A 123,561-nucleotide genomic window follows, 5' to 3' on the forward strand; every position below is an offset into this window, starting at 1 on the left:
TTAAATACAATTTAATAATATCATCTGGTAATGATTGTAAGGGGAAAGGGTGACATTTCTGTGTTTCAGAAGGACAAAAATGGACTTTTCTTTCTTTAGCTATATTGAGTCAAGGGTTTAATTTATATTTTGCAACAAATGCAATCAAAATTTATTCTTGCATTGAGGAAAATATTGAGGAAGTTTTTCAGAACCATTCTGCAATGATGTCAGCCCTAAATGCTACCGTGCTCTTATAAAGAAAGAATCTTATAACATTCCCATTACACACAGGAAATACAGCTGTATTGGTAACCAGAGGTTACTAATGGGTTTATTTTGCTTGTTGGGAATTTCTCTTGCTGCAGTCATCTGCTACAACATGACTCATTTCCTCTAGTCAGGACTTTTTTAAGCATCAGTTAATGTCTGGCAGATTATCCAAAGAAGCCCTTTTGGGTATTTAATAATAACTAAGTCATTAATCAGGAATAAATATTTTACGATCATTTTATTACCAACCTAACAGAAACATGAAAGACGTACAATTACATAGCAGTTCTGATGAATACCAAGCTCCTCAAAGTACTTTACAGATAATTAGGTATTTTTGAAGAGTGGCCACATTTTTTTAATCTTTCATGGGCTGTGAGCAAATTTAGCAAACTAGCATTTGTGGTTCAGCTCCACATGTCCTTGACAAAGTGGTAGTTGACTGCCTTTTGAGCTGTTGCAATCCATCGGTCCAGGTAAATGTCCAGTCCTGTTAGAAAGAATCAGGCAATGAGAATCAGATAATAAGCACTCTTAGATAAGATAAATATAGAGATGCAGCAGACTTAGAGTAGGGCCAGTGTAGCTATGCAGACCAGTCTCCAGAACAAAAGTATAAACACCCAACACTGAGTGCATGAAGGCATAACAACGCAAGCTGGAGTCAATGGGAACAGTGTAACCCACTGACAGAGCTGTGACAGATCAAACACAACTTGACAAAGTTTGTTGCAAGATCTGAAGATTTGCACAGTTTTCAATATGATTTGCAATCATCAGTAATTATCCCTACTTCTGAAAAATGATGGAGGAAAGGTCATTGATGAAGTGGCTGCAGATGATGGGGCCAGATGAAGATGGTGTGGTATTGTTATAATGTAGAACTGGGTTGAAATACTGGAACTTCCTCCCTAATTTACATTGTGCGTCTATCTACACCACATGGGCTGCAGCTCTTCAAGAAGGCAGCTCATTACCACCTACCCACAGGCAACTAGGCTTGGGCAATAAATGTTAGCCAGGCAGCAATGCCCACATCCCATAAGCGAATATAAAAAAAGCTACTTGCTGATATAAGCAACAATAAGAAATGGTGAAATGCTGGGCTTTGGATTGTTCACTCGCCAAATAAATTAGCTATAATCCAATTTCCAGTAATTGAACAAGCAAATAAACAAGTCATACTTTTTGCACCCAAAGTTAGCTGACTATTATTAAATCAAAGAAAAAGAAATCCCATGAAGTTATTGCAATTCAGTTTTATTAGCTGCGGATTATGAAAATTGGAAAATTGGAGATTTGGATGCTTCTTGGGTTGTTTAGGACTTATTAAGTGACTGTTGGAACACCAACGTCAAAAGGTCAAAAAAGCTTGGAATTATCTGCTGCTGTTTACATGAAACCCAGTGACTGTAGGAGAAAAGCATTTGAAAGAGAGATATGAGGATGCTTAATGGTCTATAAATGCTGGGCAAACAGACTTGGAAAGACACAACTCAATTTGTGTTGTTTGGTGCCTATTAACAGCCTCTGAACATTTGGTTTCTGTTTGCCACAGCCTACTGAGCTGTCCAGTTACTATCTGTCTTTCTCTCTGTCTTTTTCTTAAACAGATACCTCAGTGAAGTATTTTCTGAGTATTTCAGAATGTTCCAGAAATAAATATCCCTGATCCTCTCATAGACTCTTAGACTCTATATGTTGAACTGTTAACTTGATCCTAAGATTGATGTTTAACTGAACATTTACTTGAACTGAAGGTCTTCCATCTGCTGCAGTCAGCAGCAATGGGATTTTGTTAACACTAAACCAAAGGAGCTACGAGGAAACTTATTCCACTCTTTTGATTTAGACTCTTTATCAACAGGCTTTCCCCACTTTTCCACTCAAATTTCTCTGGAGAGCTGTGTCACCTTGTCCTCGGTATGAATGTGTGTGCATCAGTATTAAAGAGGATATAGTTTATGTCTGCATTGTATGTTAATTAACAGCCCATTTTACACTTGTTTAAATAATAAGTTTGTTCTTAATAATCAAGTAATTTTTGAGTTTACTGGAGGAACCTACTGAAAGTCTCTTTTGTTCTGGATATCAGTAATACTATGAAACAATTTGATTATTTTGGTCATAAAGTTTTGATAAGACTCATGGAATAGTGGGGCTTGATTTCCAGCACATTTTTCCTGTCAGAGCCATAACAGCAATCAGAATGAAAGTTGTGTTCAGGCTAGCGAAATTGGAAAAGAAATCATAAAACTGTTTCTGGAAGAGAAATGGAAGACTTCAGTAAGAAATTAAACAGGTCAGAAAAGAAAGATATTACTCTAGGATTGAGTGTCTGCAAAATAACATTACTGAAAGAGGCTGAAACTTTTGTTTTGTAAAATTCGATCTGTCTAAGATATCTTATAGGGTTACGTTTTTTATCTTACATGTAATAAACTTGGTTTTTTTTAATGACTATTTGCAGTTTGGTGTGAAGATCTTCAATAACTGACCACTACAGTGACCAACTGCAAAAATTAAACTTTCGACCTATCAAGGCAGAGTTCACTCTGAGACCTGAGATCTAACTTGTCCTGTATCATCTTCAGTTGGCCTCATAATAATATCAGTAGACCAGACATCATCACAATATCCAATTCATTCTTGATCTCCAAGTTAAAAGAACAGAATAGTGGCATATTAACAGATATATTAAAAAAACAAAAAAAAAGCTGCATGTGTAATATAAACAAAAGAAATGGATCCACTATTTTCAATTCACAACACATTTACTCTTAAAGGGTAGATATCCAATCAAAGCATCAGACATATTCCCAACTAAAGTAGTCCTAACCCAAACCTGGCCCCAATGGAGACAAAGGATTGAGCATGACCCTATCCCTAAGTATGCAGTATGCCTAAACTGCATCACATTAATCTGACACCTGACCATAGACAAAGATCAGAACTGGCATTGAAAGCTGCCTTTGACTAACCATGATAATGAAATGTGAGGCTGGATGAACACACAGGCCCAGCAGCATCTCAGGAGCACAAAAGCTGACGTTTCGGGCCTAGACCCTTCATCAGAGAGGGGGATGGGGTGAGGGTTCTGGAATAAATAGGGAGAGAGGGGGAGGCGGACCAAAGATGGAGAGAAAAGAAGATAGGTGGAGAAGACAGTATAGGTGGGGAGGTAGGGAGGGGATAGGTCAGTCCAAGGAAGACGGACAGGTCAAGGAGGTGGGATGAGGTTAGTAGGTAGGAAATGGAGGTGCGGCTTGGGGTGGGAGGAAGGGATGGGTGAGAGGAAGAACAGGTTAGGGAGGCAGAGACAGGTTGAACTAGTTTTGGGATGCGGTGGGTGGAGGGGAAGAGCTGGGCTGGTTGTGTGGTGCAGTGGGGGGAGGGGACGAACTGGGCTGGTTTTGGGATGCGGTGGGGGAAGGGGAGATTTTGAAGCTGGTGAAGTCCACATTGATACCATTGGGCTGCAGGGTTCCCAAGCGGAATATGAGTTACTGTTCCTGCAACCTTCGGGTGGCATCACTGTGGCACTGCAGGAGGCCCATGATGGACATGTCATCTAAAGAATGGGAGAGGGAGTGGAAATGGTTTGCGACTGGGAGGTGCAGTTGTTTATTGCGAACCGAGCGGAGGTGTTCTGCAAAGCGGTCCCCAAGCCTCCGCTTTGACTAACCATGCTAGAACGCCCTGACTGAGATATTTGTATCATCAATAACCACAAGTGAGGTGCCAGAATAGTGGAGGTTGGCTAACATGGTGACACTATTTAAGAAAAGTGGTAAGGAAAACCCAGAGAACTATAGATCTGTGACCCTGACATTGGTGGTAGGCAAGTTGTTGGAGGGAATCCTGAAGGACAAGATGTACATGCATTTGGAAAGGCAGGGGCTGATTAGGAGTAGCCAACATTGCTTTGTGCATGGGAAATTGTGTCTTATTAACTTGATTAAGTTTTTTGAAGAAGTAACAAAGAGAACTGATGAGGAAAGAGTGGTGGACATGATCTATTTGGATTTCAGTAAGGTGTTCGACAATTTCCTCATGGTAGACTGGTTAGCAAGGTTAGGCCACACAGGATAGAGGGCAAACCAGCTACTGGACACAGAACTGGATCGAAGGTTGAAGACAGAGGTATTATTGTGGAGGATCGTTTGTTCTGACTGGAGGCCTGTGACCAGCATTGTGCATCAAGGATCGGTGCTGTGTTCATTATTTGTCATTTATATAAATGATTTGAATATAAATATACGAGGTATGGTCAGTAAGTTTTCAGAAGACACCAAAATTGGAGGTGTAGTGGGCAGCCAAGAAGATTACCTCAGAGTACAACTTGATCAAATGGGCCTGTGATCCGAGGAGTGGTAGATGGAGTTTAATTTAGATAAATGTGAGGTGCTAAATTTTGGAAAGGCAAATCAGAGCAGGACTTATACAATTAATGGTAAGGCCCTGGGGAGTGTTGCTGTACAAAGAGACCTTGGGATGCAGGTTCATAGTTCATCAAAAGTGGAGTTCCAAGTAGATAGGATACTGAAGAAGGTCTTTGGTATGCTTGCCCTGATTGATCAGTACATTGAGAATAGGAGGTGGAAGGTCATGTTGTGTCTGTACAGGTCAATGGTTAGGCCACTTTTGGAATGCTGCATGCAGTTCTGCTATAGGAGGGATGTGGAGGGTTTGAGCTTTAGGGAGAGGCTGGATAGGCTGGGGTTACTCTCCCTGGAGCATCGGAGGCTGAGGGGTGACCTTATAGAAGTTTATAAAATCCTGAGGAACATGGTTAGGATAAATAGGCAGAGTCTTCTTCCCGGTGTGAGGGAGTCCAAACCTAGAGGGGCATCGATTTAGGGTGAGAGGGGAAAGATTTAAAAGGGACCTAAGGGGCAACCTTTTCATGTAGAGGGTGGTGCGTGTATGGAATGAGTTGCCAGAGGAAGTGGTGGAGACTGATACGATTACAATGTTTAAAAGGCATCTGGATGGGTATATAAATAGTAAAGGTTAAGAAGGATGGGCCAAATGCTGGCAAATGAGACAAGATTAATTTAGGACATCTGGCCGGCATGGATGAGTTGGATTTAAGGGTGTTTCCGTGCAGTACGGCTTTATGACTGTATGACTCTAAGTACCCCCAGGGCTTCACTGAGGAAAACTCCCCCAAGGCTTTCAGACTTTGTGTGCTTGCTCCAGATATCATGTGTTTACTGTGAAGATAGAGGCCACCTGTTGAAGCTTATTATATTGATATATGCCAAAATACACTCCCCTTGATCAGCACAGTCGCCTGCCTGGTTGTACAAGGTTACAAATTGCCAATGCAAGTCAAGGCACTTCAGGTCAGGATGCATGCAATAGAACACCAGGTGAATGCATGCTGTGGAGTAAGGGAGCAGCCCTGACAAACAGCCGGGTAAAAGCTGTGTAATGGATTCCTGTCCCTGTGCAGTACCTGTACCCAATGCAGATCTACACTGTCGGTTGCCCTAAATCATTCTGCCCTGCAGGGCACAGTGCCAGTTTGTTGGAGGATGCCAGAATGGTGGTGATACCTCCCAAAATTCTGGTAGCAAATGTCCTGGTGCAAATGTACATGCAGCTGATGCTGATAGATCCTGCCCTGCTCTCCAATTTGACTGTGGCCTTCATGGATTTTCTGCTGTAAATGCTGAGTTGAACCTGCCAAGTACCCACTCTGGTTTCTATGTTGAGTTTTCCCAATGGCTACTACGTATGGCAAGTTTGATGAGATTGCAATTTGTAGTGAGACGGACTGTTATTATGTTGTTTAACCAGTAACAGTGAGTGTCAATTGGGAATTCATCGATGGCTTGTGAGAATCTAGATACAGCACTTAAGAAAAGTGAATAAGATGCAACAAGATGTGCTGGTACCTCTACTCACCTATCACCATCCCACCTACATTCCGCAGCCTGAAACCCCCTCTCTCTATTCATTTCAGAGCCCTCTTCCCCTCTCCCATTTCTGCAGAAGGGTCCCGACCCGAAACGTCAGCTTTCCTGCTCCTCTGATGTTGCCTGGCCTGCTGTGTTCCTCCCGCTCCACACTGTGTTATCTTGGACTCCAACATCAGCAGTTCTCACTATCTCCAAGATGTCCTGGTAGGCTTGACTATTCACCAATCTCATGCTGGAGCCCTAGGTCCTCCTGCTGTGCATTTGATACCTTTGCGGTATCAAGCAATGCACACTGCAGGAGTCCAGCAACTACAGAAATTTTAGATTGGCATAGAGAAACACAACCTAAGGACCTCACACTTCCCTTAATTAACTTCCCACTCGGTGCGTAGTCGTCAGTGTGTCATTCACCCCAAGTATAAAATTGCATGGAGGCAGGAACATGTCAAGGAGATGATCCAAAGTTTTTTGTTCTCACTGCAAACACCACCATTCATCTTCTGAGTCAAACACCAAATTGTGAGGAAATTTTTGTTTCAAAATCAATATCACTTCACATTATTTCATATGAACCATAATTAACATTGTTTAGAATAATTATAACAGAAAAATGCTACAGTGCCCCTGGCACTTAGCTGAAGGCTTGTGTTTACAAAATACCCACTAATTGTGGATTAGCATTCTGTATTTTCACATTTCAGCCAGAATACAGATCCAATTCAGACTGAAGGCATTTAAGTATTCCTTACTGCCAACATGCCATGAGATTAAGGAGATATCCTATTTCTTTCCCATGAGCAATGATTGTACCTAGAGGCATTGTGCACCAAGGCAACAGAGTAATATTGACCAACAACTGCATTACTGTACCTAAAACAGTTAATCCTTATTAAATAAATAATGTGGCAAAAGAAAAGGATTGCATGAGAGAAATTTTGAATTACTCAGTGAACTAAAGAAGGCATGTGAACATTTTCCTGATCCAATCTTTTATTACAGTTCTCTTTCTTTAGCTGATTGTTCTTTTTAATATGTTTTATTCAGATTGTGTAATGGCATTTATTTACTCTTAAAAGCTTCACCAAAAGCTCAGTGGTCAAATCATAATGCTCTGTTTTACTTATTCAGGGAAAGCAAGTGTCACTGGCAAGGCCAACGTTTGTTGCCCATCCCCAATTGCTTTTGAGAAGAAGCCACCCTCTTTCACAGGCAACAGAAAAGTTTACTTGATCTTTTCAGAATTCATTAAATCTCCGAGGGTCTTACAGGCCAGACCAGGTAAGAATATCAGATTACCTTCCTTAAAAGCCATTCCTGAAGTTGATGAGTTTTAGATACAAATTAGTTTAATGGTGACCATTTTTGAAACTGGCTTTTCATTCCAGATTTATTAATTAATTGAATTTAAATTCTACCATTGCCATGATAGAATTTGAATCTGATTCTGGAGCATTGTTCTGAGCTTCTGGATTATTAATGCAGTAATAGTGCCACTAATATACCATTCCTTCACAATGTCCCCCATCTTCACCACACCCCTCAATTCCCATCCTCCTCCCCTCTACCACTGTGCAATTCTGAGCAACATAAATAAGAACCAGGTTTTATCTTCAATGTTTAATTAACTGGGCTGAACCTGAAAGACTCTGACCATGATATTATAAGCTTCAAATTCTCTTAGCCAGCAAGAGTCATAAAGTCAGACAGCATGGAAACCGATCCTTTGGTCCAACAAGACTCAGGAACAGGCAGCTGGGATCAAGGGAATTCCTAGAGGTACATAGGGGATACAGGAGTTTACTGAAGAAGGAAATCAGGAGGGTGAAAAGGCGGCACAAGATAGCCTTGGCTGAGAAGATTAGGGTGAATCCAAAAAGATTCTTTGAGTATGTTAAAAGAAAAAGAATAACTAGAGAGAGAATAGGACCCCTCAAAGATCAAAATGGAACTGCAGGAGATGAGTGAAGTCCTCAATGAATATTTCTCCAGTGTTTATCATGCAGAAAGACATGAAGACTTAGGAACTTGGGGAAGTTAGTGGCAATATTTTGGGAACAATGCATATCACTATAGAGGAGGCATTGGAAGTATTAGAAGGCATGAAGGTAGATAAATCTCCTGGTCCCAATCAGATATATCCAAGAATCCTGCAAGAGGCTAGAGAAGAAATTGTAAGGACCCTGGCTGATACATTTGCGTCATCATTAGCCACGGGTGGGGTCCTGGAAGTGTGGAGAGTAGTGAATGTTGTTCCCTTATTCAAGAAGTGCTGCAAAGAAAATGTTGGGACTTATAGAGCAGTAAGTTTAACATCTATGGTAGATAAGTTACCTAAGAAGATTCTGAGGGATAATATATACATGCATTTACAAAAACAAAGTTTGTTTAGGAGTAGCCGCATGGCTTCATGCGTAGGAGATCATGCCTCACAAATTTGTTAGAGTTCTTTCATGAAGTGACCAGGAAAGTTGATGAGGGCAGAGCAGTAGATGTAGCCTATAAGGATTTCAGAAAGGCTTTTGATAAGGTTCCACATGATAGGCTGCTCTGGAAGGTTAGATTGCATGGAATCCAGGAAGGCTTAACAAATTGTCTATATATTTGGCTTGGTAGGAAACAGAGAGTAATTGTGGAAGGATGCTTGCCGGACTGGAGGCCTGTGACTAGTGGTGTGCCTCGGGGGTCAGTGCTGGGCCCCTTGCTGTTTGTTATCAATGTCAATTATTTGGATGAGAATGTACAAGGCATGATTAATAAGTTTACAGATGACACAAAGATCGGCGGTATTGTGGACAGTGATGAAGGCTATCACAAACTGCAGCAGGATTTGATCAGCTGGGGAAGTGGGCCAAGAAATGGCAAATGGAGTTTAATACAGATAAGTGTGAGGTGTTGCATTTTGGAAAGTCAAATCAAGGTAGGAATTACATGGTGAATGGTAGGGCCTTAAGAAGTATAGCGGAACAGAGGGACTTGGAGTTCAGGTGCACGGTTCTTTGAAAGTGGAAGCCACAGGTAGATAGGGCAGTGAAGGAAGCTTTTGGCACGTTGGCCTTCATCAATCAGGGCACTGAGTACAGAATTTGAGAAGTTATGTTGCAGTTGTACAGGACATTATTGAAGCCACACTTGAAGTATTGTGTGCAGTTTTGGTCACCTTGCTATAGGAATGATGTTACTAAACTGGAAAGAGTGCAGAAAAAATTTAGAAAGATGTTGCCAGGACTCAAGGGACTGAGTTACAGAGAGGGGTTAGACAAGCTAGGGCTTTTTTCTTTTGAGCATAAGAGACTGAGGTTGGTGGGGGGCTGGTGGTGGGCGGTGGTGTCATCTTATAGAAGAATAAAAAATCATAAGAGGCATGGATAGGGTGAAAGTACTCAGTCTTTTTCCCAGACTTGGGGAATTGGGGACTAGAGAACATCAGTTTAAGGTAAGAGGGCAAAGAATACATGGGAACCTGAGAGGCAATTTTTCTTACAAAGAGGGTGGTACGTATATGGCATGAGCTGCCAGCAGAACAACATTTAAAAGGCATTAGGAAAGGATTAGAAGGATATGAGCCAAGTGGAGGGAAATGGGATTAGAGCGAATGGGTACTTTGGTCGGCATGGATCAGATAGGGCCGAAGGGCCTGTCTCTGTGCTCTAGGACTCTAAGTTCATGCTGACCATGTTCCCAAATTAAACTGGTCCCACTTGCCTACACTTGGCCAACTTCCCTCCAAACCTTCCCTATTCATGATCTTATCCAAAAGAGGAATAAAGACAGGTTTTGTTTCCATGACCACTGCAGACGCTGAGTTGAGGTCGGGATTAGATAACACATAGAAGCTGATTAAACAACTTTTAAAAAGATCAGAAGCAGCAGGAACAGGAGGTTGTTGCATTACATCTAATGGTCAGTATGATAGTATACTTTCAAAAATCTTAACAATTGTGCTGAACATATTAATGCATAGGCTAGTGGTGTTCCAGATTTTATTTTTATGCTTAACAAGCCTTTGCCTTACTGAAATAGAATTCAACTGTTGCCCAGAATGTTCATTGAACAAAAATGCACTTTGACAAAGCTGAGGGGATAAAATCAGCTGTTTGCATACAGTTACCAACCAAAATGGCAACATCATAACAAATTATTTCCATTTCCATATTCTCCCAACCATATTTTTCACTGGTGTAATTCATATGGTAATTATTTGCTTTGTTTGGTTTGTTCAGAACAAAAATCATCATCACAATTGCAAGGTCCTGTAAGCCTGTAATCATCCACAGTTACCCTGCTGAATGTCCTTTTCGAGTGAATACACCAGTAAATTTCCAGATCCATTCCTACTTCAGTTGTTAACTTTATCTGATTAAATATCATCCCCGGGATTTACTGATTTATTAAAAATCTTCTGCTTCTATCTCTCTTGTTTTATTGTGTATAGTCCCTTATTTACTTTGTACTCGAATTGTATTTTTACTAATTTGCATTACATTAGATTTATTCAAGTCCAGAAGTGAATTTGTAGTTGTGTGATTTAATGAAAGGAATGTGAATTCTGGGACAACTGTAATATCTCTAAAGACCAACAGTAAAGACGTTACTGTCCATGCAGATACTGGGCTGTTATCAAGCAACCATGACAAATAAAGTTCTCTGAGGGATTAAGATTAAATTGTAAAATTGTGTAAAAAGAAATAATCAGTTTCCGGAAATCTATAGTAGTCAGCTGGAGTTTGCAAGGGATAAATGAAAGAAAAAGCAAAAATTAAATTTAAAACATCATTTTCAGCAGCTAGAATGAAATTTTGTAATGAATAATTCTCAGTAAACAAGATGGGTTTGTGAAATGAATTTAATGTGACTATCTAACAGGGCATTCTCAGAAATCTCGACAAAACCTATCCAAGCATAAGTCTTTCCTTCAGAGACACTCGGTCAGCACTTTCCAGCTTGGTTTTTCCCAATTTCTGCTCACATCTCATCACAAAGAGCAGGCCATGCTGTCCTCTGTTCCAATAGGCACCATACAAAGTGATGCCGCATTGATTGAAAACCCAAAAGGGTTCTTTGCCCATGGTCAGTACCTCTTTTAATTTGCCAGTATTCAATAAAAGCCATCTGTTTGTTACTTGTTAAGATAGTGAATGATGATCTCATGTCACACTTCACAGCTGTGCAGCCAAATCAAAAAGTAAATACTTTACTCCAGGGTAGGTCGAACTTTGCCAGGCAGGAAAAGGAGAGCATTCGCAACACAGTGAGACTTTCCAGGGCTTTGCTTTTCAGTGACAAAATTAACCCAGCTGCTCTAAACTATATATCATCTTTACCACATCTGCAAAGGCACTCCATCAACAAAAGCCGTACATGGAGTACAGCAAGGCTTACCCTTCTAGGCTGGCTGACTATTTATTTAAAGTAGGTAATATTGGAGACCAGGGAACAGCAGACAAAAGTGGGTATTTAAAGGACAAAATATCCAAACAAATGATAATATGTCTTGTTTTCATGGAAGAATAACTAAGAGAAATGCAGTTGATTCTGCAGATATCTTACCTTATATACAGTTACAGGGGTGACCTCCTCAGTAAAAGACAGAAAGAAATAGTTATTTAAATTTATATGTTGACTTTTGTGATTTTAGAACATCTCAAAGCCATTTGAGCCAATTAAATATTTTTGAAGAGTAGTGGCTGCTGTAATATGGGGAAATGTGCCACTCTATTAGTGCTCGGGAAGGTCCTGCAAATAGCAGTGTAATAATAACCAAACAAGCTATTTATTGATTGTTTGAGGACTAAATATTAGCCAGGTATCTTTTTAAATTGACACGCTTAATAACATTTTTAATCCTTCCATTAGTATGCAAAAGGCTTCACACAACTATGATCATGTAAGTATAAAATGGTGAGGAGCTACCATTGGAACTTTATTAGAGCCACTGACCAGATTCATTTCTAGACTAAAGGTTTCACCAAACATGTTCGCATCAGATAACGAAGGACCTGTGTAACTGATAAGCAGATTCAAGAAACTGTACTGTCTAGAATTTCCTCACCATTCGCAGTAGCTTCATTAGGCAGAGAATGATGTAGAGTGTGTCTGTGTGTGTGCGGATGCGTGTGTGTTCGTGTGAGAGAGAGAGAGAGAAATACGGAGAAAGGTAAAGCATACTATAGCAATTTGTTTTAACTATTAAAGAGATCAAGTGAAGGGCTAGTGTCTATGGCTAGTATAGCACTAAAGCTGAAAAAAAAGATGCAACATTAATGATAATAAATTGATGTTACAAGGATTGGCTGATTTGATGTTGGTACCGTAAAATATCTTGAATCCAGAGTCTTTAAGTATATGCAATTTCAGGACTGGAAGCGAAACCAAGCCCAATCTGAATTTTATGCATTTACCACAAAGTTTTGTTGTTATAATTAGCCTTCAATTTCTGTTTGTTAATTTAGCCCAATGAACAAATAAAAGGAAAAGTTATATAGACACAAGAAACAACGAGTAAACACAAATCAGTGTAGCATGAGAAAAGTTCAGGCTGAATATCTCTGACACAGTTAGCAGTGTCTGATTTGAAACACATGCCCCTTCTTTTCTGGCTGTCCACATTGTGTCAAAGTAGATACTGGTGGAGTTCTCTGACCAGCTACAAAGCTGAATAAGCATCTCTAATACAAACAAAAATTTTTTTGAGAAGAATATGTGCAGATATGAAATTCTGACTTGTAAACTACCAGGATATCAAATATTACTAATACATGCTGACTGGATTGAACGTGATCCAAAATATTTCAATGAAAATTGTGCATTCACTGTTCCTTTTTGAAATAAATTAAGCAAAATAAGAAAAGCTTTGTACAACAAAAATGCGTACATTTTAGCAAGATCAAAAGTGGTTTAGGAACATGTTACCCTCTGATAATATACTTTGTGCCAAATAATTCCCAATACTTTTAATACCTCTTTCATTGGATGCCAGCTATGTTAAAATATTCTTACAAAGATAAGCCTCCATATTCTAAACTAAAAGCCACTATTAAAATTATAAAAAGAAATGCATTGTACTATGAATGTTTCAAGGAAAAGGTTCATATTGTTTATTAGTTTTTCAAAAAGCCTGCATTTGAATTTCTTCAAAAGATAAATCAAAAGAAAGAATAGAAGAATTTGTATCAATATATGAATAAAAAACTACTAACAAAAAAAATCTAAGTTTAAATTTAAAAATGAGAGTTATCTCAGAGCCTTGTGGCCTCATTCATGAAGAATAGTAAAGTATGACTTTCAACTTGAATTACTGTTGCTGGTAGTTCTCAGAAGGATGTGAATATATCTGTAATTCTACTGAAATCATTCAGAACTTACATTTTGTGACAAATTTTTCGACTTTAAATACAGAAGGACAGGTTAGAGAATGGTTAAAAAAGCAGACAGAATACTTGTGTTTATTAACAGGGCAGAGAGTACAAGTGCAAGATGGTTACGTTGAGCTTATGTAAGACACTAGTTTGTCCTCAGCTAGAGTACTGCATTCACTTCTAGTGCCACTCTTTAATAAGGATGTGAAAGCATTGGAGAGAGTGCAGAAAAGATCATGAGAACAGTTCCCGCGATGAGGAACTTCAGGTGTGAAGACAGATTGGAGAATTTAGTTCTGGTTTCCTCTGAGAAGAGAAAGCTGATAGGCAACCTGATACAGACTGTCAGGATCATTAGGAGTCTGGACAGAGTAAGCTGGAAGAAACTGTTCCCAGTTACAAAAGGATTGAGAATGAGAAGACACACATTTAAAATTAGCAAAAGAAGCAAAAGCAATGATGAAAAATTCTTATTCTACAAAACTGTTAAAGATTTTAAATAAGGCCTGAGATTGTGGTAGAAATAGGTTCAATTGGGGTACTTCAAAAATGAATTAGATTTGAAAAGAAATAATATTGAGAGTTACAGGAAGAAGCATTAAATGCAATGTTCTTATGGAATGTAGCTAAAGACAGAATTGCACACTCTTGCTGCAAACCAATTGCACACCTAAAGGCTCTAAGTGATATGCCTGAAACATCTGAGCTTTGAACTGCAATTTAATCACCATCAAAATACCTTAATAATATATTTTGGGACACAATCCTACGTTCCAGCTTGTGTAGAAAGTCACTAGCATTATGACCAGACTTTAGGTTCTCTAAGTCACTACGGTTTCAGACAGAATATCCCAAATTGTCAAGATCCAGAGTGAGGATGGTTAAATTAGCTTCTCTTCATTATTTACTGGCTCCCCTGAGTTGATCGCAACAAGGTTAATTTACAAACAATCTGCTCCTTTTTGGATGTCTTCATCCCAGATTAAATAAATTTTAAAAAAGAAAGTCAGGGTATAATGCATTCACAAAGAATGAGCTTAGCTACTCATCACAGAAGAAATAATAACATAATATGTAATGAGTAAAAAGAAGTGAGTCTAGAAAAATGTTAATGAATGTATGGTTCAGTCTTTAGATTGTCAATGAAGGGTGGATAATAGAACATTGACAATTAAATTTGGGGCGGCACGGTGGCTCAGTGGTTAGCACTGCAGCCTCACAGCACCAGGGGCCCAGGTTCAATTCCAGCCTTGGGCGACTGTCTGTGTGGAGTTTGCACATTCTCCCCATGTCTGTGTGGATCTCCTCCAGGTGCTCCAATTTCCTCTCACAGTCCAGAGATGTGTAGGATTGGCCATGCTAAATTGTCAATCGTTTCAGGGAGGTGAGGGTTATAGGGGAATGGGTTTAGGGTGGGATGCTTCAAAGGGCAGTGTGGACTTGTTGGGCCGAAGGGCCTGTTTCCACACTGTAGGGAATCTAATCTATATAGTCTATATCAGGGTTTTTGGCTTTGCAGGTTAGTTAAAATCTTCTTGTCCTGTTTCCTTTTGACAGTGGATGACTGATAGTGCTCAGAGTGAAAGTCCTATTGTCCTTTTCCAACTGAATGCCTTTCCTATTGGCTTCTAACATTCAGAATGAAAGAGTCGTTTATCTGCAATACAGGGTGACTAGAAAACTTTCTTCCACTCAGGCTGCTACATATGAGTGCCCCTGCTCACCAGCACACCTTCTTCCCACATTACCACCCACAGACCATGGTTGAACTGACTTTTAAACACTGTTCTTCTATATTCTTATTGGGAAACACATAATTTATGTTTCTTGCCCAGGCCACGGTCACTTCTCCCATCATGATCACAGTCTCAAATAACTTAGATAATCAGATGAGCAGGAAAGCTGACATTTTGGGTTTGGACCTTTCCTCAGAAATGGGGGAGGGGAAGGGGGATATGAAATAAATAGAGATATGGGGAGATGATGATAGAAGGTGGATAGAGGAGCAGATACGTGGAGAGAAGTCAGACAGGTCACGGAGGTGGGGATGAAGCCAGTAAAGGTGAGTGTAGGCAGGGAGTTGGGATGGGGGTTTGTCAATGAGGAGGGAGGTGAGGGTAGATGGGAGGGAAGACAGAGAGGCCAAGGATACAAGGATGGGGCTACGAGGTAAGAAGTGGGTGTGGGGGTTGTTCATTGAGGTGGGAGGAGTGGATCAGTGGGAGAAAAGTCGGACAGGTCAAGGAAGCAGGGACAAGATGAGCTGGTCTTGGGATGAGGTTAGGGGTGGGGACATCTTGAAGCATGTAAAGTCCACATTGAGAGCATTGGGTTGCAGGGTTCCCAGGCAGAATATGAGGTGCTCATATTCCCCCTCCCAACTCCCCGTCCCACTCCTTGGGTGACATGTCTATCCTGGGCCTCCTCCATTGCCACAACAACACCACCCGAAGTTTGGAGGAACAGCACCCCCACTTCCTACCTACTTGCCCCATCCCCGCCTCCTTGATCTGCCCATCTTCCCTCCCACTTGCCTGCTCCTCCCTCTTCACTGACCAACCCCCATCCCATCTCCCTACCTACACTCACCTTTACTGGCTTCATCCCTGCCCCCTTGACCTGTCCGTCTTCTCTCCACCTATCTGCTCCTCTATTCACCTTCTATCATTTGCCATGCCTTCTCTCTATTTATCTCAGAGTCCCCTTCCCCTTCCCCATTTCTGAAGAATTGTCCAGACCCGAAACGTCAGCTTTCCTGCTCCTCCGATGCTGCTTGGCCTGCTGTGTTCATCCAGCTCTACACCTTGTTATCTCAGACTCCAGCATCAGCAGTTCCTACTATCTCTAACTTAGATTTGTAGCCAGGTTTTAGCTGTGTGTCCTTTTTTGAAAAGAAAATGTGTTACAATTTAAGTTTGATATGCCCATGCGTGATCTGGAATCCATGTTCAGGACTCTGGTGAAGATTAAACGCTATTGGATAAATATTGATAATAAGTTGGTGGGAACAGGGAGTGCCACAATAAAGAGGCTGGTAGTTGATCATGATCAACAAAAACAATTTGAGGGATGAGTATTTCACTCTCTAGATACTGGCCATTTCCAAGTACAGTCTATTTTCATTTAAGTGTATTTTCTACAATGACCACGTTTCTCTTGTGACTTGTGACTCTTTTTAAAGTTTCCAATAATTTTCTTTAAATTATGGTTTTCAGTTGAACAGTGAACATTGTGCACAGTCTGTGTCAGAAGAAGATAGCCAGATTAATGATTAACAGAGGACAATGGACATATGGACCATGTACACGGGGGTTGCTTGACAATCCAATCCAGTTTATAAATATCACATCCTTTACCATCAAAACAAGCAGTTAACCATAATACCAAGCATGTTAAGTCTTGCTGATGTGACATAATGATGCCCAAATATGGGGATGTTAGTTCCTGATGACAGCTGGAAAGATTTACCATTGGCATTTATCACAGTGCTGTTTTTCAATAAATATCTCTCTTACTGGCACAGAGCCTCCGTGGTCCCTTTATTACTGCCTGATCTGAAGCCTTCAGCCTTTGTCTATATAAACGCATCAGTTAGAATTGCTGCCTTTGTCCTACTGTCGGCCATCACTGTGAAGGAGGCGGCATCTCTGTGGCAGCAATATCACCGAATAATGAGTAGATGACAGAACACTGATCCCATTCACAGTTTCATGAGGACTAGTATGATGCATGAGACAAATCTCTCCCCAGCAGTCTGCACTACAAGCCTGACAAACAACACACTCCATTGAGCACAATAACCAGGGCCACTGCCCCCAGTCAGCCTTATGGCCTTTCACCAGCAGCATCAGCAGTGACATTTATCCCTTAACCCCTCAAGCAACAGTGACAAGATAAAGGATGTTTTGTGAATAGATAGATTTCCCCTTCTGAATACAAGCAAGGCACCACTTCAATATTTAAAATGGAAAATATGCACCAGACACAAATGTTATGGGGACTAATGTCTTTCATACAACAGTAATGCTGAGTGTGCAGCTGTTTCTTGAGTGACATAGTTCTATGAGTAATCTGACAACAGTGGGAGAGAAACAGGAGACAATCAAACAGCAACCAGTTCAAGTACATGACAGAGTGATTGATTCATCGTAGCATCGGGCCTCTCTGTCTCTGGCTTGTCTGTGTTCAAATATTCAAAGTGAAGGAAGACTGCCTTTAGCCATTGTACAATCGCTTTCTAGTGTCATGACGAGTGTATATCTTTTTAAAAATGTAAAGTTTGTTCCAATGCCCACCCCTCAGTCACAATAGCTTTCAATTATTTTTATCCCTCTTTAAAATCTTCAACTAAGGGCAGGAAATGGTCATGAAGGAATCATTGATGTAAAACTGCATCTTGTCACTTGCGTATTGACACGTGACACACACCACCTCTCGCACATGTCTTGGCCTGTCTCTTGTAACCCTGTAAACTTTTAGTTGTAGGAATTTCACAGATTTCTATTAAAACGCGTAAACCTTGTGAATGAATAGATTTAAGCTGTTTTTGCTCTATATCAAACTCTCACTGTTATGCTGCATGGCTTGGCTGGCCCTTTGTTTGAAGACAAGATAGAATTGGCTCAAAATGTCCTGCACGTGTCTTTGTTGCAACAGATGTAAATAACGGGCAGAAGGGTCTTCTGCTGTCGTGACCCCAGATCATCTTTTGCTTCTGGAAGGTGAAATAGAGTAAACAATGTTGCTGCAAATATTGGTACTAGTTTTCAAAACACTGTGTGACTATTCTTCTGTAGGAATTCTGGAATAATTCAACACACAGTGTTATGCAACAGAGCATCAAGAAGTTTAAAGGATTTGTCCATTTTGCTATGTATTTCCACACTGAAGGAATTATCTCTAGGAGATGAGTGGCTCAGTGAGTTGAAGTGAAAACTTCAATGTGCCTCCCTTGATATTTGCCAGAACATCATTTCGCAATGATACACTTCCAAGATTTAACTTGTGGTGAGACCAATTTATTACAGTCTTTTTGGAAACTAATAACTTTTAAAATAGAATTTCAAACTTCCAATTAATAGCTGAAAGAATAACTCAACAAGATTTCACATTTTAAAACATTTCTTATAACAAAAGGCTGAAAGTACTATTGAAAAAACACTATCTTTCTACGGACTTGTACTTTGAACTAGCGAATGGAGCCTTTGGCACAATCAAAACTTTCTACTATTAAAGTATATATTTTACCGCCCTTTTAAGTAGGCCTCAAATTCTCCCTAAACCAGTCCAATATGATTCGTAGCTCCAGAGAATCTACTTCTGATCTTTTCCTTTCCCAGACTGGAAACAGTAACTCTAGGGCAATCTTTCTCTTTGTGAGTTCCTTTCTGGCTAAAGCTCAGTAAATCATTCAGCCTCATTTTAATTCCCTACAAAATTGGTCTTTCCAACCTGACTAGGAATTCCGAGTTGTATTCCGACATGATGGACCACAGAAATGTTTAACTTCCAGCTGCACATTCCCCCTCCCAGACTCTAAGAGACTGTGTATGAGAGTTTTATAGAGTGTCATATAAGCTCTTCCACACTCAAAACTCATTTCCCTGGCAATGTGAATCGTAGGCATTAAGGAAAAGCCAGTGAACCTGACGCCATTGGTGGGCAAACTGAGATAACACGGAGTAGAGCGGGATGAACACAGCAGGCCAAGCAGCATCAGAGGAGCAGGAATGCTGACGTTTTGGGTTGAGACCCTTCCTCAGAAATGGGGGACGGGAAGTGGATTCTGAAATAAATAGGGAGAGAGTGGGAGGCGGATAGAAGATGGATAAAGGAGAAGATAAGTGGAGAAGATAAGAGGCAGGGTTGGAGCCAGTGAAGGTGAACGTAGGTGGGGAGTTAGAGAGGGGAATAGGTTGGTCCAGGGAGGATAGACAGGTCAAGGAGGCGAGATGAGGTTAGTGGGTAGGAGATGGGGGTGGGAGTTGAGGTGGGTGGAATGGTTAGGGAGGCGGGGACTAGCTGGGCTGATTTTGGGATGCAGTTGAGGGAGGGGTGATTTTGAAGCTTGTGAAGTCCACATTGATACCCTTGGGCTGCAGTGTTCCCAAGCGAAACATGAGATGCTGTTCCTGTAGCTTTCGGGTGCCATCATTGTGGCACTGCAGGATGCCCAGGATGTCCAAGGATTGGGAGGGGGAGTTGAAATGGTTCGCAACTGGGAGGTGTAGTTGTTTGTTGCAAACTCAGTATAGGTGTCGGTGGGTAATTTGTTGGGGGAGATCCTGCGGGACAGGATTTACATGTATTTGGAAAGGCAAAAACTAATTAGAGATGGTCAACATGGCTTTGTGCGTGAGAAATCTTGTCCTACTTAATTGAATTTTTGAAAGCAGTAATGAAGGGGATTGATGAAAGCAGAGCAGTGGACATGATCTATATAGGCTTCAGTAAAGTTGAGCATGGCGGATTGGTTATGAAGGTTAGACCACATGGAAACAGGGGGAACTAGCCTTTGGATACAGAACTAACTCGAAGGCAGGAGACAGAGGGTGGTGGCGGAGGGTTGTTTTTCTGACTGCAGGCCTGTGACAGCGGTGTGCCACAAGGACTGGTGCTGGGTCCACTGCTTTTTGTTATTTATAGAAATGATTTGAATGTGAACATGGGACGTACGGTTAGTAAGTTTGCACATGACACCAAAACTGGAGATGTAGTTGACAGTGAAGAAGGCTACCTTAGAATACAACAAGATCTTGATCAGATGGGCCAATGGGCCAAGGCGTGGCAGATGAACTTTAATTTAGATAAAGGCAAGGTGCTGCATTTTGGAAAAGCAAATCAGGGCAGTACTTATACACTTAATGAAAAGGTCCTGGAGAGTGTTGCTGAAAAAAAAAACCTTGGAGTACAGGTTCATAGTTCCTTGGAAGTAAAGTCACAGGTAGACAGGATAGTGAAGAAGGTGTTCAGTTTGCTTTTCTTTTTTGGTCAGTGCATTGAGTACAGGAGCTGGGATGTCATGTTGCAGCTGTACAGGACATTGGTTAGGCCACTTTTGGAATACTACATGCAACTCTGGTCCCCTTGCTATAGGAAGAATGTTGTGAAAGTTAAAAGGGTTCAGAAAAGATTTCCAAAGATGTTTCCAGGGTTGGAGTGTTTGAGCTGTGGTGTGAGGGTGAATATGTTGGGCCTGTTTTCCCTGGAGCATCAAGGGCTGAGGGGTGACCTTATTGAAGTTTATAAATCATGAGGGACATAGATAGGGTGAATAGCCAAGATCTTTTCCCCTGGATTGAGGAGCCCAAAACTAAAACGGTAGGGTTTAGAGGAGAGAAAGATATAAAAGGGATCTAAGGGGCAATTTTTTCACACAGAGGGTGGTGCATGTGTGGAATGAACTGCTTGAGGAAGTGGTGGAGCTGATACAATTACAACGTTTAAAAGGCATCTGGATGGGTAGATGAATAGGGAGTGTTTAAAAGGATGGGCCAAATGCTGGCAAAAGGGGCAAGATTAATTTCGAATCTATCCAGACAGAAATACTGATAAGCTATTCTTGATAGCCCAATTCCCTATTATCTTGGAAGTCAATTAACAGTTTAATCACCGTTTACGACTCAATATTTTTACTTCTTTCTAGTATTTTGGAAGCTCTTTGTCTATCTACTGTCAGCACACAACTATTACCAATTTCTACAAGTGTAAACAATTTGCACCTCTTCCCAATAAAACTACCTGGCCAAATTTCAATCTCTAAGTAGGCTTGATTGGTCAATTAGACTTCAGAATAGGGCCATATGGCCCTTGACATTTACCTTAAACCAAAGATATGTTTCTGAAACAAAGTAACTTTATAAACCTCATAACTGTCACAAAGCCAGTTTTCAATTTATGCTCTGAGTTGGATCTAAAGAAGCATTTATCCATACATTAGCTCTTTCGCTTCTGGGATTTGGATCCAAATGCACTCCGGATAATTAAAAAAATGGAAATTTGTCTCAGTAGCAAGGAGATGATCTAAAACATGTGAGATGCCTTAATTAGTTATAAGAATGTAAGAACCCCACAACATCAAGTTGCCAACAGCTTGGCAATAGTTTATAAACTCATGGGATTGCAGGCACCAGACACAGAAAATGTTGGATTGGTAGAGTTAGTTAGAGTTTGGAGAATGTGTGGAATTGGCTGCACCCACCCTAATGCAGAATGTTATAAAGTTTTGCTATTTAGTCCTCAGAAATTTTCAGCTTGTTTTGTGAAACAGAATTCATTAGTATGCCATGAATACTCATTAATACTCCAAGCCACTGCAACTGTTAAGAAAAACAGAAAACACATCTGTTAAACTGAACTATATATTTACAAGATATAGACCTGATGAGGCAGACTTCTTCCTCCAAGCTCCAGTGATTACAAACTTCTCCAGTATCTTGGATCAATCGTACTCAAGCCATTTCTTTGTACAAATACTTACAATGGAAAAGATGAAGTTTGAGCAGTCAACAAGCCACAGATCATGACAGCAGATCATTCATCCTATTGTAGCACTGGACCCAGGCTTTCTTGATCCCTGACCTCCACAGCAAGCTCAGTTAAGGCTGCTTTTGTCAGTTGGCATGATGTTCTGTTGCCACTCCTAGGAAAAATCTGTGGACAACTTTCCGGAGAACATTGAGGGAAGTATCACCAAGGCACGCTCTATGATATATCCAAAAGTGGGCAGATCTGATGAACAGAGTTTGAGTGACGCTCCTGGGTTCCAGGGAGTGTCACCCAGAACTTGGCCTCCAGAAGAGCAGAGCCTCCTGCCTGCCTGCCTGCCCATAAAATTTGGCATTGGATATGAGTACATATGTAACAATGTGAGAATACATTTGAGAGCAGTGACCCTCCCCTGAACAAAAGGATCTTGCTTTTAAGCTCTGCCTCCGCTTTTAGTCTGAAAAAACAAGATTCTGCCCAATGTTGCAGTTGTGGAAAGAGAGTACTTTATTGAATTTCTGCAACTGACCTGGTGTTGGACTGAGAAGTGAACAGGGAGAAACATCTCCCCAGTCTAGACAATTTTGATCTGTACACAACAGTCTTTCAATCCTTTGAGGTGATCATTTTTTGATGGCTATTCTAGTGTACACAGTGAAGAGTCTGACTGACAGAACCCAATTTCTCTATAAACAAGGACAAAGGTTAGGTTCATGCTCTGCCTACAGCTCAGATTGATGGCATCCAGCTGCACATTTTTGTATATAATAGCTTAAGATGCAGAATATTTAATAATTTTCGGAATGTTAGAATCTCACAGCTCAGAAAAAGTGGTTTCAAAGCCATCATCGCTGTGCCAGTTCTCAAGAACTTTCCTATTTGTCTTGATCGCTTGCTTCTTTCCCACAACCCTGCCAATGCATTATTTTCAAGTATATTTGCAAGTCTCTTTTGAAATTTACCATTAATGATGCTTTCCAAAACCCTTTCAGGCAGTGCCAGATGGTAGCAACTCTTTATGTGAGAAAGGCTCTTTTTTCTCAATATAGGAAAAGCAAAAGGGTGAATTTTCATTTTTAACCTAAAACTAGCTCATGACCCAATAACTCCTCTGGGTATTATATACAATATAATTGCCGTCACAGTTCATTTATTGTGGATTAATTGTGTGACCAGTATAAGGGTAATCTGAAGACAACCAATCTTACCAAACATCCCTCACACCTCTTTCAGATGCAAATGCTGAACCAAACTAAGGGCAAATGAAATTTTAGGGACTCTTTTCGGAGCAGATGGAGATGATCATTAAAGTAAAGAGTACAGGATTGTTGCATTTTCCCAGTTTCTGCCATCTCAGCTGTGAGGACTTCAGTCCTTCTATTTATCTTCAGCCTGTAGAAAAAGCTTCCAGTTATTTACAGCTTTTCCTATTGCCAACATTTGAGATAAATTTCCCCTGTAGGAATTCATAAATAAGAACAGAGACATGACACATCAAAGTCTCCACACACTGTGTCACTCCATGCTGAACAAGTCAACACAAACAGAAGCTGTCACTGTGTTTAATATGGAGTTCTGCTGCTGCCTAGTGGTTGTAACATAGTGTTTTCACCTGATCCAGAGCTATGTATTAACAGCGTTGGACAAATTTATTAGAAAATATCTATCATTGCATTTTAAAATTTTATTTTTAAGATTACTCACTAAATAAGCTCCTACCCCAAGATCACATCTTCTTGAATCACAGCTTAAAAATCAGTGTTATATCTCCACTCAAATAACAATAAAACTGAAACGTTAATGTACCAGGAATATTGATGTTGAAAATTTGCTATGTCAGCAGCTTTGGTATCACACCTATTCCTTCTTAAAATGTTTCACAATACTTAAAGCACTGAAGTGGGCCATTCAGCTCAAAGGAACCAATGCTAAAGTCATATAAACTTCCCCCCCCATCTTCATCATTTCATCCCATCAAACTTCATCCATCTCACCTCATTCTAATCTAGATACATTAAACCACTCTTTGGGAAAAGACTTCTCTCTTAAGTTTATTTTAAATTTATTAATGACTTTTTTATGTTTCCAGCCCTTAGTTTTTGTTCTTTATTTCTACAATTTATAATCTTAAAGCCCTCCAACAGGTTACTCCCCAAACTTCTTTTTTCCAAGAGAAAAGACAGCCAGTTTGTTCAATCCTTCCAGATCAACAACACCTTCTTGGTTTAATTAAACTAATACGGGCACCAGAAAGATTGAAAAGTAATGAGGAGGGAAAACCAAGAAATCATTGTGCTGTCAGGCATTGCATTACATAGCAAAATAAATGAAAGTGAATGTTTTGGAAAAACAACTGTTGGTATTTTGTGTCAAAGAAATCTGAACACAATTCCATGGTAAATAAATTATATAATGATACAAAGTTATCATATGCACAAATTACCGACAGCCACTGATCCAACAGCCACATGGGGATATAGTGCAGAGCTTAGTTGTCAATGGAGCTGAACCCTGTCATGGTGCATACACATCACATCGTCCAGGGTCCAGTGAGCAAAGGCCACAAGGGGAAAAATCAGCAAATAAGGTGGAAAAGTCATATAACAATGTAAGTGAGTGAGAGTTACTGATATCAACTAAGAGACAGACTTCATTACTAATGAAACAAAAGCCGGCTTACTTAAATAAGGGACACTTTTAGGCAATGATCTAACTTTTACTTCAGTTAAGAGATATAAGAACAGACAAAAGAAAATATTGCATTGAGACTGTCTAAAATAAACTCAGAAATTGGTGGAGCTTTGTGTAAGGTTTTGCCTTAGTTAGTACCAAATTTGCTATCCTGTATCAATCATTTCTTACATTCTCCATCAAGAAGTATATAGAGATTTTTGTACATTAAAACTAATTTTCCTTGAAATTTATTTATATTTTTTCCTTCATCTCCATTCTCTCTTCTATCTCTTAAGCCTATTCCACTCTTTGTCTCTGCCCACTAATTCTGCACTACCTACAAATACCCTGGTGCCTGGAAAATATTTTGCTTTTATTCCCTGTTGGAAATCATTGTCTTCTTCCCAGGACCCGTATATCATCCCTTTTCCATTAATTGGCAATGTATTCACACAACTGCTGAGCCCATTCTCTTTAAGTTAGTCTGAGCTAATTAAAATGGTGAACAGGGAGAAAGTTGCACAAAATTTCCAGCATTCAGAATACAGCAGCACATGGGACACAAGGCACAAAGCTAACTGACTAAATAGGGGTCAATAAATGCAAGAAGAAGGTGGAGTACACTTGATATGAGTAGACTGGCAAATCAGGAGCAAGAGAGCAAATTATAAGGTAACGAACAATTTTGAATGGGATAACAATGTTTTTAGACTGGTCGAAGAATTCTTCCTCATTTAAGCATTGTGTGATTCTGTGAAATTGATGTTCTGGAAATCTAGCCAATAGGCAGAGCTGGATAATGGGGAAAGGAAGCCAGTTGGATCGTTTTAAAGGCCCAAACCAAGAATAAGAAAGCTGCTGCTAGAGTGCTCCTGATCTTCCCAGTTTGAACAGAAAGGTCCACTAAAATTCCAAACTGGAGCCTTGGACTCTTTTGCTGATGACTCCAAGGGAAGAGGCAGTTTCCTACCTATATGCTCCCCATAGATTTGCAACCATGACTTCCCGTAAGCAAAAAATGTTTAATTTGAGTATGTTATCTGAGTAAAAACAAAATTGAATATGTTTATTAACTCCAGAGACTTTTCAACTTTAGTTTGCTTATAGGCGTCATTTTTCTACTGAAGATGGAGCGAAAAGTTTATAAATGATTCATGACTAATGATGCTAGTGTTGTTGTTTGATGAGCTCTCAAAAAATCTGAGATTGTTTGTGTTCCATGTCAAAATGAAAGCCTAGACGCCTTCTATGTTGGGACATACTTGCAGTTCAGTTATGTGGCACAGGTCCCAAAGCACTGACACCAAGTGGAGCCAAGTATGAAACAGTGGCTCCTGTATACCATGTGACTTTTTTTTGATTGATAGCAGGAAATTTAATGTGATTGACAATAGTCTTGCCCTCTGGTAGGTGAACTGGAAGACCCTTACGCACCTTTTTTTTCAGGAAATTAGGCAAATAACTGAGCAATGGCGGGCCTTCTCCGGAATCAAGGATCCTGGGATCAGAAGTCCCACAGAAGTCCCTACAAACACCACTGGGGAGGTAGCCACCCATGGCCCACGGTTATGAGGGAGCCACGCCACGGGTGAGTGATAGTAGTCACAGGATGGAGGTTACAGTAGGGATGGGGTTCAGCAAGAGAAAGGGGTTTGTTCTCAAATGGCAACCCACTTCCTGATGCCAGGGTCATAAATCAGGCATTAAAAGATTACCCCTTTCATCTTCCTCACCCTGGAAGTTTGCAATACATTACTTCCTTTTTGGACTTCCCATATGTTCAGCTCTGGATGAATGGCTGGTGAAGTCCGTAAGTAGGCTTTAATTGCTCAGTCAAAAGGTTCAGTTGGCAGTGAACCAGACAGTGCCCACAATCCTTCAGGAGACAGACTTAATTGAGAAAGAGTCGGGAAGACAGTCGGACACTAACCATTCTCCTGCCTGATTTAATGACCCCCACGAAGGAGATCATTAAATTGCATCCTCCCATTTTACTATTAATCTTGTCAAATATTGTTGCATACCTGAATAAAATTTTGGTGTTTAAACATATTATTGATAGTTGCAATTTCTAGTTGTTTTTAAAAGAGATGAATTTGGAAACTGGAGATGCTGATAGTAGACAAAGTCATGGTGATAGTTAACCAAGTATGATTCAGTGTTGAGCTCACATTGACAATTTTTGACAGAAAAGAGGCTGGTTTTCAGAACAATACAGTTTCTGCTGCTCCAAAGACAGCCACATGTTAGAAAAAGGCAGGTTATTTAACTTACCCCCTTTCTTTGCCTAGGATACCATTTATTCAGATGGGACAAATAATGTATACATGATAATACACCCATTAATTAATACATCCTAAGTAGTTTAAACTATATTCTGAGCATTGTCAGGCTCTTAGGGAAGCGTTTGGATTTTTGGAAGTGAAAGAGAAAGCAAATGACATAAGGTGAATAATTTCTTGAACTGCCGAGCAGTCTTTGGGATTTGGCAAAAATGCAGACCTACAATAAACTAGTCAACCCATAATACTCTTCCTTCATATGTTACAATGCAAATAAAAACATTATATATCTTTATGAAACAGGATTCAGAAATCATGGAGGAGTTGAGCATGAGGCAATATTAAGAAATATATTATATAATCAATTCACACCTTAATTGGTTCATTAATTGTTATGGTCCTAGCCAACGTTAAGAATGGAAAATCAAATCCCAAAATTAAACTTGGCTTGATGGATCATAAGTTTAAATTTTGTAATTTTCTTGTTCTGCTGGTCACTCGCTGAACATATTCAATAGAAGCTGCCAATGTATTTTTAGCAAAGAACATTGATGTTCATTACACAAAAAGGAAAAAGCAGAGTGTATCACTCTACACAAACATTACTTGAAACAGTCTTAATAGAAATATTAGAAATAGATATTAAACTCTTTCTCCCTCACCAACGTTAATGCTTAAAATCCTGAACTTTAGCAGAGAGTGAACCTTTCTCTACTTTCATGTTCAATGGGCATAATTGAAATTACTTTTTCTTTGGCAAACTTCAGCTTTTATTCAGTGCTATTTCTTTACTTAACGTCCCTTTCTGAGACCTTTAAACAAGCTACTAACACACTTAGCCTATTTCTTAATGTGGGCTCTGTAACTCTTCTTCACAGCTTCTGTTTTTGGATCTTTTCGCTTACTAACTTTAAGCCACCTAAGACTTTTCTTCTGCCCTGAAGGTTTTGAAGACTGTTAATCTGTATTTTTGCTGTTGCAGGTCTTTTCTCTCTGAATGACCTGCCTCTCTCGCAAAAAGAATCCCACATGTGCAACCTTTCTAAATTGACTTATTTCTGTCTCTGTCTCTCTGTATCATTGAACAGCTTGCTGTTCAGCAACAGTCCAATTTTTCAATTCTTCCATCCTTGTTTCTAATGTGCTGAACTGTGTACCTCAAGCTCTACCAACACTGTAAAGCTTCAAAATAAACACATGTTTCTATAAACTTCCTGAGATCCTGCTATCAGTCACAGAATTCAAAAATAAAAATAAAACTGTGTCTTGCTTCTTCATACACACAATATAGAAACACAAATCAACCATAAAGGCTATCCACCACTTCAGAACTCATGTTCCCAAATTATAGTAATATATTCATGAACCTTCATGATATCATATAAACCATGTCTAGATGTTTTACAGCTCCATGGTAGAGGTAGGTGAATGGGAAGATTATGGAATACGTCCAAGGCAGGTGGATTTGAACCCAGACCATTTGTTGCATTCATAGGGACACAAACCACGAAACAAAAAAAGTCTCATGTTGCTAATGCTGAAGTCAATTTGCTAATAAAGTGTTGACAATAAAGCAATTAGTGGATGGGGAGAAATGTATTCAGAATGGATTAAAATGTGAATCAGGCAGCCATCATACCCTGCTCACAATTAAGCCGATAGAAGAACAACAAGATATTGTGTTACTGGGTCTCATGGTTCAGCAATACAGCAGCTCCAGACTTGAGAGTAAACAGCATTTGTTTTTAATGAGAATAATTCATTGAAATGTGCCCTTTCTGAAATAGATTCAAATATTTCTTTACTGAGTCTAAAGATAGAAAAATAATTTATTAAGTATTTACAGCAGCTTTCTGTTCCTGACTTCTTTCCCAATCTCTAATTATCTCAAATGTGTAGCTTATTCTCCACAACATCCACTAAACAGAGTCAAGTACTGCTTACTTGAGGAAGCTTCTCACATCATAACCATGACGCAAAAATAAAATGTACCAAATACAGATTCTTAAGTGCAGGGTTGAAATGAGAATATATGCTTGCACTTGGTGGCATATTTGTAATTGGGAGATCTCAGCAATGTTCTTGAGGTCTGTCTTGCAGTGTGTTCAATATCAATTATTTGCCTCATTATTTCAAGTAGCATTCATATCTGAAATCATCATCTAAATATGTTATTTTGCTGTGTCCTATCCATTATTTCCCTTGGAGAATGCAAAACAAAAATTTTGAAAAGTCGATTATACACAACCCAGAATCGGTAATGTGAGCCACTTGCCCAGTGATAATCAAGATTACAGTTAAAAGGTAAGTGTTATTATTATCATGACCTTGTTGGGAAGAGTGCACTGATGATTGAGCACCACTATTCCACAAGTCATCAAGAATGTATAAATGGCCAAGTGAACCAACTGAAGAGTTAATTTCATGGAGAGAAAGCAAGCGATCATTTCGAGTCTAGATGACTCTTCTCTGAAGACTTCATTTAGACTTCAAACATTAGCTTGCTTTATCTCCATGGATGCTACCTGACCCATTGTGATCTCCAGCACTTTTTGTTTTCAGTACAGATTCCGCCATCTACAGTAATTTGCTCCTGAATAGCCAATTTGCTTGACTGATCATTAGCTTAGATAAATTAAACTCAACCAGGTTTCATTGATTAAACAAGAAAAAAGCTTATTAATTACAAACAAACTTATCCTTTAATGAATTGGTAAATGGCTTGTTAATTACCAGTATGCAAATATAAACTATACCCCATTTAAACCCGAACATGCATACATTCAGCCACAAATAAACAAACAAGGCAGACAATTCCGCAAAAATGTAATGGGTGAAAAATTTGTTAAAAATGAAGAAATTCTGTAGATCAAAAGTCCAAACTGCAAAGGTGAAATAATCTTTCACACAGTTCTTTTTGGTTTTGTGATAATATATCATTGTCACCTGCAGAAGATCGTCAATAATAAAGCCAGTCAGTTAGCCCTACATCTTTCCTTGAGTTAGAAATTCTTCTGTTCAGACCTTTTGAGTGCTTGTTTTCTTTCAGGACAAATGAGAGAGAGAGAGAGAGAGACCTCTCCTGTTTTGTAGGCTTTTTGAGATCTGAATGTAATTACTCCCTCTTAGTTCTATGACAAGCTAAGGAACAAATGACATTGCTAGGTATAGCCTGTAGGTTACGATAAGTGGGAAAGATGTTGAGGAACAAATTTGCAAGCAAGTTATAGAGAGGTAAAAAATGGTAGTGTAGTTATTGTGGGGATCTTTAATTATCCAAGTATCGGCCGTAAAACGTATTAATGTAAAGGGCAAAAAAGGGACAAGAGTTTCTAGAGTGTTCAGGAGAATTTTCTGCAGCAATATGTTTACAATCTAACAGGAAAAAAAGCACAACTAGACCTGGTTCTGAGAGATAAAGTGGGGCAAGTAGATCCAGTGAATGCAGGGGGACATTTGAGGGTTAGTGATCACTGTTGTGAGGTTTAGAGTAACTATGGAAAAGGATAATGAACAATTCAGAATAAAAATAATTAACTGGGGGAAGATCAATACAAATGGAGTCAGAATGGACATCAGTGTCAATGTCTAGCAGGAAGAATAATAACTTTGCAATGCACCACTTTCAAAAGACAAGATCGTTCATGCATAGTCAAAGTATATTCCCAGAATCACAAAGTGTTATGGCACAAAAGAGAGCATCCAGCCATTGTGCCCACAAATATTCATCATGACTCAATACTATTCTCTTGCCTTTTCTCATTCACTTGCACATTGATTCTAGTCAAATAATCCTCCAATGCCTTCTTGAATACTTCAACTTAACTTGTCTCCATCACATTTACAAACTTGGCATTCCAGGTCTGAAGCATCCATTTGTGAAATAAAAATCTCACATCACATTTGCTTCTTCCGCAAATCAGTTTAAATCTGTGACCTCTTGGGAAATATTGGCTAATCAGAGCAATAGTACTGATGTGATGTGCACGGACTTCCAGAGGGCATCTGATAGCATGTTGCATGACAGACATGTGTGCCACATTAGAGCTCATGGAATAACAGGGTCAAAACAGCAACATGGATACAAAACTCTGAGCAACAAGAAGCAGGGAGAATGATTAATGAATGTTCTTTGGACTCAGGTATTGGGTAGATAGGTGGCTGATGATGTACAATGCAAGAAGTGAGAGGTGATACATTTTGGTTAGAAGAGCATGGAGCGACAATATAAAATGAAGGGTACAAATCAAAAAGAAGTGCAGATATAGAAGAACCTGCATGTATGTGTCATTGAAGGGGGTAGGACATGTTGAGGGAGCTGTTGAAAAAGCACATCCAAGGTTTTACTGATAGAAGCATAGAGTACAACAGCAGAGAGTTTACGTAGGGCTTGTATAAGACACTAGTTTGACTATGTGGTGCATTCTGAAGCAGGACAGTGACAAGATGAAGGTCATGGTACATACGGGTGCCAACAATATAGGTAGAATGAGGAATGAGGTTTTTGATCAAGAATTTAGGGAGCTTGGACATACACTAAGCAGCAGGGCCTTAAAGTTGGTAATCTCTGGATTACTTCTGATGTCACATGCTCATGAATACAGAAACAGGAGAAAAATCCAGATGAATGCATGGCTCAAGAGTTGGTGCAGGAAGGGAGGTCTTAGATTCCTGGATCACTGGGAAGGTTTGTGGAGAAGGTGGGACCTGTACAAGTGGGATTGGATTGCACCTGAATCAGAGTGTGACCATCATTTGTTTGGGTGTGTTTGCTAGTCCAATTGGGAGGAATTTAACCTAACGCAGCAGGGGGAAGGGACACAGAGTGTTAACATATAAGGAACACAGCATAATTTAGTAAAAGGGCTGAGATGGAGGGAATTCAACCATGTTAATTTTCGAGGAAGTAATGTCAGGCTGGATGACTTCTACTTTGCTGCTAGGGTTAATATAGGTACAACAGATAAGTTAAAAATATTGGAATGACCTCTAGTTTGCTGCTTAGAGTATTATAGGTATAGATAAGTGAAAAGTATTGTTTTGCACATGGAATTGCAATGTTGTTGTTGTCATAGAGATATGGTTGAGGGAGAGAGTATAGCATCTTTCGGCAGGACAAGGAAGGCTGTAAAAGAGGAGGTGGTGGTATCACAATGTTAATTAAGGAGTCAGTTAGTGCAACAAGGAGAGATAATATCCTGGAAAAGTCTTCAAATGAGTTTTTGAGAGTAGAGAGGTAGGAATTAAACAGGGCAGTCACCCTGCTGGGACTGTATTATGGGTCCCAAACGGCCAGTGTGCAATAGAACAGATATTTAGACAACTCACTGATGTGTGTAAAAACAATAATAAAGTGATTAAATGAGTGGATTTCATCTTCGTCAACATTAATTGGGAAAGCCTTAGTGTAAAAGGTTTAGTGGAAATACATTTCTTGAAATGTATTCAGGAAAGCGTTGAATATCAACATATAGGTTGGTCCAACAAGGACAGTATTCAAGTTGGTCGTGGGAGAGCAATTTAACGACATAGAGCACAACACTACATACTTTGTAATAGGAAAAGAAAAGGATGGTCTGCAAAAACGAATTTTTAATTGGGGGACGGTAGATTTTATCCGGACCAAGCGGGTAATCTGTGCATGAAGCTGAAGGACATTGGCAGGATATTAAATGAGTAATTCGCATTTATTTTCAGTTTTCAGAAGGAGGATGTAGATAGAGAATTCAGGAAGAGTGGCTGTGAGTTTTGTGAACAGTTTGACAGAGGGAGTGAGCAGGTATTAGAGGCTTTCGTGGGCTTAAAGGTGGTGAAATACCCAGGTCCCGATGAAGGCTGCTACGGGAGACAAGGGAGGAAATTACAAGGGCTCTTGCCCAAATCTTTAGATCATCTCTGACCACAGGAAAGGTGCCAGAGTACTGAAGAATGGCTAATCTGGTTCCAATTTTCAAGAAGGGTGGTAAAGATAAACCAGGCAATTACAGATCAGTGAGGCCCAAGTCAGTGGTAGGGAAACTACTGGAGAAAAATCTGAAGAAAAGAATTAGTCTCCACTTGTTTTGATCTGGAATAGTCAACATAGCTTTGTCAGAGGGAGGTCATGCCAAACAAATTTGAATGAATTTTTCAAGGGGGTGAATAAGTTTGTAGATATGATTGATGCAGTTGATGTGGTTTATATAGATTTTAGCAAAGCCTTTGACAAGGTCACATATGGGAGACTGATAAAGAAGATAAAAGCATATAGGACCCAGGGTAATTTGGCAAGTTATTGGAGACAGTCAATGGATGTAGAAGGCTGTTAATATGGCTGGAGGCCAATGTCCAATGATGGACCACTAGGATCAGTGTTGTGTCTCTTATTGTTTGATGCATATGTAAACAATGTGGAAAAAACATGTGGAAGGAATGATCAGTAAGCTTATGGATGACTTAAGATTGGTCAGGATGTTATTAGTCAGAAAGAAGGTCTTAGATTATAGATTGAATGATCAGATGGGTTTGGATGAGCACTTGAAATGTTATAACATTCAAGCCTGTGAGCCAAGTGCTGGAAAGTGGGACTAGAGTAGATTTTGATTAGTATTTGTTAGTCCAAAGGTGATGGGCTGGAGTATGAGTCCATTATTCTATAATACTGTAGCACTGCCTCAGTAGTGCCTCATATGGCAACCCAGAAAATGCACTCAAATATCTGAAGTGATACTTGAACCCACATAACTTTCTGACATTGAAAGCAAATTGCATTTTAAAATCTGAGATGAATGTACAGACAAAAATCATGACAATAGAAGACAATATTTGTAATTTGGGAATGTTATATACCCATTTGTTTTCTCTAGGAAGGTACTTGATTTGTTCAATGTGGCAATCCTGAAATCCAAAATTTCTTCTGTAAGGGGTTAGAATGTAAAAATGTCTTGTTTCGCCATGAATTCACCTAAATTTGTAAGGATTTTACACTTGCAGTTGAATTAGTTAATTAATGCAAAGTATATTCTAATTCTAATATCAATGCATACATGATTGTTTAACAATAAAATTGTTTGGTTGAGGACCTATTACAATATTATTTAGAAATGAACAGATTTCTTTCAGTAACCCCCTTGATGTTGGATTGGTGTTGCATAATCTAAGGTGATAATAGATTCACGTGTCTTTGTTATTATCAGTACTTAATTGGATGTTCCTGCAACCAGAAGGGTTTCAGAGGGAGAAAATTGGCAACAGAAGATGAATTCCAACTCACACTAAGAAAAGAAAGAAAGATCATCAATGTTCAATGAAAAAAATTCACTGCTCAGATGAGAACATGAACAAAGTTAAGGATTCATATGTTCTATACTATCGCATGATTGAAGGTTCATTAATTATGCTGGCAGTGAGGAAGGGGAGTGAGAATTGTCAAACATTGGTGAATCTTCTATTATAATAGTTTCAAACTAAGGCCCAGATTACATTTAAAGCATCTTTTTCTAAAAATGCATTTCTAATCAGTTTAAACTGACCACTGAATATCTCAGTAGCAAACTGTTCATACCAAATAGATTCAACAAAGACATTGACATTTATTGCTTTAAGGATCTTCTTGCACATCCCATCTTCACAATCCCACACACAAATCTATGAGAACAAGATGAGAGGTAGTCAGCCTTACTGTCTATGAACAGCAAGAATTCCAACACAAGTCAATCACTTCACATTCATTATCTCATCTCCTGCTGCTGTCGCCAGAAGAATTGCATCTCTGGAGAATGATAGAGCCATCAGCCAGGCACTCCTTCAGAATAAAGATCAGGTGTCCATTCCTTGAATGGCATACATGTACAGTCTTGTCCCAGGAGCCTGAAGCCTATGAAGCAATCTGAAGTTAGATCTAACAGAACAAATGTTTTGAGAAATTATTTGTAAAATTCTCATTTGGTAGTACAGATCTTGAGTATTGTTGATAAGAGATACACCGTCAAAGCAGTTTACATCTTGCTCTCATCAGGACAATATCACAAGAATGCCAAATCTCAGAGGGGGCAGCGATCTATACTAGGTGAGAAGAAGGTACAGATTGATTGGCAGCTTGACTCTGGCTGCTTTGGGAAAAGCACCAGGGAATGTTTAATAAACCACCAACCTAGTAAGCAACCCTGCACTCTGCTCTTTCTGCGATGAGCATAAAGTCAGGCACATTGTTCTGTATCATCTATTCTGCACCTTCACCAACTAATTTGTTTCCTTCTCTTTTGCAGGCGCCAGCACCAAGTTCAGCACAATAAGTCACAGCCTGTGATTCTCCATACCAAATCCACATCTGAGGATTTGAACCTTCAACATACTAAAAAGCTGCTCACCTGAACCCTTCAGCAGCACAGAGATTGTCACTTCAGTGGGTCCAGTGGCTGGATTAGACTTGGGGGCACAGTCTGGTGATCACATCACTGACACATGTCCAGACCTCATGGAAGAAGAAGCTTCTGCAGTCTCTGATATTCACAGACCAGGCACTAGCTTGTAGACAATGTTCTCGTGTACTCAGTTATAACTAATCTGCAGACATAGTCAAAGGACCATAGGTCCCTGTGTCAGGCCCCTCAGTCAGCTGAAATCAAAGGTATGGAGGATTTAAATCATGTTTTCAGGTGGTTCTGGCAGGCAAGTGCCTGGTGTTTCCATGGAGAGATAACAGCCACCTAAGAGACACAAGTCCAACAGAATGTTCAATGTCTGCTGAATATGTGCTTGGACCTGCACTTATCGCTCTGACCAAGAGAGCTCAGCATCAAAAGCAAAGCCAAAGGAAGGATGAGGCACCTTCTCCTCAGTCTGAGTGCCCCTTCTTCTCAAGGAGATAGGGTAGTGCCAGTGGGCACCTATAGCGAGGATGACTGGCAGACAAGAGCACCAGAAGATTCATCCTAGGGCACATCTCCTCCACCCTTTTATCAATTTATTGTAACGATGGAGCTGGATTAAGGGAATGGATCTACACTTTTCAGCATATGGTAGTGCCAGCATTAACAATAATTTTACATGTTATCATGTTATAGTTGTATAAGACTTTGGTTCGGCCACATTTGGAGTACTGCGTACAGTTCTGGTCACCACATTACCAAAAGGATGTGGATGCTTTGGAGAGGGTGCAGAGGAGGTTCACCAGGATGCTGCCTGGTATGGAGGGCACTAGCTATGAAGAGAGGTTGAGTTGTTTAGGATTATTTTCATTAGAAAGATGGAGATTGAGGGGAAACCTGATTGAGGTCTACAAAATCATGAGGGGTATAGACAGGGTGGATAGCAAGAAGCTTTTTCCCAGAGTGGGGGACTCAATTACTAGGGGTCATGAGTTCAAGGTGAGAGGAGGAAAGTTTAAGGGAGATACATGTGGAAAGTTCTTTACACAAAGGGTGGTGGGTGCCTGGAACATGTTGCCAGCGGAGATGGTAGATGCAGACAGGATAGTGTCTTTTAAGATGTATGTGGACAGGTACATGGATGGGCAGGGAGCAAAGGGGTGCAGACCCTTAGAAAATAGATGACAGGTTTAGACAGAGGATCTTGATCGGCGCAGGCTTGGAGGGCTGAAGGGTCTGTACCTGTGCTGTAATTTTCTTTGTTCTTTGTTCTTTGCAATAAGGATGCTCAGACATTGCAAGTGTTCAATGAAGGATCATTCCATCCTGAAGTACAGCAGGAAGAGTGAGGGACTAAGGTGCAAAAGGAACATTCTCAGGATGATTCTCAGGGGTAGCATATTTCATCAGGAGTGGCCACCCTGCTGTGACTCATTAATCTGACATAAGGACCATTTCACTAAAATATGCAGGTGCACAGTCACAGAAGTGCCCAGTATCACAGCTGCTTTAGCACTAACTTTAGCCCAGGGCAAGATTTATTTATGTCTTTTAGCTTTTGCAAAGATGGGGAGGCCAGGTTCACAGCTGAAAGCGTAAATTAAAAATTTTATTGTACAGATAAGTCAGATTGAAAACAAACTCAATTCCTTTAGGAATTTGGTATGTACAGCAAGCAAAGGGCTGATAATCAACCATATAACTGAAATATTAACAGGGACAGAAACCACAGTTAAGTCTTCCCGGAAGCAAGTAGCTCTAAGGTTCACCATTGCCTTGCCCTCCTCTCTGATGAAATTTATCCTGGTCCATCTCAGGCAGAAGAAATATGTCGGCAGGAAAGGGATTTCTGTTTCGTCTTCAATTTCCTTGGAAAGCTTTGCTATTTTCTCATCAGCTTATTCAGACATGTTATTACACAGAGGTATTATTACACTGTTTATGTGTGAATTGAAAGCAGATGGTTATTATTGATTAAACATGGGATTCCTCATATTGGAGTAGCCATTTGGTGGCCTTACATTCTGACCATGAACTCCACCCCCTTTCAGAAAAAGCATTACTCACTCCATCTGCTTCTGTCAAAATCAAAAATTACTGCACAGTTAATTTTCAAATTACTGTGGTGAGGTTTAAAATTTATGTTTGCTCCAGTGATTGGGAAATGGAAGTTAGCTCTGGTAGTTTATATTATTAACGAGATGCAAATCAATGCTGATCATGTCTTTGGCACCAACTGCTGAGAAAGTAGTCCCATCACCTCAGGATGGCGGATTTAATTACAAATACTTACATCAACACAAAGAATCTGATTTTTGGACTTTCGCCCAATTGCGTTATCACAACACTTTAGGGAGTGGAATATGCTCTGTGTTCTGCAATCACTTTATTCTCATTTCTGCTTGGTGTTTACAAATAACCTTTCCAACATAGCTCATCACAAGTATGGTCCAACCTGACTTCTTTCAAGCGTTCATCCAGGAGAGTTGAGGGAAAGTGTAGGATTTGTAATATTAATCTGACTAAGATCAAGTAACTTAGTTTGGACTAAAAAAACTAAGAACTGATTTTGCAGTAGTTTTTAACAGCAAACTTTGAACATTTTATATCATTAGCCCTCTGAAATTATTGAGCGTAATTTGAGATCAAATGTAAACATTGTTTAACACAGAAATCCTGCAGTGGCAGCCTGTCATTCATTTCTCAGTCACGGGCTTATCTTCCTTCTGCATGCCAGACTGACAGAAGCCTATCATCAGCGAATAAAATTCATCAGGTGAGGACAACTCTACTTCCACTTTCACATTATTTTAGATGGTCTGTTTTCGATCAGGTAACAGAGTTAGTAATTACTGCTGGACAATAGAGTCAATCTGGAAAAATTCCTTTCATATTCGTGGAAAGTTAGTAAACATCTTAATTGTAATCAATTTTTAAAATATTTTTGATTCTTTCTCGTGAAATTTCAATATTTACCTACAGCCCATATGCATGACTCAATCTTAACTTAGTTCTATTTAACATTTTTGCTGATGATTTGATTTTAGCACTTCTCATTCCCAATTGGCTGTCTGTGAGAATTCATTAGTGGAATTAACCACTTGGACAATGTGATAATATTACTGCAGTTCCATCCTGGAATGCCCGTAACAAAACTACAATCCACTGCAGTGAGAAATGTAAGATTCTTATCATTGTTCTCTTAGCAAGTCTTTAGGTCAATAGCGAATGCCCTTTCTTTGCAGTTCTAACAAGATCAACCCCTAGTTCACGTGGCTCAATTATCATACCACATGGTGGATGCAGCTGTTGAGGTAATAGTCATTTTTATATTTGCAATTCTGTTTCACTTCTCCAGTCAGCTTACCAGCATCCCAAAAGCAGAAAATGCGACACAGCTCACATTGCCCTTGTGGCCATGCAATACTAATTCTTGACTCATTTTCCATATCTTCCACGCTCTGACTGTACAATCCCAGGATCCAGTGGCCTACACAAACAGAACAACACCCTGTTCAAGGGAGTCTCTAAGATCCAACACTAAATCCATGTCCTGATTTTACAAGAACAGATGTAGTTAACAACCCAGCGGTTTCAAAATATATTGCTCACCAAAAACATTCAATATTTTAATTAATAATATTACCATTTGGTCTTTCGGGAGCACCTTATAATGTGCTTATCAATTTCAATGTACTTAATTGTAGTTTCTTCATATTACAATGTGTTGAACTGTAACTTTTTCATATTCCAATGTTCTTGCTTTTTCCCCATGTCAACTCTGTGCCCTAGATGCGGTTCCTGAGGTTCATTCATCCACTGTTACCTCACCCATTGCTCACAGGTGGTACAGATAATGAGTGTTGTTTGGCCTTTGTTAGGGGTGAATTATCACTGAACACAACTCTGTCCAGATCTGAAATCCTCGCTAGACACTGGGCAAGTCCCAAAAGACTTGCAAATAGCTAATGTTGTTCCTCTGTTCAAGAAACGAGTTAGAAAGACTATAGACTGGTGAATCTCATATTGGCGGTTGGGAAACTATTGGAGAGAATTCTTTTGGGATAGGATTTACATGCATTTGGAAAAGCATGGCCTAATTAGAGACAGTCAGCATGGCTTTGTGTGTGGCATGTCATGTCTTACTAACTTGATTGAATTTTTTGAGGAGGTGACAAAAGTGATGGACTTCAGTAAGGCGTTTGATTATGTTCCCCATGGCAGGCTGATGGAGAAAGTAAAGTTGCATAGGGTCCAGGGTGTGTTAGCTAGATGGATAAAAAAACTGGCTGGACAACAGGAGACAGACAGCAGTAGTGGAAGGGGGTTTCTCAAATTGGAGACCTATGACCAGTGGTGTTCCACAGGGATCTGTGCTGGGACCACTGTTGTTTGTAATGTACGTAAATGATTTGGAGGAAGGTATAGGTGGTCTGATTAGCAAGTTTGCTGATGACACTAAGATTGGTGGAGTAGCAGAGAGTTAAGGGGACTGTCAGAGATTACAGCAGAGTATAGATAGACTGGAGAGTTGGGCAGATAAATGGCAGATGGAGTTCAATCTGGGCAAATGCGAGGTGATGCATTTTGGAAGATCAAACTCAAGGGTGAACTATACAGTAAATGGAAAATTCCTGGGGAAAATTGTTCCCTGAAGTTGGCAACACAGGTCACTAGTGTGGTCAAGTAGGCATACGGCATGCTTTCTTTCATCGGACAGAGTACTGAGCACAAGAGTTGGCAGGTCATGTTGCAGTTGTATAGGACTTTGGTTCGGCCACATTTGGAGTACTGTGTGCAGTTCTGGTCGCCACATTACCAAAAGGATGTGGATGCTTTGGAGAAGGTGCAGAGGAGGTTCACCAGGATGTTGCCTGGTATGGAGGGTGCTAGCTATGAAGAGAGGTTGAGTAGATTAGGATTATTTTCATTAGAAAGATGAAGATTGAGGGGGGACCTGATTGAGGTCTACAAAATCATGAGGGGTATAGACAAGGTGGATAGCAAGAAGCTTTTTCCCAGAGTGGGGGACTCAATTACTAGGGGTCATGAATTCAAAGTGAGAGGAGGAAAGTTTGAGGGAGATATACGTGGAAGGTTCTTTACGCAAAGGGTGGAGGGTGCTGGAACTGTTGCCAGTGGAGGTGTTCGATGAAGACATGATATTTTAACCAATCTTTTAAGATGTATGTGGACAGGTACATAGATGGGCCGGGAGCAAAGGAATGCAGACCCTTAGAAAATAGGCGACAGGTTTAGACAGAGGCTCTCAATCGGCGCAGTCTTGGAGGGCCGAAGTGCTGTAATTTTCTTTGTTCTTTGATCAATGACGGTGGGGTGGATGTTGTCTACATGGATTTTAGTAAGGTTTTCAACAAGGTCCCTCATGGTAAGATCATCCAGAACGTTAAGAAGTATGGGATCCATGGTGACTTGACTGCTTGGAGGCAGAATTGGCTTGACCATAGAAGGCAGAGGGTGATGGTGGAAGGGTGTTTTTCTGGCTGGATGCCCATAACTAGTGGTGTTCTGCAGGGATCAATACTGGGACCTCTGCTGTTTATGATATATATAATGACTAGGATGAAAATGTAGATGGGTGGGTTAGTAAATTTGCATATGATAAAAAGATCATTGGAATTGTGGATAGTGTAGAAGGTTGTCAAAGGTTGAGAAAAATATAGATCAGTTGCAGATATGGGCAGAGAAATTGGAAATGAAGTTTAATCCAGGTAAGTGCGTGATGCTGCACTTTGGGAGATCAAATGTTAAGGAAAAGTATACTACAAATGGCAGGACCCTGAACAGCACTGACATGCAGAGGATCTTGGGATTCAAGTCCATGGCTGCCTGAAAGTGGCCATCTAAGTAGATAGGGTGGCAAAGAAAATACATGGCATACTTGCCTTTATAGGTCAGGGAATTGAGTACAAGAGTCAGATGTCATGTTGCAGTTTTATAAGACTTTGGTCAGGCCACACTTGGAGTATTGCATTCAGTTTTAGTCACCACATCACAGGAAGGATGTGGAGGCTTTGGAGAGAATGCAGAAGAGGTTTACCAGGATGTTGCCTGGATGAGACGGTATGAGCTATAGGATGACTCCAGAAAAACTCGAGTTGTTTTCTCTGGAGCAGAGGATGCTGAGGGGAGGCTTGATAGAAATGTACAAAATCATGAGATGCATAGGTAGGGTTGACAATCAGAATCTTTTTCCCAGAGTTGAAATGTCTAATGCTAGGGGACATGCATTTAAGATGAGAGGGGGAATGTTAAAAGGAAATGTGAGTGGGAAATTCTTTACATAGAGAGTGGTAGGAGTGCTGAAAACGCTGCCAGAGGAGGTGGCGGAGGCAGATACAATTGGGGCATTTAAGGGACTTTTAGATAAGCACATGAATATGCAAGGAACAGAGGTATATAGACCAAGGGCAGGTATAAGGGATTAGTTTAATTCGGCATTGTGTTCAGCACAACATCATGGGCTGAAGAGCCCATTCCTGTGCACTACTGTTCTACATCCTATGTTCTATGAAATCGTCACATCTTACAATAGTGGCCAATGGCAATCATTTGCAATTGGGAGGTCTGGCTCTGTCATCATTTGATTAGTTGAATGTTTGCTTCTCTCTACACTTCTAAATGCCTTGGAATTCAGATGCATTCCATAAACTTTTCTTCAGTCCTGCATTAGAGTCCAACAAGCACTCTTCCATTCCTTTTATCTACTTTTAATTTTTCCCCACCTTTCACCATTATTTAAATGTTTTTAGTAAAATTCATTGATGGGAACTGGGCTTTGCTGGCAAGACCAATATTTATTACCCACCATAATGACATACAAGGTTGGAACAAGTGTAGATTTTTCAGCACCTCAAGCCTACACCATGATTCAATAGGATCATAGCTGATCTGATTGCAATCTCAACTTCACATTCCCACCCATCCCTGATAACCTTTCACCCAATTACATGCTTAAAATCCACCTACCTCTGCATTAGAAATATTCAAAGATTCAGCTTTCACTACCCAAATTTCAAAGACAAGAGGAAAAGAGAGAGAAAAGAAAATTGCCTCATCCCTATCCTAAAAGACAGACTCCTTATTTTGAAATTAACCTTGAGAATAAATTGGTAAAGAACCTTATTGAGTTACTACAGCCTGACAACAGCGAAGGAACAGCAACGCATTTCTAAATCAGGATAGTGAGTGGTTTGGCAGGAAATTTGCATGTATTGGTTTCCCCATGTCTGTTATCCTTTTTCCAAGGTACTGGCGGGGCTTGTTTGGAAGATCCTATTAGTGGTGAATGTCAGCAAATTCCTGTCAATACATTGTGGAGCTGGAGGAACACATAAGTTCAGGCAGCATCACAGGAGCAGGAAAGTTGATGTTTCAGGTTGGGACCCTTCATTAAGACTCAGTGAATTCCTGCAGTGTATCTTGAAAATGCTAACACCACTACCACTGTATGTAGGTGATGGAGAGAGTAAATATTTAAGGAATTGGAGGGAATGAATGTCAAAGATAGTAAATGGAATGTCAATCAAGTAGACTGCTTTGTTCCGTGGGGTGGAGAATGGGGTTGGAGGGTGTAAGGATGAGGTGCGGTGTGGGGAATGGGCTGAGGCATGATGGGGTGTGAAGTGGGGAATGGGGTAGAATGGTGTATGGTGTGAGGAATGGGCTAGAATGGTGTATGGTGTGAGGAATGGGGTGAGTTTATTTCTTCCCCTGTTGAGGTCAGTTGATTTTTTCATAGATACTTTTTAGAATGTGCCGAATTTGTCCTGTTTCTGTACTCCAGTTTCTTACAGTATAATCAAGGGACCCCTTGGCAAAGAAACTAGAGTCATCAGAGAATGCACAAGCTTTTACTGAGCCTGTTAGGGTGGAAGCAACATTCAGAATCTGTTCATACGCTCCATAGTTTGTAACTTTACATGGTCAAGCAATCTTGATTTTAAGTTTAACACATTTGCAGCACAATGAAATTAGCTCCGCATTTGTGAATAATGCATTGGGTTAAAAGACTCAATAATGATCATTTCCCATTTTGAACATTTCTCTTGATGAGTCTCACCTATCAGCTGTAAATGTGGCTACTGCAAATTGCTTCAAAATGAATTCTAATGTATGTTGAAGAAATGTAATAATAAGAGATGGTTTTCATGCTGCCCTTTGAAATGTCTAAGCATGTTATCATTGCAGAGGACATTCTGCACAATGACAATATTTGGCATCTGCAAGGTACTTCAAAGAATCAAAGAATCCCTACAGTGTGTAAGCAGGTCATTCGGCCCACCACTGAATCTCTGAGGAGCATCCACCCAGACACACACCCCTACCCTATCCCTTGACCCTGCATTTCCCCTGGCTAATCCAACTGGCCAGCATATTCCTGGACACTATGGGTAATATAGCATGGCCAATCCACCTAACCTGCAAATCTTTGGACTGTGGGAGGAGACCAGAGCACCCAGCGGAAATCCACATAAGACACGGGAGAATGTGCAAACTCCACAGACAGTCACCCAAGACTGGAATCAAACCCAGGTCACTGGCACTGTGAGGCAGCAGTGCTAACCACAGAGCCACCATGCCACCCAAAGGCACATGCAAACAATACAACTGCAAACATATGAATAAGGCAAATACAGCAGATGCTAGAAGTCTGAAACACAGTGAACACTGGAACACTGGAAAAGCTCAGCAACTCTGCAGCATCTGTGGAGAGGCAAACAGAGTTAATGTTCTGAGTTATTTCTCTGTTAACTCTGTTTCTGTCCCCACAGATGCTGCCAGACCTGCTGAGTTTCTCCAGCATTCTGTATTTGATTCAATGGAAAACATACACCAGGCCAACTAAAACTAAACCCAAAATCTCATCATTGAGAAGAAGTGTTACATTGCTGAATCAACAATAAAATTAACAACTGAACCAAGAACATTACAAACAACTGTTGTTGCTCTGTAATATTGAGCAGCTATAAAACCGCCTGCCTAGTTTGAGAAAGTTTACCCTATGCTACCAAATTGGATCCCCTCCACAGTGCAACTTCCAGAGCTTTTGATTGTAGTTTGGACAACAGGCTTACAGCCAAAAATACACATCATCTCATGATGCAGAGCAATCCTCCCACCAAGCATCAGTGAAACATAGCTGTGTCTCAATTACCTCAGGATCGCTGGCAGCTGCTGCAAAGCTCCAAAGTAGCTACACCCAAATAAGCTTTGTTGACTGCAACTACACTGGAACATCTAAAACACTGAAATGTTTCCTGGAATGCCTGTCATTATGAGAGCAGTGAAACTCTGAAGCTCTGAAGGTTTTCAACTCACAACCCAGTGAAAAGTGGCAAGGGAAGCTATAGTTGGATAACAAAGGGATCTTGATCAAATGGGTCAATGGGCTGAAAAATAGCATGTGGAGTTTAATTTGGATAAATGCGAGGTATTGCATTTTGGTCCAACAAAACAGGGCAAGGCTTAAACTATTAATAGTAGAACCTTGGGATAGTGTTGTAGAACAGAGGGGTGCAGGTGCATAATTCTTTAATGGTTGTATCACGTGTGGATAGGATGGTTAAAGGGTGCTTGGCACACTTGCCTTCATTGCTCAGTCCTTTGAAGGTAGGAGTTGGGAAGTCATGTTAAGATTGTATAAGACATTGGTGACGTCTCTACTGGAGTACTGAGTCCATTTCTAGTCACCCACTTGTTGGAAAGGTATTATCAAGCTGGAGAGGGTTTAGAAGAGATTTACCAGGATGTTGCCAAATTTGGAAGGTTTGAGTTATAAAGAAAGGCTGGACTTTTCTCACTGGAGCATAGGAAGTTGAGAGGTGACCTGAAAGAAGTTTATAAAATAATGAGAGGTATAGATAGACTTAATGGTAGTTACCTTTTCCCTGGGATGGGGCATTTAAAGACTAGAGGGCGTGATTTTAAGGTGAGAGGAGATAGGTCTAAAAAAGATATGAGAGATAATTTTTTACATAGAGGGTGGTTCATGTGAGTATTGAACTTCCTGAGGAAGTGGTGGATGTGGGTACAATTACAATGTTCAAAACACATTTGGAGAGATACATGAATAGGAAGGATTTGGAGGGATATGGACCAGGAGCAGGCAGGTGGGACTAGTTTGGCTGGGATTATGTTCAGCATAAATTATTTGGGCTGAAGGTTCTGTTTCCGTGCTGTGTGAATCTATGACTCAATATCAAGAAGATGAAATTAAAACAAATATCGCGGTAGTCACAAGCTCCCCATAGGGTATAATTAATACAATTTTTATCTTTGGTGGAGGTAGGAAATGATTGTACAAGTAATCTGGTCATAGTATTTAATGTCTGGTTTCCAAAAGGATGTAAAAAATTTTTTTTTGCTCCATAATTGAGAATTTTAAACAAAATTACTGACTTTCCTTCCATTAATCATTTTATAATAATTTTAAGTACGTTCTAGAAGAATGGGCTTATGATTGCATTAGAGATAATAACCAATGGTAATAATCTGATTTGTGATATTAAATGAATTAATTCGCTGGCAAAGGCAAAAAATAAGAACAGTACTAACAATGGCCAATAACTGCCTAAAAATGTTCACTGAATGACAAAGCACAGACAGCTCAGGTTAAACCATTAAATTTAATGATTTATTAAATCAGTGACATACTAAAGATCAAAAAATTACATTCAAAAACATGTCAATTTCAAATTATTCTGATAAGTGCAACATGAAAACTTTTGACTAATTACAACTTCATAGAGACAGAGGAAGAACATGCAAACTGCACACAGGCTGCCCAAGGGCTGGTGTTGAACCTAGGTCCCTGAAATTGTGAGGCAGCAGTGCGAACCACTGAGCCACTGTGACAACTCTTCTTCTTCCAGTAATACCCAAGTTCTGTAGTACCAAATGGCCACTTGTTTACAGAATGAATCAATGATGTACAGTCAAGTTTGATGTACGGTCAAGTTTGATGTCAAATCCTAGATTATAGTCATGGTCACGTCATAAATGTGTACTGAATGCCTAAAGGTCAAAAATCCAAGGACACCAGGTTTACAGTCCAACAAACACACACACATACATACACATGTAAACTTTTGGGGTGAATTTGCATTTGCAGATACATTCTATTTCGTTCACAAAGCACGCAATTTGTAGATAGTGAATGTGATATTTTATAAATTCCTACTTTGGAATAAAACCAGTCTGACTCCAAGTTGAGACACAGCCAGATTCTAAACAAGGCCTCACGCTAAGATGCATTGTCTGACCTGCGGTGCCACCTCTGGTATACTAAAACCTCTAATTGTCTCAGGGCAGTAACTTGAAAGATTTTCCAACACTAATGCTCCACCCAGACCACCTCCCTCCTTATCTCATCTAACTCTATCAGCATAACCTTCTTGTCCTTTCTCCCATGTATTTGCTTAGTTCCCAATTAAATCCTAATTTCTACCCTTCACCGCAACTACTTCAATTGTTATGACTTCTACATTCTTAATACAATTCCTTGCTGGATCTATTATTAAGCAACCTATGCTCGGTCTAGTCTGTTTTAGTGTACTCACAATTAGAAAAATCTCTCACGTTTCCCTCGCAGACCCTATAAATGCAGTCAAAAAGCTGTCAATGTATTGGGAAATTTGTTGGAGTTTGGGAGAATATGGCTAAGTGCTCTGCCATTAATGTTGTGGTGAAGAGTGGTAGGGAAAGAGGGGAAAGACAAAACATCACTGTCAAAACATGTAAAGGTTACATAGTCTGCCTTTCCATTAAACCTTCTGAATTTCTACCAAAGATACTGAAACCTTAGATAAACAGAATCTAAATCCATAAAGGAAGTAGCTGATCATGTGACTATCAGCAACATCTGGTCAGAGGCTTGTCACACCCTATCAGACCAAATTACTGATTTTAAAGGAGTGAACTGATGCTCAGTTTATATTCTGCTAGGGTCACTCAGCTCTTGACCTCATTACAGCCTTGGCCAAAACATAGACGAACAAGCTTATTTCAGAGGTGAGAATAACTGCCCTTTGACATCAAAGCACTATTTGACCATTATTGGCATCAAGGAGCCATAACAAGACTGGAATCGACAGGAATCATGGGGAAAACCCTCCATTGGCTGGAGTCATATCTAGAATAAAAGGAGGTGCTTGAAGTTTTTGGAGGTCATCTCAGTTCCAGGGCCCCACTGCAGGAGTTCTTCAAGGCCGTGTCCTAGGCTCAACCATCTTTGTTTTGACGCTTTATCAACTATCATCATTAAGTTACAAGTGGAGATATTTGTTGATGATTGCACAATATTCAATGCCGTTCACAATGCCGCAGATACTGAAGCAGTCCGCATCCAAACACCTGGATAATACTCACTTGGGCTGATAAGTCCTCGGTAACATTCAGCTACATCAGTGCCAGATAATAACAATGCCCTTCAAGAATCTAAGCATCTCGTTAACATTCAAAGGCATGACCATCACTTACTATCAATACCCCACAGTTACCAACGACAAAAAGCTAAACTGGGCAAGCTATGTAAACACAATATCAACAGAATAGGTCAGAGGCTAGGAATTCTGTGTTGGCTAACTCAGCTCTTGACTTTTAAAGTCTGCCAAACTACCTGCAAGGCCCGTGTTGAGAAGACTCATCATTTATTATCTAGACATGTGCAATTCTATTATCAGTCAAGATGCTTGACATCATCCAGGACAAAGCAGCCACTTGATGAACACCTTATCTACCGTCTTAAACATTCACTCCCTTCACCACCACTGTGGCATCAGTGCGTATCATTTACAAGATGGGCTGCAGCAATTCACCAAGGGCCCTTCAACAGCGCCGTCCAAAACCATGACCTTTGTCATCCAGAAGGACAAGGACAGCAACTGTATGGCAACGCAATGCCATTTAAGATCTCCTCCAAGTCAGGCATATTCATAACTTGGAACTATTACCATTACTCCTTTGATGCCAGCTCAAAAGCCTAAAACTCCCTTTCTATCAGCCTAGGAGTGTTATAAATTAATAGAAACTGCATCTGTTGAACTTCCAGTTGCCACCTGGCTCTCACCTTCACCTGGTCCATCTCTGTCTCCTCCCTTCCTTCCTCAACATTTATGTTTCCATTCCTGGAGATAGGCTAGCTACCAATATCCACTAAAAACTCACTACTCTCACAGTGACCTTACTATACATTATCACAGCCTACTTCCTTTAAAAAAGCTATTCCATTCTCCCACTGCCTCCTGTGGGGTATTGATAGTAAGTGATGGTCATGCCTTCGAATGTTAACGAGATGCTTAGATTCTTGAAGGGGATTGTTATTATCTGGCACTGATGTAGCTGAATGTTACCTAGGACTTATCAGCCCAAATGAGTATTATCCAGGTGTTTGGATGCAGACTGCTTCAGTATCTGCGGCATTGTGAACGGCATTGAATATTGTGCAATCATCAATGAATATCTCCACTTGTAACTTAATGATGAAAGAAAGGTCGTTGATAAAACATCAAAACAAAGATGGTTGAGCCTGTCTCTAATGTAGTGAGGAATATGCCAGGTTCCAAGCGATCGATTGCAATAGGGGATTGTCCAGTTAGAGGCACAGACAGAAGTTTCTGCAGCTGACAGGGAGACATCAAAATGGTGTGTTGCCTCCCTGGATCCAGGATGAAGGATATCTCAGAGAGGGTGCAGAATATTCTCAAAGAGGAGAGGAACCAGCAGGAGGTCAGTGTACGCATTGGAACTAATTTCATGGCAAGAGAAAAAGACGGGATTCTAAGTAGGGAATATAACAAGTTAGGCATGAATTTAGAGTAGGTCTTTGAGGGTAGTAATATTTGGATTACTCCCAGTGCCACAAGCTAGTGAGGGTGGGAACAGAAGGATAGAGCGGATAAATGTATGGCTGAGGAGCTGGTGCAGGGGAGAAGAATTTACATTTTTGGGCCATTGGAATCTCTTCTGGGTTAGAAGTGACCTGAATAAGAAGGACGGCTCGTACCTGAGTTGGAGGGGAGATAATATACAGATGGGGAGATTTGCTAGAGCTGCTCGGGAGGATTTAAACTAGTAAGAGGGGGAGGTTAGGAAGATGGAGAGGAAAGAGATCAGTCTGAGACTGATACAGTTGGGAAAAGGAGTAAGTCAAACTGTCAGGGCAGGCAGGAACAAAGCGGAGAGCGAGGTAGGAATGACAAATTAAAATGCATTTATTTCAATGCAAGAGCTAACAACTAAGACAAATGAACTGACAATATAGCTGGGAACATGGGACTAGAATATCATATCAATTACAGAGACTTGACTCAGGGATGGACAGGATTGGCAGTTTAACGTTCCAGTGTATAAATGCTATAAGAAGGATTGAAAAAGTGCAAGGGAAGTAATGTTTTTGATTAAGGATAACATTATGATTGTACTTGGGAGAATATTCCTGGGAATGCATTCAGGAATGTTATTTGAGTGGAACTGAGAAGTAAGAAAGGGATGATCACCTGACTGATAATGTACTATAGACCCTCCAATAGTCAGTGGGAAAATGAGAAACAAATTTGTAAGGAGGTCTCAGTTAGCTGTGAGAATAATAGGGTGGTTAATGGTAGGGGAATTTAACTTTCCAAACATACACTGGGACTCTTAACGTTAAGGGTTTGGATGGAGAGGAATTTGTTAGGTATGTGCAAGAAAATTTTCTTATGCAGTATGTGGATCTATCTCCCAGAGATGGTGCAAAGCATGACCTACTTTTGGGAAATAGGGCAGATCAGGTGACTGAGGTGTTAGTGCAGGGGATCTTTGGGGCCACTGACCATAATTCTATTTGTTTTAAAGTAGCGAATGAAAAGAATAGACCCCCAGATCGAAAAGTTTGAGTTCTAAATTGGAGGAATGTCAATTTTGACAGTATTAGGCAAGAACTTTCAAAAGGTAATTGGGGATGGATGTTGCAGGTGAAGGGACAGTTGGAAAATGGGAAGCCTTCAAAAATGAGATAACCAGAGTCCAGGGACAGTATGTTCCTGTAGGGTAAAGAGCAAGGTGTGGGGAATGCTGAATGACTAGAGAAATTGATGTTTTGGTTAAGAATAAGAAGGAACCTCATCTCCAGTATAGACGGCAGGGATCAAGTGAATACCTAGAAGAGTACAAAGGCAGCAGGTCTACACTTAAGAGAAAAATCAGGAGGGCAAGAAGGAGACATGAGGTAGCATTGACAAATAGGGTTTAAGGAGAATCCAAAGGGATTCTACAAATACGTTAAGGACAAAAGGGTGACTAGAGAGAGAATAGGGCCCCTTAAAGATCAGCAAGGCCGCCGATATGTGGAACCCCAGGAGATGCAGGTGATACTGGCGACACTAAACAAGTATTTTGCATCAGTGTTTACCATGGAGGAGGATATGGAAGATAGAGAACGTGGGAAATAAATAGCAACATCTTGAAAAATATCCATATTATAGAGGAGGAGGTGCTGGATTTCTTAAAATGCATAAAGGTGGATAAATCCCTGGACCTGACCAGGTGTGCCCTAGAACTCTGTGGGAAACTAGGGAAGTGATTGCTGGGCCTGTCACAGGTGAGGTGCCGGAAGACTGGAGGTTGGCTACCATTGTGCAATATTTAAGAAAGGTGGTAAGGAAAAGCCAGGGAATATAAACCAGTGAGCCTGATATCAGTGGTGGGCCAATTGTTGGAGGCAATCCTGACAGACAGGATTTACTTGTATTTGGAAAGGCAAGGACTCATTAGGGATGGTAACCATGACTTTGTGCTTGAGAAATTATGTCTCACGAACTTCACTGAATTTTTTGAGAAAGTAATTAAAAGCATTGATGAGGACAGAGTGGTGAATGTGACCTATATGGACTTCAGTAAGGTTTCCTTGTGGTAAACTGATTATTAAGGTTAAATCACAGGGAATACAGGGAGAACTAGCCATTTGGATACAGAATTGCCTCAATGTAGGAGACAGAGGGTGGTGTTGGAGGGTTGCTTTTCAGACTGGAGGCCTGTGAGCAGTGGTGTGCCACAAGGATCGGTGCTGGGCCTACTGCTTTTCACCATTGATAGAAATGATTTTGAGGTGAACATAGGAGGTATGGTTAGTAAGTTTGCAGATGACACTAAAATTGCAGGTGTAATGGGCAGCCAGGAAGGTGATCAATGGGCCAAGAGTGGCAGATGGAGTTTAACTTAGATAAATGTGAGGTGCTGTATTTTGGAAAGGCAAATCAGGGCAGGACTTAATGATAAGCTCCTGGGGAGTGTTGCTGAATAAGGAGACCTTGGAGTGCAGTTTCATATCTCCTTGAAAGTGGAGTCGCAAGTAGACAGGATAGTGAAAAAGGCATTTGGTACGCTTGCTTTTATTGATCAGTGCTTTGAATATAGGAGTTGGGAGGTCATATTGTGGCTGTAAAGGACATTGATCAGGCCACTTTTGGGATACTGCGTTCAATTCTGGTCTCCCTGCTACAGGAAGGATATTGTGAAACTTGAAAGATTTCAGAAAAGATTTACAAAGATGATGCCAGGGATCAAGGGCTTGGGAGAGAGGCTGAATAGGATGGGGCAATTTTCCCTGGAGTGTCAGAGGCTGAGGGGTGACCTTATAGAGGTTTATAAAATCATGAGGGGGCATGGATAGTGTAAATAGTCAAGGTTTTTTCCCCAGGGTAGAGGAGTCCAAAACTAGAGGGCATGGGTTTAAGGTGAGAGGGGAAGGATTTAAAAGGGATCTAAGGGGCAACTTTTATACGCAGAGGGTGGTGCATGTATGGAATGAACTACCAGAGGAAATGGTGGAGGCTGGTACAATTACAACATTTAAAAGATAGCTAGATGGGTACATGAATAGGAAGAGTTTAGAGGGATATGGGCCTAATAGGACAAATGGGACTAGATTCATTTGGTATATTTGTTCGGCATGGACAAATTGGACCGAAGGATCTGTTTTTGTGCTGTACAGCTCTATGACTGTATGATTCTGCTTGGTGCCTGACCTGCTCAGTGTTTCTAAAACCCTCTGTTTTTCATTCCTGAGTCCTGGAGGTTAGTTGACAATACTTTAAATGTTTCATTATAAAATTATTATTTATATGATGTTCTAAAGCTTCATAATTTTGTGCAGTAAAATTATATTACTTTCTTTCTATGTTGTGATATTTGAAGGATTGAGTTTTAAAGTAAAGTGCTCGGCAATGATTATGATATCACAAGTGATGGTACTTGATATCAATGGGGCCCATCATGTCAGAGACATATAATCTGTGATGAACTCTTAAAAAGATTTTATAACCTTTCAATGTGAAACCAAAACATTCACTAGTATGAAGAATTGGAAGGGCAAGTGACTGCTCTTAATATCAAGGCAACATTTCACCTAATGAGGCATTGAAGAGGTTGATCAAAATTAAAATCAGTGGGCAGCAGGCAGAAAACTCTTTGTGGTGGTCATATCCCCTACAGTGTGAAAACAGGCCACTTGGCCCATCGAGTCCACACCAATCCTCCAAAGAGGGTTGAAACATTCTCCTCAAATCCCTCTAAACTGTCTGCCTTTCACTTTAAGATGTGTCCCCCCCCCCCATTCTTGACCTTTGCCTATGGAGTAAAGCTACTTTCTATTTACCCTGTCCATGCGCCTCATTACCTTATACAGCTCAATCAGGTACCCCTCAATCTTTACAGCTTGAAATAAAGCAATCCAACTCTCTCCAGCCTCTCTTCATATCTGAAATTCTCCAGCCTAGGCAACATCCTGGTGAATTTTCTCCCTCCTCTCCTATGAAATCACATCTCTCCTGCGGTGTGGTGACCAGAACTGCACACATTACTGCAGCTGTGGCCTAACCAAAGTTCTGTACAGCTCCAACATAACCTCACTGCTCTTTTAATTTATGCCTCATTTGATAAAGACCAATGTCCCGTATGCCTCTTCAACTACCCTTTTAACCTGTCCAGCCGTCTTCAGAGATCTGTGGACAAACACCCCAAGATCCTCTTGATCGCTTAAGCTTCCTAGTGTCCTGCCATTCATTGAATGACTGCTTTGTCTTTCCCTTTCTTGCCTCACCTCACATTTATCAGAGTTAAATTCCATCATCCACTGACCCATCCCATTTTTTTCTTCCTACACCATAAGATCTTCCTCCTCTCTGTCCACCACCTGGCCAATTTTGGTGTCACTTGCAAACTTACTTATTATCCGACTCACATTCTCATCTACATCATTTATGAATATGACAATTAATAAGGGACCCAGCATTGATCCCTGAGGAACACCACTGGACACCTTCCTCCAGTCACACAAAAGGCTTTCTATCATCACCTGCCACTAGGCCAGTTTTGGATCTAACATGCCAAGTGACCCCGGGTCCCACAACCATTTAATTTCTTTATCATCTCCCATGTAGAATTTTGTCAAAGGCCTTGCTGAAATTTATAAGAGCTATATCAACTGCCCTAACTGTCATCAACACTTTTGGTCACTTCCTTGAAAAATTCAATCAAGTTCCTTCATTATAACCTCTCCCTGACAAAACCATACTGACTACCCCGATCAAATCTTGCATCTCTAAATAGAGATTAACTTTCTCCTTCAATACTTTCTCCAAGTTTCCCTGTCACTGATGTGAGACTTTGCCAAAGATTCTTAGACAGCTCCTTCCAAACTAACAACCAATTCCATCCAGAAGGGCAACTGATAAATAAAAACATTTCCACCTGCAAAGTTCCCCTCCAATCTACTCATGACTTGGAAATATATCACTGTTCCTTTACTGTCACTGGGCTAAAATCCAGGAATCCCTCCCTAATAGCATTATGGTTCCATTTACAACACAATATAGTACCGTCCCATAAACACACCCTTGGCAAAAGGCAAATTAAGAAAACAGACTGTCTCACATATAAGTTCAGTAGCACTAAGAGAACCTTCAGCTTTTGGCTGTAACCAAAAGAGCAGGGAGAGAAAGCTTCCACTTCTTCAAAACTCCATCAGCAACTACTGAAAGCTAAAACTAAAAATCCTGGTTCTGCGGGAGTTTGACCACACCCATTCAGGTTGCTTCTATTGTTCCATTTGTAAAAAAAAAACCCGAAGGCCTCATAAGCTGTTTACTCTAGGAACTCTGGTAGATTTCTCCATACTTCTACCTTAAGACCTCTGAAAGCCATAGCATCCTTGCACTTGGAACTTGGAAACTGGTGAAAAATGAGGTATGTTGTCAAAGCTTTTAGTCTTGCATTCAATTAGAAAAAATATAAGAATGCCAATTATAGATGATCACAAAAGTCTATACTAGAGCAGAAAGAGCTGCTGATTGGTTGGTAAGTTGACTCTGATTGTGAAAGAAATGGGGAAATACAAACGCCCAAAGCATCCATGTAAATGAAAAAAGGTACAAAGTATGAAAACATCTTTTTGTCCTTGAATACAAATATGTGTTGTTACAAATAAGCATAAATGAGCCAAGTTACAAGCTCGACTGATTTGCTTAATTTATTGTACAACCTAAGACCACAATTGTACAATTGTTGACTGATATGTTGACTGATATCTTCAGCAGCAGTGAAATCTGTAGATGTATTCAAATTTTCAGTGAATGGTTGTTTCCCTAGGTGAAATGCTCTTTCTCCTAGCACCTTTTGAGATGGTTAAATAAACAATGAGGAAGAACGAGAGAGAGAGAGAGTCTTCCAGTGCTTACTACAAATCCAATTTTCCCTTTCTCTGCTTTGCTGCTGAAAAGAAACTGTTGAAAAAGCTCGCTCTCTCCATTTTGAAAAATAGTTCAGTGGATATTCCTGAGCTCAACTCTTTTGTCCTTCTAAGATGGCTAAATGTAATTGTTACGCAAATGTGAACTAAGATATCAAATTCAAATTTCTTGATGCTGTATCAGTTGCCTGATTTTGATGACTTTAGATGAAAACAGTAATTTCAGTGATGACTGCTTAGTTTATTCCACATCTCAAAGCTTGCTTCAGTCTGTGGTCAGGATACTACTGCAGGTAGTATCTTTCTAGGTCTAGTGATGATGGGAACTGCAGATGCTGCATGATTACTGCATCCATTGTACCCGGTGTGGCTTCCTCTACATTGGGGAAACCAAGCAGAGGCTTGGGAACCGCTTTGCAGAACACCTCCGCTTGCAATAAACAACTGCACCTCCCAGTCGCAAACTATTTCTACTCCCCCTCCAATTCTTTCGATGACATGTCCATCATGGGCCTCCTGCAGTGCCACAACGATACCACCCGAAGGTTGCAGGAACAGCAACTCATATTCCGCTTGGGAACCCTGCAGCCCAATGGTATCAATGTGGACTTAACCAGCTTCAAAATCTCCCCTTCCCCCACCGCATCCCAAAACCAACCCAGTTCGTCCCCTCCCCCCACTGCACCACACAACCAGCCCAGCTCTTCCCCTCCACCCACTGCATCCCAAAACCAGTCCAACCTGTCTCTACTTCCCTAACCTGTTCTTCCTCTCACCCATCCCTTCCTCCCACCCCAAGCCGCACCTCCATCTCCTACCTACTAACCTCATCCCACCTCCTTGACCTGTCCGTCTTCCCTGGACGGACATATCCCCTCCCTACCTCCCCACCTATATCTCCTCTCCACCTATCTTCTTTTCTCTCCATCTTCGGTCCGCCTCCCCCTGTCTCCCTATTTATTCCAGAACCCTCACCCCATCCCCCTCTCTGATGAAGGGTCTAGGCCCGAAACGTCAGCTTTTGTGCTCCTGAGATGCTGCTGGGCCTGCTGTGTTCATCCAGCTTCACATTTTATTATCTTTCTAGGTCTACCTTTCTTCTACTTTACAAGCCATTTAGCCCATGAAAGGTCTCAGGGACAACAGTCACATCATAGAAGTTAAAATTCAATAGTCCATAGTTGCTACTACATGATAGCATCCCTTTAAATTCAAATGTTTCTTACAATCAAATGAGTCATTTCACCCCTCCTCACTTGGTTGCAACACTTTAAACATTTGTTCGAAAATGACATCAAGTACTGGCCATGTAAGAAATGCAAATGTCATCGACACTATTCTCAATTAAAGTGGCTCTCCCCACCTCCCACACCTCTCTCTCTCTCTCTCTCTCTCTCTCTCTCTCTCTCAATTCCTCTGTTTATACTGTTCCCTTTCTCTTCCTCCCCAAGTTGTTCCCTCGCTAATGTTTTGGGGCAATTCTGTTGCCTGTGACCATCTCAGCCTCATGGCCAATTTAAAGCAATTTTGCCTGAGTAGCAAACAGACAAGCAGGGCCCAGAAAACATGCTGTGATTTTTCCAGTACCAACATCAAAGCTGGCTGGGGGACAAATTGTTCATTCAGATAGACTCCCACCCAATATGGGTGGGCTGGTAACACAACCAGCAGATTTTGCTTTGAAAATTATGCTAGCTTGTCTCCTCCCTCTCCCATTTTCTGATTCTTTTTATTATGAGTGGTAATTCTCCACAGTCTCTATTTCTCAGAGACAAGTCAGTGTGGAGCTGAAGGATCTCAACAGGCCAGGCAGCATCAGAGGTTTCGGGTCGGGACCCTTCTTCAGAAATGGGGTCGAAACATCAACTTTCCTGCTCCTCTGATGCTGCCTGACCTGCTGTGTTCCTTCAGCTACACACTGTGTTATCTCTGACTCCAGCATTGGCAGTTCTTACTATCTCTATTTCTCAGAGTTGTTCACTGCTTAAATAAGGAAGGCTTTTTTTTTGCACATTTCTGATACAACTTTGACGTCCTATTCAAAAATAATAAAAATATTCACTCCCTTTCTTTTTCTTTCCTGGATTTCTAATCTAAAGCCCTTCACATTTTCACTCTTCCTTCTTCAGTTTGTTTACTCATTTGACACAGGTCTATGCCCTATTTCCTATCTGTGTCCTGTATCCTGCTGTGCCCTAGCAATAGCATTCTGATTCATTATTTGGATATCCTTAGCTTACCAGTCAATCCACATTGCTTTAGAAGCTTTATAGAGAACGGGACCAGTAGGCAGCGACTGTGTTTGTGAGAAATCTGCTCATATGATAGGATGAGGATAAAGCACTGGACTGGGAGAAGACAAAGATGGTTCAGAACAAATAGAATTTAATTCTGAAAGGTGTGAAGTGATGCATTTTAAGAGAAATAATATGACAAGGGAGCGCATGATGAATGGTAAGACCTTAAGAAATAAAAAGGATCAGAGGGACCTTGGCGTACATGGCCATACACCTTTGAAGGGAACATGACAGGTGGATGGGTGGTTAAGAAGGCATAGAGGAAACTTGCCTTTAGTAGCTGAGGCTTTGAATTCAAGAGCTGGGAGGTTATGATGGAACTGTGTAGAATGTTGGGTAGGCCACCGCTGTGCATTCCTGGTTGACACACTTTAGGAAAGGATATGATTGCAATAGATAGTTTGCAGTGGAGATTGCAGTGGATGTTTCTGGGGCTGAAGCATTTTATCTCTAATGACAGACTACATAGGCTAGGGTTGTTTTTCTTAGAGCATAGAAGGCTGAGAGTGAATGTCATTAAGGTCTACACAATTATGAGAGCAATAGATAGTGCTGCTAGGAATAAACTTTTCCAATATAGGACTTAATCGCCATAAATTTATGGTAAGGGGCTGGATGTTTAGAGGGGATTTAAGGAGAAATTGTTTTCACCAACTGGGCTGTGGGTATCTCGAAATCGCTGCCTGAAAAGGTGATAGAGATAGGAACCATTACAACATTTTAGAAATGTTGAGATGAATACGCAACATGGGCGGATATGGATGAAATGCTGGTAAATGGGATCAGAGTAGACAAGTGCTAAATGACACAATGGGCCTCTTTCTATACTGTAAAATGTATGACAATGTTCAATAGGAAGTCCATTAAACAAAATATTTTCTCGCACCAGAAAAGATATTGGGCAGTGCAGGAGTGGTGAGTAACTGAGTAGACATAGCAGTTGATTAGACAATAGACAAAATTAATTAAAACAGAAGTTTGCAAATGAAAATCTAGGTAAAATCTAAAAGACAACATGTATTAATGAAAAGAAAACTGCAGATGTGCCTCGAATGAGACAAATGGCTGACTTCCTGTCACCTAATGATGGACCTTTCATGACGTCAAGACATCCCACACTTTGTAAAGGTGATGAGGTATTTCAAACTGCAGCCACTGTTGTAATATAGAACCATGATAGCTAACTTGAATCCAGCAATGCCGCACAAATGACAAACGGTTGTTTATTCTGTTCCAGCATTCTCATTATGAGTTAAATATTTGTGAGAGGGAATTCTTACTTGGCTGTCTTTGAAAAGTGCCAAGGTATCCATTTTGTATATCGAAGAGGGCAGATGATGCCTCAGCTTAATAGCTCATCCAAAAAAATCTCCAACAGCACAACATGCTGAGTTGAGCAAAGAATATGGATTCAAATGCATAGAGGGCGATATGAATCTACAAGTGCTGACTCAAAGATTAAGATATGAGAAACAAATTTGTATTATGGTTGATATGAAAGCACAGCCCAAAACCATGACTACATGAGGTAAGATTTGTGAAGAGGGTGATACTATATACAAAATGTTTTCCAAATGTATGTGTTATAGTTGCCAAATATTAATTTTTGTAGCTTTCTGATAACTTTGTAATTCTTCACAACATCAATGATGAAATCTTAAACTTTCACTGTAAGGGATGGAGACATAAAACATGTCCTGTTGGATCTTCACTCTATCCAAAGATAATACATTTTCACACTTAGTTTAATTACTGTACACAAACTAGATTTTTATTCTAATGTCAACATAAATCACTGCATCTTTAACATTAAACACCTTTGCCTGAGTAGCTATTACAATGTTATTTGAAGAGGGACAGGTTTCCTCCTAAAGTCTCTGGGCGCTGCATCATTTAAGTTGGTGGTAGATTCAATACGCCTTTGTCGTTGTTAATGCATAACCAGAAGACCCTCCAACCAGAAGGGTTTCAAAAGCAGAAAATTGGCAACTAAAGATGAATTCCAACTCACACTAAAAAAGGAAAGTAAAGATCATCAATCTTCAATGAAAAAAGTCTACTGTTCAGATCAGAATAGAACTTTAACATAGTTAGAAGCTAATTTGTTCAATACTGATCTCATGATTAAAGGTTCACTTATCTTGCTGGTAATGAGGAAGAGGAGTGAGCATTGGCAAATATGGTGATTCCTCCATTATAACAATCCCAAATTAAGGCACAGAATGCATTTAAAGCACTTAAAATGCTTTTGTAATCAGTTCAAATTGGCCTGTGAGTATCTAGGTAGTGAATTGTATTACCTTAAGGATCTTTTTACACATGCCATCTTCGCAATCCCACACACGAACCTATGAAAACGAGGTGAGAGGGAGTCAGCCTTACTGTCAATGGGCAACAAGAATTCCTGTACAAGTCTGGCCATTCACAAATACCGTTTCATCTTCTGCTGCCGTCACCAGTAGAATTGAATCCATGGAGAATGAAAGGGCCATCACCCGGCCAGTGTGCTCCTTCAGAAGAAAGATCAGGCGTCCATTTTTTGAATTCCATACACGTACAGTCTTGTCCCAGGAAGCTGAAGCCTGTGAAACAATCAGAAGGACTTACATCTGGCAGTACTGGCATTTTGGATATGTTAGATTTCTGCCATTTAGAGTGATAATGAGTTTTAATTTTGAAGCAGTTTTCCTAAAACATACATTCTTGAAATAGCACTATTATCTTCAAACTCAAATTTTTGGTGTAACATAGCTGGTAATTAATACTGCACATGGATTAGGGGCACACTAAAATTCAGTTTACTTTTTGGTTATCTAGTACCACATCGTTCTGTGATATGCTTTCCATTCTTGAATGCTGCATTTCTGGTTTTATTGACACACTAACTCTATTAAGATTTCCAAAATCTGCAATGCATATTAATACTACTATCAAGGGAAAAGAAAGGTCAGTGATCAAAGTCTAACTGGTTTAGCTGCCATAAGGTTTGAACACCTGTGAAATGATATGATGGGGAGAATGAAGCAGTTATTCGGGTTTCAATTAATTTAATTACATATAAACAGGTTTTTTACTTAAAAATTACAAGTCAGTAATTTAATTACTTTCTCAGATATTTTCTTACGAGAAAATTATTTTTATCTAGTACGTCTTCACTTAACACACATTTTCCAGCAACAAAATTAGATGCACAAAATGAGGGGATATCTGCAATTGTTAGTCCATGGAGGTCAAATCTCATTTACAATATTACATTTTTTTGTAACTCCCCCTCCTGAAAGCACTGGTCGAATATAGATCAGTTACACCAGTAATTCCAAGTGAATTACTCAATAGATCATGCTTGGTTTGCAAGCTTATGGAGAGTGCATTGTGCTATAACTGAGCCAGACACATACAGTTGCCAACAGTGGTCATAATTTATGTAGGAACCACATGGCTTCCTCCTTCAGTTGTCCAGCAAAGCTGAGGAAACATTTAAAATTCACACTGTCAGATTGGCTCAGATCATAAAGTTGGATTTTGCAGCAACTTCTGACAGCAAGCACCCTGCATTTAGTATTACTCGCCCTCTTAATCTAACTATGATTTCAGGATCAAGCACAAGCACAGACTAACACAGAAATCTTGAGTTTTTGGTCTTTTATTCATTAAAGAACTTTAGGCTGTGCTGTGTTTCTTTACCATGTCCCCATCAGCACCCTATCCCCCAAAGCCATCGAATCAGTGAAATCAATTGATGTAGAAATAACATCCCCCTTCTGCTCCAACTCCACTGTTAAAAACTCACAAAATGTGAAGTACAATTCAATCAAACACAACTAGGTTTTCAACAGTCATTTGAGTAACTACAATTGGAGAACAGCCAACATGGTCCTGAGAAAGAATTTGGGTGTTTATAAATTGTCCGAAAATTATGATCAACATTAGATCTTCTACAAAATAAATCCTCTCAGCTATGAATTTTTCAAAACAAAATGAATGATATTGTTCTATCGTGAGATCATATTTATGGTCCCATTTTTAAAACAAAGATTTTAATCAAACTGTTCGAACTGATTGAGTTTTTTTGAGAAGTAACCAAAAAGGTTGATGAGGCCAGAGCAGTCGACAATGCGGACTTTAGTAAGGCCTTTGACAAGATTCACCATGGTGGACTAATTAGTAAAGTTAGATCACATGGGATTCAGGGAGAGCTTGCCAATTGGATATAAAATTGGCTTGACAGTGGGAGTCAGAGGGTGGTATTGGAGGGTTGTTTTTCACACTGGAGGTCTATGAACAGCAGTGTTCCTCAGGGACCATTACTGGATCCACTTTGTCATTTGAATGAGAATATAGAAGGCATGATTTGTAAGTTTGTGCTTGACACCAAAATTGGGGTACTATTGAAAATGAAGAAGGTTATCTAAGGTTACAAAGAGGCCATGATCAATTCGGTCAATGGGCTGATGAATGGCAAATGAAGTTTAATTTGGCTAAATATGAGGCATTGCATTTTGATAAAACAAACAGGGCAAGGCAGCTACAATTAATGGTAGGACTTTAATATTGTTGAACGAAGAGGCCTGGGAATTCGGGGACATAATACTTTGAAATTTATATCACAGGTAGACAAGGTGGTTAAGAAGGTATTTAGCACATTTTCCCTCATTCCTCAGATCTTTGAGTGTAGAAGTTGGGGCATCATGTTGAGATTATACTGAATGTTGGTGAGGCCTCCTCTGGAGTACTGTGTGTAGTTCTGGTCGCCCTGCTATGAAAGAGTATTATTAAACTAGAGAAGGTTCAGAAACGATTTACAAACTGTGTCGCTGGGAATGTAAGGTTTGAGTTATAAAAATAGGCTGAATAGGCTATGGCTGTTTCCACTGGAGCATAGGAGGTTGAGAGGTGACTTATAGAGATGTATACAATTATGAGGGCTATACATAAAGTGGATAGCAGGGGTCTTTAACCAGGGTGGGGGAGTTCAAAACTACAGGGCATATTTTTATGTTGAGAGACTTAAGCTAAGGTTTTGGAGTCGATCTGTAGCTAGGGTTGTGGGTGTTGAGGTTCGTTGGCTCACTAAGCTGGTTTATTGTTCCACAGCAACACCAACTGGCTACAAAAAGACACGACTAATACTCACTCATCTCAATCCACGTGGACAAGGAGAACCGCCACTTTGACTGGGACAACACCAAGATCCTGGGACAGCCTAGGCAGAGACAAGCATGAGGATTCCTGGAAGCATGGTGCTCCACAAAACATGCTATTAATAAACACAATGAACTCGACCCCATACACATTCCACTACGAGGAAACCCGGAAGTGAGGCAATCCATCGCAACAGACCGCAGAGTTTAAAAACCAGGCGGGAAAACACACCGACGCTTCATCAGAGGCTGCACTGAGGATGTTACCCAGCATGGTAATGAAACAACAAATCAGCTCGGCGAGCCAACCAACCACAAGATTTAAGTTAAGTTTTGAAAAGGACATGAGGCACAACTTTTTTACAGAGGGAATGGTTGTTGTGTGGAATGAACTGCCAGAAGAAGTGGTAGAAGCAGGTACAGTTATAACATTTAAAAGACATTTGGATAAGTAGCTGAATAGGAAAGGTTTGGCAGGTTATGGGCCAAATGCATGCAAGTGGGGCTGGTTTATTATGGGAATATGCTCAACATGAATTAGTTGAACTGAAGTGTCATTTCCATGCTGTATGACCCTATAACTCTGATGTTTCAGTAACAGTTTGGGGCTTGCTGAGGCTTTCTGGCCCAGTAGTAGGGACGCCAAGGCCTCCCATCCCAATATTAATATTGCTTTATAGGTTTGATTTTAGTGTCTTACATTTGCTGTTATGGACCAGACCAAACCCCTCCTTCAAACAAATAAAGGAGATAGCCTAGACCCTAACTTTTATCTTATGTCAAGGCAAGTGTAAGGTGCTGCGTTCCACATGTAATTTGATTGGTCACACTACTCAGTTTTAAGCAAAACATATTTTATTTTTATATCCAGTTAAAATGCAAACAAAAGAAAAGAAAAAGTATTAGTGTAATTTTAACTCTATTAGGAAACTTAACAGAATAATAGATTATTTAGCTACGAAACAGCACGGTTTCAATATTTTAACATGCCAGAAACACATCTTTGGCAAAGGCAAATTCAGTAAAATAGATTGTCTCACGTGCAATGTTTCTCCAGTCCAGAAAATGCTGGCAGTGAGAGCGAACTCCAGCTTTTTGCCATGGCAGAGAGAAATATAACTGCTTCCACAGCCAGCTTCAAAACCCCAAGAATTGAAAGCTAAACTAAAACCCTGGTTTGAGGGGAGCCTGTCTTGACCAATTCATGCTGCTTCTATCGTTCTAACAAAGAAATGACCTAGGACCTCACAAACTATTTACTTTATTGACTTGGAAGAGGCAACTCTGTACCATTGGCACAAATCCCTCATTTTAAAAATGGACAAAATACACCTTCGTGTAGCCTGGGCTACCCAGGCAGCATGATGGCATCTCAGCAGCTCCATGGCAGGAATTCACACAAATGAATGCTACAGTCCACGGCACAGTAAAGGAGTTAAGGTTCTCACCATAAATCTCTCATTGAATCTTTCTTAGCAGTCCCCAATCTGTGCGGATATAGTTATTGAGATAGTGATAGGGCCTGTCATTTCCATATCCCTGGATTACATGTCATTTCACCATCCAGCTTACCAACATTCCAAATGCAGAAAACTTCACACAGCTCACGTTGCCTGTGTGACCCCGCAAAGTTATTCTCTGCCTTGGTTTTCGTATCCTCCACACTCTGATCGTATAGTCCCAGGATCCAGTTGCCTACACAAGAACAGCAACAAGTTATTTACAGGAATTTCCAGGTTTAACACTGAAATGCTAGTCATGTATTACAAAAACCCCCCTAGTTATTCACCAGTTTGAAAATATACCTCTTCCCAACACGATTCAACAAATGCTTTTATTAAAGGTGTCAACATTCAGGCTTTCAGATGTAACATCAGGTGTCCCTTTTACATTTCAATGTATTAAAATGTAACTTTTTCATATTCCAATGTCCTTGCTTTTGTCCAATGTCAATTCTCTGCCCCGGATGTGATTCCTGAGGTTCACTCACCCTCTGTTACCTTTCCCATTGCTTACAGGTGAGCAATGATAGTAAGTGTTGTTTGCCCTTTGTCTGCAGTGAATTATAACCAATTACAACTCTGTCTTGATCTGAAACCCTCACACCTTACAGCTATGGCCAGTGGAGATCACTGAAGAGTGGGAAATCTGACTCTGCTGTTGGCAGCTTCAAGCTGATTAATTAACTCTTCCTTTCTCTCTCCACCTTTAAACACCTTGGAACTCAGCTGCGTGACAAAGCTTCCAGAAAGCATTGACTAAACACTGCACCAGGGTCTAGCAACCATTCCTTCATTCATTTCACCTATTTTGAGTATATTTCCACTATTATTTAAAAGCTGTTTTGTCGATGGGATGGGTGATCAGTGTCAAGGCCAGAATTTTTTGCCTATCCCCAATTGTCCTTGAAAAGGTTTTGGTGAGAAGTCTTCTTGAAACACTGAAATGCATGTGATATAGACAGCTCCGCAATGCTGTTTGGAAGGGAGGACTATATGGCAAATTCCAGCTATCTGTCAGCATGATGTACATACTGGTTGTGTTCACTGGAACTACCTGAAATGCCTTGTGTAGATTCACTGCCCCATTCTCTCTCTTCACACCCAATGTCCTGTAAGGATTCCATCCTATTCTCCCAATTCCTTCACCTATGTTGCATCTGTTCAGATGATGCCACCTTCCAGAAGACCACTGCTGACATGGCTTCCTTCTTCCGTGACCGTGGTCTCCCACCCACTGTGGTTGATAGTACCCTCAACCGCATCTGACCTATCACCCGTGCTTCTGCTCTTGCCCCCTTCCATCACTCGCAACAGCATGATCAGGTCCCCCTTGACCTCACATTTCATCCCACCAGCCTCTACATTCAAAGGATCATTGTCTGCCATTTCAGACAATTCCAGCAGAAAGCCACCACGAAACACATCTTCCCCTTACTCCCCTTGTCTGCATTTCACAGTGATTATTCCTTCTGAGACACCCTAGTCCATTCCATGATGACCACCCTCACCACTCCCCTTTCCCACGGCACCTTCCCATTTAACTGCAGAAGATACAACACTTGCCCCTTCACCTCCTCCCTGCTCACCATCCAAGGGCCATAACTGTGTTTCCAGGTGAAGCAGCATTTCACCTCTACCTTCTCCAATCTTGTATATTGCATTCACTGCACCAAATGTGGCCTACTCTACATTGGAGAAACCAACCACAAACTGGGCGACCACTTTTCAGAACACCTCTGTTCTATGCACAAGCACAGCTTCGATCTTCCCATAGCCACTCATTTTAACACAGCGTCCTGCTGGCATGCCCACTTGTCTGTCCTCAGCATGCTGTGGTGTTCCACTGAATCGCAGTGCAAACAGGAAGAACAACACCTCATCTTCAGACTAAGCACTTTACAACCTTCTAGTCTTAATATTGAGTTCAACACCTTCAGATTATAAACTCATTCCCATTTCTCCCCTTTCGTTTCACTTTACTTGTTGCATTCTCTCACCATGTGCTCTCTCCCCTCGCCCCCACTCCATCTGTTCTTTCCAGTCTGGCAATTAGACTCACCATTATTCCGCCATTCTCACATTCCAATCACTTCATCTGCACTATCAGCACCCTTTCTCACTCAGCACTGCACCTGCCCCCATAAATGCTGCCCCATCCACATGTCCTATCTGCTCTGATGAAGAGTTGTCTTGACTCAAAACATTGTCTTACTCTGTCTCCAGGGATGCTGCCTGACCCAGGTGATTTCTGGCATTTTTTGTTTCAGAACCATTCTTTCTTTTTGGTATTTGTCTAAGACATAGATATCAAGTGGAGAAGGATGCCCACATTTAGTTGCCCTCAGACATTGGCCTCAATTTTAAATATCAAGACAGGTTTATTATGTATCATGGAATATATTAGCAGATATTCCCCATAGTTATACTATGCCTGAGTTACAGGATCGTCATGTGAAACATCAGGCTCAATTTAAGAGTGTATTTATTGTTAATTACTTTAACCTAGAACTGGCTGCTGATACTTCAGCACTGGCTAGCAACTAATGAACACTCGCACACGCACACATACACATGTTTTACCATGTGGATGTATCAGGAGCTTACACGCTCCCTGAACCAGTTAGCTGAAGCAGGATTGTGGGAGAGAGGGAGAGTGAGAACCCATCTCCAGAGAGAGAGCTGGCGCACCGCGACTAAGATGGCAGCATGGGCCCAGAGAGTGATGGTGGCCGAGGCTGACTGAATGATAAAGGAGGAGGCATCCTGCGGCAGCAGCAACAAAACCAGGGTGAGGGAGATGTGGGTCACCCCAGTTCGGAGTTTCCCAGAGAGCGAGGAGTAGGCCCGGGGTTGAATGCCCCGGCCCGGACTCGCAGGCTGCACCAAGGCTCCAGGAATGCAGCTAGGCCCTGGCACCTGACCAAGCATCAGCGAAGGGCCACAGTGACTGAGGTCTGGTGGCATTGCCTGGACGAGCATTGGCTGGGGCTCCAGGCATGAGATTAACCCGTGGTTCCAGCTCAGGCACAGTGAGTCATGGGTGTAGCAGCAGCAGAGGCCTATAATCGATACTCAGAGGCCATTACAGAGACCCCGGCTGATGTCAAGCGGAGCAGCAGAGGAGGAACAAGAAAGAGAGAGAAAGATGAACTCTATTTTAGTAGTTAAACAGTCATGGAGATGTAGAGCACAGAAACTGACCCTTTGGTCTAACTTGTCCATGCCGACCAGATATCCTAAATTAATCTAATCCCATTTGCCATTATTTGACCCATATCCCTCCAAACCCTTCCTATTCACACAGCCATCCAGATGCCTTTTAAATGTTATAATTGGTACCAGTCTCCACCACTTCCTCTACCAGTTCATTCTATATATGCACCACCCTCTGTGTGAAAAAGTTGCCCCTTATGTCCTTTATCAAATCCTTAATATCTCTTATTATATTCAATAATTCAAAATGGCACCAGAACATAGTGACAATCAGTACTTTTTAAAATACATGTGACAATAAGTCATTGAATTTAATTCAACACACATGTACATAAACACACGCACACAAATGAGAGTTTCTCCCAGGATCAATCCTTTATATGCTTATTTCATGATGTCAGAGATGCAGAGAGTTCCAGGATCTTTGATTCAGCATCAGTGAAGGAAAGGCAATATAGTTCCAAGTCAGGATGGTGAAAAGCCTGGAGGAAAATATGGTGTTCCCATTGGCTATTGCATTACTCCTTTCAGTTTGTTAGAAACTGTTTGTTTGAAAGGAAGCAGACAAGGGAATTTAGGGCAAGTTCCTGCAATGCATCTTGAAGGTGGTATACGCTGTTGTCATTGGGCTCTACAAGTAGAGGTAGTGAAGGCTATTAAAGTGATGGATGGAGTATCAGTCAAGCAGGCTACTTTGCCCTGGATCATACCATATTTCTTCAGCATTGTAGGGATTGTTGTCATCCAGTCAAATTAAGCATATTCTTTCATACTCCTGACCATTACCTTGTAGATGATAGAAAGACTTTGGCGAATCAGGACTCACCACAGGATTCCTATATTCTTACCAGCTCTTGTAACCAATGTAGCTAATTCTGGTTCTTTTCGGCTAAAGTGCTTTACAAATGTAACTAGTAAATATGACATATTAAGTGTACTGAGGACAATTGGAGATACAGTACAAGTACAACTGTAAAGTAAACCAGATTACCAGGCATTCTCCAGAGTATGAAAAGTCACAGGTTTTGATGACATTCTTGTGTCCAGAAAAAACTTTCAAAGCAAAGCCTGTCTGGTTAAATAAAAAGATGACTTTAAATAGCTTAGTGTTATTTGTACATTAACTGTTGCAGAACAATGAAATAATAAATTTCCATAATTCTACATCCTATACATAAAATGAAAAAGAGAGTGTTTTGGCAAGAAGGTAAGTGGTAGAAACTAGGATACCAAGGTGTGGAGCTGGATGAACCCAGCTGGCAAAGAAGCATCAGAGGAGCAGGAAGGCTGACATTTCGGGCCTAGACCCTTCTCCAGAAATGGGGGAGGGGAAGAGGGTTCTGAAATAAATAGGTAGAGAGGGGGAGACAGATAGAAGATGGATAGAGGAGAAGATAGGTGGAGAGAAGACAGACAGGTCAAAGACATGGGGATGGAGCCAGTAAAAGCAAGTGTAGGTGGAGAGGTAGGGAGGAGATAGGTCAGTCCAGAGAGGACAGACAGGTCAAGGGGGTGGGATGAGGTTAGTAGGTAGGAGATAGGGGGTGTAGCTTGAGGCGGGAGGACGGGATAGGTGGGAGTCATGGCAGGTTAGAGAGGCAGGGACAAGCTGGACTGATTTTGGGATGTGGTAGGGGAAGGGGAGATTTTGAAGCTTGTGAAGTCCACATTGATACCATTGGGCTGCAGGATTGCCAAGCGGAATATGAGTTGCCTTTCATGCAACTTTCGGGTAGTATCATTGTGGCACTGCAGGAGGCCCAGAGTGGACTTGTCATCTGAGGAATGGGAGAGGGCGTTGAATTGGTACGTGACTGGGAGGTGCAGTTGTTTAGTGTGAACCATTCTGCAAAATGGTCCCAAGCCTCTGCTTGGTTTCCCCGATGTAGAGGAGGCCACAACAGGAACAGCGGATACAGTATACCGTATTGGCAGATGTGCAGGTGAACATCTGCTTGATGTGGAAAGTCGTCTTGGGGCCTGACTTTCACTGATACTCTGTTACTCTAGACCAATTTCAAACTCCACCAGCATCCTGCAGAAAAGGCTCAGCAGTGTATTCTATGGGACACAGCATGTACTCTTGATTAGATAGTAAGAAGATATTATTGAGTTTCCACTAATATTGGTTTGGTTTGGAAACTAAGTAATTAATTTCTCTACATCTCAGATATCACATTAACCAATTTAAAGGAAATATATGTTCAGCAAATGCACTTGAACTACTGTCATTGCATTTTTATTAATAAAATCTATGACTGAATTATTATTCAGAAGAATAATTGTTATGTCTACATTGTTATTGGGCAATTTCAAATAATTTGATGTTCATTGCAGTAATTAACAAACAGGACTTTTTGTTGTAAAACTACCAGTGATTGTTAACACATATTAAACAGTAATTATTTCCCAAGTGTTATGTGCTAATTACCAGTTAGTGTAGACTAACACTGGAAAATGAATCACGGGAGAGTCTGTCTTTGATAGATGCTGAGATCATATCGAATTTTTCAGTCAATACATTTTCTGCTCTCAGGGTTTGTTAATTCTATTAGTCAAAGTCACAAAGATAGTTTTGTATTTTTTTCATCAATGATCAAATATATGGTGAACAGCTCCATGCTTGGACTAACAGCCACTTGTTACCAGTCAAATAACTAAATTTGGACTGTAAAATATTTAATGTGATAAAAGCCTTAAGATCGTACCCTGGACAATAACATATGTTCTAAGGTATCTTGGCCTCTGGTTGGTACCCAAAATGTTGGAAAGCTTTTTTCTTATTTTTCAATTCCTGCTTCATTCATTTTAAGGATGAATTTAATTTTAATAAGTGAGATTTAATTGGATGTTACATTTTCAATTAGAGAACTAGTTTCTGGACAAAAAAGCAGACAATTGGACTCTTGACTGATAGCATTATAAAGACTGGTTAGAACACAGACCAGGAATTGATAGGGAAAACACATTTTGGAGAGTGCAGCATGGGTGTGAGAACGGAAAGAAAGTGGTGTGACAGAACAATATAAGACATAATGATTGCAACTGCAGTCAAAAAGCCTGTCGCTAACCATTGTATCCCACAGAATAGCTGTGTAGTCCCAGCCAGCAGACGCGAGCAGTTTTGAATTATGGTTAAAGCATACAGTCTCCACACTTTTACTGTGTCCTAGAAAATAACAGCAATACAATTTATTAGCCAACATTAAATAATAGTGTTAAATAAGCACTAAGAGTAAATCAATGAGATTGGGCCTTGTGTGGTGAAACATTTGAGTATCAGCCTTCATAATCAAACTGTATGCTAAGGCTAAAATCCAATGGCTAAACACAATCAATAAATATCAATTAATGTATTCTTTAACAGCAAATTCTAAATATCTGGATTTCCCATTGATCTGTGTTTGGCCTAAACTTCACAACAACAGCCTTGACATTAATGGATACTCCCACAATGTGTGATTCTTTTCAGGAGAATCCTTTTCAGAGAATAATGGTCTTTCTTTATCCATTGATGGCTTCTCGAAAATGCAGACATACTTCAGTGAAAAGCTTAGTACTCAGTATTTTGTCGTGCACAAAACAATTGTGTTGTCTTTGAACTTGAGAAGAGATTTTCCAAAAGATGGTAGAGATGAGGAACTTCAGGGACGCGAAGGTGAATGTTCAAGTGGAGGATTAATAAAAGATATTCAAAATTAAATCAAAATTAGGATGAGTTTTGAAATTAGTAACAGTTTCTACCACTGGACCGTTTCTAACCAAAGGACACAGATTTTTAAAAATTAGCTAATGAGCCAAAGGAGAGGTTTAAATGTATTTACACAAAGTTGTTACTATTAGACCCTTAAAGAGTGGTGCTGGAAGCAGATTCAAGCATAATTTGCAGGGTGAGGAAGGAAAAAGCATTCATTAACTGGCATTAATCTTGTTGTGGCCAGGAAAGGAAATATAATTTGACTCGGAGATAATGGGAACTGCAGATGCTGGAGAATCCAAATAACAAAGTGTGAAGCTGGATGAACACAGCAGGCGAAGCAGCATCTCAGGAGCACAAAAGCTGACGTTTCGGGCCTAGACCCCTCATCAGGATGAAGTTTTTGTGCTCCTGAGATGCGGCTTGGCCTGCTGTGTTCATCCAGCTTCACACTTTGTTATCTATAATTTGACTCCCCTCTTTTTAAACCCTTTTCAGTCAGTTGCAACAAACACTGATCACTGTCATGGAGAAAGAATGTTTTCTGCCTCTGATGTAATCAGTATTTTCTGATGTAGTTACCTTGCAGAGTGTACAGACATCTTCCTGTTTTGGTCTTCCATAATCTTACAGTACAATCACAGGATCCAGTGGCGAAGAAATTAGAGTCATTAGAAAACACACAAGCCTTGACTGGGCCTGTTGGAGCAGAAACGACAACCAGAATCTGCTCAATATACTTATTGTACTGTGCATAATGTTACATAGTCAAACAGTTTTGAACAATTTTGACAGAACTACGGTGTTAGAGAATGGCCTGCACTTGTACCAATCCATGGACATATTTTGATGAATCCTGTTATACAGTTGTGAATATAGTTCCAACAGACAACTAATTTTAAAATGATTTTTGTTAGTCATACAGCTTTTAAAATTAATTATGAACTTCTAATGTTCAACAACCCTAATAATGCCTTAAACAAATCACTCTTTTCAACTGCACTTCTATATTTTCCTGAGCCATTGAAACTAAAATGATGGCTTATCTTATAGATGCCTGAACGGTATGGGCTATGGGAAGAAATGTGATGAAATCATGTGAAAAGTCCAGTTAGACCTGTCTCAAAAATTGGGAACACCTTTCTGCATCTTCTAATTAAATTCAGGGCATCAAGGCAATGCCAATTGTTACCGGGGTCATGCAGACCTGAAGCTGTGAACGTCTTCAACTCTTGAGTTGGAGCTTGTATGGAACAATGGTAAGGGAAGGTGGAAAGATGCAACATTAAATGGTTGCCCATAATTGATAGAATTAAAAACAACTTTTATCATTGTTATTTACTCTGCATTTAATCTGATCGCACATCATTTAATATCCCATATCCAAATGTTTTGGAAAGATTTTCCTGCTTGCATTGTCGTACTGACATCTAAACAAAATGAATGATTTTCTTCCATTAACCATTTTAGCATAATAATGGTGATATTCTAAAGGTGTAGGTTTATGATTGCATTAGACATATCAACCAGAGCAAATTGTCTCCCATGGTTTTAATGTAGTTTGTGTTTATTTAAATGTAATTCAGTAACGAAGGAAACAAGTAAGGACATTACTGGCGATGACAAAACATTGCTTCAAATATATAATTAATAAACTAAAGATGTTCTTAAAAATCTATAAATGATACAGGATACTGTTCAATTAGAGATTTGGTTGAATCATGAGTATGGAAACAATACAGGTGAGTAAAATGTGTCACTGAAGTTTCATACCTGTGTGGCCCTTTATTTTAGATAGAAGTTTTTCACCTTTAACATGCCAGATGCAAGCATTGCAGTCATCTGAACCTGTTAATAGGAGCTGGCCATCATGAGAAAATGTACAGTTGTTCACCTGCGCAAAACAAACCATTTTAAAACAGGGTACCTCAAACTGCTTCAATTAATCTCATTACAGTTCTGAGCGTGAATGGATTTTTCATTGAGGTTTGTCATCAAACTAAACTGAGGATTTTACATACAAAGTGTAAAGCATAGAAAACAGTTGCCTATGCTCCACATAGACCACCTCTGTCCTATATTCAGATTTGTTCATTTAACATCTGATTAAAGCTTCTGATTAAAGTCTATACTCCTGTAGCAAATCCTGCTCATTCTATCCACCTCCTGTGTAAACAATTCCATATTAAATTCATTATTGACTATTTGGTTGATGCCAATAGTAGAAATATCTTCTCTATGTTCACCTAACAGGCATTTAATCAAAAAGTAAAAAGGTGGTGGAATTGGATGAGATTGAGACAATTTAGCCAAGGCAGCTAGAAACACTGACATTCATGTTAGGGTACAGTGTGATGGAGAGAGGAGTGTTCACAGGAGGTCAAAATCAAAGCGTGAAAAGATTATTCTCTCAAGAACATAGGCTGCCTTACCATTAAACCACTTGAATGGCTTCCAATATTTCTGACATTATTTGAACATAATCTAAATCTAAAGGGAAGGTGACTAATAAAATGAAAGAAAACAACTTTTGCGTTACTCTATTTGTTCGTGGATGTGGACGTAGCTGGCAAGGCCAGCATTTGTTGACCATCAGAGGTTTCCTTTGAACTGAGCAGAATCAAGAGTCAAATTGCTATGGATCTGGAGCCACATGTTAGTGAGACTGGTTAAGAGTGGCAGATTTCCTTCCTTTGAGAATATCAGTGAAACAGACAGGTCTTTAAACTATCAGCAATAGCTGCTATGGTACTGAGACCAGCTTTCAATTTCAGATTTTATTAATTGAACCCAAATGTCCAGATTATTAGCCTGGAGTCTCTAGATTACAGTCTAGTGACATTACTCATTATACCTCCATTTCCAAAGGCTCAAATCAGGTGCAGCTTGGCCCCTATCAGAACAACCTGCTGAGTTCAAAATGGGCAAGTCTAAAATTAGCCCTTCATTTCTGAAATATTATCTGTATTTGAATAATTTGTTAATAACAAGAGAATAATAACAGGTTATTTTTACATGATATTGCAATTCTTATGTCATCCTTCGTAACATAAGACGCTGTGAGACATTTATTGCACTAGCTATCATAAATGAATATTTTATGTGCAAGCACATAATCTTCCGGGCTAACATTAAGTTATTAAGTTACACAGAGTAGCACGTTTCTTGTGGTGTGTCATGCTTCAAGTGATCCCTAGACCTTTAAATCTTCAGGTCACATGCTATGCTATAGTGATGTGATCGTGAGCCTGACTCTTAGAGGCACAGAGTCATAGAGCTGTACACCATGAAAACAGATCCTTTGGTCCAACTCATCCATGCTGACAGGATATCCTAATCAATCTTGTCCCATTTGCCAGCATTTGGCCCATAGCCCTCTAAACCCTTCCTGTTCATGTAACTATCCAGAATCCTTTTAAATGTTTAATTTTACTAGCCTCTACCATTTCCTCTGTCAGCTCATTCCATTCATGCACCACCCTCAGCATGAAAATGTTGCCCTCTAGGTCCCCTTTAAATATTTCCCCTCTCACCTTAAACCTATACCCTCTAGTTTTGGACTCCCCAATCCCAGGGAAAAGACGTTGGCTATTTACACTATCCATGCCCCTCACGATTTTATAAACCTCTATAAGGTCATCTCTAAGCCCCCGATGCTCCAGGGAAAAAAGCCTCAGCCTATTCAGCCTCTCCCTATAGCTCAAACCCTCCAACCCTGGCAAATCCTTGTAGGTCTTTTCTGAACTCTTTCAAATTTCACAACATCCTTCCTATATAAAGGAGACCAGAACTGCACACTGTATTCTAATAGTGGCCTAATCAATCCCTTGTGCAGCCACAACATGACATCTCAACTCCTATACTTAATGTACAACCAATAAAGGCAAGCATACCAAATGTCATCTTCGCTATCCTGTCTACCTGGGACCTACTTTCAAGGAACAATCTACCCACACTCCAAGGTTTCTTAGTTGTGCAACACTCCCCAGGGCCCCTCATTAAGGGTATAAGTCCTGCCTGATTTGTCTTTCCAGAATGCAACACCTCACATTTCTCTAAATTAAACTCATCTGTCACTCTCCGGCCATTGGCCCATTTGATCAAGATCCCATTGTACTCTTGGGTATCCTTTGCTGTCCACTACACATCCAATTTTAGTCTCAGCTGCAAACTTATTAACCACACCTCCTATGTTCACCACCAAATCATGTAGATAAATGATGAGAAACAGTGGACCCAGCAACAATCCTTGTGGCACACCACTGATTACAGGCCACCAGTCTGAAAAGCACCCCTCCAAAAACACCCACATTTCAGCCAGTTCTGTATCCAAATAGCTAGCTCTCCCTGTATTCCATGTGATCTAACCTTACTAACTAGTCTACCATTTGGAACCTCATCAAACACCTTACTGAAGCCCATATAGATCACATCCACTGCTCTTCCCTCATCAATCCTCTTCCTTACTTCTTCAAAAAACTCAATCAAGTTAGTAAAATATGATTTCCCATGCACAAAGCCATGTTTTCTATCCCTAATCAGTGCCTGCCTTTCCAGATGTATGCAAATCAGGCGCAGACAGGCAGTTCTGTAGATGCGAACGAGATGAACGGATGGTATGTTGCCTCCTGGATGCCAGGGTCCATGCTGTCTTGGATCGTGTCTTCAAGGTCCTTAAGGGAGAGGGTGAGCAACCAGCAGCCATGGTACACATCAGTACCAATGACATAGGTAGAAAAAGGGCAGAGAATGTGAAAAATGAGTATAAGGGAGTTAGGTTGGAAGCTGAAGTCCAGGACAAACAGGGTAGTTATCTCTGGATTACTACCTGTGCCACATGATAACAAGGTAAGAAATAGGGAGAGAGTGCAAGTAAACACGTGGCTTCAGGGCTGGTGTAGGAGGGAGGGCTTTCATTTCATGAATAATTGGAACACTTCTGGGGAAAGTGGGACCTGTACCAGAAAGGCACAGGTATCCTGGGATGGAGGTTTGCTCAAGCTATACAGGATGGTTTAAACTAGGTTGGCAGGGGGTGGGGAACCGGATTTATAATTCAGAGCATGAGGTATTCAGCCTTCCAACAGACACAACAGGGAGTGAGGTTGTTTGTAAAGAAATGTGGTCGATGGGGAGTAATTGTGGACACAGAGATGGTTCATGGTGTGTATACTTCAATGCTAGAAGTATCAGAAATAAGGCAGATGGCCTTAGAACATGGGTCAGTACTTGGAACTACAATGTTGTGGCTATTACAGAAACTTGGGTAACTCAGGGACAGGAGTGGTTGTGGGAAGTTCCGGGATTTAGATGCTTTAAAAGAAATAGGGAGGATGGAAAAAGAGGCGGTGGAGTGGCATTGTTAGTCAGGGCTATTATAGCAGCTACTGAAAGGCAGTTCGAGAATGGCAAGCCTACCGAGTCAGTTTGGGTTGAGGTCTGGAACAAGAAAGGAGCAGTCACTTTGTTGGAGTTTTTTACAGACCGCCTAACAGTTTCAGAGTAGAGGAGCGGATTGGGAGACAGATACTGGAAAGGTGCAGAAGTCACAGGGTTGTAGTCATGGGAGACTTCAACTTTCCAAATATTGATTGGAAACATTTTAGTTGTAATAGTTCAGATGGAGAGGATTTTGTCCAGTGCATTCAGGAAGGATTCCTGACACAGTATGTAGATAGACCAACACGAGGAGAGGCCACTTTGAATTTGGTGCTTGGCAATGAATTGGCCCTTGTGTTAGACCTGTTGGTAGGAGAGCATTTTGGTTGTAGCGATCATCACTCTGTTACTTTTACAATAGTCACAGAAAAGGTTAGGTATAAACAACAGGGTAAGGTTTCTAATTGGAGGAAGGGTAATTACAATTCTGTTAGGCAAGAACTGGGTAACATAAAATGGAAATTGATGCTGTCAGGGAAGAGCACTATCGAAATATGGAGATTTTTTAAGGAATGCATACTGCACGTGCTTGAAATGTTTGTCCCTAGCAGGCAGGGAAGATGCAGTCGAGTGTGGGAGCCTTAGTTCTCAAGAGAGGTTGAACGACTGGTTAAGAGGAAGAAGGATGTTTATGTAAGGCTTAGGAAACAAGGAATGGTAAAGGCTCTAGAGGGATACAAGTTATCCAGGAAGGAGCTGAAGAAAGAGCTTAGGAGAGCTATAAGGGAGCATGAGAAAACCTTGGCAGAGAGGATCAAGGAAAACTCCAAGGCTTTTTACACGTACGTGAGGTACCAGAGAAAGGGTAAGGCGGGTCAAGGATTGTAAAAGGAATTTGTGCACAGAGCCTAAAGAGATAGGAGAGGTCCTTAATGAATACCTTTCTTCAGTATTCACAACTGAGAGGGACTGAGTTGTAGAGGAAGACAGTGTGAAACAGGCTGATAGGCTAGAGGAGGTTGCTGTTAGTAAGGAAGATATGCTAGGAATTTGGAGGAACTTGAAGATAGATAAGTCCCCGGGGGCCTGATGGGATTTATCCAAGTGAAGGAAGAGATCGCAGGGCCTTTGGTGATGATCTTTTCATCCTCACTGTCCACGGGTATAGTTCCAGCAGATTTGAGAGAGGCGAACATCATTCCTTTGCTCTAAAAAGGGAATAGGGATAATCCTGAAAATTACAAACCAGTTTGTTTTACATCAATGGTGGGCAAATTATTGGAAAGGGCTCTGAGAGACAGGATTTTTGATCACTTGGAAAGGCACAGTTTGATTCATGATAGTCAGCATGGATTGTGAGGGGTAGATCATGCCTTACAAACTTTATTGAATTCTGTGTAGAGATCACCAAACACGTGGATGAAGGTAGAGCAGGGGATGTGGTAAACATGGATTTAAGTAAGGCATTTGATAAGGTTCCCCATGGTAGGCTCATGCAGAAGGTAAGGAGGCATGGGACAGGGGGAAATGTGGCAGATTGGATTCAGAATTGGCTGACCCTTAGAAGACAAAGGGTGGTAGTGGACAGAAAATATTCAACATGGTGCTCAGTTATGAGTGGTGTACCACAAGGATCTTCTATTATAAATTATCTTTATAAATGATTTGGCTGAAGGAGTGGAAGGGTGGATTAGTAAATTCGTGGACGATGCAAAGGTGGATTACATTGTGGACAGTGCGGAGTGCTGTTCTAGGTTACAAAGGGACATTGATAGGATGCAGAGCTGGGCTGAGAAGTGGCAGACGCAGTTTATCCCTGAAAAGTGTGAGGTGATTCATTTTGGAAGGAAAAACTTGAAAGCAGAATACAGGGTTAATGGAAATATTCTTGGCAGTGTGGAGGAGCAGAGAGATTTCGGGGTGCATGTCCACAGTTTTGTGAAAGCTGCCGCCCAGGTGGATAGAGTTGTTAAGAAGGCGTATGGTAAACCCTGGTTTGGCCACATCTGGAATGTGTCCAGTTCTAGCCGCCTCATTACAGGAAAGATGTGGAAGCGTTGGAAAAGGTGCAGAGGAGATTTACCAGGATGTTGCCTAGAATGGAGGGAAGGTCTTACAAGGAAAGGTTGAGAGAGCTAGGGCTTTTCTCTTTAGAACAATGAAGTATAAGAGGTGACTTGATAGGGTGTAAAAAATGATCAGAGGTACAGATAGAGTAGAGAGCCAGAGACTTTTTTCCTAGTAGCTATTATGAGGGACCATAGTTTTAAAGTGAGTGGAGATAGATATAGGGGAGACGTCAGAGGTATATTCTTTACTCAGAGAGTGGTAGGGATATGGAATGCATTGCTGGAGCAGGTAGTAGAGTCATTAGGGGCATTTAAGCAGCTATTAGATAGGCATATGGTTGGTACTATAAGGTAGGGGTGGAGGTTAGATCGACATTAGGATTTGAGTAAAAGTTCGGCACAACATTGTGGGCCCAAGGGCCTGTACTGTGCTGTACTGTTTTATGTTCTAAATCCTTTTCCTTGTGATTCCATCCAACAACTTGCCCACCAACGATGTCACACTCACCAGTCTATAGTTCCCTGGCTTTTCCTCACCACCTTTCTTAAATAGTGGCACCACACCAGCCAATCTCCAGTCTTCCAGCCACTCATCTGTGGCTATCAATGATACAAGTATCTCAGCAAATGACTCAGTAATCACTTCCCTAGCTTCCACAGAGTTCTAGGGTATACATGATCAGGCCTTATGGATTTATTCATCTTTATGCATTTTAAGATGTCAGCATGGATATAGTGACACACTGACTGTGACACATAACAAATATCCCTCCTTTTCAGAAGATAAAATCTTACTACAACAGATATGCATTGTTGTAAATAGGCACATGTTGCCAATTTGATAATTTCACAAATAATAAAACAAGTTAAAAGACTAACATGTCAAATTTCAACTAAATATTTTTGAGGTCTGTCAACTTATCTGGCAATTTTATACCCATCTAGAGTGAAATGCATTGTTCTTTGCTGTGTTTGTTTGAAAATGTAGTTATCCTGTCACTGCCTGCTGCCACTCAATGTCACTATACAATCATCATTCTAGTTTTCCTCCTCACCCTCTTTTTGCAATGTAGCACCAAGATCAGCAATGCCTCTGATAATTGGACTGGTAGTCTATTAACTCTTGTACACCCAAATACCCAAGTATTTACATTTGTATTTCTGACTCTCAGTCTCTGCCCAATGAAGCTTTGACGGTTCTCTGTCTGCTTGTTCATTTTATATCTTTTTTATGCTCCTCTGTCTTGGAATGGTGGGCAGGTCATACACACTTGGATTTGAGCAATAATTGTTCTGGAGAGACAATTGTCTCTCCAATGATGCTGAGCAAAATGCGGCAATGCAATGTGAAAATCTTGCTTTGTTGCTTGATACTTAATTGTCAATGATTTGATAATATATAGCGTACATTCTGCCAGATGATGATAAAATATAGCATATATTCTGCTAGACAGTTTAGGCATGAATGGTAGTTTTAATGGTGTCACTCCCTAACCAGTACACGTCTTAAGATAGTTTCTCAATGAACTGCATTCTGTTGTCATACATTATTCATTCTGGGATACCGATTAAGCTAAAAATGGCAGTCATTGTGTCACTGATGTTCATGTTTGTTGTTACTAATTTGGTGAAGAATGGAAGATTTAGAAAAGTAATCCTTCACAGTGATGTAATCTTCCCTGCAAACTATGATTGGGCCTGTCGCTACTTTAACCTAATGAGTGGATGGAACATTGTCTGATGCGAAGTCATTGAATATCCTTATAAATCTCTTGACCAGTCAACAGTTTCATGAACTAGTCTTATGTGTTCAAAACTTGTGGGTCTCTTGTATAATAAGGACATGATATTATGGCATAATATTTTTGGTATTAAGACTTGTTCGCATTTTAAAATGATTCATTGTGTAGAGCCAACTGAGCTCTGTGTGGCCAATATGAATAAATCTTCTCGGGTACTTCTTTAATTCTGTCAGGCCATCCCTTCCAGATAATTATCTTTTGCAAATCTGAAGCTGTGCATCTTCAGCAATTGCCAATTGCAAGTGCTCACATTGGCTCTGGCCAAACTTAACAGTTCAAACTCGAGAATGTCTTCGACATTGTAGCCTAGAACATCAATACATAAATCAACAGTAATACCTTAGTTTTGTGTGGATTTGGTTAATCTGTTCAATGTGCCAGACATAATCATAATGGTTCACGGCTTATATCTCACTTCAGAGTCATATCCATGCAGCTAATTGACTGATTCAATCTCATCGCATGTGGTCTGCTCCATCACCATGGGTATGGTTTTAAATCTCACGAATTATGACTAAGTATGGATCTGTGTGTATTGATAGCCCTGCTAGCCAATTAATCCCCATCAGGTAAAAGGTTTTGGGGAATTCAAAATAAGCTTGTGTGTTGGTGCTGCAGTGTGATTCTGCCAATGCACAGAATTGATGATCTACTCCATGCTGTGAGACAGTCTCTTGTTGGTTGTACCATGGAGCACCAATTACTGAGGTACATATCTTTCAGAATGCAAAGTGATAATACGTTGGCACTAGTTCTGTGTCAATTGCAGCTTTTAGTTAATGTCATCCTACCTTTTCAGAAAATGTAACATTAATGACTAAAAAATTCCTGATAGCCTTATTCTATTGGTATGGTGTGTGAGGTTAACAATATGGAAAGTTTGGCGATCTTCAAAAATTTGCCTCTTGCTTGGTTGATTCTGAACATCACTGATATGTTTGCATTTGTGCACTTTCCTTGCTACCAGTGTTCAGGTACTGTACCATCTTATTGGTCCACCTGTTTCATTTACAGCTTGGCCTTTAGAACCAGATTTCCTGCATATGTATGTCTAATGTCCCTTGGTGCCATATGTTTTACAGATATCAAGAAAAATGGACAGGTTATGGGTATTTGAGATAAATTACTTTCCTTATGGCTTGGTGTGCTTTGCTGACCATAGCAATAGTGTTGGCTGCATCTAAAGCTTGCAATTATAGTTGGCCCACAAATATGGCTTCATGCTTGTGTCCTTCTCCAAGTGAAGAGCAAATATCTATGGCCCTTTATCTTGCTCAGAATATCCCTCTTGAAAGCTTTAACTAGTTTTGAGGTAATTGCTAACTTAATAAATGTCTCTAACAGTTGCTCTTCGAAAACTCACACCCATGTCCTTTACTGCTACAGGGAGAGATGTGTGAGATGGTACATTTTGTTAGAAAGAGCATGGAAAGAGAAAATGAAGGGAAGGGTACGATGCTAGAGGGTGTGCAGTATCAAAGGGACCAAAGGTGGCAGAAGAGGTACAGAGAGCCATTAAAATCCCACTCTAAGATTCATTAATAGGCACATAGAATGCAAGAGCAGCGAGCTTGTGACTTAAGACACAGTTTAGATCTCAGCTGGGTTGTTTTATACAGCTCTGGGCATTACACTTTAGGAAGGATGTGAATGTATTTGCTAGATTGCAGCAGAGGTTTGTAAGGAAGCGAAACTTCAGTTTTCTTGACTCTCTATAGCTGGAGAAGTTAGAACTGTTTGGGGGAGGTAAAGACTGAGGGGAGGTTTGATAGAATTTTCAAAATTGCAAGGGTCTGGACAGAGTAGATAGGGAGAAACTGCTCCCATTCACAGAAGGATCGAGAATCATAGGGCACAATTTTAAAGTGATTTGCAAAAAAACATATGTTAGGCCTACTTTTATTGAGAACTTCTACTTTCAGGTGACATGTTACAATGCAGTGATCATATCATGAGCCTGTCTCATAAAGGGAAACTGGCATACTGATTGTGAGACATAACACAACAGGGAAAGTTTTCATATGGACACCGACAATAATTTTATATTACTATACAACTCTTGGTGCTTTGCATGCATTTATTGCATACTTCAACTACATAAATGACTGCCACTTTGCGGGGTGTTTCAAGGTATGGTTTATTGACACACTGAGTTGTTTGGGCAGTAGTTAAAATTCTATTTTCTGTTTTCAAAGCTCTCACTTAGAAAGGATGCCAAGGTCATGGAGAGGGCACAGATGATGATCCCAGGAATGACCTGCCTTAGTTAAGAGGAAAAAGTCAAAGAAACTGGGGTCCTCTTTACCAAAACACAAAAAGTTGTAGGAAGAACTTGTGATAATTAAGGGAGACACAATTCCTACGTTGAACAGGCCTATGTCAACATTTAAGGCGCATAAACGTAAGATCATCATTAGATGTTAAGTGGGGATAGTTAAGTAAGTTTTTTTGTGAGGATATGAAATTCCCCAACAACTTTTCTGTTGTGAACAAATCATAAATGCTTTTAAACTGACTTAGATAAGGAATTGAAACAGAAAAGAGATAGGAGTGAGATTGTGAGTTGCACATGGACTGGTATTCTAATCTTAAAATTGCATCATCAAATTAGTTCTTCTCATTCTATAATTTTATTATGCATGATCATCAGTGTCAACCTTTTTGTTTCCATCTATCATCAAACTCCTCTGTCACCACATGCACAGCTAAACACATAATCCGGGAAATGCTGTTCAAGATACTTTGTTCCTGCGCAGTCTGTCCTTTTGTAGTCCTCACAGTTTAGCTCAATATTGAAGTCACAAGAAAAGGCATGAAGTTCAGAGGATTTTTCCCATTGTATTGTGCTAAAACCGCTGAAAATTGGCTCATTCAGGAGTAACTGAGTTTATAAATGTGTGATGTGACAAGTGCAGCTGAACAATCTTGATAATCATGAAAAACTAATTTGATAAATGTGGAGTTGAAATTTTGAAGGTTTTTTATTTTTAAAATGTTTCCATTATCTCTCTACCTTCAGTTCATGTGTACGTCTCAATCTTGATTTCACTCTTGTACAACGATATAAACAGATTCATCCATTTTGGAATCTGTATGCCCCAGTGTCAATTCTTTCAACTGGATCCTTTTCTGAACAGTCCCGAACCGAAACATCAACTTTCCTGCTCCTCTGATGCTGCCTGGCCTGCTGTGTTTGTCCAGCTCCATGCTGTGTTATATCTGACTCTAGCATCGGCAGTTCTTACTCTCCTTGATTGAACAGCCTAACTGGAATCTGCCCTGCCCTCAGATCCCGTTTAGAGGGCGTCATATAGAAAATGACGCCAGATTCGTATAAATGGCCATTGAAAAATCTGTGAAAAGTTTGTGCACAAAATGAAAGGCAAAACCATTCCTTCACTGCTGCAAGGAAAATCCAAGCCAATATGTTTTTTTTCATGGCCACAAGACCATAGGAAATAAGAACACAAGCAGGTGACTCAGCCCTTCACGCCTGATATACCTCTCAATAGGATCATGGCACATTCAACATTCCTCACATATACTTTCCTGCCTTTTCCCTGTAATCCTTGATTTCCTTACCGATCAAGGATCCCTCAGCCTAGAATATGCACAGGACTCTGTTCCCAGAGCTCTCTATGGCAGGCATTCCAAAGACTCTCAACTCTCTGAGAGATAAGTTCCTTCTCGTCTCAGTCTTAAATTGGCAACCCTTTATTCTGAGACCATGCCCTCTGATCCTAGGTTCTCCCATGAGGGGAAACACAATCTCAGCAATTAATCTATCAAGGTCCTCAAGGATTCTAAATGTTTCAATGTGATCACTTCTCATTATTCTAAACTCGTGTGGGAGGAGTTTCAACCTGTTAAATTTTTGCTCATGGGATAACCCATCCATACCAGAGATCATTGTAGTGAACCTTCTCTAAACTATCTCCAATTAAATGATATATTTCCTTAAATAAGGAGACCAAAACTGCTCTCAATACTCCAGATGTGGTCTCCCCAATACCTTGTACAGTTGCAGTAAGGCTTCCCTACACTTATACTCCAAACCCCCTGAAATAAGGGGCCGACATTCCATTAGCTTTCCTGATTACCTGCTGGGCCTGTGTGCGATCTTCCTGTGTTTCATGCACAAGTTCCCTCATGTTGCAGCTTTATGCATATTTTTCGCCATTTAAATAATACTCTGTACTTTTGTTCTTCCTTCCAAAATGAACAACTTCACATTTTCCTACATGATGCTCTATTTGCCAGCCTTTTGCCAACTTCTGGCAGCAGCTGTGTGCAGAGCGGGGATTCTTGGCAGCAGCAGGCAGTGGCGGTGCCAAGAGTGGGGGCAGTAGGCCTAGAGCTTGGACTCTTGGTGGTGTCGGATGGCAGCAGAGCCAGGGGTCCCCTGGGGCATCAGCGTCATCATTGCTGTTCCCGGACCAGAACACATTCCTGAGACTGGGCAGAAGCCCTGAAGCTGACTCAATTTGAACAGAAGGTGAAGTCTTATTTAAATTATTTCTTTTCATCCTCCTTGTAGCTCAAATTGGCACCTGATTGTGGCTTTTGACTGTACCTTCAGGATTTATGTGACAATAAAAGTCATTCATTCATTAAACCTATGAGGAAGTTCAAAATGTTGTCAATCAGAGAAAAGGTGGAGGAAAACCATGGCCCTTTACTGTACAAGGCCAGGCCATCATAAGATGTGGAAAAAATTAAAAATAAAGACACTTTCTTGTATTTAATATGTTTACTTTTAGGAGCCTTTTTGATTTAGAGAACATTTGTAGGTAAATTGTGGCTCATAAGGGTCTCCTCAGCTATCTCAAAGCTCCACTTAACTCAAATATATGGACAGATCCCTTGAGCTCACTGTGTAAGCACAATTGTTACACTTTGTTTGTACTTGTGGCTATAAGTGATGTGTATGTGCATATATGTATTAGCGTTTTATGTCTCTTTAATATTGTGCATATACACCATTTTAAGAGACATTAAAAGATGAATAGATGTAGGTTTATTTTATACAGATGCTTCATATTGTCTACAGGAATTACACACTGACATCATCTGGTCACTCAGGAGTGATTTGGAGTTTAAAATGCAATTTATATATTTCTGAATCTATGTATGTGATAAATATGCACACACTGTAAATGTGCTTATCTTTTATTATGTATAGCACATATATATGCATATTTTCTGTGTATACAATGTAAATATAATCAAATATATTTTCAGTTATCCATTACTGGGCACATCACACCTGCTGAAGAGTCTCCAGTTCATATTTTAAGAAGAATGAGTTGGTCTTTTAATACTGAGGTGAGGAGAAATTACTTCACTCAAATTGTTGTCAATCTTTGGAATTCTCTGCCCCAGAGAGCTGAGCAATTAATAGCACAAAGTTGTTAAAGATCTGGATGGTGCGACCTGAAAGAATCACGGACCAGAACCTTCAAACAACAGTTGGACATAGAGTTGAAGAGTATTAACTGCAAAGTTACAGGAGAAAATCTGGGCTGTGGACATCTCTATCAAACAGCCAGAACAAGCACAATGGATGATATTAGTTCCTTCTGTGCTGGAAGAGTGCATGATTTTAAAAGTAATTACCAGGTGGTAAAATTATTGATCCACCATCACCAGATTATCAGAAAAATAGTTATCACCAGAAAATGATTGCGAATAAATTGCAATTTTAGATAAAACTGAGGCAGAGCTGTGAGTTGAAGAACACACTTGAAGGGATGCATTTCCTTGCTCTTTGTGTTGTTTTTCTGGTGTATTTGGGGTCATCACTTTCCTTGGCAGGGAAATAAGTCAATAAATATCCCAACCTTGCAATACGTATCCAAAATCCAAAGTTAAAAAATATTCACTTTGCTGCCTACCTCTGCTTTGTGTGAGGAAAAATATTTCACCGAAATTTCTTCAAAGAGTGTGGCCAGTTTCCTCCACATGATTAGATGATATAGCTGACTTTTTCTTTTTGCTGAATATTTTCAGTGTTGTCTTCAACAAAATGACAGGAAAGATTTGGCAGATTCTTGGCCACTGTTTGCAGTATTTCAGTACCTGGTATAAACCATGAGAAGTCATTCTTCATGAATTGTTGGGGGGAGGGCAAGGTAGCTTGATTCCAAGTGGCTTCAGTGGTTTTGGGACAACCCCAACCTCATTGATATCTAAAGAAAGAAATGTGACTGTACCCGGTATTTACATTCAATAATCTGTGTCCCTCTGATAATCTCAAGGAAATGTCAGATTACTCACTACTCATTAATCAATTTCGATTTCCCAAATGTATCACTTACATAAATCATCGAATGATAAGAACACCAACAACAAATTTACCCATGGCCTAAATATAGTCAAAAGAGCTGAATACCAGAGGTAAGTGTCAGGCTCAACATCTTGTCAGCATTCAATTACATGTGGCCCCAAGAAGCCCCAACAATGCTGGAGTCAATGGGAATCAGGGGAAATCTCTCCACTGTTTGGAGTCATACCAGGCACAAAGGGACATGGCTGTGGTTATTGGAGTTCAATCAACTCAGACCCAGGCCATCATTGCAGGAGTTCCTCAGGGAAGTGACCGAAGCCCAACTATCTTCAGCTACTTCATCATTTATCTCCAACATAAGGTCAAAAGTGGGATGTATGCTGATGGTGGCACAATGTTCTTCACCAATCATGAATCATCAAATATTGAAGCAGTCCGTGTCCATAACCACCAAGATGTAAGACTATAAGACATAGGAGTGGAAGTAAGGCCATTCGGTCCATCAAGTCCACTCAGCCATTTAAATCATGGCTGATGGGCATTCCAACTCCACTTCCCTGCACTCTCCCCATAGCCCTTAATTCCTTGCGAGATCAAGAATTTATCAATCTCTGCCTTGAAGACATTTAACATCCTGGCCTCCACTACGCAATGAATTCCACAAGCCCACCACTCTCTGGCTGAAGAAATGTCTCCTCATTTCCGTTTTAAATTTACCTGCTCTAATTCTAAGGCCTTAGTCTCCCCGCCTAATATAAACAACTTCCCAGTGTCCATCCTTTCTAAGCCATACATTATCTTGTAAGTTTCTATTAGATCTCCCCTCGACCTTCTAAACTCTAATGAATACAATCCCAGGATCCTCAGCCATTCATTGTATGTTAAACCTACCATTCCAGGGATCATCAGTGTGAATCTCCGCTGGACACGCTCCAGGGCTAGTATGTCCTTCCTGAGGTGTGGGGCCCAAAATTGGGCACAGTATTCTAAATGGGGCCTAACTAGAGCTTCATAAAGTCTCAGAAGTTGCTGCTTTTATATTCCAACCCTCTTGAGATAAATGACAACATTACATTCGCTTTCTTACTCACGGGCTTAACATGCAAGTTAACCTTCAGAGAATCCTGGACCAACACTCCCAGATCCCTTTGTACTTCAGCTTTATGAATTTTCTCACTGCTTAGAAAATAGTCCATGCCTGTATTGTTTTTTCCAAAGTGCAAGACTTCACATTTGCTCACATTGAATTTCATCAGCCATTTCCTGGACCACTCTCCTAAACTGTCTAAATCTTTCTGCAGCCTCCCCACCTCCTCAGTACTACCTGCCTGTCCACCTAACTTCGTATCATCGGCAAACTTTGTCAGAATGCCCCCAGTCCCTTCATCCAGATCATAAATATATAAAGTGAACAGCTGTAGCCCCAACACTGAACCCTGCAAGACACCACTTGTCACCGGTTACCATTCCAAAAAAGAGCCTTTTATCCCAACTCTCTCCCTTCTGTCAGACAGCCAATTCTCAATCCAGGCCAGTAGCTCACCTTGAACACCATGGGCCCTCACCTTACTCAGCAGCCTCCCTTGAGGCACCTTATCAAAGGCCTTTTGGAAGTCTAGATAGATAACATTCACTGGGTTTCTTCAAAGAATTCTAACAGGTTTGTCAGGCACTACCTCCCCTTACTAAATCCATGCTGACTTGTTTGAATCTGACCCTGCTCTTCCAAGAATTTAGAAATCTCATCCTTAGCGATGGATTATAGAATTTTACCAACAACCGAGGTTAGGCTAATCGGCCTATAGTCTTCCATCTTTTGTCTTGATCCTTTCTTAAACAAGGGGGTTACAACAGTCATTTTCCAATCATCTGGGACTTTCCCAGACTCCAGTGACTTTTGAAAGATTACAGCCAACACCTCCGCTATTTCCTCAGCCACCTCCCTCAGCACTCTAGGATGTAGCCCATCGGGGCCAGGAGATTTATCAATTTTTAGACCTTATAGCTTTTCTAGCTCTTTATCTTTTGTAATACCTACCAGGCTCAACTCTGCCCCCAGCTCTCCCTAATTGCTGGGATACTACTCATGTCTTCCACTGTGAAGACTGACGCAAAGTACTTATTAAGTTCTTCAGCTATTTCCTTATCTCCCATCACTAGCCTTGCAGCATTAGACAATATCCTGGCTTGGAATGATAAGTGGCATGTACTGTTTGCAACACACAAGTGCCAGGTAATCAACACCATAAACAAAAGACAATCTATCCCTCTCACTTTGACAGTCAATAGCATTACTATCTCTGAAAACCCTACTATCAACATGCCGCCGATTACCATTGACCAGGAACTGAGCTGAGAACTTTAAAATCAAGACATTATCTCATTGGGAGTTACTGTAGATCAATGAGCACACAGTTAATAGGAGAAGGGAACATGCTGCGAGTTAAGGCACATGCGGCAGAATATTGAGCACCAATTAATTAGTGGAGGATGGATTGTGAGAGACCAGTCTTGGCATAATCAAGTCTGGAGGTAACAAAAGTGCGAATCAGGATTTCAACAATAAATTAATTGAGATGGGCAAAGACAAGTCAGTATCTGAGTTTGTAAATAACACCAAATTGTGTGTAGTTAGCAAAACTCTTAGTTTTATTCCTCATGCCACAACCTCAATGAATTTCAGGCATGATATGATGTTAAACTCAGATGGGCATGGGTGTGAAGGTCTGTAAGTACATTCTGCAGGGACGGTTCTCTTTGCAATACTCTGGTTCACTCTTCCTCCACTCCCTCCACCTCATCACCGCCACAGTATCTTTCCATGCAATCACAGAAGGTATAACAACTAGCTACCTCCCTCCTCACTATCCAAGGCTCCAGACATACCTTCCAGGTGAAATAATGATTTACTTGCACTTCACTTAATCTAGTCTACTTTATTCGCTGCTCACAATGTAGTTTCTTCCACACCGGGGAGACAAAATGCAGGCTGGGTGACTGCTTTGTAGAACACCCACATTCTGTCCACAAAAATGACTCCAAGCTTCCAGTTGGCTGCCATTTCAACATTCCACCATGTTCCCAGGCCAACATCTGTGTCTCGGACTTGAGGCAATGTTCCAGTAAGGGTCAGTGCAAGCTGGAAGAACAGCATCTCATTTGCTGCTTGAGGACACTTCAGCCTTCAGGACTCAATATCGAATTCAATTATTTTAGGGTCCGATCGCTTTCTCTCATGTTCTTTACCACCTTGACAATCCAGGCCTTGTCATGACATGGGCTGCTTTCAGCACTGACAACCCATTTTCACCTACATATGATCCCCATTAGCAGCTTTTCTCCATCCCTGACATAGCATTATCCATGTATTTGTTTACCTAACTCTCTTCATATCCCTGTGGGCTCTGTTTCCACCAATGCTGTTATAGTAGGTCCACAGCAGATGCCATTTCCCTGGCCTTACACTCATCCCTGGAACATCTGGATGAAAAGGACACCTATGTCAGACTCCTATTTATTGATTTTAGCTCTGCTTTCAACACCAAAATTCCAACAAAACTCATCTCCAAACTCTAAGGCCTAGGACTCTGCCCCCCACCATGCAACTTGATCCTCAAATTCCTGACACACAGACCGCAATCAGTAAGGATAGGTGACAACACCTCTTCCATGATAACCCTCAAACTGGTGCCCTGCAAGACTGTGTACTCAGCCCCTTACTATATTCCTCATACACTCATGACTGTATGGCCAAATTCACCTGTAACTCCATTTACAAGTTTGATGATGCCACCACAGGGTGTCAGGTCTCAAACAGCAATGGAACCAAGTACAGGAAAGTGTTAGACAGCTTAGTGGTATTGTGTAAGACAACAATCTCTCCCTGAATGTCAGCAAAACGAATGAGCTTGTCATTGACTTCAGGAAGCAAAGCGAAAGACACACCCCTGTCTGTATCAATGGTGCTGAGGTGAAGGTGGTCGAGAGCTTCAAAGTTCCTAGGACTACATATCGCCAACAATCTGTCCTGGTCCATCCATGGTGATGCTACAGTCAAGAAAGCAGACCAACACCTCTACTTCTTCAGAAGGCTAAGGAAATTCAACGTGTCCCCAACAATTCTTACTAATTTTTATAAATGCGTCAGAGACAGCTTTCTATCCAGATGCATCGCACTTTGATGGGGAAACTGCTCTGCCCAAGACCACAAGAAATTACAGAGTGTTGTGAACGCAGCAGAGTCCATCATGAAAGCTAGCCTTTTATCCACTGACTCTATCTATACTTGCTGCCGCCTCGGGAAAGCAACCAATATAATCAAAGATCCCTCCCATCCTGGTTATACACACTTCCACCCTCTTCCATAGGACAAAAGTTACAAAAGTTCGAAAACATGTACCAATTGATTCAAGAACAGCTTCTTCCCAGCTATTTCAGACTTATGAATGGACCTCTCATACATTAGAGTTGATCTTTCTCTGCACCTTCTCTGTAGCTATCATACTATATTCTGCATTCTATTCTATTACCCCGATGTACTTATGTAAGGTATATTTTAGCCTAATAAGCATGCAAAACAATATTTTTCACTATATCTTGGTACATGACAATAGTAATTCAAGGCTAATCAAATCAAAAATTCTCTCACTCCCTTACCACTATTCCCTGCCTCCTTCCCACCCCCACCTCCACTGTCTCTAGCATATAAACTACATTTTCCAAGTTACTACCTGTTCCAATGAACAGTCACTAGACCTGAAACATTGACTCTGTTTTCTCTCCACAGATGCTGCCAGACCTGCTGAGCTTCTCCAGCAATTTCAGTTTTTGTTTCAGATTTCTTGGTTCGTCACGTATAGCAATATAAATCATGTTTCTTCCTTCTCAGTCATTTTCAGCCAAGGCAATATTTAGGCTGTCAGTGTTCTGAGGCTGAAGAGGAGATATAAGAGCCAAGAAGCATTGATTCATTGGTTCCTGGTGGAAAGTGTGTGTAAATATTAGATAATAACTCAATTGCTCCCTTGGTAATAGCTGCCAAAATAATTTAGCTCAAACATCAAGAAAGATGACCTAGAAACAAGGTAGTGGAGTACAATTGGCTCTAGAAATGATCAAAGCCATCAGAAAGAAAAAACACACTTGAAGTAACATGCAGATGTTCGATATATCATGGTTTGATGTGATAACTCCCTAAACCATATGGGCCAATTGTAAGGGTTCTCTTCCATTGTGGTTTAATTTGTTATAAAACAGATATTGACTACCCTCTGATAACTAAAACTGAAACATCCAGAGAGGAGTACCTCGCCCTATCATCTGTCGAAAAAACGAGTGTGAAAAGTGGTCTAACCTGCCTTTTCTGCAACTTCTAGTCACTAGACAAAATAAACCCCTCACTTTACCATCAACATTTAACAATTTATCTATCTAACTTTTAACAGTGAACAAACTAGCTAAGTTATTAACTAACCAAATATATCACTTCTAACTACTGACTATTCCTGAATAAAACAAAATCCTAGTGGTATGCTATTTCATTAAATACAAGTCCCACTTAAATCAAACAAAATTTAAAAAAACTTTCAAATTGAGACACTTGAAATTACAGCCCGAATATGTATCTTCTGGAGTATTCTGTGCCTTCTCCATTGAATGTTCTGTCAGGAATGCCTTCCCTGTCAAATGTTCTGTCAGGAATGTTAACTAGTTACACAGGAATGTCTGTCAGGAATGTTAACTAGTTACACAGGCCGCACCTTTGATTCAGCTGGTGCTTTTTCTAAGACTTAAAGCAGGCTATGAGAGCCAGCGATATTCTCCTGAGGGCTGCGTGCTGCTAACTCTGGCAGATGGCAGTTAATTCTGTTGATTTTTCCAACTGCCCCTTCCTTTTATACCCTAGATGACATATCAATTTCTTACCACAGGATTGGTCCTATGTCATCAAAACCATCACATTTAAATTTATCGGTTTTTAGTATCTGAGTCCCTGATTCAAATTGATTGGATAAAATCAAAACTTGTCATGATAACAAAACAAAACTACTGCTTGGCCTGCTAACTGTACAGTTTTTTGATACAAGTGTTTCAATTCAAGGGCTCTCTGTGCACCTGCAAAACATAAACTGCTGCCCACTGGCATCCTTTTTGAATCTCTAAGCATAGAAAAAACACATCATCCTTTAAAGGGACCACATGCTGCTGTCCCCCTTAACATTTTACAAACATAAATTCTAACTCCCTGCCTTCCAATCCACAAGTACTCTACCCAATTTCACAACAAATGTCCACTCAGAATTGGAGTTACTCCAACCAGCAGAGAGGTGCAATTTTGTTCACATCTGTCTGGGTTACAGTGGAGAGCAAATCTGGAGATTCTGATGGAAGGTATTGAACTTTTTTAACTTCTTTCATGAGATTTTGGTGTCACTGGCTTGGCTTCAAATTTATTTCTGTCTTTAATTGCCCTTGAGGAAGTAGTGGTGAGCCATTTCCTTGAACTGCTGCAATCCATGTTGGTTAGGCATACTCTCGATATCTCAAATCCTCCAACTTTGGCAACATCCTTTCTGCAAATCTTTTCTGAACCCTTTCAAGTTTCACAACATCCTACCTATTGCAGGGAGACCAGAATTGCACACACTATTCCAAAGCGGCCAAAGCAATGTCCTGTACCGCTGCAACATGACCTCCTATCTCCTATACTCAATGCACTGACCAATAAAGAGAAGCACATCAGACACCTTATTTACCATTCTGTCAACCTGCAACTCCACTTTCAAGGAGTATGGGCGCCACTCCAAGGTTTTCTTGTTCAACAAAACTCCCCAGGCTCTACCATTAAATGTATAAGTCCAGCCCTGATTTGCCTTTCCAAAATGCTACACCTCATGTTTATCTAAATTACACTCCATCTGCCACTCCTTGGCCCATTGGCCCATCTGATCAAAATCCCATTGTAGCCTGTGGTAACCTTCTTGACAATCCACTACATGTCCAATTTTAGGGTCATCTGCAAACTTACCAACTGTATCTCCTATGATCACAACCATTTATATAAATGACAAAAAGCAGTGGACCCAGAACTAATCCTTGTGGCACACCGCTGGTCACGGGCCTCCAGTCCAAAACAGCAACCTTCCTCCACCACCCTCCGACTTCTACCTTCAAGCCAGTTCCGTATCCAAATGGGTGGGGGGCTGAACTTTGCGCAATCATCGCTGAATATCCACCCACTTCTGATGTTACGGTAATCACCAGTAGGTTTCCTTGCTCATGTTTGGCATGGTGCCATGAAACTTCGTGGAGGTATTTGAGTCAATTTTGACCTCTCAACGCAGCTCCATCTCAGATTTATACCACTGTACTGTTACATCTAATGTGTCTGCCCTACCAGCAGGGCAGGTCATACCCAAGGATGATCATGATGGTTTCTGGGACATTATCTATAGTTTTGATTTTGCTCCTTTTTTCACTTGTGGAATGTGAGCATGACTGGCTAAACTTACATATTTCCCAAACCTTATTGACATTAAGAATATGGTGGTGAGTTGCCTTCTTGAACCTCTGCAGTCATTGTGATTCTACGAACTTGATCTCATTGGGTTACTCTTTGATTGCTCGATGAAACAACTCTCCCAATTTCAGTGAAGCCTCACAAATGCAGACTGACCTGAGTATTTTCAGCACTTTCTATTTTTGTTTCTGAGTCCTGAGTTTATTTGACAATGTTCTAAATCACTACAAAACAAAATTATCATTAAGTATTATAAAGGCTATGTAATCTGTGTAGTAAATTGGTCTTACCTGGTCTCTTCACAGTAATATTTGAGGGACTGAGTTTCAAAATAAAATGATCAATGGAGATTGTGATATCACAAGTGATGGTTCCAGTGATAATGAGATGATGTCACTCATAAGAACATAAGAATACAAGAAAAGGAGCAGGTTAAAGGTGTTCAGTCCTTCAAACCTACTCCTCTGCTCACAACAGCACAGCTGATGTTTGGCTTTAGTACTATTTTCAAGCACTCTCCCATATTCTAAAATGATTTTGATATGTGGAGATCAATATGACTTTTGAATATATTCAATGTCTGGTCCTCTGCAGAGAACTCTAAAGGTTCACTACACTCTACGTGAAGAAATTCCATCCCATCACAGTACTAGGTGGACTGCTCCTTTTCTGATACGGGTGTCTCTGGTGCTTGACACCACCCCCAGCCAGTGGAAGCTTCCTTCGTGCATTTATCATGTCAATCCCAGTAAGAATTTAGTTTAATTGTTTGACATCACTCTCATTCTTCTAAACATTAGAAAATAAAGGCCTAGTCTATTTAATTTTGCCCCAATGGACAATTCTTCCATTCTAGCAATTAGTTTGCCGAACCTTGGTTGCACTCTCTCACAGAGTCAGTCATAGAGGTGTATAGCATGGAAACAGACCCTTCGGTCCAACTCATCCATGCTGTTCCAGTCAGATATCCTAAATCAATCTAGCCCTGTTTACCACCATTTGGCCCATATCCTCTGAACCCTTCCTAATTATGTACCCATCCAGATGCCATTCAACCTCCACCACTTCCTCTGGCAGCTCATTCCATATTGATGACAAATATTTCTTTCTGAAACAGTAGTCAATACTCCACGTGTGATCTCACCAAGGCTCTATATAGTTTATCAGTCACATATTTTTCCTCCTATACCAAATATTTTTATAACTAAGACCAGTAATAACAATTTGGTTTCTTAATTGCTTGCTGTACCTGCACATTAATTTTCAGTGACTCATGAACAATTGAAGTACAATACTTTACAGAAATACTCCACATTTGTTTCTCTGACCAAAGGAGATAATGTCACAATTTTTTCACATTAGATTCCATCTGCCAAGTTTTTGTCCATTTGTTTTGCCTTCCCAAATTCCAATCGCATCTGTTTTGCATCAATCTCATCACTCACACTTCCACCTAGTTTTGAGACATCTCCAATTTTGGAAATATTACATTTAGTCCTCACATCCAAATCGTTGATTCTGAATAGCTGCAGTGGAAGCACTGATGGTTATGTTATCACACTAGTTTTATCATGCCAACATGAAAAGTTTATTTCTGCTTGGCATTCTGTCCATGAATCAGTTCTCAATCGATGCTAGCATATTTCCTCAATCCGATGTTCTCTAAGTTTACAATTTTATAATGGAATTATGACCATGGAATCATATGAAGTTTCTTTTTTGAATTCACTCGTGGCACATGGACATCACTGGCTGGGCCACCATCTCTTACCCATCACTAGTTGCTCTTGAAAAGGAGATGGTGAGCTGCCTTCTTGAACCTCTGCAGACCATATGTTGTAGGTATACCCACAATGCCCTTAGGGAGGGAATTCCAGGATTTTTACACAGCAAAAGTGAAGCAACAGCGATATATTTAAGTCAATATGTCAATGCCTGAAGGGCAACTTGCAAGTGTTGGCGTTCTCATGTATCTGCTGCCTTTGTCCTTCTAGATGGTAGTGGTCATGGGTTTACAAGGTGCTAAGAATCTTTGGTGAAGTTCAGTAATGCATCTTTTAGATAGTACTCACTGCTAATACTGAGCATCAGTGGTGCCAATCAAGTGGGCTGTTTTGTCCTGGATGGTGTTAAGCTTCTTGAATGTTGTTGAAGCTGGACTGCTCCAAGCTAGGAGAGAGTATTCCATCACACTCCTGACTTGTACCTTGCAGATGGTGGAAAACCTTTGGGGAGTTAAGAAATGAGGTTCCTAGCCTCTGACTTGACCTTGAAGCCATTATATTTATGTGGCAAGTGCAGTTCAGTTTCTGGTCAATGGCAACATCATTTAACGTCAAAGGGAAGTGGTTTGATTACTGGCAATGGTCATAACCTGCCATTTGAGTGGTGTGAATCTTACATTCCACTTACAAGCCCAGACCTAGAAATTGTACAGTTCTTGTTGTATTTGAACATGGACAGCTTCAGCATCTGTTGGAGTCATGACTGGGGCTCAACATTGTGCAGTAATCTGTGAACATTCCCAAATCTGACCTTATGATGGAGGGAAGGCCATTGATGAAGCAACTAAAGAGGGTTAGGCCTTGGACATGACACTGAGGAACTCCCTCAATGAGGCCTCAGGACTAAGGTGACTGACATCCAACAATCACAACCATCTACTTTTGTGCTAGGCATGACTCTGACTAATGGAGAACCCAAGGTCCACTCTTCATTTCCTATTAAATTCAGTTTTGCTAAGACTCCTTAATGCTATTTATGGCCAAATGCTACCTTATGTCCAGGGCGGTCACTCTCACCGCTGAAATTCAGTTTATTTGTCTATATTTTGACCAAAACGGTAACAGGGTCAGGAGCTTAGTGGCCCTAGCAGAATAAAAACTGAGCATCAGTTCACTCCTTTGAAATCAGTAATTTGGTCTGATAGGATGCAACAAGCTTCTGATGAGAAGTTGCTGATAGTTATTAACTACTTCCCTTTTTGGAGTTAGATTTCATTTACCTAAGATGTCAGTATCTTTGGTAGAAATTTGGAAGGTTTCTACTTTGCCTCAGGGAAAGTAATAGTTTCATGTTTTGACACTGATGTTTTGTACATCCCCTCTTTCCCCACCACTCTTTGCCACAATATTAATGTCAGTGCATTTAGCTGTCTTCATCATATTCTCCTGAAATACTACAAAATTCCCACTACATTTGTGGTTTTTTGACTGCATATACAGGGTTTGATAGGGAAACATAGAAGATTTTTCCAGTTGTGAGTGCACTAAAATAAACAAGAGAGTATAGGTTGCTTGATAGTAGATCCAATAGGGAGTTGTAAGTAGGATGTGGAAGTCAACATAACTGAGATATTTCAGATGAAAAGTAGAAATGGACTGATTGGGAACTAAATAAATACATGGGAGAAAGGACAAGAAGGTTATGCTGATAGAGTTAGATGAGATAAGGAGGGAGTTGGTCTGGGTGGAGCATTAGTGTTGGAGAATCTCCTGGAAGTAGTGATGCAGAGCTGACTGAATCACTTTGTTTTGAAATCATTTTTTTATTTTGGGCAGGTGAACCACTGCACATTTTCTAATGATGGTCAGCTCCCAGTAACAGGTTCTGATGATCATAATGCTTTTGCCTGGGATGTTGAAATTGAACATCTTTTATCTTTGGTACAAGATCACACAGGTATGAGATCTGAGTGACACCTTACACTCACTTTTAGGTATTCAGGACACATTTATGACTTGGCCATAACCTATAACTTAGGATTTGACATCAAACCTGGCTGTAATTCTGTAAACAAGTAACCATTTGGTAATAAGGGGCGGCACAATGGCTCAGCGGTTAGCACTGCTGTCTCACAGCACCAGGATCCCAGGTTTGATTCCAGCCATGGTGACTGTCTGTGTGGAATTTGCACGTTTTCCCTGTACCTGTTTCTGCTGTGCTTACGGAGGGAATTGTTAGTAAAGTTCTTATCTATTGCCTTTGCCAGGAATTACTTCATTTAAAAAACACAAACCAGATTACTACATTGATTGTTATTTCTAATGCAATCATAAACCTATTCTTCTGGAATGTACTCAAAATTATGCTGAAAGGATTAATAGAAGGCAAATCAGTCATTTGACTTGAAATGATCTATTATGAAGCAAAGAAGGGATATTTTCCCCTTTTTGGAAGTATGTTACTTAATGGCCAGATCTTGAAACCAGAGGAAATTGTATTTACATACAGCCTTTCACAAGCTCAGACGTTCCACGCATTGTAAAGACAAGGAAGTCTTTCAAAGTGCAACACTATTGTAATACAGAGCTGCAGCAGCCACTTTGAGCAAAACAAGGTTCCACAAGCAGTGTTGTGACAAATGACTGTTTAATGCTTTTCAAAGATACCCATTCGATGATAAACATTGGTCAGGATACCTGGAGAAATCATCCCTAGTCTTTCTTCAAAAAGTGCCAAAGTACCTTTTGCATACATCTGAGAGGGCAGATGATGTCTATTTGGCATCTCAACCCAAACATACAGCTCCAGTACTGCAATGAGATGTCAAACTGGGATATCGATTCAGTGTTGGAGTGGGACTTAAAGCTGCAATCTTCTGGCTCAAAGCTGAGACGTAGAAAAACAAAACTGTACCATGAATGTCCACTTGAAAGTAAGGTAAATGTCGTGGGAACATAAGATAATAGTTATGATTAAGGATGATGCTAATCATTGTGTATTTGAGAAATGTCAGAAAATATTCGCTAATTTTCCTAATGATGATATATCAAACACTAGCTGCAAAGGATTAAAATATAACTCCTGTCGTGACATTACTCCTTCCAAGATGCCACTGATTTTTACACAAAGCAGCTGAATCACTTTGCACAACGTTACTTTTAATACTGTGGTCATCATATATCATTACATCTTTAACATTAAAATGATTTGCTCAAATAACTTGAAGCCAGAATAACTACTCCTATTTTATTTGTCCTTTCACATTTACTTCTGAAACCTCTTGATGCAGAAGCGATGTTGTAGAGCCAGCTGCCAAGAAAGAGCCAGTAGTTCCTGCAACCAGAAGTGTACTGTTTGGGGAAATTTGGCAAGTGGAAATGAAATCCAAATCACACTATGAAAAGAAAGAAACAAATCTTCAACATGTGAAGATTCTATCACAACAGTCTGAAATTAAGGTACAGATTCTATTTACAATGAAAATCTTTTTCCAACACAAACATTTGTAATCAGTTTGTTTTCTAATCAACCTGCTTAGATATGTTATTATACACCTCTGAGTTAGGTGGAGCTTAAACCCAGGTCTCCTGGTCTAGAGGCAGGGACACTACTTCAAGAACCACCTTGTAATCCGTATAAACTGACCATTGACTAGATAACAAACTGCTCATATTAAATGGATTCAACAAAGGCTTGGAGATGTATTACCATAAGGACCTTCTTACACTTTCCGTCCTCACAATCCCACATACGAATCTATGAGAACAAGATGAGAGGGAGTCAGCCTTGCTAACAATGGACATCAACAATTCCAACACAAGTCAATCCCTTCACATTTACCTTTTCATCTTCTGATGCTGTCACCAATAGAATTGAATCCATGGAGAATGATAGGGCCATTATCCGACCAAAGTGCCCGTTCAGAAGAAAGATCAAGAGACCCTTTCTTGGATCCCATACACGTACAGTCTTGTCCCATGAACCTGAAGCCTATGAAACAATCAGAAGAATTTACCCTTGGTAGAATTTGGGTAATAATTTGATCGTCTGTGCATGTCATATATTTTACAGGATATTGTTTTGCTAATTCTCCCTCCTGAAGCCACTGGCTTAATGCCGTTTGGTTGCGTAGGTTTCTTCTGCGTCTTTACCAACAAATTATCCATCATTTGTCAAACCATGGTGAATATATTGGGTCATTTGTACATAGCCTGATCTTTTATTCACCAGGCATTTACTAACTTCACATATCAAAGTAGGAATATGGCTTCTTCCCTGAAAAAATCACAAAATGCTGTTGCTGCTGGAAATCTGAAACAAACACAGAGAAACCTGAAGAAACTCAGCAGGTCTGGCAGCTTCTGTGGACAGAAAAACAAAGTTATTGTTTCCAGTCCAGTGTGACTTAAGTTCTGAAGAACAGTCTCAAAATGTTAACATTGTTTCCCACTTCCCAGATGCTGCCAGGTCACCTGAGATTCTCCAGCATTCTCTGTATTTGACAGCTTCCCCTGTAATCCAGCAGAGTCAATGCAAATTTTAGGACTGGCCTAGCTAAGATCAAGTAGATTAGCTTCAGCCAGAGATCTTCTTAGTCTGATTGGCTCTGTACCAAACAATATACCTCAATATAGCCAGTAAGCCATTGGTCATTCTGTGCCTGTGGTATTTCAATATCTACAGCTCCTATCTCCTTTAATGATTCAGCTCACCAGCATGCCAATTCCAGAAAAGGCTATACAGCTCACTTTGCCGTTGTGGCCTTCCAAGATGAATTTTCGTTTTGTTCCTCTTAAATTCCACACTCTTATTGTATAATCCCAGGATCCAGTGGCCTGCACAAGAAACTCAACAGATTATTCAAAGAAATCTCTAAGAACCAATGCTGAAAAAGCATGGCCTGGATTTACAAGGATGGCTATGATTATAGCAATCACATCATTTGGAAATATATTTACTATTAAAGAGGTTCAACACTGTCATTAAAAGTATCACCGTTCAGTCTTTCTGATGGAGTTTTTAAATTCCAATGGATTAAATTGTAACGTTGCCATTTTTCAATGTCCCATGTCAATTCTCTGCCCTAGATGTGGTTCCTGAGGTTCCCTCACCCTCCATCACCTCACCTATTGCCTATGGGTGGATAAAGACAGTAAATGCTGTTTGGCATTTGGGGTGAATTATAGGCAAACACAACTTTGCCCAGATCTGAAATCCTCACACCTTACAGCTGTGGCCAGTGGAGATCATTAGCAAAGAGGAAATCAGACTCTGTTGTCAGCAACATCAAGTTGATTAATTATATCTTCACTTCTCTGGCAACTTTTAAACACCATGGAACTTATCTACATGACGATACTTCCACACACCTTCCTGAAATCCTGCATCAGGGTCTCGTACCCACCCCATCATCTTTTTCATTTAACACCTTTCACCTATATAACGGCTATATATGAATTTGCGGTGGTGTGCTGGTGTGCTGGTAATGTCACTGGGCTAGTAATCCAGAGCCCCAGGTTAATGAGCTGGGGATATAAATTCAAATCCCACAATGGCAGATGTTAAACATGAATTTAATAAAAACCTTAAGTTAAAAGAAAAATCTAACACAATGTCAGCCATGCAAACACTGTCAATTGTTGCTAAAAATAAACCCATCTAGTTCACTAACGTCCTTTCGGGAAGGGAAACCTTAATGTCCTTATGATTTGGCCCTATATGTGATTCCAAATCCACAGCAATGTGGTTGAGTCTCAACCACCCTCTTAACAATTGTGGATGGACAATGGCCTAGCCAGTGATGTCTGCATCCCATGAATGAATAAACAAAAATATAGCACTGGTTCTTAAAGAAACACTAAATGAATTTGTGTCGTAAATATGATATGATAGTTGGAGGCACAACAGAAGTATAATCATGTAGGAAACCACATTACCAAAAGATCTCCATGGATTGAAAATGCACAGGTTTCGATGACATTCTGATGCCCAGAAAATGACTTCACAAGCTGGCCTGACTGTTAAAAGAAACAAGATGTTAATTGGTTAAAAAGCAAGCTGTATATTGATAGCAAAAGACAGGTGTTAAGCAATGGTTTACAAAGGGCTGCAAGTTTCTCTCTCAATTAGAAAGACACAAATACTGCAATAGGCTGGGGGCAGGCACCACTCCATCATGTGTAGGCCAAGATGAGGAGACAGGCCTCCACAAGCTACAAAGCCAACAGTTCTTCCATGAGTTTCAGGAGCTTGCTGTCAAGTTCAATAAGAACCGACATTACAGGAGAGGAAACCAGCTGCTGGCCATGATTTCCTCAAATTGCCCAATTAGAAATCAGAGGGTGGGCTCAGCATTCAGTTGAATAGCAGCTGGGCCCCAGAAACCAAAAGGCCACTGCAGCAGGTCCTCAGCACTGAAGCAGAAAACCTTTTCAAGCAAGACAGATGGAGTATCCCAAGATGGAGGCAGCCTTTCTCTGTCACCTTAAATAATCGTCCACACAACCTGCACACTGTAGTTCCACAGGTGCCTTGGGCTGCCCCATGGCCAGACAGGAGGAGGACTTAGGAGGAGGTCTCTAGATTTAACTGGTGCCCTGATGTTCATCTGCTGCCTCCTAGAGCCCACAGCTCCAGGTGCCTGTAGGGTGAATGGAAATCAGCTCCTCAGAATAAATCTGAATTGGCCTCTTTCATTCTGTGGCTGCCTATTGTTGGTGTAAACAGATAGTACTAACAAACTGCCCATCTTAATGTTCATCCACATTGGGGGGGCTACAAATCTTGCCCCACATCACCTTCCTGCAGCTATGGCTACTTACAGAATAGGGAAATGAAATCAAAGGAGCCAATCAGAGTTCTCATTGCAAAGTGATCAGCCCCATGTAAATACAGTGTATCTAATGGGGAGACTGCAGGCTCAGGCAGACAGCATTGATTGTTCAATCCCTTGGTTTGGACTTGTCACACCCATTCCAGACATCATACTTACCACAGTAATCTGTTCACTGTGGAAATGCAATTGCATCATCATCACAGCTCTTTTAGTATTGTAATGTACTGCAAAATTATCAATCAGAATAACCAGCTTGTCATTGAGTAAATGAAAATATTTGAAACACTGCAGAAACATACAAACAAGGTTTCATAGCACTTCTATTGAAAAGCAGCAAGTGATTCCTATCTTATCAATAGATTCAGACCTACAGAAGCACTGAAAGAACAGCCTGGGAACAGCATAGTGCCTGCAGTGAGGCTTAACTCAAAACCTCCTGACTCAGGATATGCCGAAATCATGTCTGACTGATGATGGTGGATACTGGTTATTGTACAAAGACCAGGCTCAGAGGTTGAGAGCCGAATGTGGTCGGACCTGATGCCACTGTTGGGTAAACTTTCCAAATCTGGCCTCACGCCAAATATTCTGACCATCAGCTTTGGGCTCAAGGCAAGAATCAGGACCTGGCAAATCCATCAGATTCATAACATTGTCCAATTAAGCCTGTTACCAAGCTACTATCAGGTCTTTAAAGTTGAATCTGAACTTTGCATGGCAGGTTGAGGGGGTATCATAGGATCTACACTGAGCATAAAACTGTCAATTGGAGAGAGGCAGCAACACAGTGGGATGTAGTCATTTCTGTTCCATTCAATAAGGCGGGCTGAGAGGGACCGATGAACGAATAGTTACCACAGTATATGGTGTGTGTGTTTGTGTGTGTGTGTGCTTGGTCACTGGAGCAGATCATGATGCTCCAGGAATCATGTGGTCATCAGAAAGATTGCTGCTGTGAGCAATGATGGGGCAGTGAACTGCAAACAACAGTTGGACATGCGAATAAGGTAAGTAGCAATAAGTTTCAAATCTCTTAAGTATCGCTGCAGATCCCCCAGGCATGAGAAAGGTAGGAAGAAAGGAAGGAGGTGTTTCCTCAGTATTGGGTATTCTGCTGAAGAAACTAGTTAAACATTCCAGAGAATCAGTACAGCAGGAAACGGCGCCCATCCAGCCATATGGAACCTGAGATTTCTACCTCAGAGACACAATGGTGGGTTGCCCATTCTCTTCAGTGACTGTTCCAGCTTGTCAGATGGTGTCCTGGATACAACTGGGATCCACTCCATGCTTTTCTCTGCCATCAATGCCAAGAAATAATCAGTGTTATTGAGAACTGCACGTATTCTCAGTACTTCCTGCGTCCTCTCAGAGGTTGATCACTCTTTCAATGGAGGGTTTTGTACATGAGTCATGATGGTCCACATAAGTAGAGTGTTTTCTCCTTTCTCGTGGTCTCTGAATTTATTCAGATGTCAATAGGTTTCTGGTTATCAATGATGTCAAGAGATATGGGGATAGCCAAGAGGATGGCACTGAGGGAGATAGAAATCAGTCTTTGATATAATTGGTTCAATGGGCTGAATGGACTGTCCCTGTTCTAATTTTCCTATGCTGTTCACCCAGTGCCATCTGATCTAAATGCTCACAGGGGCCCACTGCTGTGAGTTATATGAGTCTATGGCCTTGGACACCCGCTATACTTGCCTCCAGAGCCACTGCACCCAGATCTCCTGGCAACACTATAGCTGCTTACATTTTGCATCATGGCCAGGTGGATTAAATCTGGTTATTGGTCTTCTCCTGGCAACATTTGGGAACACGCCGTCTTGTCGTTCACACATAGTGTTATGTCAGTGGTGGCATTGCTACATCTTAGGGGTGGTAGCCTCATGTGTCAGGTTTCTGCCTCCTCTCCTGAAGACTTCCGCCCACCATTGACTAGCAAATGAGCTACCATATTAATGGCTGCTGTCGAGCCATTTAATCAGCGAGTACATGCCAATTCCTGCCTACAGCCACTAATTGCCCTCCAAATCTGTCTTCAAGCTCATTAGGCTTGGAAGTATTTGGGATAGGAATGGAGAAATGGTTTTCCTAAACAGAATCTAACAATCTGAACAGAGCTTAAGCAGAAAATCTTGCCTAAGGTAAACAAAAGGATTAGGTAAGGAGGCATTTGTTGATTTGGGGTGGGGACGAGGGTAAAAATGGGTAGGTTGGAGTTTGTATGACTAAAGAAAATAATGCTAGAAAATATAATTAAATTAAAAGGCTTGCTAACCAAAGGGTCCCATAGAATAGCTGTATAATCCCAACCTCCAGATGCGAGCAAGCTTGAATCACGGTTGAAGCATACTGTCTGGACAATTTTATTATGTCCTAAAAATAACAACAAAACTCATTAGACAACATTAGAGAATAACTTCAGATCAACATCAATAAGATGGGACTCTATAGTTTGAATTGGAACACCTGAGAATCAACATTCAAACCAATTAAAATTGTACTAAAACCCACTGAATTTATTATCATCACATTCTGGATTTTATATTGTCTCTCTTTTAATTTGTGTCTTGTCCACACCAGTAATCACAATATTGATGAAAAGTCCAAAAATATGTGGGTACTTGTCGGGGAATGTCAAAATTATTTCCAGGAAATCATTTTCGTTCTTTATCAAAATCATGGTCTAATGAGTCCATGTTATCATATAATTGGATATATATTATACTAGAAGTTTTCTATTCAGTGCTAATTTATGCCTAAAGTTATTGAGTGGTCTTCTATTGCCTCTTTTTCTGATTATTTTGCTCTAACCTCAGCTTCTGATGTGATTTATCCAACTTCTGTAAAAGCAGGTAATGATATTCCTTTAACGTTTGTCCCTCATTTAGTATTTGCTTCATAAATGAACAAATGTACGTTTTTCAGGACTATGCTCATTTTTGATTTTTTTTAAATGAGGTTAGTTACTATCTCTATAATTCACTAAGTTCTCCATTGAGTTATATGCGAACAAAGCCTTGTAGTGGCAGCACTGGTGTGGAGATAACATCACTGGGTTTGTATTCCAACAGGCTTAGGCTGATGGTGTGAAGGTCTGTCATCTTTCAACCAGTCTGACTTGCATGTGACTCCAGGTCCCATGTGTTTGACTCTCAAATGCTCCCTGAAATGGTCCACCAAACCGCTCAGTTCAGGGGTAATTAGGGATGGGAAACAAATCCTAGTCTTAGCAGTGACACCTAAATCGTCTGTAATTTTTATTTTAAATATCAGGGGTTTTGTCTCCTACCACCCAATTTCCTCTGCTTTTCTCTTTCTTTGAGAAAATTAATTTTGTGAACAAAATTCAGAGTGCTCCAACTTTTCTCAGTTTCTTTTTCAGCGGGCAGTAGACTTTCTCCACATGCATTTTTTTGTTTCTTTTCTTGCCCCACCTCTATTCCCTTTGACCCTGGAAGACTAACTCTTCTGGCATTCAATTTCTCCTACCTTCCAGCCTGTCACAGCGCTTCCTTTTGTCATTGTATCACCCACTTCTTGCTTAAAACATATTACATCACTAACTTTTCTCAGCTCTGTTGAAAGGTCACAAGCCTGAAAAGCTAAATCAATTTTTCTTTCCACAGATGCTGCCATAACCTGCTGAGTGATTCCAGAAATTTCTATTTTTATTCCAGAAAATCACAATGTTAGGAACAATTTCGGTCACCATGCCATAACACTCAATTTCTAAAGGCAGTGTGCAGAAAACTCAGGGATTTCTAGAGTGAGAATTGAAACGAGGAATATTTGGGAAAGAAGTTTTAAGTGACCTTAAAAAATCCCACGTAATGTAGTAACTGGCATAGAAAAGGTAAATCTGAGGTACCAGTTCCCAGTTTAGTACAGTTGAACAAGGGAGCACAGATTAAATCAGACAAAAGATCAAATATTTGAAATAGAAACCCGAAATACTTAAAAATTACTTGGAAAAGGCTATTGAGGAGTTAGCCTTACATTACCCAGATCTTAGAATTAATTAGTGAATCAACACATGAATCCCAGTTTTTGTATTTAACTGTAATGACCAGGTCAAGACTCTGGACAATGCAAGTGAGTAGGACTTAGCTTGTTGCTTTGCATTTTATTCACTGGGAATATTGGTGTGTATTGGAATTCAACAAAAAATAAATGATTGGGAAACAATTTGATTGGTTAGAAGTTTGGGTTGGATTAATCATTGTTTAACTGTAGCAGGCACTTTTAGGGATTAGGTACAAACACGGTTTGTGTTGTTCTGTATATGTCACGGTCTTTATTTTATGAAACTTTTCTTTCATTTTAAATTACCTCCACATCACATGCAAAGGTATCCACAATTTTATCATAACCGTGAATAGTTTTGGTCCCTTTATCTAAAGCAAGATATACTGCCATTGGATGCAGTCCAATAAAATGTTCACTAGACTAATCCCGGGAATAGGAGGATCCTTTGTAAGGGGAGGTTGAGTAGGTTGAACCTGTAAAATTTGGAGTTAAGAATATTCACTGAACCAAAATTTATGAGCAGCTCAGACTGCAACAGATGGTTTTTTTTAAAAAAAAGTCATTCAGAAAGATAGAAAAATACAAAATATGCATCTAATTATACACAAGGCTGTCAAATTGTGTTCAGCTTTTACAGGTTATCAACAAATCATAAATGTTTAAGAATATCATCAGAAAGGTGAAAAGTATCACCGAAATCTTGTACCTGTGCAACCTTTACTTTAGCTAGAAATGTTCCCTTTCCAACATCCCAGCCACAATCATCTGAATCTGTTACTGAAACATAAGATCCTTAATTGGCTTTAATAGGATAGAGCTGAAGAGTTTGCTGCCCCTGAGGGAGAGTCGAGGACAAGATGGAATAATCTAGAGTAAATCTATTTAAAACATATTTCAGGAGGAATTTCTTCCCTCAGGTTAGAGTGAATCTGTGGAATTCTTAACCACAGTAAACTATAGAAACTGCATTGTTAAGTATACTCAAAAATGAGGTAGACAGAACTTTAAATCAGTAAAGGAATCAAATGTTTTGGAGGAAAGGAAGGAAAGTGGAAATGAAGATTATCAAACCATCCATGAACTCAATAAATGGCATAGTACACTTGATATGCAAAAAGACCTTTTTCTGCTCTATCATCTTCTAGTCTTATAATGTGGAGACCAGGGGAGTACATTCAAAGCTTTGTTGCCATACATGGCAAACTGCTGACTGTAACAGGTCTGAGAGTCAATGGGTCAGGATTTGCTTATAACAGAAACAACAAAATAGACCAGCCCCTCCCAAATTTCCAACCTTACACAATTAAGATTGAACAAACCATAAAATCAGATGGTGTTGACTACCATTCACTTTTCCACTGTCCAAGCTTGTAGTGGAGATTGCAATTCAGGCAATCCAATCTTTGAAAACTGGCTCACCGAAAGGTTTTTTTTAATCTCCGTTTCATATTTTGTGGCCACATGGCTGAAGAAAGGTATATCATTTCCACTGATGTAATGTAATCAGGGTAGTTTCATATACTGATACCTCGTAGAACGTGCAGACACCATCCTGTTTTTGTGCTCCACACTCTTACAGTACAATCAGTGGACCCACTAGCAAAGAGCTTAGAGTCATTGGAGAACGCACAAGCCTTCACTGGGCCTATTGGAGCAGAAGTAACACACAGGAATATTCACACTCCATCATTACACAGTACATAACATTACACAGCCAAGCAAATGTGATTCGAAACAATTTTGATACAAATGCAGCGTAAAGAAAATGGGCCCACTCTTGTGAACCAACAGTTACCAAACCCAAAAATATTATTCTAATCTTAGTATTTGTCCTTCAGCAGTGAACATGGCTACAGCAAACTGTTTTTAGTTGGATTCTATTAATTTCATGCTACGTTTTGAAAAATCCAAGCATATTAAATTGCAGAGGGAATTGTGCTGAATGAGAGTATTTCAGCATCTGAAATGAATTCTGATCTTCACTCACTCGGCAAACCTAATACGAATGGAAGGCAGCATTATCCATAGCTATTTCAATCTGTTCCTGCTTCTGGTATCATTGGTACTGAGCCTGCTGATCATCTGGTAGTATATACTGATCAGCAACAGCAATGACACTAATGAAGCTCCCATCATGTGCTGTCAGCTCTGATATGGTCAACTAGATTTTCTGCCAAATGCTTTGACCCACATTTTAGCTATTGTGATGCTTCACTAATTAAGAAGTAGGACACTCCTCCGGCATTATGACTGCCTTTGCCAATTTCCAACATTTCTTTAAGTTGTAATGCTGCAACTGTTCGCGGTTAGTTTCCTGATCATGTGGAAATCCCTCAAAGACCAGCAATAACGCAAAGATTTCCACCATTGGCCAAAATATTTCCTACATGCAGCATTTGATGCAGATTTGCTGAGCCTGATGCAGATTCAGTCCTTCGCAAGTTAGATACAGGCAAACTGAACAGCTATTAGGTTCAGCCCCATTGAGAGGAAATTAGTTTATTAATGCATCCATAATGATGGACTTCCAATAAACAATAATACTAATTATAATTTGCTGTATCAGTGAGAACATGTATTTATTCAGTAATCGTTCCAATAACAGTATGAAGTATATTCAAGTCCATTTACAAATCTGAGCAAAGATTTCTGTGTTACTACAGTGATAATAACATATAAACAAAATAACAGCTTTCTCTTCCTTTTACCATGTTAATATATCAATGTTTAGAGTCTTCAAGAATGGATTTATGATTGTATTAGAAATAGTAATCTCAGCAAATCTTCTCTTCAATGGTATTAATGTGACTTGTGTATTTTATGTGAAGTAATTCACTTACAAAGGAGTTCTACCAGAACATTACTGATAATGGCCAAACCCATTTAGAAATATTCACTGAAGCATAATGTACAAGCAGCTCAATCTGTGTCAAATTATTGAAAATTTATAAAGCCTCGCATAAAGATACAAAAATACAAAATATGCATCTCATCATACACAAGATTGTTAAATTATGTCCAGCTATTATTGGTTATGGACAAATCATAAATGTGTTAAGAATTTCAGGCGAATGAAAGGTGTCAATGAAATCTTGTACCTGTGTGACCCTTTACTTTAGTTAGAAGTTTTCCACTTTTAACAGCCCAGACACAAAGCTTACAATCATCTGAACCTGTCAGCAGGAGCCGACCATCGCGAGAGAATGAGCACTGGCTCACCTGCATAAAACAAACGACTTTGTAAAAAGGTACATCAACCAACTCGCCTTCAATTACTCTCACAAGATTCTCAAACACCTGTAGTCTGCTTTAATCTGTTTCATACTGAAAAATGCACAACATTTTAAAGCTTCGCAACAGGAAAAGACAGAATACTCCTACTATAATGATTTTTTTCAGATGTGCAATCAGTTTTAGGTCAATTAGCAGGAATACAACTCACACCTACAGAAGCTTGAGGAGCAATGGTATTTTTATTTATTCATTCATGGGATGAGGAGTTGTTGATTAGGCCATCATTTATTGCCCAAAGGACATTTGAGAGTCAACCACATTGCTGTGTTTCTGGAGTCATATGTATGGTTGAGGTTGAGGTTGGCAGTTTCCCTCCATAAAGTGAACCAGACGGGTTTTTCCAACAATCGATGATGGATTCATGGTCATCATTAGACTTTTAATTTCAGATTTTCATCTCATTGAATTCAAATCCCACAATCGGCTGGGGCAGGATTTGAACTCAAGTCCGTAGAATGTTACCTGGGTTTCTGGATTTACAGCCCAGCGATAATAGTTAGCTACTGCAGAGGCATGTAACAATGTCCCTGAATAGATTGATTAGAAAATATCTACTGCTCATCCTTCAATCAATCTAGGTTCCAACAACCTGTTTAGAAATGTTATGACTCACCTCTGCAGCAGGTGGGACTTGAACTCTGGCCTCTTGGCCCAAACATAGGGATTCTACCATAACAGCCCCTTTTTCAATTAATCTGTCTGAGCTAACTAATTGACAACCCACCTCTGAGTTCATCCTCTAATTTTGGTGGCAGGACAGGGTAATACTGCTGTTCCAGAAGAGGAGGGACTTGTAATTTAAGCAGACACGACATGCATCAGAAAATTTATCAGGACTTGGCTTATTGAGGAGACAATGGACACAGAAATCACAAGGATACCGGGGAAAGCTGTTTCACAAGCCTCTCACTCTTATCTGCAAGTCCAGCTGAGAATCATAGAATCCCCACAGAGCAGTAATAAGCCATTCAGCCCATCAAGTCTACTCTGATCTTCTGTAGAACATTCCATCCATCCTTCCCTCCTAATACCACCTTTCATTTAACATGGCTAATCCAACTATACTGCACATCCCTGGACGTTATGAGCAATTTAGCGTGGCCAATCCACCTAACCTCCACATCTTTGGACTGTAGGAAGAAAACAAAGCACCCAGCAGAAATCCACACAGACACAGGGAGGATGAACAAACTCCACACAGGCAGTTGCTTGAGGCTGGGATCAAACCCGGGTCCCTGGTGCTGTGAGGCAGCAGTGCTGACCACTGAGCCACTGTGCCATCCAAGAGGCACAGACTGATTGCAGGACGAACAGGACTTCCAAAACAAGCAGCCATGGATGGAAGTAACCAAGAAAGTCAGCAGCAGATGCTTGGCCCCTGTAACCCAGCGACAGTGAATCCTGAAAAACAAGGACCAAGTGGCATGTCACTGAATTGCCTGGCATTCTCCTACTCTCCTCAGGTCCACAAACCTTACAGCTTTACTCACTCCCTTCTCTACAGGTATCTCATTTCCCCAGCTAAGTAGCCAGCAATTGCGCTCAGCTACAGCCTATTGCTTTCTCAAACTTATACCTCATGAAAGGCAAAAAAGAATTCTTTCGCCCCTTTAAGCACAAACAATGCTACCGCCTTGTTTTCATTTCTTGCAAAGAAATCGATATAACTTCTCAAAAGTTCAAAGATCAACATTGTGGAAAGCAAGGAGTAGGCCTCCAATGATGGTCATTGAGTTAGTTGTTGCCAATGTATAGCTGGTTGGTCCATTGGGAAGGCAGTCTTGTACCATGAGGATCCAGCTGTAGGTCATGACCTGCAGTCAATGTCTGACCACATGTGAATCTGATGCTCAGACATGTCAAGGGAATTCGTCCTCTGCCTGCAACTCAGTGGCTATCCCTTCGGCTGCAAGTGGAAAGCCCTTTGCCTTAGATCCTCAGCAGAATGAGCTAATGTAGCCGCATTAGCTGCTCCCATTATTGTCTGAAGGCTGGCTCTGCAACTGGATGTGGGCAGTGCTGGGCAATAAACACTGGCAGGCTGTTGGCACTGACCTATTAAGCAGTGATCAATCTGTCCGACAGAAGTAATACTCAGGAAGGTAGCCTCTCAGGTTGTCCATTTCTGCAGTGCAATTGGGCAAAGCCTTCACACCTTATTAGTTTCACAGATATGACTCCTCCTGCTATGTTCTTGCCCACTCCAACCTGCCACGCTTGGGGCAAAGTGGGACAGCTCCAGTGGTGGAAAGAAGGATTCCACCTTGGAAATCACCCAGAGTTGCCTCCTTAATAAAGTTCAGTTGCCTCTTCCCACTTCAGACACCCTGGCTCCCGACTTCCGGGACCAACTTGCCTCTGGGAAAGGCAGAAAGAAGTAAAATATATTGGGATACCAGTCTAATAACACTCTTTTGTTTCAATTTTCTCAACACTCTATCCTCCAAATCCCGGAAAATCGACCAACGTTTTCTTTGAAACATTCCCAGTATTCATTCTACCATTTCAGTCTATTAAGAAGGATTTTGTCTGATTTGACAGAAATTTCTAACACCATCAGATTTTTCCAGCAGATGTTGAAATAATATGGAATGAAGCTATGACTCTCCAATGCAACCATTCTTAGTCATTACGAATATTTTTATCACGCTTACTACTCTACGGGGACCTTGTGATTTAGTGGTAGTGTCCCTACCTTTGGGTCAGTGATCTCAGTTCAAGTCCCACCTGTCCTAAAGGTGTGCCACAATATTTCCAAACAGGTTGCATCAAAACAATCTTATTTTGTTTTGGTAGCACAGCACTGCCATGTGGAAAGAGTACTTGACTGGGGGGATTCAAAGTGAACCTGAAGTTATTAAGTTTGTGGGTCTGGTCTCTTCCAGTCACAGTAAGTCAAACATGGCTCTCAGTTAAACATTAAGGACGCAGGTGAGCACTAGGTCACTGCATGTGGTGCGTTCCTACACATGCTCTGGAACTTGCTGAGTTGCAGTCCTGGCAAAACCCTTCTCTTGTGAGGCCTTTAAGGCCCGCTTCAAGGTTTGAATAAATCTCTTCACCTGGCTGTTTGTCACAAGGTGATGTGGAGCCAATCTCACATGTCTGACTCTCCAGGTACTCCTCAAACTCTTGTGCCACAAACTGTGAACTATTGTCACTCACAAATTGCTCACAGTTCCCGAACATGGCAAATTCTTCATCCAGTTTTCCATCATTGTTTCCACTGATACCGACTTCATGCCCGCCACCTCGTGCCACTTGGAGTGGGCATTCATGACCAATAGTAACATCCATTTCTCTACTGATCCTATGAAATCGATGTGAATATACTGCCACAGTGATTGAGGCCATTCCCATCGGTGAAGGGGGCAACAATGATGGTGCCTTCCTTGCTAATGCACAGAATTTGCACAATCCCACTTTCTCCTCAACTAAAATTGCAGCACGCTGCAGTGCAGAGGGACCTGGGTGTCCTTGTGCATGAATTGCTGAAGTGGGATTGCAAGTGTAGCAGGTAATTAAAAAGGAAAATGGAATTTTGTCTGCCATTGCTTGAGGGGTGGAGTTTAAAAACAGAGAGGCAATGCTGCAGCTGTATAGGGTCCTGGTGAGGCCTCACCTGGAGTACTGTGTGCAGTTTTGGTCTCCTTACTTGAGAAGAGATATACTAGCATTGGAGGGGGAGCAGAGGAGATTCACTCGGTTGATTCCAAAGTTGAGAGGGTTGGATTATGAGGACAGACTGACTAGACTGGGATTATGCTCATTGGAATTTAGAAGGATGAGGGGAGATCTTATAGAAACATATAAGATTATGAAGGGAATAGATTAAAGTGGAGGCAGGGAGGTTGTTTCCGGCAGCAAGTGAAACTAGGGCTGGAGGGCCTCGCCTCAAAGTAAAGGGAAGCAGATGTAGGACTGAGGCCAGGAGGAACTTCTTCACCCAAAGGGTTGTGAATCTGTGGAATGTCCACTTGGGCATAATTCTCCTCCATATTTAGTAACTTTAATTCAAATGAAGCGGTTGAAGCTACCTCACTGAATGTTTTTAAGGCAAGGCTAGATAAGTTTTTAAACAGTAAAGGAATTAAGGATTATGGTGAGTGGACGGGTAAGTGGAGCTGAGTCTCAGAAAGATCAGCCATGATCTTATTAAATGGTGGGACAGGCTCGAGGGGCCAGATGGCCTACTCCTGCTCCTAGTTCTTATGTTCTTACACGCTGCCACCGAAAATAGCTACAAACTGTCTCCTTCATTCACACCACACAGTGGTGCCTTTGATGCTCCTGTTCCAACATATTCATCTTAACAGGGGCGAGATAACAACTCTCATTCTCCTCATTAGACACCTGTCTGATATGGACGACCCCCACATCATGGGTAGGTTAGGGAATATTTCTGGGTGGTTTCTATAATAAATCCTTCCTTCCAGGTCTACATCTGCCATTAGGCTCAATACAGGGCAGCATTCTGCACCTATCTTGCTGACTTAGGTACCTTGTCTTCCTGAAAAAAGTGCATCATCTCCTGGTTCAATCAGGAACATCCTTATTTCCTGGTAGTGGTCATATTGACAAAGCATCTACATTGCCATGCTAGTCCAACTGTTAGTATCTACATTCACAGGAGTGGCTTGTTCGAACCAGAGCCCATCTGTGAGGTGTGCTGCCACTGTTGATGATATTCCCGCACACAGACCAAACATGGATGCTAATGGCCTGTCATCTGTCAGCAGCACAAAGTGCCTGTCGTGAACATTTTTTAACAGCGAATACGATGCCCAATTTTTCCTGCTCCTCTTGGGCATAATTCTCCTCCACATTTAGTGACTTTAATGCAAATTCAAATGTCCTTTCTTCTCCATTCAGCAAGATGTGTGATAGTACAGCCAACCTCATAAGGCGAAGTCTCACATTATTGTAGTGGCAACTTCAGATCAAAACGAGTCAACACTTTTATCCTTTTTAGGGCTTCCTTCACCTCCCTGTAAGCCATTCTTGCATCCATTTCCACAGTCACCCTTTTCCCAACAATAATGCAGGGGTTTCAGCAGTTGCCAGATCAGATACAACATGCAATAATAATTTACAAGTCCCAAGAACAATCTCACTTGAGACACATTCTCTGTTCTAGCAGCCTTCATAATAGCCTTCATCTCCGTGGGTGCCTTGTCTAGTTCCTTACCATCAAATGCTTTGGGAGGCAAGGGCCTAGTGGTATTAATTGCTGGACTGTTAATCCGGAGACCCAGATAATGTTCTGGGCACCGAGGTTCAAACCCTGCCATGACAGATGATGGAATTTGAATTTAATAAATATCTGGAATTAAGAATCTAATGATGACCATGAATCAGTTGTCAGGAAAACCCCATCTGGTTCACTACTGCCATCCTTACCTGGTCTGGCCTACATGTGATTAACTCTTAACTGCTCTCCGGGCAATAAATGCTGCCTGGTCAGCAATGCTTTCATCCTGTGAATAAAGTTTTTAAAAAAATGGCCAGGTACTCCAGTCTTTGGAAAAAACTCACGTGTTTCTCTTTTCCTGAGTTCCTGTAACCATTTTGGGGTTTTTTCTTGGTTTTTCCAATGCTCCTCTTCAGAGAATCCAGTAACCAAAATATCATTGAGATAATACTGGATTCCTGGCAATTTACTCAAATTTTGATCTGTGGCCCTCTGGATCAGAGCTGGCACTGACTTGATGCCACTTGTAGCAGAACAGACCCCATGTGTCACTACTGTTGGTGGCATCTGGGACTTCTTTGTGAGCCTCATCTATAGGTAGGCCTGTGACAGATACATTTTTGAAAATTTCTTTCCCTCAAAGTCCACTGAACAGGTCTTCAATGAGTGGAAGTAAGTATTAATCTGCACACAGGACTGGGTCGACTGTGACCCTTAAAAGTCATCACAAATCCACACCACACCATTTGTTCATAAGGCACGAACGATGAGCGTGGCCCATTCATTGGTGGTTATAATCCCAGATTCACCAGCCATTCCAATTCTGCCTCCACTTTAAGCTGGATGGCATAATGTACTGGACATGCCTCAGAATCCTTGGATGACCCTCCCATTTCATAATAAAATTTAATTTCTACTCCTTTCCTATCCCCCAGGGTTCCCTTGAAGATATCTTTATACCTTTCTGAAATCGCTTGCAAATTCGTTTTTAAGTCCTCCCCAATTTAACTTTAATTTTTTTGACCAGGAGCATCCAAATAATTCCGCTAAATGCACAGGCAATTCAGCACACTGGCGCCTTAACTATACTTTTACCAGTACATAGACTTTCAGTGGCACGTCTTGTTCCATGTCTGTCTGTAGTGTAATCTTGGCTGATTTCGATGATATGCCTTTAACATTTCCCTTTATATTGATTTGGGAATCAGAGACACTGCTGCAGTCATATCCATTTCCATTTTATAGTCTTCACCTCTACTTTAGGGAGAGCCCACAAATGATCAGCTTCACCCCATAACAACAGGATGTTTAACCAGAACTCTGCTGACTCTGAACCTTCTGCTGGTCCCGCGGACCTAGCTAACTCCTTGTCTACTCTCTGGCTTACAGCATGTACCTTATGCCTGGTCCTTTAAATTGACCCCTTTAGACACCCCTTCTCTCACTTGGGTTGGATCTGGCAATTTCGGGTAATATGGCCCATTCGCTTACACCTCCAACATTGGGCTTCTCAAGTTCAACACATTGCCAACTTGTGGCCACTCTTGCCACATCAGCAGCATTCTACGGCTGATACCACACGCTGCTGAGTTTCCTCTATCTCATGCACCTGGATATCATCACTCAACAGCTGTGAGATGAAGTCTGTTGGCTCTTCCATGTATAAATGTATGTTGAATAGACACAAAATTTGTTAGGCTGCAGTTAGAGTATTGGATCCAGTTTTGGAAACTCTCATTTAGAAAGGCCATTGAGTAGGTACAGAGCCAATCGCAGGGATAAGACACTTTAATTGGAGAGGGAGACGAAGGGAACGGGAGCCTTTCTCACCAGAACCGGAGCAATGGGCATATTACTCGAGGGAAATTATGACTTGTAAAAACCTTTCCTCATAGAACTTTCTCTAAAAAAAAATCAAAGATTATCAGCAAATGAACAAAAGGAAAAATAAAGAGAAATCATTTTGCACAGAGGTTGTTGGGTGGGAAGCAGAATTCATAACAGTTTTTAAAAGGAGAGTGGATAAATATTTGGAAAATTATTTTAATGAAACCTATAAGAATTAATTTCAATGGATAGCTGAGGATGTCTGACTTTTCTCTGTGCCATTAAACAATATGATTCAATGGATTCCCAAATATTTTTCCTATGATAACATATTAGCAATAAATATTTGAAATATACAAAAAATTTTCTAATCTCTAGGATTAAAAGACAATTATTTTGCTGCTTACCTCTGCTTGGTGTGAGGATAAGTATTTCACAGAAATATTGTTCAAGGAGGAAGCTAGTTTCTTCCACATGGTTAATTGATACAGCTGACGTTTTATTATTTATTTAATATTTCCACCATTGCCATTGATCAGATGATAAGGGAGTTTCAGCAGATTCTTGGCCCATTGGGTATAGTACATCCACTATAAACAATGTGAAACAATGCTTCAGGAAAAATGGGGTGACATAGTTGCTGAATGGCTAATGTCGCTCGTGGACAGCCCAAAGCTTGCTGAGAGATATCCAACAAGGTGTGACTGCAAACAGTATTTGCATTCAGTAAACTTTGCCTTACTCTACTTCATATCAACAAAAGTTCACAAGGAAAGGTTCAATAATCAGCAGTTGGACCACATTTTCAAAATACACTCCATTCATTAACCATATGAGGTGAAAACCAGAACAAGATGAGTGATTGGGATTTGATGCGTGTGAAGACAGCAGAGTTTCAGATTGTGATATTGCACAGAAAAGGTAAGTAAAGAAGCTGCCAAGAGAACATGGAATTGTTGAGTCAGGACATGACAAATTGAAGCTGTTGCTATTAGTTAGTGTCAGAGGTCAGCTCTGAATGTCAATTACCCCAAGAGTCAAGCTTGTGCCCAAAGCGACTACTCTTCAATATTTGATTTTTGTTTGTATAATCACCAATAATGTTCACTCTGAGATTTAGGTGTTTAGTTTCCCCAAGATACAAACAGGATCAGGTAGTCGGCCTGTCCTCGTCCATCCCCTTTTCAGATAGTTGTCTAGGCTATCCCACTTACTTATCTAGCTGCATCAATGGCCCTACGTTCTTTGAGCAACATGTAAAATAATTCCTGCCCTGTACACACTTTCTGATTGGCCCATTTCTAGTACAGCAGCAGGCTGTAATTCATTGACTCACTTTTATCGTGGGCAACCCTCCCTAGAGCAGAAAGGTGCCTGCAACTGGCCTACATCCTTTTAGGCCAGTTTAATTTCACGGAAACAAGGGGCTGTTGGTATACATATGGGGATCATATCCTGCTTACTCTACTACATTGTGAGATTAGGGGTAACCCTGCAATGTCTGGTCACAATGACATCAAATAGCAACTGTGAGGCTAGCCTATCCCTACATCCACAAGGGGCTTCTTCAATGCAGTGATCCACTTAATATATTCAAAATGCAACAGCTGCCCTACAAAAGCAAGGGAGAAGAGAAGCAGCTGATGGGCTAAGGTAGAGATGGATTGAGCAATATTAAGAGTTGGAAATCTAGGTGATGGAGAGAATGAGGAGTCAGAAAATTAGCTCAGGATCAATCAGAATGTACAGTTTATAAACATGCTGCTGCATCTCAGATCAAAAAAGAGAGGAGTTTATGTTAGATCAAAAAATAATCTTTTTGGCCTCTCCCCTATTTTGCAAAATAATAACTGCTACACTCCAATGTAATTCACTGTAAATGAAACACAGTGTCATAATAAAGGTAATATATAATGTAAGTTAGCATTCCTACCAACCACTGATCTCGGCAGTGACAACATTGAGTTGGAGCTGGATAAGGAATAAACCCCCACCACCACTCCCAATTTCAGGCAAGCACCTTTTCCCCCTCAAACGTTGACCCCTTTATTCAGGTTTTGGAGTAGATCTGTAGCTCAGGTTGTGGGTGTTGAGGTTGGTTGGCTCGCCGAGCTGGTTTGTTGTTCTGCAGACGTTTCATTACCCCGCTGGGTAACATCCTCAGTGCAGCCTCTGATGAAGCGTCAGTGTGTTTTCCCACCTGGTTTTTAAACTCTGTTCCATTGAGATGGATTGCATCACTGTGGGGTCAAATTCAATGTCGTTATTAGTAGCATGCTTCGTGAAGTGCCATGCTTCTAGGAATTCTCGTGTTTGCCTCTATCTCACCTGTCCCAGGATCTTGATGTTGTCCCAGTCAAAGTGGTGGTTCTGCTTGTCCATGTGGATTGAGATGAGTGAATATTGGTCTTGTCTTTTTGTAGCCAGTTTGTGTTCACGTACTCCTGTTGTTAGTTTCCTTCCTGTTTGTTTGATGTAGTGTTTCTCACAGTCTCTGTAGAACTTGACCCCATTTACATTCCACTACGAAGGAAAACTGTAAGTGAAGCAATCCATCTCAAAGGACCCCAGAGTTTAAAAACCAGGTGGGAAAACACACTGACGCTTCATCGGAGGCTGAACTGAGTATATTACCCAGCGGGGTAGTGAAACGTCTGCAGAACAACAAACCAGCTCGGCGAGCCAACCAACCACTCCGAGCCCTTTATTGTGTGAGGTTGCCAATTTACAAACTACTTCATTGTGTGGCTCAATGTCCACTTAGAATCGCTCTAACGAGCTGAAAGAACAGTCTATAGTACACAAAAAGACCCTTCAGCCCATCAAGCCTATGCTGGTCAAAAACTACCTAACTATTCTGGCCTCCAGTCCAAGCACTTGGCTCATTGTCTTGTACACGTTGGCATCACAAGTGCACATCAAAACATTTCTTATGCTATGAGGGCTTCTGCCTCTGACACACTTTCAGGCAGAGTTCCACAATTCATACCAGCCTCCGGGTAAAAGCATTTTTCCCTCACATTCCCACTAAATCTCTTACCCATTACCATAAGTCTCAGCTCGCTAGTCATTAATACCTCCAATAAGGGAAGAGTTTCTTCCTATCTACCTCATCTCTGCCTCATAATTTTACACATCTCAATCATGTTCATTTTCAATTTCCTGTTTAAAGGAAACAACTCCAGTTTGTTCACATCTCTTCATTAAAACTTTGCAGCCCAGGGAATATCCTGGTAAATCACCTCTGCAGCTTCTCCAGTGCAATCAGATCCCTCCCATAATGTGAATTCCAGAATAGCGCACAATATTCTAGTTGTGGCCTCAACAACATTTTACTCCATTCCAGTAAAATCTCCCTGGTCTTAAACACTGTGCTGTGGCAAATAAAAGCAAGTAGCTCATAAACCTTCTCAACCACTTTATCCAACTGTCCCATTACCTTAAAAGACTGATAGAGATGCTCAGTGATATCCCTCTGATTTTCAGTGCTTCCCAGAAACCCACTGTTCATCGTACATTCCCTTGCCTTTGTTTGTCCTGCCCAAGTGCATCAACTCACATTTATCCAGATTGAATTTCACTTGCTACTGATCAGCCCACTTAACCAGCTTGTCAATATACACCAGTAATCTAAGGCTATGCTCTATTTACCAATCCACCAGTTTTTGTACCATCTGGAAACTTACTGATCATCTCTCCTACGTTCAAGGCTAAATTGTTTATACATACCACAAACATAACAGCCCCAACCTTAATCCCTACAGAATCCTATTGGATACGTGTTTCCACTTGTAAAAAAGCCTTGACTGTCATCCTCTGCTTCCAGCAACTCAGACCAGTTGTTTGAATATTTCCATATTCAATCCAAGCCTCAGTGTTTGAAGTGAGTGCATAATTTCTTAACTCTCAGCATTTTATTCTTATTAATCATCATAAAGCCCCCATTAACTATATAATAAATTGATTTACCTTGTCTCTTCATTATAATGCCTGAGACTAAATTTAAAAGCAAAACGATCAGCAATGATTATGATATCATAAGGTATGTCATTGGCAGCCACTCATGTCACAATGTTAATGACAGATGTAAAGAAAACCTTAAGTTGTTACAAACCTTCAATTCAAATTAAAAACTTCAGCCAATGTAAACCATTGGGCAATTTATGGGAATGAGCTGTGCATAGTAAAACCAGACCCAAAATTTGGCCATTTGAGCCTGCTCTGCCATTCAACATAATTACAGTAGATCATGCAACTCAGCATGACATTCCTGCTATATCGCGGATCCTTCAGTCTCAAGAATTATGGTCTAAAGTACATCTATCTCAATTTTTTTTAATCAATCTCTTAGATGTATTTTAGAACTTAAAGTTTACTATCAAACTTATTGAAAACAATGTTTTGGCCTCAACTGCTTTCTGTGGCAGACAACTCCACAGATTCAGCACTTCTGGGTGAAGAATTTCTTTTTTCTCAGTTTTAAATGGCTTATCCTGTATCATAGAACCACTACAGGTGTGGAAGCAGGCCATCTGGCCGGAGTCCACACCAACCCTCCAAAAAGCATCCCACCCAGACCCAACTTATCTCTGTAACCCTGCATTTCCCACAGCTAACCCACCTAGCCTACACATCTCTAGTTACTGTGGGCAATTTAGCATGGCCAATCCACCTAAGCTGTACATCTTTGGACTGTGGAAGGGAACTGGAGGACCCAGAAGAAACCCATGCACAAACGGAGAATGTGCAAAATCCAGGCATTTGCCTGAGGCTGGAACTGAACCAAGGTCCCTGGCACTGAAGGCAGCAGCGCTAACCACTGAGCCGTTGTTTGCTTAGAATGACTAGCTCTGGAGTCACGGATAATCGGGAACATCTTTCTTGCATTCTTGTCTAGCCTCGTTACAATATCATAGGCTTCCATGAGACCCTCCTCATTGTTCTAAACTCTAGTGAATACAAGGCCGACCGATCTATTTTTCTTCATAGATAAGTACTGCCATCCCAGGAATCTGTTTGGTAAATCTTTGGATTTCCTCCATAGACAGAACATTCCAGATATTTCAATTGCTTCAAAACATCTCCATTCCTATACTCAAGTCCTCTCACTATGAAGGCCAACATATCATCTGCCTTCTTCACCACCTGCTTGCTTTTGGTCACTGGTGAAAAAGACACCCCCCATCTTGTTCCACTTTTCCCAATCTATTGCCATCTTGATAATAATCTGCCTTGGATTTTGCTACCAAGGTGGATAATCTTTCATTTATCCAAATTATATTTCATCTGTCTTGCATTTGCCCATATGCTCAACTTGTCCAAACCAAACTTGAAGCATCTCTGCATCCCCCTCACAGCTCATCCACCCACTGAGTCACTGCCTGCCATATGGAAAAAGATCCATGTATTCTTAGTCTGTTTCTTGCCTGCCAACCAATTCCCTATCTAAGAGACAGTATACTATCCTCAACCCCACGTGCTTTAATCTTATAACAGTAACACTTGAAAAGAATGCAAGTTAATAAATCATAGTACTTTAAATGAGATCACATTCCTAAGTTATCCACAGGCTTGTGCTTTTGTAAAGATTTCCTTCAAATTTTTCTGTATATTCTTGGGACGTGAGCAACGATTGCAAACCCAGTATTAATTGTCCTTGAGATCAGATGGCATAAAGAGCAACAATAGCATTGGCAATCACGATTCTACTACGTAGGGATTTGCAGGATGTTAACATAACAATGAATTAACAGATACATCTCCAAGTCAGGATGATGAAAGAGAACTTGCAGGCTGTTGCATTCTCACATACCAGACACCCTTGTACTTCTCAGAAATAATGGGAACTGCAGATGCCGGAGATTCCAAGATAACAAAATGTGAGGCTGGATGAACACAGCAGGCCAAGCAGCATCCCAGGAGCACAAAAGCCGACGCTTCGGGCCTAGACCCATCAGAGAGGGTGATGAAGGGTCTAGGCCCGAAGCGTCGGCTTTTGTGCTCCTGGGATGCTGCTTGGCCTGCTGTGTTCATCCAGCCTCACATTTTGTTACCCTTGTACTTCTAGACAGTAGAGACCACAGTGTAATTCAAGAGAAGCTAAGTATGTAGTAGATAGACTATTCAGGGACCCTACCAAAGCATTAAACAGCAAGGGTTATACTTATGCCTGTGTACACCAACAAGACAGACAAAAGCAGACAGAAAACTTTCAATGCTACCAGCATGTTAAGAGTAGAATCACTGATGTGCATTCAAAGTTCCCTGGTGAACTTTATACTGTACAAGAACTGATTGAACAAAGGCTGATGTAATGGGACTGATATCTCCACATTACAGAAAGGGTATGTTCAAGCTTAGCACTGATAAATTTAATTTTTAAGAAAATCAATGATAATGAGGATACTGCAAAAAAAAAGTTATGAAAGATCTGCCATGATGCCACTAAAGAATAGAAGGGGTGCATGGCCTATCCCGTTCTTCTCTCATAGACAACCAAGTGTGGAGCTGGATGAACACAGCAGGCCAAGCAGCATCTCAGGAGCACAAAAGCTGACGTTTTAGGCCTAGAACCTTCAGAGGCCTGAAACGTCAGCTTTTGTGCTCCTGAGATGCTGCTTGGCCTGCTATGTTTATCCAGCTCCACACTGATGCCATTCTTCTCATGTTCTTATGAAT

At 40.6% G+C, this 123,561-nt stretch overlaps 1 protein-coding gene and 1 long non-coding RNA gene across 2 annotated transcripts; both read right to left on the reverse strand.

Annotated features, from left to right (window-relative positions):
• Nucleotides 1-639: 639 nt before the first annotated feature.
• On the reverse strand, nucleotides 640-59,897 carry LOC132206054 (uncharacterized). The gene is made up of 3 exons (XR_009442785.1): nucleotides 59,801-59,897; nucleotides 59,669-59,716; nucleotides 640-742 (listed from the first exon to the last, which is right to left on the reverse strand). It is a non-coding gene; the product is annotated as an uncharacterized LOC132206054 (long non-coding RNA).
• A 20-nt stretch (nucleotides 59,898-59,917) lies between these two features.
• LOC125465261 (WD repeat-containing protein 38) lies at nucleotides 59,918-84,322 on the reverse strand (the record flags this gene model as incomplete). The annotated part of the gene is made up of 6 exons (XM_059638300.1): nucleotides 84,272-84,322; nucleotides 72,695-72,815; nucleotides 71,504-71,620; nucleotides 70,296-70,393; nucleotides 64,082-64,204; nucleotides 59,918-59,950 (listed from the first exon to the last, which is right to left on the reverse strand). Coding segments are annotated over exons 1-6 (543 nt in total), but the record flags the coding sequence as incomplete, so codon positions are not given.
• Between the last annotated feature and the right edge of the window lie 39,239 nt (nucleotides 84,323-123,561).

The sequence above is a fragment of the Stegostoma tigrinum genome, chromosome 29 (assembly GCF_030684315.1).
Source record: "Stegostoma tigrinum isolate sSteTig4 chromosome 29, sSteTig4.hap1, whole genome shotgun sequence".
Classification (NCBI taxonomy): Eukaryota; Metazoa; Chordata; class Chondrichthyes; order Orectolobiformes; family Stegostomatidae; genus Stegostoma; species Stegostoma tigrinum.